At 42.4% G+C, this 116575-nt stretch overlaps 1 protein-coding gene across 2 annotated transcripts; it reads right to left on the bottom strand.

Annotated features, from left to right (window-relative positions):
- Positions 1–19056: 19056 nt before the first annotated feature.
- Positions 19057–99304, bottom strand: LOC147886435 (MADS-box transcription factor 23-like). Of its 2 annotated transcripts, XM_087395682.1 has the most exons (8): positions 99116–99303; positions 98478–98674; positions 25493–25571; positions 21168–21220; positions 20817–20916; positions 20579–20620; positions 19735–19862; positions 19057–19415 (listed from the first exon to the last, which is right to left on the bottom strand). In XM_087395682.1, the coding sequence occupies exons 2-8, from the start codon at positions 98657–98659 to the stop codon at positions 19319–19321; spliced, it is 681 nt and encodes a 226-aa protein (XP_087251808.1). In that variant the 5' UTR covers positions 98660–98674; positions 99116–99303; the 3' UTR covers positions 19057–19318. The 2 variants fall into 2 exon arrangements, with proteins under 2 accessions (XP_087251808.1, XP_087251809.1); XM_087395683.1 differs by lacking the exons at positions 21168–21220; positions 25493–25571 and having other exon boundaries at positions 99116–99304.
- Between the last annotated feature and the right edge of the window lie 17271 nt (positions 99305–116575).

The raw sequence follows: 116575 nt of genomic DNA, 5'->3' as shown, positions 1-116575 counted from the left end.
TAAATGATTGACTACTACCTTTTGTTGTTTTCTTGATTTCTCTTGTTGTGCAAGGCTAGGCTTTCTTTACATTTAAGTCTTGACTGGGCATTCATTTGTCTAGAATTTGCCATTGAAGATTGATTTCCTATTTTCATATTCAAATTGCTACTCCCTAATTCTCATTGACGTCCTACATGTGGATTGTTTTAAAAGGCAAGGAACTTTGGTGGTACATCTATTTTGAATATTGTCAGAGGGCTAGCTACAACCTATTATAATGTGCCTTGCTACAATGCACCCTACTCTATCCCTTCATCATCATCTTGTTGTGGTGTTTATGCTATACTCTCTTCTTGAGTGCTCAGATGGCTCTTATCCCCCATCGTTGATTTTGAAGTATTTCTTCCAAGAATTTGTTATAAAGGATTGTCTAATGTCTTATGTTGACCCTTTAGCTACTTAACTCCTTTTGTGTCTAAAACCTTGTATATATCTTCTTTATTTGTCAAACCCTTGGTTTCTTTTATAGATGGTGTCAATTATGAAATCCATTATGCTACTAGGCACAACTGCAGACATATCAAATATATTTTTCACCCTTTTTTGTTGCTAATATTTAAATTTTAATATGGATTGTAAGCAATCTACTCTTTCCCTTTCAACACCTTGATTAATTTTACTACCAATGGCCTTGGTGATGTGCTATCAAATCTCTTCTCTATACCTTATTCACTAGAAACTTGAAAAATGACACTGTGGTTTTATCTAATAATTGCCAAAAAAGGTGTCTTTATTGCCTTGCCTTTGAAGGTGTCTACATTGAAGATGGAATGACACTCTTGATGTGATGATTTGGGCACCATATTGTCATCTACGTCATTAAGATGAAAGACTTTGTGACATTCCTCTTTGAATTCGGGATTAGGTTCCGATTGACATAAATGTGGACGTGTTTTCACCATATGAGTTGATTGTCTTATTTGCAATCTCTTCACTATGAATAATCACTAGGATATTTTTTTGTAAAAACCTTTGAGGTGTCTTTTTAGGTTATTGATTTGCACTTGATGTCAATCTATTGTGTTGTTGAAATGAAATTGATTGTTAATGCTTCATCTTTTGCTTCTTATTGTGACATGCGCACTTTTTTTCTTGATCGAATAGAAGTAAAGAGGTTACTTTGGCATGATGGATTAATTTGAAGGGTGAAAGGGTGGAAATGGGTATAGAATGGTTTTGCAAATGGTATTCAAGAATTTGAAGGGTGAGAGAGTGTACAAGTATATAGAATGGTTCTTCTAAGGGTAGAAGTTTTTGTGGTTCTTCTAAGGGTAGAAATTCAAAAACAATGATAGGTAGAACTTGGCAAGGCTTAGTGGTGTTGGTATCAAAAATGGGGAGTCAATTGTTAGAGACTACAAAAGTTATAAGCAAGTAGATCTTGTAGACTTGTAAGCTGAAAATGATTAATTTTATATACCCTAGTTAGAATGGGCATCAAGAGGATGAATATAAACGTTAATTGGAGAGTGTTCATCATGCAATCACAAATGGAAAGTTGAATATTGAAGCGAATTTATTACCATTAGCTCCAAGTGGATTGCTGCTTAATTACAATTTATTATCATTAGCTTCAAACTGTAGTGCTCCTTAATTGTTTTTGAATTCATCTTGTGTGCTCTTTGTGATTAGAGGTGAGAAAATCCATTGAGGCAAAGTATTACAAACGTTCATGGGTGAAGGTATGACGATGATTGTTATCTTCTAGGAATAAGGTGCCACTATTATGAATATAGAAGTATGTACAATCCTAGGATGAGCTAGAATTCCCTCATCTCACTCATTTTGCTCATTTCTTTGTGGATACAACTCGCTCATCTTACTCATTTGTATCATAATCTTCTCTGCCCCCCATGTATCTTTCTCACCAACCAAAATCTCTAAATAAAATATTCAATAATAGCATCAAACTCTCTAGTATGCCATTTTGTGTTCCCTCCCCCCCCCCACCGCCCCCCCCCCCCCCCCAATTTTAGACCTTGTAGCACTTGTTTAGGCATCACATGGAAGTCCAATTTGGTGACATGCATGACTAGAGAAAGTAAACCACTAGTTTTATTCACAACTTCACATCTCTTGCACTCTTTCAAAATTTCACATCTCCCACTTTGGTAGGTCCTAAATATAGTCCTAAATATATTACTAATCATAGTGCTTCTTTCAGAATCCCTTATCCAGGTCTTTTGCTGCCTATTTATTTCCCCTCCTAGCATGCACGGTAATGGTTTTCCCTTTGCATTCTCATGACTTGTCCTTCCCCCAATTTGTGCTTCACTGTGCCTCACCACCACATGCACTTCAATTTGGATTGGGTTCAACCATGAGGAGTTTATTGGCTGTTTATTCAAGCGACTCATCCTCTTTCAATCTTTGCTCTCTTCTAAGCTACTCATCTCTATCCTTGGTTCAATTGCCTTAAAGTAATATGTCTTATGGTACAATGAAACTTATCATGGCTTGCAAGAGAACCTAGATAGAGGTTGCAAGAGACAAGATATGAAAATCTAGGTCAAGTTACAAGGAGGATGTCAAAGTTCAAAATCCTAGTCAAGGTATAAGGAGGATGTTGAAAGGGAAGGAAATAGATGGTACAATATCCAAAAGACAATGGAAGATATATCCACAAGGTTTGTAGAGGCAACATCATGTCAAAGAGAATGTGTCTTTGTAGAGAAACAAATTTCAAAAATAGAAGATGCAAGTAGTTGAGTGTTTCCATTAGAGCAAAGAACATGTGCTATGGTATCAAAATTAGTGGGAGCATTCCAAGCAACAACATCAAGTCATTCAAGTGACTAGCAAGCTCATGTCTTCAAAAACTTTACCTTGCAGTCAAGGATTAATTCAGTGAAAAATCTACCAATTTCCCACGTGCTTCAAGCTAAAGATATTATGCTCTTTTTTTTGAAAAAAAAAAGATATTATACTCTTTACCTAGAGAGATGGCTTGAGCAACTGAAAGGGATGCAGAGAGCTTAGATTGATTAGTTGCAAAGAGCATGATAGTAGCTATACTATTTTCCTCTGAAATGGATTGGAAGCACATCTTTGATGTTATCAATTAGAAGGACTAATGTGAATTCAGAAATCATCAAGAAGCCTATGGGCATCAACAAAACATAAGAAAAGGAGAGATATCCTACATGAGGTATTCATCATTATAGTGGCATTGATTTGGCACAATAATACAAGATTTTTTCCAAACAAGAATATTTGGAGGTTGTTCAAAGGATTCAAGTAGTAAAATAAGCCTAGTGGTTGAAATAAAAATATAAACTAGCCATCCAACTAGTAGGTTGGTTTAGTCCAACCAATATATGATGGCATTTACAATAATAAGATATTTGGCAACAACCGAGTGGTTGTAACCAATCTAATGGTTGGAATAGCTAGCTTGCTAGCACTCTCTGGCAAGCTCACAAATTTATGGACTACCAAGTGTTCAAAACAATAAGCTTGTTGGAATGATAAATATATATCACATATAATGTGGGTTTTCTTAGAGTGCTTACTAGCTCTAATTAGCCAAGTGATTTAGGGTCCAGCCTAGTTGTTAACTCTACTAGATTGATGAATATATTTTGTGTATATCATGAGTCTTCTTATAGTGAACTAATGTTCTTAATGTGCTAGATAGTTATTTTCTTTAAGATTTAACATAATTTCAAGCAAACACATTGTAAACATAGTGAATGTTTCTGAAAGTATAGGTTTACAATGGAGGTTTTACATTTTGTTGGATGAGCAATGAGAGATTTAGGTGACATAAAATTTGAGCAATAGAGCTATATCATTACAAGCCTTGGTACATTAAGTGACTCAAAGATAGGGATATGTGATGTTGCAAGGTACACATAGAAATTAACCTAAAGCAACAAGCTTTGACCTACTATGCCAAGCGACTCAAAGATAGGAATGTGTTATGTTGCAAAATACATATAGACTTTGAATTGAGATGTAAGCTACCTAATGCTACCTACATCTACTATTTAAACTTCTAGAAATGAGCTATTCAAGAATTGACATGAATTCTAGTGACGTTGCATCCCGTGTCATTGAAGTTTCTACTAGATTATGAACTTTACTAATAGGATATAAATATTCTCGATCTCTCATGGAGTACATATCCCCATTTGCCTCATATCCCATGCCTTTGATATGACCTGTGTTGAGACGAGTCTAATTAAAGAGAGAATGGTTCAACAATTCAAAGTAGTAGATGTTCCAACCCCCACAAAACCATAACCAATCATACAATACAACAAAAAGACTTATGCTTATAATTTTAGTAGTGGTTTTTAGTAGCATGTCTACTGTCCCCCTATGCTCTATTTTTACTTTTTTAATCTTCTTATAACATTCATCTTTTATTTCATCCTCATTATAGTATGATTTCCTTGTAAACTAGATGCATGGTATTTGTTATATACTTGTCAATTTATTTACTAATTTTCTTCCTAATGGGCATAATTTTAGAGGGGTGAGGTATTCTTTAGAGCTAAAAACTAGAAGCATGACATTTGGTTTTCAATTATTGATTTAATTACTAATTTTTGTGCACTACTAGTCTTGATTTCCATATTAGAGAAGACTTTCTCCTAGTGGGTGTAATTTTAGAATGGTGAGGTACTGTTTTAGACCTATAGAATATTTTGAATTTATGGAAGTTCTCAAAATAACTTAAACTTATGGGATGAATTAATTACTCATTTTTAAATAATATAAGTGTTGTAAGCTTGATATAGAGGATCTATTTTTTGCATATTATTAAGTGCTTTGCTATAATATAATTTGACCTTTCTTGGATTCAAAAGACCAAACATGTTCTCATGTATAAATTGACTCCTCAGACATGGCTCTTGCTCACTAAAAAAGCCACAATGCCTCTTACAAACACTATTCATAGGTATTGCACTATTGGATTTTCTTTTATATTCATAGGTGTCTACTTAGTCCTTTGGTTTGTATGTGTGTGTGGAAACTCCATTTTTAATACCAAATTTCATAGGTTGGTAAATAGAAGGCATTACTAAACAATTGGCATTGTCCTTGCAAATAGTATATTTTTCTCAATTGCCTAATAAATTGGTGAGTTAAAAACAATAAAAGATTGCCTTTATAAACAATAAAATATTTTCTTCCATGGCTTAGAGTCTCTCATCTAGCTAGTCCTTTGATTCTCAGAATCTTTCTAGGGTATCTCCAGCTAGTATGTGTGACTAAGGATAATGCACAGGCACGTTTCTTTTATGTTTTTGACAATTTTGTGAGTACACACACAACTATTTTCTAGCGACATATAAAATTACATGATAGTCGGCTTTAGCTTTCATTTGTTGATTGTGGGTCTATTTTAGCCTAGCATAAATTGTTCTTTGTTAGCCTAATAGCATTCTCTTTTTACATAGATAGTTTCCTTTGCTCCTTTGCTGAAGGAATGGCTTTGCCCAAAAAACATATGTAGCCATGAAGGTTTGGTTTCATCTTGTTTTAATTAGTAGTGTCATATTTTACTAGTTATTTTTCTAGAAGTATCTCGGAGGCTATGAACCTTAATTCTACATCTTCAATCCTTCCTCCATCCTCATCAAGCCATCTTTCTCTTAATTTTTCTGTTCATGTGCATTGTGCCATGAGCGAAGATGTCCTACTCTACTTCTAATCCTAGCCATAATGATGTGCATTCTTAATCCCATGTCCATTCTTTGGTATCTACATCATTACATGTAGTATGGCATTGATAAGACGGGTAGACCAACAAGGAAACTACCTTTATAACATCAAAGATACATCATGTTTCATATAGAACTTGAGCATATGCACATAAGATCCAAGAACTCTAAAGAAAGTAGGCAATCTTCTCATCAAATTCACAACACCACCAAAAGAAAACTAAAAAACTCACAGGAAAACCCCCATAGGATTAGATAGAAAGCTCTCTCAAACTCAAACTAAACAACTAGTGCCCACAAAACCTTTGAACATGTTTGTGGTACACTAAAAATTACTACAAATCAATTTTCCATTACTTCTCCACAACTGACTCCCTCAACTCTTCACAAAACTTTCCAAACATCTACTTCTCAACACATGAAATCTCTAGCTTGAACCCGGCAACAAACTTGCAAGCCAACAACCTACAACAAGCCACTACAATCCCTTACTAGCACCAAGATGCTCCTTCCGAAAACTCTAGAATCTCAATACTAGTCTTAGCACGAGAACGAGAAACCTTACACTAGACCACAGCTTGAGCTCTCTTCATGCACATGTATACACAAGCCCACAACCCAAAATTGGTGCAATATTTCCCAATCTACCCTACAATTTTCCTTCAGAAAGCACGTCAAAATTTTGTCAAATATGCTCTATGAACCCGCCTATCTGTGAAGACTACATCTATAAAGCACCTCTAACAACTTTCCCATGCCACTTGATCACATCCAAAAATAGCCCTATGGTCTCCAAAATAAGTTTTTCCATCTAAAACACAACCTCCATAGCTTTTGGGTACTACAACTCCCTCTAAAATCCACTCTTCATGCAAAAAACGACCTTAGATCTATTTTTAACTTACATATACCCATGCAGCATCTGCTTTTTTAGTTTTTGATAAAGATGCCTCGAAGTAAACCATAGAACCACATGTAGCTAACCCACCTTAACCTAGAATTGCACTTAGTAGTGCTAATCCCACCTACCTACTAGTGCTCCCATGTGTGATTTATATAGCATGTATGATATTCACAATGATTTTTTAGCCTCGAAAAATAGGTCTATCATAATTTGCCCTCCCCCTAGTTGCTAGGACATCCATGTCTAATGGCATATCACTTCCTTGCTAGATGAGTTGCCTCTATCAAACATAAGCCTCTGTACTTCATATGGTTGAATCTGCATCCTCTTGTCTTGCTCGAAGGTCCATTGATGTAGCTTATATTGCACCCCTCTTTGTAAAAGCTGATCTTGGATACGTAGCTCCACATTTGTATCATCTTGGAAAGTTTTTTGCCACGCTGTATCTGTGTTTGGAACTACATACAACTATTGCCACAATGGTTCATCATCTCTCATCCCCTTTTCATCCTCAAAAGGCCACCTATGCAAACTGTCATGCACATCCTCATGTGCAAGATGATCTAGGAGTCCTGGTATCATAATTGCCTAACCTTGAATAAATTTATACCACTCTATCTTGACACATGCATCCACATATTACCACTTCCATGATGGAAACATGCCTTCCATCTCCTTTTGCAATGAAGGTTTTCCACTTTTTCATATCCTCTTTTTGCTTGATCACATTTTTGCCTTCTCGCTTCTCCATAGCATCAACAACAACTTCCAACATATCTTGTTGTTATTTCTCCCCTATATGTCTTAGAATGGCAAACACCTACCCACCCCCCCATGCATCTTCATCATTGGATAGAGTCTTAGCTTATGAGTTTGCCAACTTAGTCTCAACTTCAAATACATGTGCTATGAATGTGTTCCACATACTATGGTTCTCACTCTACAATTCTTGGTTAGCATCCATAACAAGTGCTTTTTCATTACAGTTGCTTGTTGTATTCTTTCTTGATAATGTCCACATTTTGAAACATCAATGGGGCTAGGAACTTCATATTCACACTTGAAATCTGCAAGAAAATTATTAAATGGAACAAGAGAAACACTACCTTCTTTAAAGACACAAGTTGGCTCATATAGAATCTCTACACATTGAGCAATTGACTCATAAGAGCTCATTTTTCTCTCTCTCCATCATTTTCCTCAAACACATTGAAAAGCCTTGCATCATTGCAAGCTAGACATGCCTCCTGGTCTAGTTTTCTAGGATTTGTCATGTAATCATGAATACCCTCTTGGTCAATTTAGTATAAGAGGTATCATGGTAATTCTCTTACTTCTTTGAAGTATTGTGTTGCTCCTTTACTTTAGTCAATACCACATTTAATTTTTTAATAGTGTCCAATAGACATGTCTCACCCCAACATATATTCTTTGTATGATATGATTATCCTTCGTAGCATGGCTGATATTTTTTAAATCTCTCTCACATAAATTGAATGTTACTCTTCAACTCCTTGTTTACATAAACATTGATAAGAAGTAGTTAGGACCCATGTCATGCTCCTTCCCATCATAGACTAACTCATTGGTGTTTGTGTTGGATGGCGGTAGATATCAACAAGTCCTCGCTTTGGAGTAAATTCAAAGCATCGTTTGTTACATTGACAAATTTCTATCAATTTGATGTAATATTTTTTTAAACAAATAAAGTGTATGTGCATGTGTGTGTGTGTGTGTACATATATTTATTTATTTATATCTATGTAGAAAAAGACATGTAAGAGATTTTACTTTTCTATTGAAGAAGGCTAGAAGACCCTGTTTTGACTAATTTTCATATATTAATAAATAAATAAATCATGTGTCTGTGTGTATGTGTAAACGAAACACCTATGTTATGTTAATTTTTATTGAATGAGGTTTGTAGGCCCTTGGGTTAAGGCAAACATAGGAGTGTGGTTCTAGATGGTACCGAGTGCTACATCGTTCAGAAATTCATGTATGTCCCAACGATTACATCCTTTATAGAGGAACATAGAAGCACTCTATAACATGTCCCCAATGTGGTACATCTCGATACCAATAAGGCACACAAGGATAACAGATTCTGGAAGGAAAGATACTTGAAAATGCCCATCTTAACATGCATCTTGCATCCATTTTGCTGTGGATTATTAGTTGGACTTATGGATTGGCATCCTCACAACCATTCCAAGGATGGAACATTAAGGATCCCTGTAGATGGAAAGGCTGCAGACATGTAGAAAATAAGTGGCCACAATTTGGGTGTGAGCCTTGACATTTGCATCTTAGATTACCTATGGAGGCTATTAATCCATTTGGGCAACAATCCACATCATGGTGCATGTCGCCCGTAGTAGTTACAATCTATAATATTTCACTGTAGATGACTATAAAGAAGAGGCATCTAATGTTGGCACTCATTGTGCCAAGCAAGCACAAGGTAAAGATCATGGATGTATATCTAGCCCCTTTGGTAGATGAATTGAAAATTTTATGAAATGGAATGCAAATTCACCAAAATCGATACTGTGCATGTCTAAATTGTGGAGATATATTATGCAGTTGACACTCATAGAATCTTTCAAATATGGTATATGAGAAACACATGCAGTTTCTTCCTATGGACCATGCATATTGAGTGAATCCATCTTTTGGGGAGGCAACACTAGCTCATTTTCCTCTAGTCATCAAGTTTGGTGATTAGGAGTGACTTTGGCATGATCCTCAAGTTCAAAAACCTCCTCCTAGCATAAAACGTCTTTCCATATTTTACACTCTTCCTTATGGGAGGCAACATAAAGTCACATATCTATTGGACCAGGGTGATAAAAAGTTTGTGGAAGTATATGCTTGGGGATAGAGAATTTCCAAAAGCATGAAAGGATTTGAAGGTGATGAAAAGAAAAATATCCTTCTAAACAAAACAAAACCATGCAAGCAAGATGATTTTACAAAAGGAACCATGGGTATTGGCAAAAGCAGAAGAGACCTAGGTGAAGATTATTACCACGGTTATAAAAACCTCAACCAGGTACATGCATAACTTAAGGGTGCCTTTACTTTGAATGGAAAACTAAGTGATCTAAAGTTGCATGATTGGCACAAAATGATACATGTAACATTATTTCCACTTGATTTCAAAACATTTTTGAACACTTGTTTCAATTTTACTGACACATGATTGTTACTATAGTATGTACTTGCAATTGCTTTGCGGGGATGTAGTGCTGAAGATGCGTCGAATGCCATCAACAAGCTCAGTTATTTGTAAGGTATGTCATAGGGTCTACAAACACATGTCTAATTTTTCTTCTCATTGCAAGTTCTATAAGGGAAGGGAAAGAAGAAGAAAATGAGTCTCCTTGCAACTCAAAGTGAACACCTTTTGTCTTTACAATTGTGAAGAAATGGAGAAATCGATCAAACAATATGAAGAAGAAAGAGCTCAAAGAGAAGAGAATGAAATGAAAGATCAAGAAATAGATGCTTTAGAAGCTAGCAATTCCAATAACCTTGGGAATGTGAAGATTGTTTAAGTTCCTCTCAGAGGATTTCTCAAACACTAATTTCGGAGACCTCGATCTACATGTTGAAGATGTGCAAGATCTGGCTAACGGATAATTGAGAGGATGAGCACCAATCTCATAATGAAGATTCTAATGAGGCTTCAATAGATTAAAGAATGGAGAACACTGATACAAATAAGGTGTAGGGTAAAACCCCACATTATCAGTGCTGTTAATGCTTTTTTTGATGTTGTGTTCTTTTCCAAAGGCTTTAGTGACACTAACATCGACGTTAATATTGAGCTTTTTTTCCACAAACTGTAGTAATATCCATCCTAATATCGATGGATATTTCAATAGAAATATCATTGTTATGTCATTTTGGCACAAATATCTACAGGTGTCAATTTCACATAAGAATAAAGTAATAAGCATCGATGAATAGCGGCAAAAAATAAGCTAATTGTAGTTGCCAGTGTCACAAGCATCCACAAAGACAAGAATTCCAAGTTTCAATTTGGCGGTATCAGGATTGGTGCTACAAGAGCATCTTTTTTAGCAGGTTACATTCTTTTTTGTTAACTTCGTAAATGGCTGACAGACATAAGATAGGTGCCTTGAAAACTTGTTACGCTACTTCATCTGACCAATGAATCTCATCAACTCCTTTTAGCGCTCTGAATAGATTCTACCATTTTTGGATCAATCGCCATGCCTTTGTTCAAATGTAATTAAGTCCTAGAATATATCCGATGGAATATGAAGAGTCACCTATGAGGAGGTGCATCTTTTGGATTCTTACTTGTATGGTTTTGGAATTCTAACTATTTTGTAGATAATAATTCTCTCTTGAAATGCAATGCGCATACAAATACAAGATTTCAAGCATGGCTCAGATTGGAGCGCCTCCGGTGGCAAAGTGGTGTGGATCAATTAGTAGATGTCAAACTCCAGTCCAAAGACCCACCATTGGTGGAAATGATAATTCAAATGGCTATGCCAATTGCTAGACATGGAAGGTCTAAGGCAAGTTTGGGAGCCAAATTGGTAGCAAATCCATGTTTTAGGGCGTTGGTTAAAACTATTACCTTCATCTAGTGGCATGGCAACCGTAGATTACAATTTGAACGTCTCCAAACTGGATGGGCGAAGCAAAAAGAACATCCACTCGACAAACAAGAGAAAGCGGACAGTGAGGACGTCGAGACTAAGCCCTATGAATTAGAACTAGAAGATCCAAAAAGTCCATCAGAGGATGAAGAAGCATATCAATATTTGACAAATAGCTCAAGAGAGGTGATTGTCTTGGAGCAAGAGAAGCCTAGCACATCGCTTGAGGCATTCCTAGAACAAAGACTAAATCCAATACCATAGCAAAAAGCAAATCTGATGTCACAACAAACAATGAATTGGACACTGCCATGAACCTTGCTAGGAACACCATCAGCCATGGCAGTGCATCCACATGTAGCAAGCTCAAAGGAGGGCAAGCAAGTTCGACACTCTGTTTAGAGATGTCGAGAAGCTGTATCAATTTGTGAGAACACTCGCCAAAGTAGGGATGAGTTGGTCCACCTCATATGGCATTGGACGTTCATCGATTACAACGAACTAAAGACATCAATCATGGCACATTTTAGGAAGGATAAGATTCCTAATGATGGTGGGAAGAAGCTTTGAGAGCTGAGATACAAATAGCTTTTAGTGGAAGATTGTGCTCAGCATTTACAACCTGAATGTGATTAGATGTGGTCAAAAGACCAACAAACAAAACATTGGCAGAGTACTTCTACCAATAACAACTTGATTGTTCACTGTGGGTGAAGCATCGGTTGGAGAGAGAACTGTCTATTGTTAGATTTGGCAACAATCAGCAAGGACAAGATCCACACGGAAGGTACAAGAACTTTGCTGGCCATTGCGAGTAATAATACAAGAATTGTTCGGAGCACTAGGAGCAAGACTATGGTGCATCCAATTAACACTTTGAAAGATCTGCATGAGAACTGTGACTTCTTCGAATGTACTATAGTTGAAAATGTGTAGGACGACCCAGACAAAGTTGGTGTCTTAGTAGTTACCCAATTAAAAGTCCCAGTCCGAGACAAGACTTCAAGAAAATTAGTCAAAGAAGACAAATGAATCTGATGGAAGGATCAAGAGCAAGTACGACTGGGTGTGCTGAGAGAAATTTACCAACTCCAAGAAAAAGAGAAGCCCAACCCAATTTGATAGCTAGTGATGGTATGAATGAAGTCCCAAAGTTCAACAAGGCGACGAGAACGAAGCCGCATAGCGAGTCCGAAGAGACCCCAAAAGGAGAATCCGAAGGTAAGCCGTCAGAATAAGAGAGTATCAGATGAATTGTTTAAGGCCTTGAAGGAGGCGCAAATCCAAATCTTGTTGGACCAATTGTTATGCATGGTTGCTGAATTTTGAGAAAATTTGATGAAACAACTTTTAAAAGAAAGGGAGACGGAGGAAGAAGAATAAAAGGTTTTTGAAACCAAACAAGAACAGCAACACAAAATTCAGAAGTTCTTCAAGAGAAGCACATTGCAACAAGGGGTACTTTGTAGGAGTTATTGGGTACTTTGCTAGATGGAGGATCAAGGGTGAGCATTTTGCCTCAATTCATGTATGGTAGGACGGGCCTAACATATTTGGATCTAGGACCATTCCAAGTCAAGATGGCTGACCATAGAAAGATAAAACCACTCGGCATCATCCAAAAGTAGCATATCATAGTTTTGGAGTGATTTCGTAGTCCTTGCATTGGAAGAAGAGGATATGTCATACTCGATGTGATTGGGAAGACCCTAGTTAAGGTAGCCAAAGGTAAGTAGGATTGGCGGGCATCAAAAATCACATTTGAGAGTGGAAAAAAGAAGTTGAAGTTGGATATGATTTTGGAAGTTTTTATGAATAACAAAAATCGTTTGTTCATTGCACAATGAGTGAATATGTTGTCTAAGTTGGATGATGGCAAGGAGGCAAGAGTTCTTGGATGCCAACCCTTCTATAGTGCCTCTCTTTGAGGTAAATTTCACCCAAATTGTTGAGCATATATTCGATCAGAATCACTAGTGGTTCTAGTATGTGCAGTTTTCGCAGAAAGGTTCGAATTGGATTTTTTACAGGTGGACTCTGGAGTTCACACACTATACCTGGAGCATGAATCCGATCCGAGAAAAAGGTTTCATCATTAGTAGTGGAATGAAGATGTGATTCAGAAAGCAGAAAAGGCGTATGGAGAATAAATGCGTAAAACCTCGAGAATGACCTTAAAGAGTTTAATCTAGGCATCGCAGAAAAGCACGAATAATGAAAGTAAGTGTCCGCATAGAATAACATTTCAAGGAAGAACCGATTTAATTGCTCACAGAATTCAAAAATACTTTTGCTTTTGAATCATGGATGATTTTTTCATATTAGTTTCGTGAAGAAAATTGTTGAGCATACATTCGATCAAAATCACTAGTGGTTCTAGGTTGTGCAATTTTCGCAGAAAGGTATGAACTAGATTTTTTACAGGTGGACTCTGGAGTTCACGCACTATACGTGGAGCATGAATCCGATCCGAGAAAAAGGTTTCATAATTAGGAGTGGAATGAAGATGTGATTCAGAAAGCAAAAAAGGCGTATGGAGAATAAATGCGCAAAACCTCGAGAATGACCTTGAAGAGTTTAATCTAGGCATGGCAGAAAAGCACGAACAATGAAAGTAAGTGTCCGCATAGAATAACATTTCAAGGAAGAACCGATTTAATTGCTCATAGAATTCTAAGATATTTTCGCTTTCGAAATTGGAATACATAGACATGAGAGGAGTAGACCCAAAGTTGTGTGTTCACCAAAATGATGCGGTACTGGTGGTTCAACAAAGGTACCTGATGAATTCCAATTTTGGTAAATAGGTGAAACAAGACATTGGCAAATTGCTAAAAGTTGGGTTTATATACCCACTGGAGAAAGTTATGTGGTGGTCACCCATTGTGATCATTTTGAAAAAGAACCAAAAACTATGGATCTACATAAATCACAGAAAATTGAATGCAGCTACCATCATCAACTTGTTTCCCTTGTCATTCTGTGACACCATGTTGATGTTGCTGCAAGGTATGAAGTGTATAGCTTTTTGGATGACTTCAGTGGCTATGATCGGCTTCAAATGGTTGTTGGAAGGCAAGGAGAAGAAAACCTTCATAACTGAATGGGGAGTTTTTGCAAGCAATGTAATGACATTTGGGCTGAATAATGCACCTTCTACATTGCAATCCTAGATTCAACGATGTTTGTGCCGTACCTCACCACATTCATGAGGGTGTTCTTGGATGATTTTTTCATGTTCAAAAAAAGAAGCAAGCATAGTCAACACCTTCGGCGGTGTTTTGAGAAATGCCAAATAGCTACATTGAGCATAAATCTGGCAAAGTGCACCTTTGCAGTCCAAAGTGCAATGCTGTTGGGATATGGATTAGATAAATGCACCATCACCCACTACCGTTGCATCAGCTAATTCAACTTGTTGATTGCCTTTGACTTCTCATTGTCCTTCTTCGTCGATGGAGCCTTTGGGGAAAACCATGTGTGGCTCTTTAGCTTCGAGCCTCTAATCTATTATTACCCGCATCGCATCGTGGCGATGAACACAATGTTCGTTGCAACATCTTTTCTTCAATGTCGAAGGCATAATCAAGCTTGATCTCTAGAGACTTTGGTTTGTATGCCTTCTTGATCATGCTCTTACCCATTAGTATATGCACTTTGTTTCCCTCTTTAGTGATGGTCAAGGATTCATTTCCCCAATCATGAAGCAACCTTGGTACTTTTCAACCAGGGTCATCCTGGGTATCCTCCTTCTTGCTCCATCTTCACCATGATGAATATCATCGTGAAATAAGCTCTTCAAATCTTGATGTAGACATCTTTTAGCATCTCAGCTAGCAACCATAGTCTTTGATATATCCTATTTTTTGAATGGTGAAGGCTTCAATTGCTTCAAGCCTCTTACATACTTCATTCAAAATGATGTTAACTCCTGACCTGCCATCGACTAGAAGTCCCTCGACATTATGATTCTAGACCTTTACATCGATCACCGGCACCTCGTCATCCCAGATCACCATTTTGGTCACATGAATTGTTGACATCATTGGGTGGCTAATGGTTGGTGGCCTATCACTGGATTCTAGAAGGACTTTGTGTAGTTCTATCAATTGACTAATGGTAATCGTGACATTCAACTCCTTGAACTTGTCCCATGCTAACTCAATATTCATTTGCTCCATCATACAATGATCTTTGCTTTTGTCTTCTGAGGGTCCATTGCCCTCGACTCTCGTTCATTCGTCGGTCGCTCTAGTTGTCAACTCAACATCTCCACTTCAATTAGTGGTCCCTCTGCTTCAACTCTTGATCTTTGCTGTGGTCTTCTTTTCTTTCTTCCACTTGAAGAGGGGTTGCTTCAACTTTGACTATACTACCTTGGTTGTTCCCTACGATTTTGTGACCACTTTCGTGTCTCCTTCGGTGATGACAACCCCAGCTCTCGACACTCTGTCATCTTTTTCACATTCTTTTGATAGCATGTCCAGTTGTTTTTTCCATAGTTAGCTTCACTCTTCCTATGCCTCTTCTTTTATTCCTTACTTAGTGGATTCTCTTGTTCTTGTTGTATGAACAACCCTCAAATGCCATGCTTAGGTCAACTGCAGATCCTACAGAACTGACCCACTCTACATGCATTTGTTGTATGGCCATCTGTTTGGTACTTGTGGAACCAGACTTCTCCCTTCTCTGGGTTGCCTTGCTTGCCAATTTCCTAAAAGATCTCCTCAAGCTCTTTCTTCGTTGAGTCCTTTGGTGACTTTTCGTCTTCTTCTTCATCTTCCTTGCTCCCTACTTCTCGAGGAGCGATTCCTGTTCATTTTGGACTCTATGTTCCCTCTTTCTAACTCAATTGATTGTTGGGTATGCCACTTCCATCTTGCACAGCTTCTAAACCAAATTGAGGCCACTCAACGAGCACTCAACAACCACAACCTCAACAACGTCACATCTAGCACATTGGTCAACACCCTCATTTTAGTTGTGAAGTTCTGCACGGCTTCGTCCTTCGCCTGCTCAAGATTGTTGAGCTTCAGCAATATATCTTCCTTACTAAAATTGTACTAGAACCTTCTCAGGAATGCAGCTGAGTACTAGCCATACCATTTGATGGCCTTCTTGGTGAATGTGGTCGGCAAATACAATCAGTACTCCCGTGGGGGAACGATTCGAAGGAGTTTTGCAGATGGAATCGGGGATTTTCTCCCTCGGCCTTGTCAAAGTTCCGAAACTTCACTCTTATCTTTGGTTCTCGTTCTATTGGAGCTCTGTCATTGCCTTGATCACTAGTGAGGTCTTCTCTTCTTCACCTTTCGTTCTCCCTCCTTTCAACTTACTCTCTTTCTGTTTTCGATCTTTCTTGTAAAGGTGTGAGACTTCACTATCTTCTCCTTTTCAAAATGCGGTCGAAATCGCTAGGGCATGGCTTCCTTGGCTCCTTTGATCACTCCCTGCGTTCTGCTTCAGTGATGGCGAACTGGTCGCTCTTGTGCTCTTCTATCATTAATTCTCTCAAATGGGTGCTTTCTTTGCCGCGAGTACCTTAGTTGTCTTCTTGATCTTTCATTTTGCAATTCCATCAGACACTACACTTGTGTCCTTCGTACTCACGTGCTTGATTTATGCTCCCTAGCAGGATTGCCAAATGTTAACGCGAAAGTGTGTATGTTGCATGCTGTGATTTGATCCTTTGTCCCATGGCCGCTTCGTCTTCCGAGTGGTGGTGCAGCTAGTTGTCAACGTTCTCCTGCTATCGTCGTTGTTGCTGCTGTTGCTAGTCCCTTGCTTTGCTCTATTGTTTCCTTGCTTCACTTCTTTGCTTTTGGCTTCTATTAGTCTATCATCACTGGCTGCTCACTGATCTCTATGTATCCGCTTGCTTCATTAACTCTTTTTGCTGCGTTGATTATCTGCATTACTTAGTTGCTACTGCTCCTATTCTTACTCTTGTGCTTACTGCTGACTGCTAGACACCACACCAAGAGAAATCTCACTACCGTAGAGCAGTAGATAAACAAGAACGAAACAAGAGAACAAATGGACGCTAAATCGACAGCATAGGTTGAGACTAGCAAGAAATGAAGAAAAGAGCCTATGAAAGGGTCCTAGAAAGGCTCCTCTCATAGGCTCTTTTCTTCATCATCCTAGATAGGCTCTGATACCAAGTGGAAAGCTTGTGAGAGTAGATAGAATGAAGGAGCTAAGAAGTGTGCATGGAGGAGAGGAGAAGACTTTGTGTACTCAAAAGGTTCAGTCCAATCACATTTCAATCCATATCAAAAGATTCTCTTGGGCACATAGTTCAAGAGTTCCATTTAGACTTGGTTTCCTCTACATCCACACAATTGCTTACATCATCACCATAAGTATAAAGAGCATGTTAAATGTGCACTCTCAATGAGATCCATGCACACCTGTGATTCTTTATGTGCGAGCTACACTCACCCTTATACCATTCTAGTGAGTGTTATAAAACCATGATTCTCAACACCTCCCTCCTCCTTTGTAGTATCTTAGAGGTAGCTCATCGTCTAATAGGTGCTATCATCACACCAGCAGTCTATCTTCTCATGTCAAACAGTAGAGAAGAGATGTATGCAATCCTCATGTGAACATCTACCTGAGGTCGAGTTTGTAAAATCACGCACTCTAAGTCTCTACTACATCTAGTCTCTCCTGCCCTACCTAAGGAAAAGTCTATGATTGTCCTTTGACTAGGCTCTAACAGTCCCTCTTGTGCTCTCCTCAACACTCACATGAATTGTTCTTTATGTCTATGGGCTTTGAGGAGGAAAATGGCCACGTGTCGCTCATCAACATGCGATGAAAGCTCTCTATGTACCCTACTTAATTGAAAAATATCGACTCAATAACCTAGCTTAGTTATTGCCCCTCTAGTTGCCCTCCCTTCCCTTTTGACCATGTTACTTCTAATTTTTATCTAGCTAGTAAGCTATGTTCTTGCATCACCATATATACAATTACCCCTCCTAGTATTATACACTATTTTTGGTTGAATTAGATAGGTGGAGGATATGTGGCTAAAATAGTTTATAGTAGAGAGAGAGAGAGAGAAAAGGAAGGATAGCACTCCACATGCCCTATTCCTTTATTCCAACATATCACACCCACAACTCAATAAAATGGTGCCTCCACCCACCCCGTCTTTCCGCCCCCCCCCCCAACTTCCGGCAACAAAAAACAAACCAAAAACTAAAAACTAATGTTAATATGAGAAGATTTTTTAAAATTATTGCGGCACATCTTTTTCTAGCATCCCCCATGTTTATTTATGGATTTTAAGAAAAGTAATAACCTATGTTATTTCATTAATATCAATACAATGACCTCTCCTAATACTATAGATTTAGTTTGCAATATTTTGCCTCAAAGTAGCTAGATTTCGAGAATGATTCTGGAGGTATAATTCATAGTATTAAACTGAAGCATAACATTAGAGACAATAGTTATCTCCCAACATAGGTATGTTCATAATCAAGAAGGATAATATGTTAATTTTAGATTAAATTAAGATCATTAATTCAAGAGACATATGGAAAATTCTTCAAATTCTAACATCAATTTGCAAACATACTATAATTGAGAAATCTCCTAAGTAAACAAACTTGTAAAACTATGGAAGCTCAACTTGACTTCAAATAATACACTACTCTATATGCATATCAAGAAAGAGAAGTTATGCCCTAGTAATGAAAGTTGTACTTATGAATTTTAGATACTACATGAATTAAAATGCATTCCAATAAACACCTTAAGTAGATGAAGAAATTCCATGGACAATGTTAGAAAGTATACTCAAATATATGTCTTGTAGATAACAAAAAACCTAAATCTTCAACTGTACAAAGAAAATCTTAGCTCCATGATAGATCTTTATAGACAATAATATACATGGGAGGCTATATTACATCTTTGATAATATATAAAGCATGGTGGCCATGACAAAATTTGTTATGAGAAAGTAAACAAGATAGCCAACCTATCGCTAATGAGACACATAACCATGCATTTCCTACATAGAGTCAAGACATTCTTTGTAATCAAGTCAAGGATTCACCTGGCGATTCATTGAGGTCTTGAAGCATGATGGATCTCCCTACCATGGGAAGACTACTATTTTGCCCGCTTGAGTTTACCCTGTAAATTAAAACCATAAACCAAGAGTAAAAGATGTATTCCAAGAAATACAAAATTTAAGAGAAATCTTCTACCTACCTTGCATTCCCACATCAATATCATTTTCAAGGCTATATATTTTGTGATTTAAAATAAAATAGTTTCACTTACAAAGAAAGGAGGGGAGCAGAAGATGCTATGCAGATTATAACAACAGAACAAGTGTAACCCGTTTGAAGCAAATTTCACAAATTAGAAGACTTGCAAAGATGAAGTTTTATTAGGATAATTGGAAATATATCATAGAAAAGACGGGGTGTAGATTTTGCATATAAAGCACCTTTCTTGCAATTTTTTGCCACTCCATGGCTTCAAGGGACATATATTCCTCAGTTGGCTTTGGCACTCCATGATTATTCCAGAGAGAGCACATGAGTTTTCCATTGATGTCTGTTGTACTTGTTCAACCTAAACATACAACAACAATTAATTTAAACGTCATCCCTTTTTCCACGCAGTAAAAATGGCTAAATGTTTAGGATTAGTCACATAAGTGGGCTTTATTATGATAGGAAGTTTTCCCCTTGCAAATCCTTCAATATAAACTAAACTTTATGTTTGCTACATATAAATAGCCTTACAACTCTTAAGAATTTGAATAAATTAAATAGATCAAGCAAAATTTATCCTTAAAATAAAAGACAATTTCAATGTACTCATAATAAGTTTTAACCCACTATAGCAATGAATATTAGGTTTAACATCCCCACCAATGCCAGTAGTTGGGGTGCAAACCATTTTACCAACAGATGCTCTCAAATGGTCTACATCACCAAATCCACACACTAAACTCATCAACTTTTTACGTCTCTTATTACATTTACCCTAGAATTCCAAAAGTAGCAGAACATGATGAGTAGTTAAGAATATAAATACTAAAAATTGCCCCAACAACCTCTTCATTCAAGCTACACGTACTTGTGAAGACAATTGCTCAAACATTTTCTTTTCTCAAATGAAAAAATGTTATTAAAAGGAGTTTCCCCAAGGTAGCATACAGTACTTGCAACTAATCTTGACACATTATTATAACATTTTCAAAAACCTTTCAACTTTAAAAAGTAATTACTTTGAGAGCTCAATGTACTATATGCAAAAGCAAGTATATTATGTAAAGAGAATACCTTTTCACTAAGGGAATGAAGTTGTTGAACTATCCGTCCATGCTATCCAACCACCAACATAACAATCCCCTCAAATGAAATACTTTTTAGCTAGAAAAGTAAGAATCAATAAATGTTATTTTGTTACACCACAATGTTTCCAGTACAAATTTAATTATTGCATGAACTCACAAGCAAGACCATAACACATTACACATTTTTAACCATAGATGGACAATTTCCCGAATATGAAGCTTACAAGAGTTTCCCTTGCATAAGTCAAGCTCGTTTGAATTTCTTCTTCTAAAGTCACTAGCTCATGCAATGGGAGGCCATCAAGATCCTCACCAGAAAGATGCCTAAAAAAAAGGATTTGTTAAGCATCGGAGCTTGAAAAATTTAAATGCTTTCTTATAAAGTAATTTTAGGCACAAGCATTAAGAATGTAACAATAAATCTTTATAACATGTAATGCAATTGATGCAAATGCTCATTCTAAGGAGAATCAAATGTAAGTAGAAGATAAATTCATCTTTATGAAATAACAATATTCATATAAACAAAATACAATCCAAACTTTTTCTTAGAGCTACAAAAATTTGAGGTGTACCTTTGTCTTAGTTGTAGCTCATGGATTCTCTTCTTCACATTGTTGACCTCGGCCTTTTGCAATGTGAAATACGACAGATGCATCAATGCTTCTTTAAAAATAAGAGCATAGCTACAAGCTAAAAATGAGTTATACGCACACATGAATCCCCATGGAAAGCATGCAAACACATGCATCCAACAAGACCATGTACATTCATGAGTGCACATATATGCATACACACATGATATAAATCATGCATACACATACCTAGACATCACACAACCATGCAAGCATGTGTGCATGCACCGCAACCAAAAATACATATACACCAAAAGTATATAATTGCCCCTACCCATGCATTAACATACTTAAACTCAACCTCTTTCAATTGCACTTGGAGCCTTGTGTTAACATGCAAGGACATATGCACATGTAGAGATGCATATCCTCCCATGCCAAGCTCTCAGTTTCTTGCAACTTTAACTGTGTACATTTAAAATGTCATGCACACATGCATGCATGCATGCATGTGTGTGTGTGTGTGTGTGCACGTACCCTCTCTCTCTCTCTCTCTCTCTCTCTCTCTCTCTCACACACACACACACACACACACACACACACACACACACGCATGCACGCATATGTAGAGAGATTGAAATGCATGCAACTCATTACAAGATTGATAAAAGTATAGGTGTAATTCCCTAGTGGACTTTCTAATGTACATGTTTAAGAATCTATCTAGTTAAAGATACAATTTCTTTTTAAAACTTCATCTATATGTATTTTTTGTCGTCAAGGAAATATCTTTGAATGATGTGAATCACGTCAAGAACATGGCATTAAATAGATTGGTTAATAGGAAGTACCAATCAATATTTAAAAGAATTCAAATTGCACACTTATTCTCTTTCATTGCAATAGAAAGCTCCTTGGTTATGACCCTTGTTTTTACAAAAACATCCCCTACTTTTTTCATAAGGGAGCATCAAGGAATCTTGACTATGTCATCCCCTAATGTGGTCTCTCTATTCCAAATATGGGTTTAATGCTAATTTTCTAGGCAAATACAAGTATCTAGATGGCTTCTTATTCTACTTTTTCTATTTGGGTGTGGACCCTGCCCTATTTTTTGAAGCACATCCTCATTAATAGTATTGCCTTGAGCTCATGTAGCCTAACCCAAATTAATTTTTTCAAAGTATATTGTTGTCTAGAATACTTGACTCATAAATGGATTGGAAATTAAAATATTTTCTTTTCCAATAGCATTCACTATAATAATCCATATATTTATATATCCTTATATAAATATAACATTGTATTAAAGATTCTTGGACTACATTGATTGATGTCAATTTGCATGCCTCTGGCTTGCCCTCCATGTCATTATTTGAACTTTCATCCATGGGTACAAACATGAGTGAAAGGTCCCCTAGAGATCCCCTAGCAAGCAATTACCAAACCAACTCCCCCCCCCCCCTCCCCAAATGAGTGTTTCACACTATGATTGTAATGTACTAGAATATAATGACAATATATAAATCTCAATCATCATCAAAATGTAGCATCTATATATATGGGAGAAAAGCACGCAAGAAAGATACACATGAAGGGTCCAATGGATAAAAATAAAGAGAAGAACAGTCTCATGCTCATTTAGAATTGAGGTTGAGGCAGCATCATGAGTATACATACACCATGTGGTAGACACCAACATTATAGTAGGGATTGGAACGCTATCAAAACTCGCACTAGCACAGGATGTAGCATGAAATCTTGACTAGTCAACTAATTGTAGTGGTCTACTTAAGATGGTAAGTCTATTACATCACCTCAAATTCAAGGAAGGAGATCCAAAGCCTAGTTTTTAGGCCAAGAGAAACCTCTTGCAAGTCAAAATAAGACAAAAGAAGTAGATCCAGAGCTAGGTGTTTAGACGACGAGCAATGTCTTATAGGTCGAAAGAACACAAAATTTCTATTCACAATCATCACCAATAGGTTGAAATAAATAGGCCATCCATGTCTCAATTAGACTCTAGAACAATGAAATAGGTTAGGCTATACGAAAGGAAAAAAGGTGTTCTTAATGTCCTCTTAATGTCTAATCCAAAAAGGAAGGACACAAATGCCAAACAAGTTGAAGGGGACTATTGATCCCACTACTTCCCTAGTCCAAAGGTTCCCTTCAAGGTCAATTTATTGCATCAACCATGCACCTTGGAACCAAGATGCAAAGGGCGTGCACCTTGTCACAAAATTTCAAGCGACATCAATAAGGCATATAGTTGTTGCTGTGGTAAGAATCTTTTACAAGACTACAAATTATATCTTTTAAGGTATGACTTCCTTTTTGTGAAATATTATTCATGTACTTAGATTAGGAAGTGAACCTATGGTAACTCGTCTACCATGTTTTCTTCTTTTAGTAAACTATGACTCGTATAATTCAGATGGCCAAAACATGAGTATGGATCATTGTTTTGGTGATTAACAAGCAATGCTTTTCATTTAGTATTGTAACAATAAGTTTCAATGCTATTGAACGTTTATAAATTTAGTTAGTGGATTTTGAAAATATGACAAGCTCACCATTATGTTTTCTCCACTATTGCTTTGATGACAATTTCATGCAATGATTGGGATGCATCATCTATTTCTATAAGAACAGTATAGTAGCTTTGACCTAATGTGTGGGATATCATCTTCTACATTCTACATGTTGCATATTGTAGGCACATTCTACATGTCACAAATTCTTTGTCTTAGTGGTATGGAATTGGGATATATCCCACTGAGCTATGACAATAACATATCAGTCACTCGATATTGCATTACACTCACATATTGTGGTGCATGGAGCACGAAGGTGGATGACCCCCGATCAAATATTTTATATTTATAGTTTCGAAGTGGAGAAAATATTGATTCAATGACTTAACACTTGCGAAACATGCAAATTATTTATGCTCACCTGAGCATTGATGGAATGCACACACTAGCATGTGCTTACTTGAGCATGCACGGAATGTAGGCACTCCCTTTTGGAAGGTTTCCATTTTTTAGCTTTGGAGTTCTTTTTTCCACATAAAAAACAAGGGGGTAAAACCACTTTAGCCCTCCTTTTAAGGAAAATAAGATAGTTGAGCTACCACTGAAATGCTTAAAAATGAAATATTAACAATAACGCTCAACATATCATTATTAGTACTGCCCTGCTAGGAGCAAGCTATAGCAACCAGAAACTTGCTATTTTAGGTACCCATCTAAAGTGATATTAAGCATAGAAAAGTAGAAGTTTCCCCCCTCCACTTAGTCCTGCCTCGCCCCTTATCTCCCTCTCCTCTCCCATCTCGCCCCGTCTCCCTCTTTTGAGAGATGTGAGTAGAAAACCTATTTTTTCTAATTTGCTAAAGGGCAGTGTGCTCGGTACCCTGTGCCTAGCCTCCTTTTGAAAAAGCCTTTATTGACTCCGCCCTGCTGGAGGCCACACCTCCGGAAGAGCGCTACGTCATCAGCACTCTAGCACGGTGGGGCAGCCTTGAGCGTCACAAAGCGGCGGAGCGTTTTAGTATTTTTTTGTTTTTAAAAAAAAAAAAAAAAAAAGAGAGGCAAAGGTGCCTAAAGCACTGCCCCCAAGTGGCTGAGTATAGCTACTGACTGCTGCTGTTGTTGCGCTTTCAAAGGGCATCAAAGATAGTAAGGTTGTAGTAGAGCCAGGGCAGTCCGCAAGTTCCTCCAATAAAATGGGAAGAAAGTGCAAATTATGTATGCATGCTTAATAATAAGATTCCATTACTCAAATAAGATGCTCAAAGCACTCAATCGCCATAGGTACAGCTAATAATGGGGAAGTTGCTCAACGCACTCAATCACGCGTAATAATAATTAATAATAATAATCTCAACGTAGACTGAAATTTTGCTGGACGAGAGCCGAAGCTTTTGATCTCGAGCCTCCCTCACTAAATCATTGCGCGTATACATTGGCAGTAAAAGACCGCAATAATGAAACCCTGTCCCCTTCAAGAGACATCAAAGGCAGAGACACACGCAAAATCAACCAAACAAGGTTCTCCAGCCCCACTTTGCTACAAACCCCCAGAAATCTCTCTCCTAATTCATCCTTTTTCCCTCAATTTCCTCATTACCACCAATTGCTAGCCCTCAATTTCCCTCAATTTCCTCCTTACCACCAATTGCTAGCCCCGTTCCTCTGTTGTTTCCACGCTCCAGAGACTTTGCATTGTAAGACCTTTTTCCAACCCCTGTGCTTTCATTTCAGCTTTGCTCTTGCGTATAGTAACAAGGTCTGATTCCATGGGATTTCGAAAACACTAACCTCGTTCTCATCGCTCTCTTGGCTTGATGGCTTGGATTCCTCGTGGCAATGACAGTATCTCTCCACGATCTCTGGCATGCTGTTCGCAACAGATAGGCTTTCAGGTGAAAGTAATATCTTTTTCTCAAAAGAAAGACATGGAAATGACGAAGTTGACTGTAACTAACGGAAACCATGATAGAAGACTCAAGTTTGTTGAGCACTCTTTGAAGTTCAGAATGATCTCTTTAACAATAGTTCTACGAACAACCAAGGAGAAGATGTGCTTTCAAACTCCAGTATTCACTTTTTCTGGAATTAATTACTATAGTCTCCCTTTCCCCCACCTTAGGACTATCACACATCCGCTTAGCTATTTCAAAAGTGATTGCATTCATAAGATTAATATTCTTGAAGCACATTCTATGAATTGCAATGCAGAAGTGTATTCCTTCGTGAAACAGGATGTACTTTTGCCACGGCATTGAGTAAACCATCCTCTTTTTTGTGTTCATTTCACTATTCTATTTACAAGAGATAGCACCGATGCCCTTCTCCAACACTCTTGATTGATTTTCAGGTTGCATGGGCTCGCTCTCTGCTCATTTTATAGGACTACTGAAGCTTGTTTGGGTCTACTGTACTTTTCTTTTGTAGTGCCAGGTATGTGCAATACACTCACACTCCTAAGCACAAGTACAAACAAAGTATTATAGAACAAAAAGGTAGAACAAGAAAAGCTAGAATAACAAAATGTTTAACGGTCCTTGTTCTAAGGACCACAAAAACGTAGATCACAGACCTCCGGTGTTTAGGCAAGGTCTTACACATGTATTGGTACTTCCGCCTCCCCCCTTTCTCTCCCTTCTTTCTTTTCCCTGGCGGAAGGTCACAAGTGTTCTACATTTAATGAAGATCTGAAATGATTTATTGTGTGCGCTTGAGTGAGTGTGTGTCCTGAATGGCACAAGTGTAGAACACCACCATCATATTTTTTGGACCGCGACGTGAAATAAATCACATTCTCAAGATAGGTGAGTAAGTTAAAAAGTACCAAAAAATCATTTAAATCTTCCATATTTTTCACAGTAGAGTGAAGATGTTCTACTGAATTCCAATGATTATAGGTAGGCTCAAATGGAAGAATTATGCTGAGGTCTTCTGTTAAAAATGACAGGCTCATAAGGTGACTTAGCTTCGTTTTTTGCAAACCAAAGGTACAGAAATGTGGATAATGGGTGTGATGATTTATCATTTGCATTGATTGTAAATCGAACTTTTTGATGATTCATGGTAGGCATCAGAACTATGATCGGATTTTGTAGCAGGAAGTTTTCATTTAAATAGCTTCTTCCGCTGCCTGATAAGCGCCCATGTGCCCAGCCTGGGTGGGGGACAGGAGATTGTCTTCCACATTTACACCTTCCTGTACCTTCAACTAGAGATGACAGAGCCTGGGCTAGATTACCTGTTGATGGTTTGAGCGATTGGGGCTCCACATGGATAGACTACATCCCTTCTAGTACAGCATGGATGCTCCGTTTTCTCCGCTCTTATCACACGAGGTCAACCAGGTTATCTGTGAGGATCTAGTACAGCTACACACATTTCGGACCTGGATGGGACCGAGTGAACTCCCAGTGAAGCTTAGCTTCTATAGAGATCACTTCTTACATATCACAACGGAGGGTTTCATTGATCCACCAGGATACACACAGATTCACCTACCCCAATCACTGAGGATCTCTCTTGGGCAGTTTCAGGTTTCTTCACACAGACTTCGCATCGAGAGCGGTAGAGCAGAGCAACTACCTAGGGAGAGGCGCATATGCACACTGTGTGACATGCAGGAGGTTGAGACAGAGGAGCATTTCATCTTTAGGTGTCCTTTGTACTATGAGATCCGAGGGCGTTTCCACTGCCTCTTCAGGGATAGTTATGGGATTTTGGCCTGTTTCCTCTCCTACCCAGACCAACAGTGTTTGGCAGGTTTCATTCATGAGGCACTTAGACACCGTGAGAGGATACTTCGAGCACGGAGACAGGAGCAGACTTCTTCCTCGGCTGATTCCTCTCAGAGCTCTATCACGGAGTTCTTTCAGCTAGATCACATGGACCCCCACGAGACGAGGCCTCGACATGACTGTGACCTGGAGCCTGTGACCCGACAGCTCAGACAGAGGGTCGACACATAGATCACACTTGGGGACATCCCCTCCTTCTTTAGAGTTGGAGCTCGACCGATGGGGGTCACAGTAGCCCTGGTCAGACGCAAAGCTACGACCAGGAGACGTGCCAGGACCGCACCTCTGAGTGGCCGACAACACTCTATTGCCGACCTCATGCCTCCACTGCCTCATCCATCCTGATATCTTGCTGCTGCTGATGATGATGATGATATTAATGACGATGCTGAGACTGATATATAGTCGACCATCAACATGACTATGTTGTACTTAGGACTTAGTACTGCCATTCTGCATTTTTGCATTTTGCATTGGTATGGACGCTTGTTTAGTAGCTCCACTACCACAGCTTGTTGTATCAAGATTTTCACAGTCTCATAGACCCATCGGTCTTCCGAAGACTTTAATAAACTTTCTTTCTTAGAGTGTGGAAGAGAAGTATACTCTGATCTTGCTTAAGACATCTAACTTTACTACACTCCATACTAACATAGATTTAGAAGGATTTTCATAAGTTCTTAGTTATATGCATAGTAGATACGAAGTTTTAGGAATTGCAAATTATTTTATATTTTGATTTCTATGGCTGAAATCTAAAAAGCAAGATAGAGATTTGAAAAAGAAAAAGTGCACAAAAGCTTTACACGCGTAAGTTGCTAATATTGTTGTATGAACTATTTTCTACATAGTTAGTGTATAAGTCTAGAGGCTTTTATTTTGACAAAGCATTGGTATTCCATGGGCACTAATTGTGATGTGTTCTTTGCAAACTCCTATCTTTTTACTTAAGAATTTGAGTTTATAAAATGATTGATCTCTTATGAGATGTGTCCATTGGTACTTCATAAATGTAGTTACCTTAGGAGGTTCATACATGACATTTTGTCCGAGACCTTCCAAACTTTAGAGATTTTATGTATGAAGTTTCAAAGTCTTTTGGTGAAGAAATCTATCCTCATGAAATTTGTGAAGTTAACTGTATAACAAGTGGAACGTTCGGTTCTGAGAATGCTAACTCGGTATCATAAGAATGTCTCACATTAAGCCCAACATTGCTGATATGGCTAAATATGAATTGACCTTCCTATTTTATAGGTTCTCTTAATCCTATACAATGTTTTTCTCTTACAAACTAGTAATTTAACCACCTCTTAAACAAAAATGATGAAGAAACTCTGGTCTCTTCTACATTGTAATTGTTTGGGATTTGTGCCTTGGTTACGTTGAGGACCCTCAAATATAGAATCAAAATCCAAAATGAGGAGCTTCAAAGCCTTTTTGCTTCCTAGGTCGTCCCGCAGTTGCTCTTCCATCACAGAAAGCTTACAACTCACGTCCTTGCACATGAGATTTGCCGCCTCAGATAGATATGAGATTGCATATCGGGCTTGCGAGCACCCACCATACTTATGGCATATTTATTATCGTTTGTCAATGTTAGGCCATCTCAAGGCATGCACAGGTATCTCCCCAACAAGAAGCCCAAGTGGCCAACAACAGATTTGGGATATGTTCCATGGAATCAAGACTCCGAGCGGGACCCCCATCATGCCCATGAGGAGCTCAGGGTACTCGTGAGTGACACATGATACATGATATAACAAGAACAGCTCCTCACATGGACTTCTCCTATTTGCCTGGAGTCATTAGGATCTTACTAGAGGTGTGGTGTACACCCCATGAGGGGAGTACGTTCATGTGTTTTTTTTCAGCTTTCAATCTCAATAGGCTTTTTTGGCTTTGTACGGACTTTAATAAACCTCTCTCTCTCTCTCTCTCTCTCTCTCTCTCTCTCACACACACACACACACACACACACACACAAAATTATTCTAGTAGGAGACTTCAATGCACGAACAGGATCAATGCAAGGCATTATAACAATGGAGGGGAGAGATCTCATATGGATGGACAAAGTGGAAGAAAATAATGAAGATGGAAAGGGCATCAAATGCTGAAAGGGAAATCACTCATATGGGAAGGCAACTCCTCACATTGTGCGGATGCTTTGGGCTACAAATATGCAATGGCACAACAAACTTCAAAACACAGGAGGGTACACATGTAAGACTGCTCAAGGCGTCAAGTATATCGATTGTGTAATCACAAACCCACATGCAAAACACATTATTGATTACATCAAGAACGAGATCCTCCAGTGTAGGTCTCCATCACCCCTCACCGACACGAGAGTCTAGCACACGTATGCACACCATCTTTACGATGTCCCACACCAGCCCACTCCAGATCTCATACACACACGTCGCCCCACCACTTGCACGTTGTTCACCAGAGAGGGAGTCAAGGACGCGACATTGAAATTGCATAATGGCTGAGCTAAGGATCACGAGGGGCTATGCACTGAGTTTATCGCATATGGGATCGACATGTTAGCCTCGATCCTAGCAAAGCTATTCAATGACGTTGTTTGCCTAGGCTTCCCCCGCACCTGGACACTCAACACCATCACCCCCATCCACAAGGCAAGGGATCCCATGGACCCGAGTAACTACAGGACTGTCATGATTGGACATGTGATGTCCAAGATCTATGCAGCTGTATTGGATGCATCAGTCAGCTTGTTCGTAGAGATGAGAGGGCTCAGAGCAGAGGGTTAGGCCGGTTTCAGGCGAGACCATGGGACTATGGATCACATACTCACACTCAGGAGTGTCACTGAGGAGGCTAGATCACGGAAGGAGAGGGTATATTGCTGCTTTGTGGATTTCCGCAAAGCCTTGGACACAGTACCTCGAGCTCGTCTCATCACACGCCTACAGACATTGGGATTTGATCAGGAGATCATTTGGATAGTCATGGCACTGTATAAGAGAGTCTCAGGCCGAGTTTGGATTGGCGCAGGTTGGATAGATGAGATCTTGAGTACCATAGGAGTCAAACAGGGTTGTCCCTTATCACCGACCCTGTTTGGCCTCTACATCCATGAGCTTGAGACTTTCATGGGGGCGTTTGGAGGGACCGGTTGCTCACTTGCCGGGATCATCATCAGGATTCTTCTTTATGCAGATGACGTGGCACTCTTGTCGCCAGACCCGAGGGGCTCCAGCGACACCTGGATGCACTGCAAGCTTTTTGTTTATCCCATGATTTGGAGGTCAACCTTGGCAAGACCAAGGTCATGATCTTTAACACCTCTCGAGCAAACATGTAACAGAAGCAGTATACTTTTACTTTCGGTGGGTCACCAGTTGAGATCGTATCCTCATACACTTACTTGGGGGTCATCTTCTCCGGCCCGATCTTCACGATGAGACCAGTGATGCAGGCCAGACTAAGCAGGGGATACGCCTCACTGGCTTGGCTAGACAGACAATGCTTCCACTCCCACTTCCAGGATCCTCGGACCAAGGCTTTTCTCTTCGACTCCTTGGTCCGACCAGCCGGTATGTATGGCAGCCCTTGTTGGGGGCCTAACATGTCAGAGATAGAGTGGATGCGGGTGGAGCACCTACAAATCCTCATGCTCTCACGGATGATCCGAAGGAAACCGTCTATACCACATCACATCATTCAGGCCGAGTTTGGTGCTTCTCCACTCCAGCTAGATGCAGCCTTTCAGACCATTATATATCTACACCGGGTTAGATGATATGGGGACTGCACATCAGGGAGACAGAGGTTGCCATGGTTGGCTCTCGATTCCTCCATGAGGTTGGCAGCAGAGGGAGACGAGCGATGCTGGTATGCACGGACTCACAGATGGTTTGTGAGACTAGGGTTCCACATCGATAGGATACCTCCTTTTCAGTACAGTTTAGATGCCCCTCCGGTACTCCCACCCACCATCCCGATCGGGCCACACACCAACCAGTTCATTCGTGAGGATCTCCTGCAGCTACACACCTTTAGGACCTGGTTGGAGCCGAGGGAGCTTCCAGTGAAGCTGAGTTTCTACATAGATTATTGTCTTCGTATTTCGGAGGAGGGATTCATCACACCACTGGGGTACACTGAGCTTCATATGCCTCACTCACTACGGATCTCCATCGGACAGTTTCGGGTATCATCACACCGCCTCCGCGGGATTCCTAGGGAGCATCGCTTATGCATATTGTGCGACTGTCAGGAGGTCGAGTCGGAGGAGCATTTTATTTTCAGGTGCCCAGTGTACTATGAGATCTGAGGTCGCTACCACTGCCTCTTCAGAGACAGCTCTGGACTCCTTTCCAGATTCCTCGCCTACCTAGATCAGAGATGCCTCGCGGCCTTCATTCACGAGGGGGTCCGACACAGAGAGTACTTACTCAGGCGACGGGGCTTGGCCACATCATCAGACACCTCTCACAGCAAGATCACAGAGTTCTTCCCATCGAGTGTCACGGGGGCGTGAAATTCTAAGTACTTTAATGTACTACCAGACCGTGACAAATTTGGTTTTAAAAGTCCATGCGTGGGCTTAATAATGTGTAATTAAACGCGGCATGGTACCTAGCACATAAGCGTAATTAATCCCTAGGCCCAAAGGCATTCCAAGGAATTAAAAGAGTGGTTGTTGGGAAATGATGATGTGGCATTTTTAATGGGCCCCCTAGAGGGCCATGTACCTTCAGTGGCCCCCCTAGAGTTCCAGGTGGCTCTAGTGTCTTCTACATGCTCCTTTGCCATTCCTGGACCTTCCTGGGCCTTCTAAACTTCACATGTGTGGTTCTCTCTCTCATCTTCTCCCTTTGTTGAGATTTTGGACTGGTTTTTCAGCCTCCTTCAGCTGAATTCCGTTTTTCTTCATAACTCCTCACCCGTTTGGATTCCTCGACTTCCGTTTGGCCCGATGGCTTCCCCTCTGCCTCCCCTTCGTAGTGATATGCTTTTCCCTCCGTGCGTTTGGTAGAACGGGCAGAGCTGAGCACTTCTTTTGCTAGTCGAATTTGCAAAAGTGGCTTTTTCTGGACCTTTTTTCTTCTACTGCCTCCTGGGCCTCTCCTCTTGCAAAGCTACAGCTTTCTATTGAATTTCGAGTGGTCCCACGCGCTGGTTGACTGATTTTTCTCAGTTTTGGAGGACTTTCCGGCGATGAAACTTCCCCAAAACCTTCTCAATGCATTCCTCTCTGAAGCACGCTTCTTTTCAGCCCAAGAACTCCCACTTCTTCGCAACAGAAGTGCTTCTTTTCGCATTTTTCAGTGGAATTCTTGCTAGTCGGCTCTTGTAAATGCTCTTTCTTCATGCCTTTGCACTCCTCTTTGGCTGAGAATGCAATTGGGCATTGGCTACTATGTCCTCTTGGTGATTGAGGACTTGGTTTGAGTTTTCAGGGCTTGGTGAGTTGTGATTTTGCTACTGCAATTTCTTTTTGCCATAAGCTATTGGTTGGCCTCGTGTGCCGCCTCTTTCTTGGCTCACAGGTGCCCAGGCAGTGCTACATGAGTCATTCTTTGGTTGGGTACTTTGCTGATTTCATTTTGGAGCTTTGAAAAGCTTTGTGAATGCCATCTGGAAACCACTCAAAGAGAGTGCAGCTGGGGTGCAGTGTGATTGCATCTGAACAACCAATGGAATTGCACTCGGAAAAGAGAATGCCGGTTAAGTGCACTTATGTGATGGTGTTCTATGCTTGAAAGCCTTGCGAAGGCTTAGTGAATTGGGGCTGCGTGCTCAGTTGCAGGGAAGGTCTCCCAGATGCAACTCGTAATCATTTCACTGTGAAATATAAAGAAATACCGAAAGGGGCGCCACGGTGTTTGGGGCCAATCGGGTGCACTTGTCTATGTCTGTTGAGCAGGGGCATTCTAGCCTCCATCCCTTTTTCAGTGGTTTTGTTTGTGAACAAATGGGTAAATGCCAAATGGTGATCATGCAATGGTTAATGGTTGTGATATATGCTTTGTGAGCTGTAAATAAGTGCTGAAGTGATTAAAGGTTTAGTTCCACTGCCCTCTGAGTGATTAGAGGCCGGTTTCATTGGTTCCATTGCCGGGATACCACACACTCTTTCTCAAGAGGTGGGCCTCGGTAGTTTGGTGGAAGGATATCTTTGCTGCACTTTTTGACAGCTGAATATTACAACCATAAACATGGTGAGTACCCATGAGCAAGAGAGCTCGACAACTCCTCAAAGGAGAAGGCAGGAAAGCCTTAATGATCCAGCTAGTGTACAGCTGCAGGGAGCACAACAAATGCCTTTTGAGTAGGCCACACATGAAGCTACAACTGAGCTCAACGGTGATACTAGTTCTAGCAGTGAGTCAGATGATGCTACTATGTTGAATGCAGAGCTTGCAAGTGCAGTGACTGCTTTGACTCAGCTGGCTCAAAATTTGGCTCAGATTGTGCAAACAAATGCCAAGAAGAAGAAGAAATCAAGAAAGCACAAGCACGGAAAGAGTGAGTACACACATGCATCAGCTTCTCATGGCGGACCGCACACTCATGCATCAGTTTCCCATGAGGGACAGCCATAAAAAATGACTCAGAAAGTGACCTCCAAGAGAGAGCCAGCACAAGGCCTTGGTTTGGGTACTTCTACTCCTCAAAATAATAGTGTGCAGTCCATAAATGTGGCTCAACCACCTCAGCCATATTTGAGGCAGCAACCTGAATATTTTGGTACAGATTCTATCTTTGATGCTATGTTGATTTCACCGCCAATTGGGCATAGAAAGCAAGCCATGTATGACAATGTGGGAATGCCTCAATTAATTGAGGGGCAGCATATGCATGGATGCAGGAGAAGAATTTGGGCTTTATGGACAGCAAGAAAGAAGACAACAAACGGGCTGCCAAACACCAGGATAAGGACATCAAATCTGAAAATAAAAATTATGGCAAACGACCGTTTCAAAAGGGAGGAAAAGCCCAATTCAAAGCTGGTTAAAGGCGTGGACAGCCTAATAAACAGCCCCGTACCAAGTTATCTGATGAAGAGAAAAAGTCACTCATGGAGCAAAACAAATGTTTTATATGCAAAGGAGAGGGACACCGCTCTTATGATTGCCCATTCAAGAAAAGAGACAGGTCAGATGATGATAAGAATGGTGATAAACAGGCTAATCGGAAGGGCAAAAAGCCTAAACCTTCCGCAGGACTTCTTCCAGATGTGATTGGGAGTTTGCCACATGCACATGATGAAGAGGAAATGAAAAAGACTGAGATGTGCAGAGCATGGGGAAAAATCAGAAATCAGAATTGTTTGTTTTTCTCTGATTATGGGGCAAAGGCAAATTTCATAACTCTTGATATGGCAGGAAGGCTTGGCATCAAGCCTGAGGAAATGGGGCCATTCGGCATGTGTGATATGGCCAACCCTGAACTCAACACACCTGTCACTCCTATCATTGGCAAGTTGAGGATGCATATCCAGGGATATCAGGATGCAAAGGACTTCTACATTATGCCTTTGCCAGAGTGTGATGCTTTGCTTGGGATGCCTTGGATGTACAGGGTGGGGGCTGATGTGCAGATGAGAAACAAGAAGATTTCTTTAACTCATAGAGGCAAAAATCATGTACTTGATGTAAAGTTGAAAGGGGAGTCCATCCCTGTAGTTTCAGCTTCTTGTATTTCCAATGTAATAAAGCGTCATATTTCAGCGTACTTGATTTTTGTCAAAGAGGACAGCCAACCAGTTCAGGAAGGCTCTACTCTTTCTGCTTTAGATAGAGAAAGGGCTGCTTTTATTTCAGATTTTCAGGATTGTTTCTCAGATGCACTTTCTCAAGAATTACCTCCCAAGAGGCCCGAGGATCATCAAATTGATATAATTCCAGGAAGCTCACCGCCTAATATACCTCCCTATCGTGTCAGTAAGGCACAATAAGAAGAGATAATGTCACAAGTGAAGGAACTCTTGGAAAAGGAATTAATACAGCCAAGTAATTCTCCTTACTGTTCCCCTTTGTTGCTTGTGCAAAAGAAGGATGGCAGTTGGAGAATGTGTATCGATTATAGGGCTTTGAATAAAGTCACAATTAAGAACCGTTTTCCAATTCCACGCATTGATGATATATTGGATCGGTTGGAAGGTTCCTCGATGTTCAATCGTATTGACCTTAAAAGTGGCTACCATCAGATAAGGATACGGCCTAAAGATATCTACAAGACTGCCTTCCGCACTTCATTTGGCTTATATGAGTTCCTTGTGGTGCCTTTTTGGTTTGACTAATGCACCTACCACTTTCAATAGAATGCTGGACAGAATTTTTAGAGCACACAGAAAGTTTGTGGGCACTTTCTTCGATGACATCATTGTGTTCTCTAAAAATGAGCAGGAGCACAGGAAACACCTCACTATTGTGTTTCAAGAGTTGAAAAGACACAAGCTATTAATAAACACCAAGAAAAGTGAGTTCTTTATGCATGAGATTCATTTTCTCGGTCATATAGTGTCAAAGGATGGAGTCAAGATGGATCCTGCAAAAGTTGAGGCCATAAGGAGTTGGCCAATTTTGAAAAATCTGCATGAAGTCAGAAGCTTTCTTGGGTTGTGTTCATACTGTCGGAGGTTTATAAAGTACTTTGCAGAAATTGCTTCTCCTTTGCATGCTTTACAAAAGAAAGCTGTACCGTTTCAGTGGGGACCAAAGGAAAATGCAGCTTTTGAAGAGCTGAAGCAAAAGTTGTGTTCTGAACCCGTTATTATCTTGCCAGATCTTGCAAAACCCTTTGCTGTAACTTGTGATGCATGTGGAAACAGCATAGGAGGCACTTTGATGCAGGATGGCAGAGTGGTTGCATATGAGAGTAGAGTTCTCAAAGATGCTGAATTGTACTTGCAGACATACGAGAAGGAAATGTTAGCAGTGATACATGCTTTGACCACATGGAAACATTACCTTCTTGGAGCTGATTTTTATGTGCAGACAGATCATCAGTCACTTAGATATTTTCTCACGCAGAGAAAATTATCTGAAAAGCACATGAGATGGGCTAACTTCCTCTCAATGTTTCATTTTCAAATTGTACATGTGCCGGGTAACAAAAATGTCGTGGCTGATGCACTTTCCAGGAAACCACAGCCTGAAGCAGTCTCCAAGAAACCCAGTGTTTCAGCAGTGAGCATTGCTTACAACAATGTGTTAGATGTGATGAAAATTAGTATGTTAATGATGCTGATTTTTCAACTATTTATGATCAGCTTTCTGATGGTCAAAGGCATGATCACTATATGTTGAAAGAGGGTTTCATTTTGATGCATGGACGACTCTGTGTCACTGATCAGATGCGACAGAAAGTCATAATGGAAAGTCATGCTCCTCCATATGCAGGACATAGGGGAATTACAGCAACAATTACAGCAGTGGAGCAATACTTTTATTGGCCATCTTTGAGGAAAGATGTGGAAGAATATGTGAGAACACGCATGGTATGTCAGAAAGTAAAGTTTGACAGGCAGAAGGCACCTGGGTTGTTACACCCTTTGCCAATTTTGGATAGACCATGGCAAAGCATAGCTATGGATTTTGTGTTTGATCTTCCACGTACTCCTACTAGACATGATGGATTGTGGACAATAATTTGCAGGTTTAGCAAACAAGCCCACTTTGTGCCAGTAAGAAAGAAAATTACAGCAGATCAAATGGCCAAATTGTTTTTGCAGCATGTCTTCAAGTATCATGGGATGCCTCAATCCATAATCAGTGATAGAGATCCGAGGATGCCCAGCCTCTTTTGGAGAGGACTGTTTGAAAATATGGGCACTACGCTGAATTTTTCGTCATCTTTTCACCCTCAGTCTGATGGACAATCGGAGCAGGAAAACTCTACCATCTTGGATATGTTTAAATGCTATGTCTCAGACCACAAAAGCAAATGGGAGCATTATTTGCCTTTGCTGGAATATGCTTACAATAATACGGTGCACACATCCACAGGTAAAGCACCTTTTGAAATAGTGGAAGGTGCTAGGAAGATACCTCTGATTTTGCATACAAAAGAGAAAATCTTCGAAGCTGATCGTTTTGTGGAAAGCCTTGAAGAGGCTTACAAGAAGATCAAATATGTCTTGCAAAGAAGTCAGGACAAGCAGAAAAGAGCAGCAGATAAGCACCGCAGGGAATTGGTATTCACAGAAGGTGATAGGGTTTTGCTGCGTTTTCAGAAGGCAAGGCTGAAAAATAAGAAAGGCAAGAGGTTGTACACAAAGCTGAACATGCGTTACTATGGTCCTTTCCAAGTTTCTGAAAAGATAAACGAGGTAGCTTACAGGCTGAAGTTGCCTCCCTTTCATGTGAGCTCATTAAAGCAATATCATGGAGATATTCCCGAGGAATTACCTGATGAGGTGCAGCCTAAAGTGGAAGAACAGGATGAACTTCTGGTCCCAGAGCAGATTCTGGCACACAGAGACAGAAAGCTCAAGGGTAAAGTTATCCGTCGCTACTTGGTAAAATTTCAAAATTACCCATCACTTGATGCGAAATAGATGGAGGAAGGTGAACTGGCAGATTCACCTGGGATATTGTAGCTTTACCTTGATGCTTTCCAATTAGAGCTAACTGCGGTCCGGGCTCCTACAGGTACTTCAGCAGAGCGAGTGTCTGGAGCATACCTGGTGTTCGAGAGGGGGGTAGCACCTCCACTCCCTCAGTACAGACGGGCTCACTGTGATTTCATGAGGTCGCTTGATGACACTGTATGTTTCATCCGAGATACTGAGCTGACAGTATTTCTGCTGTGAGACTTCATGATATTGATGCATCTTGACTATTGATCGCCGAGGATCACATAGATTTTGAGCAGTGTATATGGATGGATGCATGCCTCTCCTAGCCATATCTTCACTGTCTCTGTATACTATAGCTGCAGCTTTCTTGTATCTCCTTTTCTGCTATATTTCATGCTCGCTCCTGTGTTTTGGGGCAGCAAACTGTGGTTTGTTGTTTCAAGAGAGGGGTATGTCACGGGGGCGTGAAATTCTAAGTACTTTAATGTACTACAAGACTGTGACAACTTTGGTTTTAAAAGTCCAAGCGTGGGCTTAATAATGTGTAATTAAACGCGGCATGGTGCCTAGCACATAAGCATAATTAATCCCTAGGCCCAAAGGCATTCCAAGAAATTAAAAGAGTGGTTGTTGGGAAATGATGATGTGGCATTTTTAATGGGTCCCCTAGAGGGCCATGTACCTTCAGTGGCCCCCCTAGAGTTCCAGGTGGCTCTAGTGCCTTCTACATGCTCCTTTGCCATTCTTGGACCTTCTTGGGCCTTCTAAACTTCACATGTGTGGTTCTCTCTCTCATCTTCTCCCTTTGTTGAGATTTTGGACTGGTTTTTCAGCCTCCTTCAGCTGAATTCCGTTTTTCTTCATAACTCCTCACCCGTTTGGATTCCTCGACTTCCGTTTGGCCCGATGGCTTCCCCTCTGCCTCCCCTTCGTAGTGATATGCTTTTCCCTCCGTGCGTTTGGTAGAACGGGCAGAGTTGAGCACTTCTTTTGCTGGTCGAATTTACAAAAGTGGCTTTTTCTGGACCTTTTTGCTTCTACCGCCTCCTGGGCCTCTCCTCTTGCAAAGCTACAGCTTTCTGTTGAATTTCGAGTGGTCCCATGCGCTGGTTGACTGGTTTTTCTCAGTTTTGAAGGACCTTCCGGCGATGAAACTTCTCCAAAACCTTCTCAATGCATTCCTCTCTGAAGCACGCTTCTTTTGAGCCCAAGAACTCCCACTTCTTCGCGACAGAAGTGCTTCTTTTCGCATTTTTCAGTGGAATTCTTGCTGGTCGGCTCTTGTAAATGCTCTTTCTTCATGCCTTTGCACTCCTCTTTGGCTAAGAATGCAATTGGGCATTGGCTACTATGTCCTCTTGGCGATTGAGGACTTGGTGTGAGTTTTCAGGGCTTGGTGAGTTGTGATTTTGCTACTGCAATTTCTTTTTGCCATAAGCTATTGGTTGGCCTCGTGTGCCGCCTCTTTCTTGGCTCACAGGTGCCCAGGCAGTGCTACATGAGTCATTCTTTGGTTGGGTACTTTGCTGATTTTATTTTGGAGCTTTGAAAAGCTTTGTGAATGCCATCTGGAAACCACTCAAAGAGAGTGCAGCTGGGGTGCAGTGTGATTGCATCTGAACAGCCAATGGAATTGCACTCGGAAAAGAGAATGCCTTTGGGTTGAGCCTATGGGTTAAGCGCACTTATGTGATGGTGTTCTATGCTTGAAAGCCTTGCGAAGGCTTAGTGAATTGGGGCTGCGTGCTCAGTTGCAAGGAAGGTCTCCCAGATGCAACTTGTAATCATTTCACTGTGAAATATAAAGAAATACCGAAAGGGGCGCCACGGTGTTTGGGGCCAATCGGGTGCACTTGTCTATGTCTGTTGAGCAGGGGCATTCTAGCCTCCATCCCTTTTTCAGTGGTTTTGTTTGTGAACAAATGGGTAAATGCCAAATGGTGATCATGCAATGGTTAATGGTTGTGATATATGCTTTGTGAGCTGTAAATAAGTGCTGAAGTGATTAAAGGTTTAGTTCCACTGCCCTCTGAGTGATTAGAGGCCGGTTTCATCCAGTGACATTGATCGTCCTGCAGTCTCTAGCCGCAGACGTGACAGAGACCCCGACTCGACGACCGCAGCATGACACACGAGACATCAAGGGGACACACAGATCACTCTAGGGGACCTCCCGTCCTTGTTTAGACCCGGGATACGTCCCACGGGAGTCACGGTGGCTCTGGTCTTGCATCGAGCCTCGTCCAGGAGATCGAGACGTAGAGCACCCCTTGACGGCCACCAGCGTCCCATCACCAGCTATGCACCAGCTAGGGCAACATGACATACGGAGGATTCCGCTCCGCTCCAGTCCTTTTCTTTTCATTGTTACATCCAGATGTATTTGATTTGATTATGTATGATCAGACTTAGGATTCAGCATGGGTGATGATGCTCGTTTCAGTAGCTCCACCCTTAATGTGATTTGTATCAGGTTTTCTTTCAGTCTCATAGACCCATCGGTCTTCCGAAGACTCTAATAAAATTTCTTTCTTTCTTTCTTTCTTTCTTTCTATCTGCTCTCTCTCGGATGATCACTTTGCCGTCTCTATAGGCTGCTCATTTCCCTTTCTATCTTGTTGGCATTGCCCGCACCATCCCCTCCCTCAAATGTTCTTGTTGTAGGAGTGTGAGATCATCATATAAGAAAATTCTAGTGCCCTTAGTGTTGCCCTCATGCTCATGAGGGTAGATCTATCTGTGGCTGTCCGTAGTTTCACTACCATAGGCCTCATCGGTGCATCTTCCTTACCCACCCTCCAAGCTACTTCACAAGTAAGGTTGACTCCCATCTTGACAAATAGAGCTTTAGCATCTGCCATGGGGGTGTCTCCTACTGTTAGACCTCTAACCAGCACATTCAAAGCCGCCTCTTTTCTTCTCTAAAGTTTCAGAGATGAGTTTCTTTTTGGGTGGTACTTTGCCCTTTTTAACCAATTCTTTCCATGCAAGGATATCTGCTTTCCCTTTTGTGATTTGGTACGTGGACTCACGGTGTTTTCCTTGCATGGTTGCTTGCAGATCTGCCATTTCTTTCTTGAGCTTCTCATCTCAGATTTAGCTCATCAACGATCTTGCATCCCCCTTCTGGTGTCCCCTTCGCTGTATCTTAGTAGACATAGCTTGCATTTTATCTTTGGGGCAAATCATTTCTGCTTCTCATGCTGTTTTCTCCTTTTCCCATTCATCTCTTTTGCCTTCTCTTTCCTCCATTCTTCTTGCATCTTTGCTCCTTGTTTCTGATTTCATTCAATGTTTTATCCACATGTTCTTTCTCAGCCAATAATGCCACATTGGTGGCCTCTAGACTGTCTATTTTCTCAATGAAAACCATGCATATTTTGTTGATATGAGCAAGAACCTCATAGGCAGTTTTGGGGTGGTGCTCATGCCAAGTAAGCTGTCATAGCAGTTTCTAGGGCGTGCTTCCTCCTTGTGTCTTCAACACAACCTCTTGTCAGCATATTGAACCCAATCTTATGACTTTGAGTCTCTGTTTTGCTGTTGCTGTTTACTATTCACTGCATGCTCAAAATCAAAACCCCTTAGCCTGAGTTGGGGAGTGTGTGCTCACCTTCTTAGCCACCTTCTTGGAGGGCCCTGGGCTGCCCTGGTCTTTCTTGCTGCACACAGCAGCTCATCCAAGCAGGTCAAGGCCTAGATGTGCCTAGGGGAGCTGCTTACAGCTCCTAGAACAGGGTGGGAGCCTAGGCACAGCCCTTCCATGGACCTTGGGGGGCAGCGCCTCACAGCCTAGTCGGTGCCTATGGCAGCCGAGGTCGGGGCTGCACACAGCAGCCAAGGGGATCAGGAGCGACAGCCTGCGGGACAGCAGCAAGCTGTCCATGCTGCAGATTGAAGGTGCGACAGTGGGCTGGAGCCGGTGGGGGAGGGGGCCTGAGAGAGAGAGAGTAATGTTTAGTTGTACAATTTAGAGAGCGAAAAAAAATAATCTGAGATACAAAAGAGAATAAGAAAGATGGATACTGAAAGAAAATTCATGAGGTGATACAAGTCATTGTTGAATGATCCCCATGTCACTTCGAAGTCATGGACAACGTCGCCCACCGAGTCATGAAAAAGAAATTGATGAAGTCTCTCAAGAAATCTTTAGAAATTACCTCGATATTAAGATGTTACCATGATAGTTCAAGGAAGTTGAGGTAAGAGTTGTAAAGAAAGTCACTCCAGGAATCTTTCCAGAGATCATGACGTTGAAGGTAAGAACGTAATGACTTCAATGGTCAAAAGGTCATCATGACGCCTCTGAAAGCCTTTTGCTCGTCACCCCCTTGCCTTGCTGTTTTCTTCTCCTGGCGCAACCTCGTGGCAGTTTTTTCGTTCACTGCCTACTCCTAGACTCCGGCTCCACTGCTGTCTTCTCTTTCCTCAAGTTGCTCTTCCCTCCAACTTGACCTTCAGCGCTTCCTTTACCCCAATTTCTTAATGGCTGATTCAGTAGAACCCAGGCTCGCTGAGGGTGATCACGACATGGATTACTCCAAAGGGGACGACCAGGGTCTCTACGATGATTTGATTACAAAGGCTGCCTTCAGTGAATTCACCACCGCTCTCGACGCGAAGTCTGAGCTGGTTAATGCGAATCAAACGGGGTTGATGCAGCAACTCCAAGGGATTCAGGCTTTTATCACGCTTTTGACCAGCACTATTCAAGCCAGATGCTTTGGCTTCAGTGTTGGTTCCGAATATTACACCAGATCCCTATCCCGGAGATCAGAAATCCAGGACTAAGGAGGTGGTTGACACTTGGTTGCACAAGTGGCAAGTACACTTCCAGTTTCACCCTTAGGAAAGAGTCACCATGGAAGTCACTCTGAATGTCTTTCGACACAACATCTTTAAAGCCATCATGGAAGCCACATCAAAAAGCAGACTTTGACAACAAGAAAACCATGACTTTGGGGCAATGAACTCATGATAAATTATGGCTTCAAGGAGTGCCTTCCCTGATGAAGCCCATCTTCTCTCATTTCATCTTGTTCTAATGCCAAGCTTTGGCAAAGGACTCGTAGCTACAATTGAGCATAGTTTGAGGTCTTCAAATTTGTAATTCTTGCCCACTATCTCCTTTAGGAATACATTTTAATTATTTCACCATTTATGTGTATAAGAAGTGAAGAGCTCAACCAGTAATCTCAACCAGTAATAGGGCAGGAAGATTACCGACAAAGAGAGTGTTGAAGCTCCTCCTCGAGCCACTAAAGATCTGTATTGAAAGGTGCGCAGCAAAAGGAATGAGAAGCAGATTGGGCGATAGTGTGTGGTCTTAGTTCCAGTACTAGTGGGAAGGTCACCAGACATTAGATCCAAACTCATGAGGCCTTCCGTAGGATACAACGGCCAAGCATAGGAGACCACTGACTTCTTCACTTGAGAAGAAGTGGGAGATTGGACATAGGGCTTATGAGCAGTTGCCCATTTCATGGCAACGTTATTGCTACATCCCATGTCAAGCTGCCTCAAGTCATCCATGGGCACCAGTGAGGTGGCGAGGATGCTAACAACAGATCTAGGATATGTTCTGAATACACTAGGACTCCGTGTGGGACCCCATTGTGCCCACAAGGAGCTCAAACCACTCATGACCAGCACATGACCCAGTATATCGCAGGAACACAGATCACGTACAAAGTGTTTCTATGTCTTCTAGAGTACCAGTAGCTTATTATAGGTGTGATAGACACCTCTAGTTTTTGCCATGGGGGCTATACTCTTATTATGTTTTCTAAGATAGTGATGCAGAGAATGCTACAGAAACTATGGCAAAACCCGGGGACAAAAATGCAGTTTACAAAAGGAAATCAACTCGATGGAAAGTTATGTGATGCAAAAATACCTCGGGGAAGCCATATCAATATTCAAGGTTGACAACTAATCTATAAAATCAGAACTAGTTCACATGATCTCGAGGTGGAGAGGGGTAGGTGGGCAAGACCCAGGATCTTTAGAGGAACGGACATGCAAAATCAGTCCAATAGGGGAGATAGAAAATGAGCAGCATGTACTCCTCAGATGTAGGGCTTACGCTCACATCAGAGAAGCATATGAGGGCAGCAGTAGAATTTAAAAAATCTACTGGAGCAGCCAGCCAAAAAGCTAGGGAGTTACTTGAAGGAGGTTTTGGAACATTGTAACAAGGTAGCTAGCCCAACAAGTACTCAATACATAAAAGGTTCTAATATTTTGCTTTACTGGATGTAAGGGATCACTGTTAGTTGAAGTGATCACCAGTCCCGTAGATCTTGAAGGGCTCCCCCGACGACGCCAGGCGCACCCACGCCTCCAACCTGATGCCGCCGCGCCCCCGTCCCATGGTGACGCCCTAGGCTCTACTCGGTGCTTTCTATCAATTCAGACAACGGATTTTGCAGAGGCGTTTGAATGAAATGATTGCGAGTTACCAAACACATATACTTGAACTTGGGAGATTGCAATTAAGCTGGAATTAAGACTTATACAGCTTAAACACAAAGTGACATCATTGGAAATTGCAATATGATTGAGGGGCCAAGACAGGCCCCCCCCTTATCCAGGCTCACTTTATTCTTGAAAATGGAGATACAAGACCAAGGTGCAATGCACCTTCCAAACTGATGAACTCAGTGAAAGCCTAGGACCTAGATACAAGACTCAAGGTAGACAACAGAAAGGAGGACTCCAAAGCTCAGGTTTCAACTCTTGGCTTGCCCAATCCACAAGTAAGAAGCCTACAACAATCACCACTTACATCCAATATTAGAGGCAAGCACTGGTTTCTAGAAAGATAGTAGAAACAACATGAAATAGTGCTATAAATGAGATAAACTTGACAATACAGACTCCTTTCGTGACTTGACCCTTTTGTAGATGAAGTCCTTGATGCCTTTGAAGCTCCCTTGGGTGAGGAGAGTGTGGAAATGGGGCTGGAATGAGAACAGCTCAGAAAAACAGCCTATAGGCTATAGAGAGAAAGCCTTTATGGAGTGATAGTTGTAGAGAGAGAGAGAGTGCCAATGCTGATCCCAAGGGAGGGGATGTAAGAGAGGAGCTGCTGCTGTTCCAATGGTGCAGAGAAAGGCAGATTTCTGCAAGGGGAAGGGGTTGGAACAGTAGAGAGAGAAATCGTGCAGTAGAGAGAGAAAGACTGCAGCGGGAGAGAGAAAGGGGCTGTGGCTGCTCCAGGTAGGAGAAGGAGAGAGAATGTTGCTGTTGTTCCAGAAGAGCTGAGAGGGGGCAGATTTTTGGAGAGGAGGGGCTGGAACTGTAGAGAGAGAAAGTGTGTGCTGCTTTAGAGAGAGAAAGTGCTGCCGAGGTGAGAGAATGGCCTGGGGAGAAGCTAGCTGCACCCAAGGAGCTGGAGAGGTTCTGCTGCATCAACCAAAAGGAGGGAGAAGAAAAGTGACGAATTTTTTCATGTAGGGAATGAACGGGAGAGGCCTTTTATAGGCTCAGCCCCCCCCCTGGCCCAAAGTGGACGGTGGACACTTGTCTCATGGGCTGCAGTCCCAAAGAGGACAGCCCACAACCTGTCCCAAATCTACCAAATTTGGGGCCAGACACTTGGCCTGCATGCCCTGCCACCTGCCATGCATGCTGCCACATGTGTGGGACAAGTGGACTGACCTGCCAGCTCAGATTCCATGTGGCAGTCTGCCACGTGTCAGCTGCCATGTGCCACTCCCAAAAACCCTAAAATTTCAAAGTTGTTAGAATTCAATTTTGATCGCACCCACGCGTTCCTAACAGCTTGGACTATCTACTGACGTACTCTAAGGTCATAATTGAGCCATAGTGAGCTCATTTGTTTGTCGTCTTATCTTGTATCTCCATTACTCTTGGCATGCTGCCAGGCCCACACCCAAAGCTCAAGGAACATTCTCTTGAATGGTTCTTAGGTCAATATGCAATCTGTGCATTTGATTGGTCCCATGTTTGGGTACTGAGGTGGGATGTGGTTTCTAGATGTCCCTCTCGAAGAGAGGCCATCACTCTTGTGGGTCACTAATGCCCATAACCCCAAGCAAGGGGGTCCACCCTCAAATGCTAGACCTAGTCCCCGTTGACCGTAACTGAACAATAGGAAAACATTTAATTTCTTAATAATAAGCATACTATTGAAAAACAAAAAGAAATATTACCAAGCAAGTGGATACATGTTGTTGAAGCAGGATGACAGTCTTAGTGAACCCTTTGCTTCAGCCCTCAGTGGCTTGTATGAGGTACCTTTGGATTCGCACTTTGTCTCATAGGCCCGCAAGGCCTTCTGCTGACGTTAATATATCTTTCTTCTCTCTCTCTCTTCTCTCTCTCTCTCTCTCTCTCTCTCTCTCTCTCTCTCTCTCTTAGCAAGCTTGATAGTTTGAGCTTCTCTTACAACTTTTGAGCTCTCTCTCGGCTTCTCTCTCTCTCTCTCTCTCTCTCTCTCTCTCTCTTCGTACGTATCCCTCTGTACAGCTCCCCGTAGCCCTTTGTACAACTCCTCGTATGCCTCTATACAGTCCACATATGAGCTCCCCGTAGCCCTCCTGTATAGCCTCTGTAACTCTTCCTGCACCCTTCCGTGCAGCTCGCCGTACACTTCCGTATAGCTCGCCGTACACTTCCGTACAGCTCCCTGTAGCCCTCAGTATAGCTCCTCGTAGCCCTTTCGCACTTTCTGTAGCCCTCTGTACATCTCATCGTACCCCTCTGTATAGCTAACTCAACAGCTCCCTTCGAGATATAGCTACCTCTTTCGTACTTGTAGCATCTCCCTTCTCCCTCCCTTAACCCCGAGCTGGGTTTGGACCCCAGCCTACTAGCCCGAGGGTTAGTTTCAATTGGGGGGTACTAGAAGACATGGCCAAGATGGAGTGGCCTATCTTCTCCTCCAAATCCCCCTCTGCCTCCACCCCAAAAACAACTATTCTCGCTAGCAACAGCAGACCCCTCTACTCTTTAGTTGCCAGAAGACTCTCTTCATATGCACGGACATATTATCGAGGTGGTTTTGACCGACCCATTCTCGAGCAACATGAACAGATTTATTTCTTACAGCAAGAAGTGAGGGAGTTGAAGATATTACTAGAAGACGTGACAGCTAGACTTCGGGTCCTTGAGGGGCCTAGACAACAATCAGTTATAGATGAAGCTATAAAGGCTCGTAAGGCTTCTCCCCCTACCCCCACTTGGTCTCCACAGTCAAGGATTTAGTGCATACCGAAGTTCAAGCAATTAAGAAGGAAGTGAGTGTGGAAGTGGTTGCAAAAGCAAGTAAGACTGATATCAAGCACAGATTAAAGAACATGAAGCTAGACGGAACAATGTGCTGAAGATTAGAATAGGGGGACTCCCAGAAGACTGGTACAAAGAGGAGGACACATTTAGTGAAACATTGGCAAAGGTCAAAGCAGCCTTGCCCAACATTGAATGGATGGATTGAGAGGTTATCAAGTAGGTACTTTAAATAAAATGGAGCTGCCTCTGCACTCCGTGGGAGCTGCCCTGTGCCCTCCCTAAGCTGATGTACTAAATGGTTTTCTTGTTGTCCCATAGACCTCCTCTCCCGTGGATATTAATAGACTTTCTTTCTTTCTCTCTCTCTCTAGCCGCTACGACACCTCTCAGCCCTTGCACTACCCCTCATCCCACCCCCGCCATATATCCTACCCTGCTCAGCCCGCCTTTCCTTCCTCAGGCCCCCAGCGCTTTCTGCCAGCAACCCGGGCTGCTGCCCCCCTGGTCGCGACTGTCATACATGCATTGGCCTGCTTCTCTGCCCCCCGCCTAGTGCCTAGCTCATACAACACAAGGAACAGGCTGCTCACAGCCCCTACACGCCTCCACTCCACTCTAGCCAGCTTGAGATCTGCAAGAAACACCAAGCAGATCAAGAAACCCAAGATTCGAATCAGAGGAGGAGGCTCCAACCACACAACTGCACAATGCAGCACTGAAAATACAAGGAAAGACAGAGGAGATACATCAGCATGCTTGAAGTTCACCCAGGCAGTAAATATGCTCTGAAAAACAGCAAAGGGAAATGGAGGTAATTTCAGACGATGCGACACGCAGTTGTATAGATTGGGTGATCAGTGTTAGAGAGGGTAAAACTCTTTTTCACAAGCTTGTTTTCCATGGAGGGTTATTCTCGTGAACATGGAAATGGAAGGAGTGAAGATACATGGGAAAAACTCGCTCAAGATAATACTGTGATAGCATACATGGCAGGAGGGCCACCAAAAAATAGTGCTGAAGTCATCACACACCTCAACAAAATCTGCTCTGTATTGATTGAGAAAATCGAGAATTGGAAGCTAGAAACGTGACCTGTTAGCTGAAAAGTCATAGGTAGGCAGGCACTATCTGAAATGGAAAGGCAAGGAGGGAACATGCAAGAAGAATGGAGGAAAGAGAAGGCCAAAAGAGGAGATTGGGAAAAGGAGAAGACAAGATGGGCAAGTGAGAAAACAAGCTCCAGAACAAGAAACACGCATTGGGGATTGAACTACAGCAAATGAAAGATATGCCAACGACCTCGAAAGGGAGCAACAAAGCTATGGAGGAACTCAAAGCAGAGAATGCAACTCTCAAACAAGAGATGGCTGCCATGCAGGCTACCAGGAACGGGAAACATGCTGAATTCACACAACAGCTCACTAAGAGGCTTGGATGGACAGCAGTAGTGAAAAAGGAAACTACAACCCCAAAAAAAGAGGTCATCTGAGAGACTCTAGAAGAAGAGAAAAGAAGGACCAGCAAGGCTTTTAATGTCTTAAGTAAGAGGCATGACAGTGGGAGATACAGTCCCAAGCTTGCTTTCTTGCTGTACGGTGACTCCTGCGGCTGGCAGGCATCCCAAGGCATCATCTGGAAGCTGTTGCTGATGTTCTGGTCTTTTTCTCCTGTTTCTGGCACTTTGCACCCATGAGCCTTGCTCTTCTTTCTGTTCTCAGCTCCCAGAATGTTTCTCTCTCGCATTTTCTCTCTTTTCCCTCGGCTAGAAGTCATTTCTACACCCCTCGGAGCCTGGACAGAGGATAGGTGCAGGGATAGAGCTTGCCCCCCCTTCCATGGACAGTGGGTATGGATATTCTGACTTCCTTTTGGATTTCATTTGTCATTTTTGAAGTTGTTATTGCTTCTGTTTGCTTCGAGTCTCTCTCTAGGCCATACAGACCATAACCAGACACCCAGTCACAAAGGGTGTGGCAGGGAAGGTGCTAGGGGGATAATGTATTGCAGTTCTTATGCCTTGAGGCCGTTTGAGCATTTCCGGGACTTGTGGAATGCAATGCCACTTTTAGTGGGGCACAATCAGTGTGGAATGCCTTAGCTTTGCCTTGACAATTCGGTTCTAGTGACACCTGGGAATTGGATGCATTCAGACGCCAAGTATTGGCTTGGGCAGTGGACTGCTAGTGCAGCAGAGTGCAAGGGTGAACCCTTGATGTGATTGCACAAATTGCCATTGCCTAAAGAATTAAATAAACACCGGAAGGGGCGCCAAAGTGTTTGGGACCAATCGGTGTCCTTGTTGTTTGGTTTCTGAGTAGGGGCACTCTAGCCTCCCTTGCAATTTTTTCAAAGTTGTTTCTAAGTGGAATTTAACTAACGGAAGTGGCTGGAATTGTTGCAATGTGGCTGTGAATGAAGTGTATGCCAAGTTAGTTACAATTTACTTCCTTTTAGATTTTTGAAGGCCGGTTTCAATGGTTTAGCTGTCGGGACAATTACCATCTTTCCACAGAGGTGAGCCCTGGTAGTGTTGGGAACAGAAAGCCTTTGCTGCACCTTTATTACAGACACACAGTTCAGCCACAATGGTTGACACATCCAGTGATCGGGCGGAGGACTGAGAGCCTTCTGAGTATAGGCCATGGGATGAAAAAAGCGAAGAACAGAATGCTAGGGGCAGGATACATTGGGACAGCATGCTTCCTTTGAGCATACCACTGTGGACCACCATGACGAGGCAGATGAGACAAAAGAACCAGATGCAGAAGCTCTCTTCAAGGTGAAATTGGCAAGTGCAGTGGGCACTTTGACACAATTGACCCAGAATCTTGCTGAAATTTTGAATGCCCCTCCCAAGAGTCAAAAGACAGCCAAGAAGAAGCAGAGGAAGCAAAGGCCTACGCAGAATGATACACCTTCAGGTGGAAAGCCACCCCACGCAACCCTTTCCTCCTTCGGTGATGCACCCAGGATACTTCGGAGGAGGGTCGGTCTTCCAAGAAATGGTGGGACAGAAGGGCTAGGAATGCCTGGTACATTCTTGGGAAGTTTTTAGCCAGGAATGCAAAATTTTCAGCAACAAATGATGGGGGGTATGCAGGCTGGAAATCCCAATATCATGTATGCCAACATAGGGATGCATCCCATAATGCAAATGGGCATGCCAGGAATGATGAGTGGTTCATTCAACAGGCCACAAATGCAGGGAATGGGACCTGGAATGGTGAACCCCACAATGGAAATTAGCAGGAATGCACAGAGTATGGGTCAGATGATGCCACCTCCCTATGTGCAGCCACTTGTGTATGACAATATTTCACCCAAGGGCAAATTAAAAGACTACAAAGAGGGTGGGGCTGCTATTAAGTTTGAGACATTCAATGGGACACATGATAGGCTGAAAGCATTGACTTTTGTGAAACAATTTGATGATGCCTATGTTGCTGGGAACTTCACGGAGTCATTAAGGTTAGAAAGGCAGCCACATTTCTCGAGGGCAATGCACTTCAATGGTGGACTAATTTGCTCTTGCAAGGTAGAGCCTTATGACAGCCTGGCAAAAGCTGATGCAGCAAACTGTATGAACCTAGAAGAATACAACAAAAAGTTATGGGAAGCCTTGCTGCCCGTGAGTTCTTACAGGCGTGTGGAGCTGTCCAAGCAGATTGAAAAGTAGTGTTGTGGGCTGCCAAAGGAAATCTGGGACTACTGCACCAAAACCAAAGTCTCCAATATGTCTCAGCTAATAGAAAAGGCCACTATAGCATATGCCCTCTTACAAGGGAAGACTTCGGGCTTCAAGAGCAGCAACCAGGAAGCACAAAAGTCCAAGGGCAGCAAGCAGGGAAGTCATAAAAATTTCAGAAAGTTTGAACAGCCCGTCAAGACTCGCTTTGTTACAGGACAGAGGCGAGGACTGCCTCAATCGAAGATGTCAAAGAAAGAGAAGAAAGCCCTCTATGATGCCAATAAATGTTACATATGTAAGGAAGAGGGCAACAGAGCATATGATTGCTCAAACAAAAAGAGGAAGTTTCCCTAGTCGGATCAGGGTGAGAAAAAGGGAGAAAAGGATGACGAGAGGGGTAAGAAGCCCAAACCCACTACTGGTCTTATGCCAGATGTCGCTGGAGCCATACAGGATGTGGATGCCACGGAGCTATGCAGAGCATGGGGCAAAATCTGTGACCAGACAGCTTTGTTCTTCTTTGATCCAGGGGCGCGAGCCAATTCATATCCCCAGAGCTGGCTGGAAATTGGGCATAAAGGGAGAAGAGATGGGACCACTATGTGATGCAGATATGGGCACAATGAGTCAGTCACTCCTATAATTGGGATGCTCTGCATGCACATTCAGAGTTATGTGGGCATTGAAGAGTTCTATATTATGCCACTGAATGGATGCGATGTTTTGCTAGGTATACCTTGGCACCATAGGAAGGGAGTCTTTTGGATGCCAGAAAGCTAGGTATACCTTGGCACCTAGGAAGGGAGTCTTTTGGATGCCAGAAATAGAACACTGACCTTGAATCATCGAGGAAAATAAACTAAAGGAGAATCTATTCCAGTTGTATCGGCTTCGGCCATTTCAAATGAATGAAAAAGCATCTTTCTGCATACTTGGTTTTGGCAACTGAAAAACAGCCACTAGAAGAAACATCTAATTTTTATAAGCTGGATAAAGAGAGGATAGATTTCCTTTTTCAGTTTCATGAGTGTTTTTCTTACTCCCTACCACATGAATTATCTCCAGAACGGCCCGAGGAACATGCCATAGATGTAATTCTAGGTAACAGCCCACCAAACAAGCCTCCTTACAGGGTTAGTGCAGCCCAGCAGGGGGAGATCATGAACCAGGTAAAGGACCTCCTAGAAAAGGGGCTGATTCAGACCACCTATTGTTCCCCCGTGTTGCTTGTGCAAAAGAAGAATGGATCATGGAGGATGTGCATGTTGGAATATGAAGCCAAAGTGAGTCTAAAATGAGTGTTCTAGGTATGTTTTATAGTCTAGTGAGTCCTAGACATGCCACGTGTCATATTGGGAGTTATCCCATATACAATGGCTTTCCAGAGTCTAGTGTCACACTATATAGTGTTGTACTTGTCTATTGTCTAAGATATCAGTCAACATCAAGCTATCAATACATTGTGAGTATTTTGGTTATTGCCTTGCGCTTGTACTTTCCTTCCTTTCCATTTTGCCTTTCATTATGCTTTCCATATTCCATTCCATTCCTAGCTAACTACCATGTCTCTTCATGTGGTATCGGAGCCTTCCTTCCTAGCCCTTCCCTTCCTCCTTGTTTCTCCATGAGGTAGAGGGTGGCCGGAAAGAGAAGCTGCCCTCTCTTCTCTTGGAGGAGCTCCCCTTCCCTACTCTCCATTGCAGGCTTCATCAACATTGGGATTCTCCTCCAACGTTGTGTTCTCCAACTTGAGCTTCTGCCAGCTCTCTTTCCTCTCCTTGGTGAGCTCTTCTCCTTCCTTTAGCTACAAAGACGTCTTGGAGTGGTGCTGTTTTTGTTGCTCTCTCTGTGACCTGCGGACGATGTAACGCTTCTATCTGGATCTAGAAGCAGAATCACGGCTTTGTGTCTTCAACAAAGTTGTAAAAGACCTTGAGTACTACAAATTTCGTTTTTACATCATTGCAATCCGAGTTTTCTGTGAAAAGTTACAGCCCTTGCAAGAAGTGACGAAATTTGTTTCTGCGCGCGAATTTTGCCCGCCATTTGCTCCTTCTGCCTGACATTCTCTTGGAGCTGCTGCCCGCAAGTTGGTGCCCGTATTCTGCCCGTCATTCTCTTGGAGCTGCTGTCCTTCTACTTCTACTTCTTATCTGCCCGTCACTTGATGTGAGCTCTTGACATTACATTGCGGTGACTCCTTCACGTGACTACTCCAAACTTTGGTGAAGAATTCCCGAGCTAAATGTGAGTTCTCCGATACTAGTCTGACACACTCCACTACAGTGATCTCTCTGATTAGTGCATTACATCGAGCTTGATGTAGAACACTCTACATCAATAAGTGACTTCTTCTACATTGCTTATTCGATCGGTGCCTGAGGTACCTCGCATTGATTGACTTCCCAATTGGTCGTGGTACCTGAGGCTTCTACTTCGACATTGGTGACTCTTCTTCCTGCTTTTTGAGAGTCATCATGTAATTGCTCCATGTAGCTACCCATGGACTTCACCGACACATATTTTGGGGCATATAGGCCATCCTCTGGTGATTCTAGTGATGCCCTATAGGCCATGGTATGTGCCTTGTAGGCATAAATAAAGAGACTTATAGTGTTAGTGTCTTTTAGGCCACATAGGACACTTAGTCCTATGTGACACCTAGGACACTTTGTACTCCTTTGTTTTTTGAGGCAATGTTCACTGCAAAAACAGCAAATCTGGCAAAAACCTCAAATTTATTGAGGGCAGGACACTTAGTCCTATGTGACACCTAGGACACTTTGTACTCCTTTGTTTTTTGAGGCAATGTTTTTTGAGGCAATGTTTTTTGAGGCAATGTTCACTGCAAAAACAGCAAATCTGGCAAAAACCTCAAATTTATTGAGGGCAAATAGGCCAAAAAGAGGACAAATATAGAAAAGCCCCAAATTTTTGCTGAGATTTTGCAAATGTGACCCAATGTATGAAGATTTGACTCAATGTCTGACTCAATGTCTTGCAATATTGACCCAAATGTATAGCCTCAAGGCTTGAAAATGCAAAAGTATGAGTTACTGTCCCAAACTCAAAAGTATGAGTTACTGCTCAGTTGAAATTTAGCTTCCAACGCAAAAGCCCCAAATTTTTGTTGACCAAATTCCGGATCAAGTACAACTGTACGGATGCCAGTACGGTAACAGGTACTATGCCGGTATGAAAGCAGTACGTTGCTTGTACGGAACAGTGTACGATAGCTGTACGAAACTGAGTACGATAGCTGTACGGTAGCCTGGTACGTGCACATGTGACTGTACGGAGGAGCAGTACGGAATATGCACGCTGTACGGATCAGGTACGACGGAAGTACGATGTACGGATGTAGGTACGTTTCCACGTGGCTATACGGCGACACAAATCTTGTGTGCAGGCTGTACGTTGTAGGCACGTCGGTCAATACGGACAGTACGGCAATGCAAGTACTGATTTGTATGGTGGCGCAGGTACCGTGGCTCTGGTACGGGACAGACAGTACGGCGTAGGTACGTAAGTTGTACTACGTAAGTACGATGACAGGTACGGATCTATACGACGCATGTATAAATCTATACGACGCAGGTACAGAACCCAGTACGGACAAGTACAACAGGGAGTCCAAGGGTAGGAAGACAAGTCAAGTCCCGCTCTGATACCAATGAAGGATCGATTAGGAGAGAGAGAGTGCAGGTAGCTAAAGAAGCTATGAGTTAGCCGTCACGTCAAATCTTGGTCACATTTGGGTCAGATCTGCATTTGCCCTTTGATTTGGGTTAGAAATTTGCAGATATTTGCTGTCATTTTTGGACAGCCAGCTTTTTGCAGTGATAGCCTTGAGGCTTTTGGATTTTCAGGTCTTTTTCAAAGTATCACATTTGCTATGGCTGGGAACAATCAAGATTTATTTGGAGTTCTTCGTGAAGATGATAAGTTGGATGGCACCAACCATCCGATGTCGTCTTATCTCATGAAACATATTCTTGTTGCAAAGCATTTGTGGAATATTGTTTCTGGGGCTGATCTGAGGCCAGCCAATGCTACAGTGGTTGCCTCTACTGCTGGTCCCTCTGTAGGGGGTACTACTCCTGATGCCTCTTCCTCTAGCACTCCTGCTGCTGCTCTTCCAACTCAAGAACAATCAAGATGGGATGCAAGAGATGCAAATGTACATTCATGCATTGCTTTATCATGCAAGAGAATCATTATTCCACACATCCAATCTTATAGGACAGCAAAGGATGCTTGGGATAAATTGGCTTCTCTCTATCAGATTCGCAATGAAGCTCGTGTTGCATATTTGAGAAGGCAATTACAAGAAGTCAGTATGAATGAAGGTGACTCTATGGATGCATACCTGACAAAGGTCAAGGACCTCATGGAACAGCTTGCCAACATTGATGAGGTGGTGCCAAATTCACAACTTGTCAGTACCACATTGAATGGATTGCCAGATTGTTAGAATTATAGATATAATTCAGCAGTGACCAATGTAATTTAATAAGCTAGTTAGGGGCACTTTTCCCTCTTTAAGAGGTTTTTTCCCCTAACCGCAGTTAGTTCACTAACTATGGTTAGTGACTACTAAGGTTTTGTCACTAGGACAAAACCTTATCTCTTTCTTTTGAGTTGTACTCTTCACACTCTTTCATTGCAACTAAGCTTTCAGCTTCCAAGCTTTCAGCTCTCACTCTGTACCTGTCTTCGTACCTACTCGCCGTACATCGCGTACCGTACCTGTTGCAACCGCACTTGCATCACCTTCCGTACGAAAGTTGTACCTACAGTACCTGCTATTGCTGTACCTGCACGTACACACTGTACAACAGGTAGTCGTACCTGAAATTTGGGGTATTTTCAGGTTCACAGTTACTTGCAAAGCAAACATTGCAGATAGATCTGCAAATTTGGTCTAAAATTTGGGGCTTTTGTTCAGAAATTGCAAATTTGGGGCTTTTAGTGAATTTGCCCCTTTCTGATTGCAATTTCAAGCTCGAAATTTGGGGCTTTCAGTTCTGCAGTACAATTTCTTGAAGAAATTTGGGGATTTTGTAATTACACTGCAATCTCGCAGTGAAATTTGGGGCTTTTGCAGACAGAGCGCAATTCTTGCAACATTTGGGACTTTTGATCAATTTGCCCCTTTCCGGTTGCAATTTCAGGCCTATTTTGGGGCTTTTGTGTTGGGAGAGCAATTTTTGGAGCTTTCAGTTCATACTGCCTTTCTTGGAGTGTTTTGCAGCACTCTTGGCAGATTCTGGAGAGTTTCTGATGCTTGGACAGATTTCTGACAGCGCAAGTACAAAAATCTGAGTTGCATTTACAGCCGGTGCTTGGCTGTGTTTTTTGGGAGTTGTGCATTTCATTCCCAGTAAGGGAATTTAGTTTTGTATCTGCTTAAATCTCTTTCTCAGATATGGCCCAGCAAAATCAGAATGACTTCCAGTTCGGTGGTCTTTCACAGGAAGACAAGTTGGATGGTACCAACTACTCCCTCTGCAGTTTTATGATACGCAATATTCTGATTTCTCACAATTTATGGGATTATGTGAATGGGGGTGAGATCCGACCAGCAGGTATGGCACCTAATACCCCTCCTCAGCAAGGAGGTGGAAGAGGTCGTGCACAAGGGGCAGCTGCAGAACAAGTTGTTGGTGCAGCCATGGCCACTACTCCAGATCAGAAGAGATGGGATTCATGGGATGCCTTAGCTTTGTCATGCATCTCTCTTTCAGTGAAAAGATTTATCATTCCGCATATCCGGTCATGTAAGACCTCCAAGGCAGCGTCGGATATTTTAGAAAGCATGTATGCAGCTCGGATTGATGCAAGGGTATCTTTCTTGAAAAGAGAGTTAAGTCATACACATATGGAAGAGGGTGACTCCATGTTAGTCCACCTCACAAAGCTACAGGATCTCAGAGAGCAATTATTAAATATAGATGAAATTATTCCTGATTGAGAGATGATTACAACCACTCTGAATTCTCTTCCTGAGTCTTATCTCAGCTTTCATACCTCGCTGAACTTATCATTGAGGGGGGGTGCAAATCCTCTCACTTTTCATGAGTTGATAGGACTTCTACTTCAGAAAGAGCAAACCAGGAAAAATTTGGCTTCACGTGCAAGTGAACAAGCCATGCTCTCAAAGTTTAAATCAAATACAAAAGGACAGGCAAAGACATCAGTAAATCAGTCTTCCAGTGGGTCAAGACAGCCTTCACAAAAGGCTAAAAATGATGCAAGTAAGCCCAAGAAGAAGGGTTTTTGTCACTATTGCAAAAAGCCAGGTCATCACATTGCAGAATGCAGGAAAAGGCTTGCAAAAGAGAAGAAAAACAGCTCCGGAATGGCTGTTTCAGATTCAGCTCCTCATGCATCTGACAGTGGGGATGCTGCAGCCAACTTTGTTGGATAGGATTATGCCTTTTTATCTTGCATTTCAGATTCTAGGCTGGCTGTTCCAGATGCTCGGGATAGTACAGCCACTTGCAGTGATGATACATATGCATTTTTGACTTGCAGTTATGACTCTTCTACGGATGCATCTGCTTTCAGTGTCAATGAAACACTGAACACTTGGTATTTTGACAGCGGTGCATCCAAGCACATCACTTCTAGAAAGTGTCTTTTTACTTCCTTGCATCCACCTCCCGTTGGTAAGAAAGTCACTTGTGCCAACAACTCATCACATTCAGTACGTGGCACAGGAGATGTTGAGCTCACTGCCATTGATGGCTTAATTTTCAGACTTTCAGATGTCTTATATGTGCCTAGTATAACCATAAATCTTCTTTCAATGTCCACTCTTAACAGAGCTGGATTTCAGGTCATCTTTGAGGATGACAAATGTGCTGTCCGAGACAGGGAAGATGACTATGCCTTAAGGTTATCTGGTACTCTGCTGCGTGGGCTTTTTCAGCTTGATCTTTTTGAGAAAAGAGCAGCCCATGCTCTTGCAGTTTCTACCCCTACAGCTGCCATGCAGAATGCAGAATTATGGCATGCCCGATATGGCCACATGCATTACAACAGCCTGATGACACTTCAGAAGTATTCCATGGTTGATGCATTGCCACCTCTTGAGATACCTCCTCCACATGCCTGTGAAGGGTGCATTTTGGGCAAGATGCATCGATTTCCCTTCAAAAAGGATGGTTCAGTTAAAGCTGTCCGCAAATTACAGCTTATACACAGTGATGTCTGTGGTCCCATGAGGACTCCATCGTTGGGTGGTCATCTCTACTTCGTTACATTTATTGATGATTACTCCAACTTCACTTGGGTTTTTGGGCTGAAACGCAAATCAGAAGTGTTCACGGTGTTTAAACACTTTTCAGCCATGGTTGAAAATGAAACCGGACTCAAGATACAAACATTGCGCACAGATAGAGGTGGGGAATACTTGTCTGCAGAATTTGATGCTTTTCTGAAAGGCAAGGGTATTGTGCATCAGCTCACAGTCAGCTCACAGTCAGGCTGACCCCTCAGCAAAATGGCAAAGCTGAGAGGAAAAATAGAACTCTCATGGAGATGGACAAATGTATGCTGAAAAGCAAACACATGCCTCACAAATTCTGGCTTGAGGGTTTGGTGTGTGCCAATTACATTCTGAATCGGGCTCCCACTAAGGCTTTAAAAACAAAAACTCCTTATGAGGTCTGGAATGACAGGAAGCCTTCAGTGGATCACTTCCGAGTCTTTGGATGCCTTGCTTATGCCCATGTGCCAATTGAATTTAGGCACAAGTTGTCAGATAAAGCCATTAAGTGCATATTTGTTGGGTACAGTGCAGAAAGCAAGGGGTACCGTCTCTACAATCCTGCTACACGCAAGATCATAGTCAGTAGAGATGTGATATTTTCTGAAAATTCAGCTCACACTCAGGCTGAATTTCAAATGCCTTCGTCTTCAGAGGATGTCTTTGAGGGGTTGCTACCCATTGCCTTGGGTTCCCCTGCTGATTTTTCTGATGCAAATCAGAATTTACAGCAACCTCCAGATGCTTTAGTTCCGCCACAGGATGTCTTGCCCCCTCCACAGGCAGTGGAACAGGTGGTGCAACAAGAAATTGCAGACATACATGCAGCAAAAACAGTCCCAAACTGGCTGTTACAGACTCTCAGGGAGAGTAAAATTGATGCTCCGTTACCTGGCAGGACTCGCAGTGCAGCAAGGCACATGGAAGGTGCTAATTCAGTGGAATCAGCATATGCAGGTACCCTTCTTGATGAGGAGGAGCCTGCCACATTCGAAGAGGCAAAGGACAATGTGCATTGGATGAATGCCATGCACGATGTCAAGCCATCCTGTCACGCTGACAAATGTTCTTTTTGTGCCTAGAATTGTAGTCAACTTGATTTCAATTTCAGCAATTGCTACTTCAGGTTTCAGAGTGATTTTTGATGGCTACAGATGCTTAGTTTATGATCTTCGTGATGACAATGCCATAGTTCTCACTGGCACTTTGCAAAAAGGGCTTTATCACCTTGATCATCATTCAGCTGCACTTTCTATTGACGCATTGGCTATTTCAGATTCACAGCTTGCTCAAACTCATCTTTGGCATGAGAGAATGGGCCATCTCAATGATAGAGCTCTTGCAAACCTACATTCACAGCAGATGGCAAATGATATACCTCAGACTCACACAGTTTCCAAACATGTGTGTGAGGGTTGTCTTTTGGGTAAGATGCATCGATTTCCTTTTCAAAAGAATTGTCCAAAACTCTCATAAAGGAAATTGCAGCTAGTGCACAGTGATGTCTGTGGCCCAATGAGGACAAATGCCATTGGGGGGTACAAGTATTTCATGACTCTCATTGATGATTTCACTGTGAGGGAGTGAAGGGGGAAGACGAGGAGCTCGAGAGTGAGAGTGAGAGAGACACTCAAATGCGGGTCTGAAGAATGAATGAGCCACACCACAAACTCAGTTGTGTTTTATTAGGATTAGGTTTACCCTATGACTGTCTTAAGACAGTCATAGGTGTCCTATCTTTAATTCTTTAATTAAGGGTTGGCAATGTGCCTTTACCCCAACAACAGCTATGGGAAGAACAGAGAAAAAGAAGTGGGAGAAAGCCATGCAGTCAGAAATGGACTCCCTTCTTCAGAATGATACATGGGACTTGGTGCAGTTACCTGCAGGCAGAAAAGTTTTGCCATGCAAGTGGGTTTACAAAGTCAAAGTGGATTCAAATGCTTTACCGAGGTATAAGGCCAGATTGGTTGCCAAGGGATTTAAGCAGGAGAAGGGCATTGACTTTGATGAGATCTTTTCCCCTGTAGTCAAGATGACTACTTTGAGAGCAGTGTTAGCTCTTGTTGCTCATGACGACATGGATTTATGTCAGATGGATGTGAAGACAGCTTTTCTTCACGGAGATCTCCATGATGAGATCTATATGAGTCAGCCAGAGGGATATGCTGTTAAAGGGAAAGAGCAGCTTGTGTGTAAGCTCAAGAGGAGCTTGTATGGGCTCAAGCAGGCGCCAAGGGAATGGTACAAGAAATTTGATGCCTTCATGCAGTCCCAAGGGTATAATAGGTGTGAGACCGATCATTGCTTGTACACCAAATGGGCAAAGGATGGCAGTTTAATGCTACTCATTCTATATGTGGATGACATGCTTATTGCCAGTAAATCTCAGCATGAGATTAGTGCTTTGAAGAAACAACTGCATAAGTCTTTTGACATGAAAGACTTGGGTGATGCAAATCATATTCTTGGCATGCGTATTACTCGTGACAGGTCCAAGGGACTTTTGTTTCTGTCACAGAAAGAGTATATTGACAAAGTATTGCAAAGGTTTAAAATGGAGGGGGGGAAGTCTATTAGTACCCCGTTGCCTCCACATTTAAAACTCAGCAGTAAGGACAGCCCCAGATCAGATGATGATAAGGCTGAAATGGCCAAGATTCCGTATGCATCTGCAGTTGGTTCTTTGATGTATGCCATGGTTGCTACTCGTCCGGATATTGCTTTTGCGGTGGGAGTCATCAGCAGGTATATGGCAAATCCAGGCAAGCGGCATTGGGAAGCAGTGAAAGGTGTCTTGAGGTATCTTAAGGGTACCAAAGACTTGTGCATATGCTATGGTAAGCAGGATGCATTGGTGCATGGTTTTACAGACTCAGACTATGCAGGGAATGCAGATAACCGGAAGTCTACTACCGGTTATATTTTCACATTTGCAAGAGGTGCTATATCATGGGTGTCTCGGTTGCAGAAATGCGTTGCACTGTCAACCACAGAAGCTGAATATGTTGCAGCCACTGAGGCCTGCAAGGAAGCAATATGGCTTACTCGGCTGGTGGGAGATTTGGGCATTACAGGAGATATGCCAGTTTTGCATTGTGATAGTCAGAGTGCTATCATGTTGGCAAAGAATCCGGTCTTTCATCAGAAGACCAAGCACATAGAGGTCAAATATCATTTCATCAGGGAGGTACTGGAAGACAAGCGACTTGAGCTTGTGAAGGTGCATACTGATGATAATCCTGCAGATTTGCTCACTAAGAGCCTGCCTACAGAGCGGTTTGCACATTGCCGCCACATCATGGGATTAGGATGAGACCATTCTTACTTTATGGTCTTGTATACAGTAACTGTATATTGCTGTAATTTTTATTCTTTTCTCCCCTTTAGGCACATTGGCCTTTAGGTGGGAGGTTATTGGGGTAAAGGCACATTGCCAACCCTTAATTAAAGAATTAAAGATAGGACACCTATGACTGTCTTAAGACAGTCATAGGGTAAACCTTGAAGCTGGAAGGCTCACCACAATCTGTCAGCATGATAAAATCAGCCACATTATTGGCTCCTGGAACAAACCTGGCAGGAGGCCGTTGTGCACGGGTGCTCCTCCTAACAAACTGTTCCGGATTAGGCTGCTGTCCAGCCTGTTCTTCATGCATGACCGGTGGCTGTACCACCATATCTGGCTGTTCTACAGCCCCATCTGTTGGCACATCCAGTGGTGCATCATTGGCAAAATTATCTGGCTGATCTTCAGCCTGTATACCCTCTTGAACAGGGTGATCTGCAGCAGCCTGCTGCTGCATATAAATGGGCATTCTTTGCTGTCCAACATCATCATAAATAACCCTCCTGTATTCCACAGGTTGCACGGGTTCCTTGTGTACACTATCTTCTTTAAAGATGACATCATTGCTGCGTATAATCTTCCGTTTAACGGGATCCCATAACCTATACCCCATTTCACCTTCGTCACCATAACCCATAAAGATGCATCTGATAGACTTTGGATCCAGTTTGGTGCGTAGATCTTTGCGTACATGAGCAAAGCACTCGCAGCCAAATACACGTAAGTGCTTATATGAGGGTGGCTTGCCAGACCACACCTCCTCTGGCACTTTCAATTCCAAAGCCTTATTTGGTGACCTGTTAATAATGTGAACTGCTGTTTGCACGGCTTCTGCCCAAAAGCCATGGGGTAATGCAGCATAAGACAACATACATCGAACCTTCTCCTGAATAGTTCGATTCATCCGCTCACTTGCACCATTTTGAGATGCATTATGAGGGGCTGTGAGTTCCTGTTTGATGCCCTTAGCTTGGCAAAACTGCACAAAAGCATGTGACACATACTCACCCCCATTATCGGATCTGAGGCATTTCGGCCTACGACCTGTCCGATTCTCAACCTGAGCGACAAACTTCTTGAAAGCATCTAAGGCATCTCCCTTATGCTTCAAGAAATAGACCCACACCTTACGTGTGGCATCATCAATGAAAGTAATAAAATATTTTGCACCCCCTAGTAATAGCTGTGGCATCTCACACAAATCAGTGTGCACTAGATCAAGTGGTGCTCTATTCTGGGGAGTTCTCCTCTTATGAGGAGTGACAGAGTGCTTGCCAAAAATACAATGATCACAAGTAGGCAAATCTGAAAAAGAGAGAGGCGGCAGATAACCCAAACGTGACAGTTCTTGCATTCCTTTAACAGACATGTGTCCTAACCGGCTATGCCACAATGAAACCTTTGGCAGCTCGGTTATGGCAACAACATGATTACCCACACTGGAAACATAAAGAGGATACAAGGTATCACTCTTAAAACCCTCAGCCACTACGGTCTGGCCATCAGTAATCACCCATTTGGAATCCCCAAATGTGGTGTGGTAACCACTGTCATCCAATAAGCCAGTGCTAATCAGATTTTTCTTGATTTGCGGCACATGGCGAACACCATCAAGCATAAATGACTGTCCATCAAGAAATACTATCTGTATACTGCCAATCCCTGCAATCTGACATGCATAGTTGTTCCCTAGATGAACAACTCCATGAGTACCTGTGTAGGAAGTAAACCACTCCCTATGAGGAGTAACATGAAAAGAAGCACCTGAATCCAAGAGCCAGGTGTGCATGTCATGGCCATCAATAACCAAAGCATGTGCTATTACAGCAGAAGAGCATAAAACATCATGTATGTCACTGTCACTATCTTCTGCTGCAACATTCACTGCATCCAAGTCATCTGCCTTGGCCTTGCCTTTGCCTTTGCTTGTATTTCCTGCATCCTTTGTTTCAGCCTTTTTGGCTTTCTGATCCCGTATGAACTTGAAGCACTTCGACTTCACATGTCCCTTCTTGCCACAATAAAAGCATTCAATGTCCTTTTTTCCACGGGACTGACTGCGGGATTTGGACTTACTAGCAGATCTCCCCTTCTGCTGAGTCCTGCCTCTGTCCTGTACCTGCAAAGCATTTGAAGACTTGCTGCCCGCATTATTCTTCCTGCTCATCTCCTCCATAAGGAGAGAGCTCTCTACATCAGCATACATAAGAGTGACATTTGAATTAGACAGGGTGGTCTTGAAAGTGTCCCAACTCTCAGGGAGAGTACACAACAAGAAAGTAGCCTTGAACTCCTCATCAAGGTTCAACCCCTGTGCAATCAGCTGTGTAAAGATGGCATTGAACTCACTCAAGTGTGAGGTCATAGCTGTACCTTCCTTCATGCGAAGATCGACCAGCTTCTTCAGCCAATAAACCTTACTGGCTGAGCTCTTTTGGGCATACAATTCTTCTAGTCTTTGCCATAGACCATAAGAGGTCTTTTCAGCCTGTACATTGAACACAAGAGTGTCTGAAATAGTGAGCATGATAGCTGCCCTTGCAGATAAATCAAGCTCTTCCCAATCATCAGCTGCCATGTCAGATGGCTTGACACCCTTCACCCTTATGGGCTTAGCAATCTTCTTTAACAGAAGTACATTTAAGCACTGTTCTGCCCATAATGCATAGTTGTGTGCTCCTTCCAGTTTCTTTATGTTCAGAATTGAAGAATCACTTCCCCCTGATGCCATATCAGATGAGGAAAGTACCCAATTCCCTGGAAGTAAAAAAGACTGAATAAAAATTCTGATTTCTCAGAAAAAACCTGCTCTATTCAAGAGCCAGAAGCACTCTCAATGGTGCTGTTTTTACTGTCAGTAAAATCTGCAGCAAAACAGTAAATGACCCTGCAAATACTGTACCTTCTGACAAACTGTTCTGAGCTCAAAGAGGCATTAAAAAAAAACAGTAATCTCAGACTGCTGCTGCTACTCAACAAGTGCTTAACAGTGCATAATCATCTGACAAAACCACCAACACTGCTGTAGACACTGCTGTACTGACTGTACTGATCACTTCTCCCACCTCAGATGAGGTATTGCACTGAGTAAAATTGCATAAACCACTTGGCAAACACCCAAAAAACAGTAAATGATGCTTCAGCCTGTCACAAAACCTGCAACAGTAAATGGGATAAATCCCAAGCAATCACCCTTATGCCAAGGGGAGAAAATGCATCTGAAGATCTCTGTCGGTAACCCAAGTGCTATCAAACAAGGTCTGGGCAAAAGCCCCTTGATCTGACACCTGAATCAAGTGGAGAACACCTCAACACTGAGGTAGCATGCAATATGATAAATCTCTCTGACACTTGTACCTGACAATGTGCAATGCATAGGCTGCCCCTGTGTACTCAGTAACAACACAAATCACAAAGTACAAACACCAAGAAGAAAATCTTTTGAGCACTGTCAACGATGGGCAGTTAGGGACCGAGTAAACTCGATGCGCCCTGACCAAGCGTGGCTCAACTGAGATTTTCAAAGTGCGTACAAAGAATGTGACCTGCAACAAATGTCACCAAATGCACTGCGGAAACAAAGCAAATGTGTGCTCCCCGGCTACACACTGCCTCAAGGCATATACTGCAAACACATCCAGGCAAAAGCCCTTTGAAAAGGTCACCCAAAACTGAGAATTGCACTCAGTAAATGCATAAAAGCTTCTGCAAAACAAGCATTTGACCTTCCTGAATGACAAGTAACTGCACAAACACCACCACTGTGGCACAAGTCACCTCAAGCGTGAGTGACACGAGAGTACCTGCTGTACCTCAACAAATGCACAGTATACCGCTGAAATGCTTCAAGAATGCATCGGAATGCTTCATGTACTGCGTGTACATGCACAAAGCAGAGTGCTTCAGCACTATTCCTCTTCCAACAAAAAAAATGTCTGCTGTACTTTCCAGTACCTGCAAACAACCTGCTGTACTTCTGTCCCTGTAGCAGGCACACTTCCCAAAAAAAAATAAAATGTCGAGTCCTTGCCTGGCTCCCTACGCACACACACGCACGTCAAGGGAGGTCCAGCTGCGCAATGCCTTGAGAGGAGCTTAGCAGCTAGTAGCAGCTGCTATGCAGCTGCTGGCTGCTTGCTAGATGCGGCGCCTCGAGCTGCAGCTAGCAGCTGCTGTGAAAGGAGGCCCGCGACCCGCGTCGTCGTCCGTGACCACGCCCCGGCACGCGCCCGCGACCGCCTTGCAACCCGCGCCCGTGCTGTCCCTGTTCGCCGCCCTGCAGGCGAAAATGCGCCGCCTGCGCTGTCGCAGTCCGTCCGTACGGTTGTACGGACGACGTACGTCCGTACGGATCTGTCCGTACGTCCGTACGGAAAGGGTAGGCAAGGAAGAGGAGGCTCTGATACCAGTTGTGAGGGAGTGAAGGGGGAAGACGAGGAGCTCGAGAGTGAGAGTGAGAGAGACACTCAAATGCGGGTGTGGAGAATGAATGAGCCACACCACAAACTCAGTTGTGTTTTATTAGGATTAGGTTTACCCTATGACTGTCTTAAGACAGTCATAGGTGTCCTATCTTTAATTCTTTAATTAAGGGTTGGCAATGTGCCTTTACCCCAACATTCACAAGATATTGCTGGATATATCCTTTAAAAGCCAAATCTGAAGTTTTCCTATGCTTTCAGAGATGGCTGAATATGGTTGAGAATGAATCAGGATGCAAGCTTGTCACCCTCAACACAAATAGGGAGGGAGAGTATATGTCAAAGGAGTTTGATGCATTTCTGTCTTCACGGGGCATTATTCACTCATGTACTACTCCTTACACTCCTCAGTAGAATCATGTTTCTGAAAGGAAAAACAGGTCCACAATGGAGATGGCCAGATGCATGCTTAAGGCCAAGTCTTTGCCCAATAAATTTTGGCTTAATGTAGTAATGTGTGCCAACTATGTGCTGAATAGATCACCTACACGGGCATTGAAGACTGTTACACCTTATGAAGCATGGAAAGGCAGGAAGCCTTCACTTTCACACATGAGAGTTTTTGGGTCTCAAAGCATATGTTCATGTACCATCTCAGCTGAGACATAAGCTTGATGACAAGGCAATCAAATGCATATTTATTGGTTACAGCCAGGAGAGTAGAGGGTATCGGTTATATCAACCAAATACTGGGAAGATTATTGTCAGTAGAGATGTAATCTTTGCTGAACATTCAGCTTCTCCTCTTGTAGACTGCAAAGCAAAGCCAGATGTTGACATGTTTGATGCCTTTGAATCTTGGTTACCTCTGCCATCATCAGAAGAGGATTTTGACCAGCAACATGAGCCTCCTGCAAGCCCTCCACTAAGCAATAATCAGCCACAACCTCATGCTGATTTGCAGGTTTCTCTTCCGGCACAAAATGATCCCACTACTCATGATGCAGTCATTGAAGAAAGAGCTGTCAATAGACAGCAAAGGCAAGTTCCCAGATGGCTTCTTGATACATTGAGGGACAGCAAACAAGATCAGCCTTTTGCTGCCCGGACAAGATCAGGGAATAGACAGCATGGTCACTTTCTTGAGTTTGCACTCCTTGCTACAGCTTGCAATGAAGAGCCTCTGTGCCATAAAGATGCTTTTGACACCAAAGAGTGGATGGATGCAATGAGAGCTGAGTTACATTCCATTGCTAAAAATGATACATGGGAATTAGTAGATCTCCCTCCTGGCAAGCATGCCATTGGAACGCGGTGGGTCTACAAATTAAAAAGGAAATCTGATGGCAGCATAGATCGATACAAAGCCCGTCTTGTTGCAAAAGGGTATGCCCAACAACAAGGCATTGACTTTGAGGAGACATTTGCTCCCACATCCAGGATTACTACCATTAGATGTGTCATTGCCATTGCAGCCCATCATCATTGGCAAGTGCACCAGCTTGACATCAAAACTGCTTTTCTTCATGGGGATCTGCAGGAAGAAGTCTATGTCACACAACCTCCTGGCTTTGAGGTTGCTAATTCTGCAAATAAGCTATGCCGGCTTAGAAAAGCCCTTTATGGTTTGAAGCAGGCATCCAAGGCATGGTATGCCAAAATTAATGCACACTTACTATCCCTTGGTTTTCAGAATAGTCCCATAGAACCCACTCTTTATGTCCGTGGGAGTGGATTTGATTTTTTAGTGCTGATTTTATATGTGGATGATATGCTTATCACAGGCCCAGATACTCAGCAAATTGCAGCTTTCAAGGCTGATTTGCAGCAAATTTTTGACATGTCAGACATGGGACGGCCCCATTATTATTTGGGCATTCAGTTTGCTCATGTTGAGGGGGTATCATGATGTCTCAGTCCAAGTATATTGGACAGCTCCTTCATCGTTTTCAGTTTGAGGATTGCAAGCCAATCTCTACTCCAGTCGGCCCTGGCTTCAAATTCTCAGCTCATGATGGGAGCCCACCATGCGATATCACTCTTTATCAGTAGGCTGTTGGATGCCTTATTTATTTATGTCACACCAGACCTGACTTGTAGTATGCAGTATCTCAGCTCAGCAGATTCATGCACATGCCCAGTCCACAGCATTGGCAGGTAGTGAAGAGAGTCTTCAGATATCTCAGAGGCACTCAGGATTTAGCCCTCTTCTACGGTGATCAAGGTTCACTTACCATGCATGCTTACACGGATAATGACTGGGCAGGATGTTCCAACACCAGAATGTCACATATTGGCAATTGTTTTTTGCTCGGCAATTCATGTATCTCTTGGCTCAGCAAGAAGCAACCAATAGTTGCCACGTCTAGCTGTGAGGCTGAGTACATGGCAGCTTTCACCGCAATAGTAGAGTGTGTTTGGCTTCGACAGTTACTTACAGATCTTGGTATTCGCCAGACATCCTCCACTATTGTCTACAGTGACAGCCAGAGTGCTTTGGCCATTGTGCGTAACCCAGTGTTTCATGCGTGTACCAAGCATATTGAAATTCACTATCATTATGTTCGGGAGCGGTTGTCAGCAGGAGACATAGAGTTGTCCTATCTTCCCACAGAGGACAACATAGCATATATGTTTACAAAGGCACTTCCTCGTCCCAAGTTCGAAGTCTTTCGACAGGCTTTACACTTGGTTCCCTTTGTTACATGATCTGACATCCCTTGTACATTCATAGGTAGCTATATCCTTTTGGATGAACATGTGCCACCATGACTAGAAAATACCAGGTATTCTGAGACGTTTCCAGAGTACTTCAGCCCATCCCATGGAGGGGGGTTTGTAGGCCATGCTCTGGTGGTTCTAGTGATGCCCTATAGGCCATGGTATGTGCCTTGTAGGCATAAATAAAGAGTATCCTATATATTCTTGGGGGGGTCCCTTTTTCTGCTAGTCCTATTTCATGAGGCAACCAACGATGCAAGCCGCCTAAGGAGGGAATACGCCGCACTTGCTAGACTCGAGTGGCAATGTTTTCATTGTCATGTTGGGGGTCCGATCTATTAGAGGCACATTGGGCTCGAGTGGCAGGCTCTCCACTCGAGCCCAATCTACCTCTGATAGATCGGGGGATCCAATATCTCGAAGAGTCAAGGAGGTTCCACTCATCATACACGAAGGCAAGAGACAGGAAGTAGTACACCAAGTCGTATTAAAAGGTAAGGCTATAGAACTGGAAATAGACGCCTTAAAATTAAAACAACAAACAAGGAAGCCTTACCTTTAATAGAATATGATGATAATCTAGAACTTGGTAAGGAAGATTACTAAGAGGCACAAATGAGTCTGCATTTGTACCCTCGCAGATTCCAGAGCAGCCTATGAGTCAGGACCCCGATAGTCAAGGGCGTAGTACTGAAGAGATTGGTACTAAAGGACATGAAAGCTAGGAGCATAAATCCTCTGAACTTTGAATAAAGCCTGAGAGGATAACTCAAAATAGCATGTTAGTGCACAGAGGGGTATTATTTTAATAGAGGAACTTACATTCCGTTTACATGCATGAGGGGTTTTTGTAAAATAGCAAACTAGTGTAATTTATGTGTGTAGAATTATGGAGGGGGGTGTAAATTTCAAGATTGAAAAATGTGTATATGCAAGAGGGGGTTTATCAATTACATAGAAAGCAGCCTAATGGCAAAGCTATGGCACTATCCTTGAGCAAAAGATTCAGCAAATGGCCAGAGGAGCAAGGAGTGAGGGCACCATCCAAAGCAGGGTTTTCTCCCGAACACTCAATGGTGGATTATTTGGTTACTATAAGGGCTGCAACAGAGGAAAGCATATGAAAGAAGTTTGTTTTGTGGATTTCAAAAAAGATTTCAATGCAGTTCCACGTAAAGAAGGTGTGGGAAAGACTAGGAAAGCTTCAAGTCCCTCAAGATCTCAAAGGGGCTACATACTGACTTTATGAGAGAGTTCTTGTAGAGTTCGCACAATTGCCAATGGATGGAACTTGCTCCAAGGGGAAATCTATCATAAGTAGTTAAGCAAGGTTGACTTGTCTCGCCAACTCTTTTCGGACGCTTTATCGATGATTTGAAAGAGTGGATGAGAATACACAAGAGTGGATGAGAGGGCTATGGTATCTTCCCTGCTCTTTCGGTTTCCCATAAAGTACGGAGGGTCCACATTTGAGGTGGCGCCGAATAAATAAGGCGGGGGGAAAGAGTTCTCCATGAGATGTCTGGTGGGTGTAAGTGCCTCACACAGCAAAGCCGGCTCTCAAACAAGAGTGGATGAGAGGGCTATGGTATCTTCCCCGCTCTTTGGGTTTCCCATAAAGTATGGAGGGTCCACATTTGAGGTGGCGCCGAATAAATAAGGCGGGGGGAAAGAGTTCTCCATGAGATGTCTGGCGGGTGTAAGTGCCTCACACAGCAAAGCCGGCTCTCAAAACAAAACAAAATACACGACGACGAGGGTGCCCGGACTGCTGGATATGCTCTACTAGCACTTATATACGCAGATGATGTGGTATTCTTTCACAAAAGGCAAGGAGAACTTGCAAGTTCATTTGGATGGAGTAAGAGAATTCTGCAAACACTCGGGAATGGAGATCAATATAGACAAGATAAAGGTAATGGTAATTGGGACACGTAATAAATAGGTTGATGCCACCTTTGAAGGAGAGCCCTCTGAAACAGTAAACACATATAAGTATCTAGGACTGAATTTCACAAATAACTACAAATGGAATGCATATCTGGAGAGGAGGATTTCGGGAGGCTTGAAGGCTTTATATAGCTTCGAGAATAAATGCAAAAAGGCACATTCGTAGAATTGGGAAATGAGAAAGTTTATATACACCAGGTTTGTACAGGCAGTAATGCTTTACGGATGTCCAGCTTGGGCACCCTCTCTAGGATCTATTAGGAAAAAATAGAAACTTTGCATAAACGTTTCCTAATAGAAGAGTTAGGGGTTAAGGCACAAACTCCCTACCCCATCCTACTAGCTCAAACAGGTATGATACCTCTAGAAGGGGAGGCAATATGTCAATTCATGGTTTACCTTAACAAAGTTGAGAAGAGGGATGCTAGTAGGATACCACACGAGCATGGAAGCTACGCAACTCACAGGTTGGCACAGAGAGGGAATGAAGTGGATGGAATCATAAGGTATAACAAATATTGACACAGAAAATGCTACAGGAACTATGGCAGAGGACAAAAATGCAATTCTACAAAGCAGGAAATTAACCCAATGGACAACTCTGGAATGCAGAAATACCGGGGGGACAACATATTTATATTTAAAAGGCATTTAATCTGCAAAATCAGAATGAGTTTACATGATCTAGAGATAGAGAGGGGCAAGTGGACAAGACCAAGAATCCCTAGAGAAGAAAGGATATGCAGAATCTGCCCCACAAGGGAGGTAGCAAAAAGCAGCATGTACTTCTAAGGTGTACAGCGTACGCACACATCAGAGAAGGTCATGGGGACAGCAGAGATAATACAAAAATCTCCTGGAGCAGCCAGCCAAAAAGCTAGGAAGCTACTTAAAAGAGGGTTTGGAAAACTGCAACAAGGTACTAGCCCAACAAGTACTCATTACATAACAAAGTCTTAAAACTTGCTTTCAATGGATGTAAGGGGTCACTATTAGTTAATAGTGATCACCAATTCCATAGATGTAAAAGGGCCTTATGCTGACAGCACTCTATCGCCGACTTCATGCCCCCATTGCCACACCCACCCTGATGTCTTGATGGTGATGATGATGATGATGATGAGATAGTCGACTACCGACATGACATGACTATGTTGTATTTAAGATTTAGTACTGACATTCTGCATATTTTGCATTTGCATTGGTGTGGATGCTCGTTTAGTAGCTCCACCACCACAGCTTGTTTGTACCAGGTTTTTCACAGTCTCATAGACCCATCGGTCTTCCGAAGACTTTAATAAACTCTCTCTCTCTCTCTCTCTCTCTCTCTCTTTCTCTCACTCATCGGCAGCATAGCTTCACCTATTGAGGAGAGCTAGTGGAGATCGTATAGTCCTACACTTACCTAGGGGTAGTCTTTGCAGGGCCAGTCTTCACGATGACCTATGCAGCCAAGGCACATCTTACACGAGGGCAGGGAGCTCTAAATCGACTAGAGCAACAGTCCTTTCATGCACATTTTGACGGACCCCGACGTAGGGATGACTATTTTGACACATTGGTGAGGCCGACAACCATGTACGCGGCACCCTTCTAGGGGTGTGACCTGACAACGGCTGAATGGTGACGCTTCGAGACGTTGCATCTGACTATGGGATCCAGGATGATTCAAGCCTTCAGTCCCCCACCAAATCATACAGGCTGAGTTTGCTATGACACCGATTGAGATCGATGTCATCTTCCAGATGGTTACTTATCCTGGGTCTTACCTACAGGGAGGTTACCGAGGGTGTCATTGGAGTCATCTATACGACTAGCTGAGAGTGGAGCTCGCATGGCTTGGTATGCACACATTCCTAAATGCTTTGATAGACGAGGCATTCAGATGGATCGTCTCCCCCCCTTCTAGTACAGCTTGGATGCTCCTAATCCCTTGCTTCCGCGGGATGAGATCAACCTTATCATACGGTTAGACCTACTCCAACTTTATACGTCACGGACTTGGGCATGGGACTAGGAGTTCCCCACCAAGACTCAATTCTATCGCGACCATTTCCCAAGTGTCAGAGGATGGACTGATCATTAGACCCTAGTATTTGGAGGATAGGTGAGTTTCACATGCCCTCACAATTGCCATTGGACAGATGTGGGTCTTATCCCATCAGCTAAGGATTGAGACAGGGAGAGGCACAGTTACACCTAGGGCACAACGGATCTGTAGACTATGCACTCTAGGACAGATAGAGACGAAGGAGCATTTCTTATGTACCTATCCGGTTTACTAGGAGGTCCGAGGATGTTATCACTGCCTCTTACAAGAGAGACATGGCACCTCGAGGTATGTCAGATTGGGTTGAGCGCACGATTAAGGTGAAGCAAGGATGCCCACTCTCTCCGATCCTCTTTGGGCTCTACATTGATGAGATCATGGCATTCATTGACCGCCTAGAAGGAGAGGGATCCCTGCTTGCAGATTTGATGATATAGATCCTACTGTATGCAGATGACATAGTTCTCATCTCCTCCGCAGCAGCAGGCTTAAAACAGCATCTTGAGGCTCTAGAGGTGTTTTGCAAATAGAGAGAGACCTGACGGTTAACCTTGGCAAGACCAAGGTTATGATTTTCAACACCTTGCTAGCAATGCTCCGGCAACAAAGGTTCATGTATCAAGTGGAGATATTACAAACATATACATATCTCGGAGCAGTTTTCGTAGGGCCCATCTTCACGACGACACATGCAGCTAGGACACGACTCACACGAGGGCAAGGAGCCTTAGCTCCGCTAGAGAGACAATGCTTCCAGACACACTTCCAAAATCCCCCAATGAAGGGGTGGCTTTTTGATACACTAGTGAGACCGACAACCATGTACGCAACACCCTCTTGGGGATGTGACTTACTGGCAGCTGAGCGGCGGAGATTTGAGAGGCTACACGTTGTCATGGGGTCCAGGATGATCAGGAGTAAGCCATTGGTTCCTCATCAGATCATACATGATCAGTTCACTCTGACATCATTGCAGATTGATGCCATCTTCCAGACAGTGACATATCTACACAGGGCGTGGGCCTTACCCCGATGGAGATTACCGAGGCCGGCACTAGAGTCATCCAGACGGCTAGCTGAGAGCGGGATCAGCACAGCTTGGTATGCACGTATCTCCAAATGGTTTCGGTGTCAGGGCATTCAAATGGACCGTCTCCCCCCCTTTCAGTAGAGTCTGGACTCCCCATCCCTCCAGATCCCACGAGATGAGATCAATCGCATCATACGGTTGGATTTACTTCAGCTATATACGTCACAGACTTGGTGAGGCGACCAAGAGTTTCCTACCAAGATCAAGTTTTACCGGGACCACTTCCCGAGGGTATCAGATGATGGACTGATCATGAGGCCCTAGTATCTTGACGAGTTACCCATGCAGATTGCCATAGGACAGATGCGAGTCTCGTCTTACTTGTTGAGGATCGAGGCAGGGAGGGCGGCAAGCACACTTAGAGAGCAGCGGATTTGCAAGCTATGCACATTGGCAGTAGTGAAGACAGAGAGCACTTTCTATGTGTTTGCCCTGCTTATTATGAGATCCGAGGACGCTACCACTGCTTCTACCAAGAGGGGCGCGGATTCGGACCACTCTCCGGATTGATTCACTTCTATGATCAGGTGTGTGTTGGCCTCTTTCTGATGGAGATGCGGCGGCTCAAGGAGGCTCTCCTACACCAAATCAGACAGCAAGAGGAGATAGCACCAGGGGACACTAATCAAGCACAGAGACATGCCACTGATTTTTATGCCTTTGAGTCAGCTCTAGGACACATCGGAGTGGAGGATGAGGAGATATCTGACATGAGGGCAGCTTGGGTCAGTGAGCAAAGACGACAAAGGGCAGAGGAGAGGGCGCCATAGAGGATGACCAGAGACACGATAGAGGTCCAACCCATCGCCGCTTCACTCAGAGAAGACCGACAGACCCGAGGTGTCACCCTTGATGCTGTCCATCGGATACACAGATTCCAGAGACCATGACAACCCCCGCCCCCCCCATGATAGGAGACAGCTCGACAGCTACAGGTACGCGACGTCTTTGCTTCCTATCAGAGAGATACCACGTGGGAGAAGGAAAAAGCAGGGTAGGAATCTGGAAAAATCAAACTCCAAGACAAGGTACATGCTTTGGGAACTGAATTGCAGCAATTGAAAGACATGAAGGTGACTCCAGAGGGGACCTACAAGCCATGGAAGAGCTCAAAACAGAAAATTTCAATCTCAGGAAAGACATTGCAGCTATGCAGGGGAACCATGTTGGGAAATCAGCAAGGGGGAGGCAAAGAAGATACCCCCATGGCGGACACCAAAACTCTGTTCACCAAGATGGGGGTCAACCTTGCAAGGCAGCTTGACACTGACAAGGCCATTGGTGGTGAGATTCCAGACCCCACATGATGGTGTCGGGCTCTAGAGATGAGAGGCTGTGCACACATACATAGAAACATAAACCACTCTCAGACCTGGAATAGACAGTAAGATATGGCAACCGATAACTGAAAAGGAACATCCAAAGAGAGGACCAAAATGTATTACAAAAGGTCACTCACAAAGCACACTACGTGCATATCAAGGTTTTGTCCAAATATGCTGGAAACTGAGGCCACAAACTGTTGCCCTAATCTGCTGCTCACTTCTGCTGAGTGTCTTTCAATGAGAGCTTCAATGGCTATGGGATGAGTCCAAAACTCTGTCACTCTCAGTTCCCTTTCTGCACCTGTGTATTCTGCTCACTGGATGAGCCCTGCACATCTGCTGCTGCACCCTGCTGCTGCTTCTATCTCCACCTTCTCTAGTGCCCAGATGCCCTTTTGACGGTTGGAAGAGGGTATGGATCCACTGCCCCTTGCCGCTGCAATTCATCTCTCTCTCTCTCTCTCTCTCTCTCTCTCTCTCTCTCTCTCGTGCCTTGGGTGCACTTCTAGAGCCTTGCCTGCAGCCTGCAAGGGGCTCTATTCCCTCCAATGGGAGCCTTTTATAGGGCAGCAGACAGGCCGACTGGCCCTTCCTCAGGCCGACCCCAACGCTGGAATCTGACAACCAGTGTGCTGGCTGACCAACACAGTCTGTGGATTGACCAACCAGACCAGTCCTCTAGGGCCTGTAAAAGCGCGCCATGTGCCACCAGCTCCACAGCCCCCACAGTGGGCCTCTTATGCTACCAATATCCCCCTCTTCAAGGTCTATTATGCAGCCCCAGTACCATAACAGTCCCCACATTGACTCACCTGCCTTGAGGGGTGGGTCATAAATAAACCTAAGAAAGTCTGGAAGCTGCCGACATGGCAGCCTATGTGCTGCCCTTGTGGCAGCCTGTTCATCCCTCCCCTTGTCCCCTATTCCTCTACAGGTGTCACTTCTCCATGCTCTCCTCAGTTGGGGGATTACAAAAGGGGAGTTGACCCTTATTCTCTGACAGTTTGATCCTTACGAACTCCCTTGTGGCTAGCCAAAAAGGATACTTATTGTTTCCGCATCCTAGAAGTGAGACTGGAAGCATGGACAAGCCTGTATATCCCTCTGCTAACTGAGTGCTCTTGTCTGAGTTTGTACTAACCTTGGCCTGAATGAACTGAAGTCCAATATTTAGTGTATGACCTAACGATCGCCTCTTGATAAATGAAATTTTTTGTAAAAGGAGAATCTTGGAGTCTTGCATAGTGGCAAATAGGACCTTAGCTTCACAATAAGCCCTTTCCCCACAAAAAGCTTTGTGTACATCCAAAAGTGCATGAAGCTCATGTGCATAATAAATAGATAGATAAGGGGTTTGGGGGGATACCAAAACAAAACAGTACTTAGGATCATATGGCCTCCAAAAATAGTACAAACCTAAGAACTCAAAGAAAACGGGTTCTGAAGCTCCCCACTTTGAATTTTGATTTTACAATCAAAGGATTCTCAACATACGCAGGACTTTTAGATTTCAGACAACCTTTGTGCACCTTTTCTTTTTCGAATCAAGATCTCAATTTTTAGATTTCGGCCTAAGGATGGTTTTCCAACTCTTTCAACATTGCATCTGTTCTTTTCATATTTGTGATTGAAAATTGCATTCTGATTCATGACCTCAAACCCTGCAAATTTTTCTTAGCATAGTGAGTAGTAAAATCAAAAGTTTCAAGCAAGATTGGAGTGCAGTTCTCTTGTGCACTCCGTGAGGAGTAAAACAACTTTATGACTGGAATAACTCCCACCGAATCATTCAAATCCAACTTAAATCTACTGGAACAGTAGTCTCTCTAAATAGGTTTGGTCTTGAAGCCGTTACTCAATCAATTTGAGGAATACTTACAAGCAGCTGCAATGAATCTAGGTTTCTTAGGATTTTTATGGAACTTCCTATCTGCACAAAGATAAGAAAGACTCTTGTTGTAACTCTTCAAGACATCTAATGCTTCGTTGTGACCTTTTTGAGTTTATGAAATTATCATGTAGTGTCTCATGTGCTGCTTCTTGGGTATCAATTTTGTCAATGCATATCATGAGACATCTTTCAATCCCATAGTGAGATCCCCTCAACAGGACTAGACTCTCTAACATATACAATTTCTTTTATATATATATATATATATATAACACATCTGAATTGCTTGCACAAATTCACCTACTTAAATGCCCCTTTTCATCTTGCAATGCAAGATGGTAGAGGAAGTGCTCACAAATTTTTAATTGATATACTTGCAAGAATTGGCCCTGTGCACTCTATTTCTATCGCGCTTCCCTTGCAATTCAATTTAAAGTGCCTTTGCTAGGGAGTGAGCAAAAAAAGTGGGTGCCCCTATTTCAAACTAAGGATTATGAGGTCAAAAGAGCTCTTTGTAAGAACTCAACTTTGGAGGGGAGAAGGCAAAAAAGATAGGGTGTTCCTATTTCAAACTTGAGCCAAATTGGAGGGTCTAGCCAAGAATTATAAGGCCAAAAGAGCTCTTTGTAAGAACTCTCTTTGAATAAAGGACATTGGTCTTTCATCTGATCTACGAAGGGGGCTTTGGATTAGGACACTTGCTATGACCAATAGTTTCGATTTCGTTGCAAAGCACCATCGCCGACACCCCATTGGAGCGCTTGTGGCTGCAACCAAACTATGTGTCACAAAATTTGTTGATGCTCTATTTGCACATCCTATTATTGATTCCTTCCATATGATCTCTTGCCTTGGCAAACCCACGAAAGATCCAAGTGCATCAAACAAGTCCCTAGCAAACCTACGATAGAGCCATGCCAATATACACGACCTTCATGGAGCTAGATTGCATACAAACATGGCCTAATGTTGTGCGACAGAGATGCAATTGCGAAGTCACTGCTTTACGTGCCACGCCTAATGCTCCAAGCCCTTGCTTGCTCTTGTTCATGGAGAGAGAAAAGAAAGAAAGAAAGTTTATTAAAGTCTTTGGAAGACCGATGGGTCTATGAGACTGTGAAAATCCTGATACAACAAGCTCTGGTAGTGGATCTACTAAACGAGCATCCATACCATTGCAAAATGCAAAATGCAGAATGGTAGTACTAAGTCCTAAGTACAACATAGTCATGTCGATGGTCGACTATATATCAATCTCAGCATCATCATCAATATCATCATCATCATTGGCAGCAGCAAGATATTAGGATGGATGAGGCAGTGGAGGCATGAAGTCGGCAATAGAGTGTTGTCGGCCACTCAGAGGTGCAGTCCTGGCACATCTCCTGGTCATAGCTCTGCATCTGACCAGGGCTACTGTGACCCCCGTCGATTGGGCTCCGACTCTAAACAAGGAGGGGATGTCCCCAAGTGTGATCTGTGTGTCGACCCTCTGTCTGAGCTGTCGGGTCACAGGCTCTGGGTCACGGTCATGTCGAGGCCTCATCTCGTGGGGGTCCATGTGATCTAGCTGAAAGAACTCCGTGATAGAGCTCTGAGAAGGATCAGCCAAGGAAGAAGTCTGCTCCTCTATCCGTGCTCGGAGCATCCTCACACAGTGTCTAAGTGCATCATGAATGAAACCTGCCAAACACTGCTGGTCTGGGTAGGAGAGTTAATAGGCCAAAATCCCATAACTATCCCTGAAGAGGTTGTGGAAATGCCCTCCGATCTCATAATACACAGGACACCTGAAGATAAAATGTTCCTCTGTCTCAACCTACTGCATCTCACATAGTGTGCATATGTGCCTCTCCTTGGATAGTCGCTTTGCTATGCCGCTCTCGATGCGAAGTTTGTGTGAAGAGATCCGAAACTGCCCAAGAGAGATTCTCAACGAGTGGGATAGGTGAATCTGCGTGTATCCTGGTGGGTCAATGAAACCCTCCGCTGTAATATGTAAGAAGCTAAGCTTCAATGGGAGTTCACTCGGTCCCAGGTCCGAAATGTGTGTAGCTGTAGTAGATCCTCACGAATAACCTAGTTGACCTCGTGTGATAAGAGGGGAGAAAACAGAGCATCCATGATGTACTGGAAGGGAGATAGCCTATCCATGTGGAGCCCCAATCGCTCAAACCATCTCTCTGAACGTGCATACCAACACCTCTGGTCTCGTCGTGCTGCAAGTGTCATAGAAGAGGATAGAGCTATCCATGGTAGCCTGCTACGCCCTGAGGTATAATCCCCATATTCCCTAGCTCGGTACAAATACATGATGACTTGAAATGCAGCATCTAGCTATAAAGGGGGTGACACAAACTCAGCCTGAATGATCTGGTGAGGAACGGATGACTTACCACGAATCATCCGTGATAACATGAGAACCTATAGCCGCTCCACACGGGCCCACTTTGTATCCGACAAGTTTGGCCCCCAACAAGGACTGCCGTACATCCCCGCTGGGCGAACCAAGGAGTCAAAAAGCAACCCCTTGGTGCGTGGATCTTGAAAGTGCGAGCGGAAGCACTGCCTCTCTAGTCTGGCCAATGAAGCATACCCTCTACTCAAGCGTGTCTGCATCGCGGGTCTCATAGTGGAACTGGGTCTGGAGAAGAGAATCCCAAGATAAGTGTGTGATGAAACTATCTCAACAAATGACCCCGCAAATGTGAACTGCTCGTGACGCATGATGACTCGAGATGTATTGAAGATCATTACCTTGGTTTTACCCAAGTTGACCTTCAAATCATGAGACTCACAAAAGGACTAAAGTGCGTCTAGGTGTATCTGAAGCCCCTCTGCTGAGGAAGACAAGAGAGCCACATCATCTGCGTAGAGCAAAATCTGGATCAGCGTGCCCGCATGACAGCAATCTACACCTCCCTGTGTCTGCATCACTGCGACAAACAAGGTAGGCGACAAAGGACACCCTTGTTTGACCCCAATGGTGCTCATGATCTTGTCTGTCCACCAGGATCCTGCCCAAACTCTGCCTGAAACTCTCTCGTAAAGTGCCATGACAGCCCAAATGATCTCCTGGTCATAATCCAAGTCCTGTAGGCACCGTATGAGGCGGGCTCTCGGAACCGTGTCAAATGCCTCGCGGAAATCCACAAAGCAACAATAAACCCTCTGCTTCCGTGACCTCGCCTCCTCGATGATACATCTGACCGTGAGAATGTTCCATGATCACGTTGGAATCCGGCCTGTCCTGCTACTCTAAGTCCTCGACACTCTGCAAGTCTGCTAACCTCAGAGTCAAGTACTGATGCATAAATCTTGGACATGACATGTCCAATCATAATGGTCCTGTAGTGTGTGAGTCATGCCTAGGCTGCATGACTCATCGTGAAAATGGTTCCTATGAAGACTGCTCCCAAGTATGTGTAGGATTGCACTATCTCGATCTAGAAGGCAAAAATGACCTATGAGACCAAAATCTGAATACATCATGAAATACACCTGTATTGGGGAATTGGAGGTGTCTAGTACACCCCCACGTAGTGCAAGTAACAATAAGTGAATAAATGCCATAAGTGGCAGAAAATCACATGACATATGTGGGATAACTAATGTTGGAGCTGTTAGAACAACACTAGGGCTCTGCTCATGATCAATGTCAGGGTCTGATGGACCCTGGTACCCCTAAGAGATGTCTGAAATCTGCACTTGTTGCACCGTGTTTCCCATGCTGGAGCAATGTGCTGAAATATGTGGAGATGTGGGCTGGTGATGGGGTGTAGAAATATTGAAGATGTGAGTAAGCATGGTGGGGATCCCAACTGGAGTCTCGATGCTTCTGAAGCATGTCCGAGATTCGTATTTGCCGTCCTCTTGCCTACTCTATGTGATCGTCGGAGATGGCCTATCTTTGTGATGCAGCCAAGAGGGTGCCCTGAATGAGACGTTGGCTTCCTGTGCCCATAGTGACTATCCTTATGCAGATCCAACATGGCAGGGAGCCACCTCAAGGTCCCGTTATATTGCATGACTTGAGGAAAGCGGTTGAAGCTAAGCATCTATTATAGAGGAATGACAATAAGAGAATTGTCAAATGGGAAACTAAAGCCAAGCAAAAGGATCTTTTGGATAAAGGTTGCTCTTCTAAAGAGTTCTTCAAAAGTTTACATTATGAAAAGCAGCAGGCTTGGAATATTTGTCGGGTCTTGACATCAGATGGTCTTTAGACTTCTTCACGGGCAAACCTTGCTCAAGCGTGTGTTGATCATTTTGCCCAACAATTTGGAATCTGGAGTCCTCTTCACAAGAAGTTCTGTTGGCAAGACATAAGTTATTGCAGCATTTTTCTCCCATTACTACTCCTGACCAAGCTCTGCAACTTGAGACGCCTTTCGAAGAAAGAGAGTTTCTTGATGCTTTAAAGTCGTGTGGAAAATGGAAGTCCCCGGGTTGGGATGGTTTTACAGTGGAGTTTTTTCTGGTTTACGGGGATGCCCTTAAACATGTTTTATTGCATATGATGATATAGGGCTGCTGGTCTAACCAGAGAGTCAAATAGGATGCTGAAAGTGGAAGCAATGTCTCTCCAATCTTACAGTGGAGTTTTTTCTGGCTCACTAGTATGTTCTTAAACATATTTTATTGCATGTGATTATATAGGGCTGCTGTTCTAACCAGAGAGTCAAAGAGGATGCTCAAAGTGCACCTCGAAGCACTATCTCTCCAATCTTGCTAGTGATGCATGCCCTCGAGCTAGCTTGGTGTGAGCTGTTGGTTTCATACTAAGTCGGGGTCTAGATGAGTGAAAACTTGGAGTTGATGTGTGTGTCTAAGAGAGTCCAAATCTCCCTTTATATAGGCCAAGACATGGCCTCAAGGTGGCCGACCTAGTAGGGGGGAACGGCCAACAAACAGGTGAGCTGGTCAACCCAGATGCAGGCGAATCTGCAAGGTAGCTGACCTGCCATTTTATCACCACCTAGCTTGGGTGGCTGAGCTGCCAAGCAGCCTAGTTGCTACATAGTGCTGATCTGCTGCCGACCTGACATGTAGCACAATACCATATCATTGTTGTATACGAGCAGCCGTACATTGCCATATCATCATGCTGGGTTGTCATGTTAGCAACCGGCCTGTTTGTGGCTAAATAGACTTATTTCTCTAGTGCCCATTTAGAAATGTTGACTTCACGTCCTCCTAAAGTATTGGCCATCTCCAATGTGCAGCAATTGCAAGAACTATTCTGATGGGTATCATGCTTGCAGTCGGAGAAAAAGTTTCCTTGTAGTCAAATCCTTATGGATAATCATATTTTTTGGCTACTAGTCTAGCTTTATACTTGTCTAGTGCGCCATCCAACTTGTACTCTATCTTCAAGATCCATTTGGTTCCAATGACTTTTTTTTTGGTAGGCCAGGCCACTATATCCCAATTGTGGTTGCGGAGTATAATGTCAATTTCTACTTTCAATGACCTTCCAATGACCGTCAAGATCCATTTGGTTCCAATGACCCTTGTAGGCTGGGCCACTATATCCCAATTGTGATTGCGGAGTATGAGATCAATCTCTACTTTCATGGATTTCTCCCAATTTTGGTCACCCTTTGCTTCATCCAATGTCTTCGGCAGGTCTATCAGGGCATAATCCACCAAGTTGGCTTCATCTACTTGATCTATGATTAAATCAAGATCATCTTCCGATATACTATATGCCTCCATAGTCTCCATGCACCATCGCGCAACTCTATGGGATCTCTATTGTAAATGCTCTAAAGTGTGATGGCTCAACTTCTTCTTTCTTCACATCCATATCCTCATCTAGTGAACAACCTCAAGGCCACTGTGTGTCTTGAAGCATGATTCCTTTGGCAACGGTTGACATGCTTGCTTGCCCACCATTCAAGAGGCACATGAAGAATTATGGCACTCCACGTACTTGTTGTGAGAATGGAGGGAGCAAGAAAGCAAGCAAGCAAGAGAGCAGAGCAAAACGTAAGATTGCAATAGAAGAGATAAGGTGAGTACAAGTGAGGAGATGGTTTTGTCCAAGTGACAAAACCATACTAACCCACTAACTGTGGTTAGGGGGAAAAAACCTCCTAGTGAGGGAAAAGCGCCCCTAACTCACTTATTACATTGGCCACTGCCTAGAATATGCCAATAATTCTAACACCCCCCTGCAGTGCCAATGTGATGTACAAGGAAAAGATCAATCACCAAAAGAAGATAAGTTCAGGACACAACGAAATGCCTCAAACTTCTCACGTGGAAGTGGTTTGGTGAAAATATCTGCAACATTGTCATGTGTTGACACATAGATACTGATCTCTGCATGAAACTTCTCTGTGACATAATGATAATGAATCTCAATGTGCTTCGTGTGAGCATGAAACATAGGATTCTTTGCCACTGCTATAGCACTCTGACTATCAGTGAGAATTGGAGGAGGACTTTTCAATGAGAGATGAAGATTAGCAAACGACGCAGCCAAACACATTCAATTGTCGCTGTGAAAGCTGCCCTGTACTCAGCTTCACATGAGAAAGTAGCCACAGTAGATTGTTTCTTGCTCAGCCAAGAAATGCAAGCTTTTCCAAAAAAGAAACAATTACCACTAGCCTGGTGTCATAGTCTCCAGCCCAATCTGAGTCACTGTTAGCATGCATCTACAAGTCACCCCCCTGGGAAACATCAAACCATAAGACTTTGTGCCTTACAAAAAAGTGCCCCTAACTCACTTATGGATTACATTGGCCACTGCCTAGAATATGCCAATAATTCTAACACCCCCTTGCAGTGCCAATGTGATGTACAAGGTGTTGGAAAGGTCACCTCCCCATCTGTAAGCCCCCATATGAGGAGAGCATGGGGGAGGGAGACCTAGGGCAGTGCTCAACAGGAAAAGAGAGAAAGGGGCTGCCACATAGACAGCATCATGGCTGGTATGTGGGCAGCACATCTAGGACTGTTAAGGGCAGGACACAGGGCCAGGAAAGTACGGAGCAGAAGCAAGACAGTCTGGGACAGATTGCGCAGGATCTAGGACATGGAGGCGCACTGTTTGCAGAGGCGCAGACATGGCAGGGATTGCAGGCTCAGATCTGCAGCAAGGAATGTGACTGGCAGTGGGGAGGTGGCAGGCCTTTTATAGGCTGCATATTTGCCTTGAATGGAGGGCCAAAAACCCTGGAAGTTTGGGCCATAAAAGGCCTGAATTGTGAGCCCTTTAAGGGCAGTTTTTCCCAAGCAGACTGGGTTGGTTTTTTGTACAGACTCAGTCGGTTTTTGTACAGACTGAGTCGGTTGGCTGGCCAGGCCCTTGAGGGCTATATAAGGGGGCCATTCAGGCCTCATTTGAACATCATCTGGAGCAGCAATTCCATCAGCAGAAGAGCAGCAGCAGGGCTATCTTTGGGCCTACAGTCAGGAGGAGAAAGAAGTGCCTTGTGCTGCAGACTTAGCTTGCAGGAAGCTGCCCACCTAGACTGGTTTCCAGACAGCAAGGTGGAGAAGATCATTCTAGACAGAAAGTCTACTCACGCTCGAGGTGGAGCACGCGGACTCTAGTCTAGAGATAGCCAGCAGATAGGAGGAGGACTTTTGTGGTAAGATCAGAGGACCACACCATTGGTGGGACTCTGGATCTGTCTCTTTTGTATTGTGTCCATAGTTGTGGACGGAAATATATTATTTGGTGGTTTCTCTATCTGATTGGTTCATTGTCTATTAATGAGTCTGCACACCTATTGAATGCACATAAGTAAAGAAGTCTGTGATTCCACATCCACACCGCACACTGTGTGAGCTCCTGGGCATTACTATAAGTCTTCCGCTACGTGTACCCTCTGTTGGGTCTTTACTAACATGGTATCAGAGCCAAAGTAGAAGGCTCACAGGTGTGGGAGCCTGAAGGCAGGGACCTTGCTGAAGGACGACCCTGATTCAGAAGTTCTAGGGAATCGACTTCCACGACTGGAGGATTGTGCCCTTGCGAGAAGGAGGGTGACTCAGGTTCAGTTAGGTGCGTTCAGAGTTCTGGGTTACTGCATTTGAGTTTCGTTGACTTTGCTGTGCGGTATATACAGCAAAGATGTCGACAGCCTCTTCAGCCCCTGCTATCCCTTCCTCCTCCTCCAGTTTTCTCTCTTTCACTATCCCTAACTTTGGAGAGTCTGGGAACCTGGACGGGACTAATTACCCGATCTGGAAAGTGAAGATCCGGAGTCATTTAGTGGCTCGGAAGTTGTGGAAGCTGACCACGGGAGAGGAGTCGAAGTCGGCAGACATGGTGGACAGTAAAGGGAAGGTACTCATGGCAGTAGACAGAGAGGAGCTTGAAGCTTGGGAAGAAAGAGATGCCCATGCCCTGGCAATAATCATAGGGACTACGGCGGACTCTGTTCTTCCGCATATCCAGTTGGCCGAGACGTCAGTAGAGGCGTGGGCCACCCTGAAGGATCTGTACGAGACAGATAATACCTCCCGAATCGTGCTTCTTCAGCATCAACTCTACAATCTTGATTTGGAAGAAGGCGATACGGTACATAGCCATTTGACAAAGGTCAAGGTGGTGCGGGATCAGTTAGCAGCGATTGGTCAGAAGACAGACTCATGCCATCTGGCCTTGATGGTACTGAGGAGATTGCCTCGGAGTTTCAAGAGCTTTGTTACGGCTGTGACAGCAGGACAGAGAACCAAACCTCTGACATTTGAGGAGTTGTGTCCCTTACTGCTACAGGAGGAAGCTCGGGAGAAGCTCTACAACGGGGACAAAGATGACAAGGCGATGCTGGTGAAGGATTCCACAGGTAAGGGAAAGGGCAAGCCTAACAGTGGCAAGTCCAATAAAGATGACTCTGACGATGAGGGGACTTCGAAGAGGAAGCACAAGAAGAAGTGTTTCTATTGTGATACGCCCGAACATTTTGCAAAGGACTGCAGAAAGAAAAAGGCGGATCTGAAAAACAAACAGGAGTCTGACCCAGATTCAGAGGGAAAGGCCAAAGCTAATGTGGTAATCGAAGAGTTGTTCCTGGTGACATCACCGAGTGTTACCGAGGTCAGGTATGTTGATCCCGAAATCACAGTAAGGATGTCTGACATAGAGAGTTGGGTCGACGAGGAGTCAGATGCCTTTGTGAAGGTGAAGGACAGTATGGAGCGCTTGGTACCTTCCAGGTGTGTAGCTGTTGACACTGACACGAGGGTGGATTCCATGGAAAGCCCTAGGGTCTCATGGTCAGATGGATGCTGGACTTCAGAAGGGGACAGTACAGGATTACACAGGATCTTGGCAGGTGCCTCATTGAGGTACAGGGTTTGCTTTCAGAGCGAACATTCAGGCAGTACAATAGTCTGGTATGTATTTGATATTCTGCATTTGAGCCTTTATAGCATGCTGTGGAGAGATTCTGCTCTTCATTTGTCTCAGGTGATAAGAGATTGGAAGGAATTGGCCTTCTTCGAAGGCAGAAGGGGAAGTTTTGGTGCTTCTTCAAATCTCGGACGCAGATTGCTAGAAGGTGGTGGACAAAGAGTACTGAAGCCAGAAGAGTACCTGCTTGAGAACTCAGCGAGAGTTCATGGTCCAGGCTATCTGGATAAATTCATTGGTTGCAGACCTTGCCAAAGGAAGGACGGGTTGAAACAGACCCTCAGAGCATGGTGCTTGGAAGACTCCAGGTTGTTCACTCATTATGAGGGGGACGACTGGAAGATCGTGACGGCAGGGTTGCTCAAGTTCAGAGGCGGGAATGTGACTGAAGGAGGTGGTACCAGGAGGTGCTACCAGAGATGGACCTGTGTACCAGGATGGTGTGCGGAAGCAGAACCGGACCTGGTGGAGCAGGAGCCACTGGATGAAAAGCCAGGAAAAGATTGCGACACCGAAAGGTTCCAGAGGACTACGACCAGGGAGTTACTAGAGCATCTTCATCGACGTGTTGGCATTGGGCTGAGATGTGTCGGTGAGAGGGGGTGTTGGAAAGGTCACCTCCCCATCTGTAAGCCCCCATATGAGGAGAGCATGTGGGAGGGAGACCTAGGGCAGTGCTCAACAGGAAAAGAGAGAAAGGGGCTGCCACATAGACAGCATCATGGCTGGTATGTGGGCAGCACATCTAGGACTGTTAAGGGCAGGACACAGGGCCAGGAAAGTACGGAGCAGAAGCAAGACAGTCTGGGACAGATTGCGCAGGATCTAGGACATGGAGGCGCACTGTTTGCAGAGGCGCAGACATGGCAGGGATTGCAGGCTCAGATCTGCAGCCAGGAATGTGACTGGCAGTGGGGAGGTGGCAGGCCTTTTATAGGCTGCATATTTGCCTTGAATGGAGGGCCAAAAACCCTGGAAGTTTGGGCCATAAAAGGCCTGAATTGTGAGCCCTTTAAGGGCAGTTTTTCCCAAGCAGACTGGGTCGGTTTTTTGTACAGACTCAGTCGGTTTTTGTACAGACTGAGTCGGTTGGCTGGCCAGGCCCTTGAGGGCTATATAAGGGGGCCATTCAGGCCTCATTTGAACATCATCTGGAGCAGCAATTCCATCAGCAGAAAGAGCAGCAGCAGGGCTATCTTTGGGCCTACAGTCAGGAGGAGAAAGAAGTGCCTTGTGCTGCAGACTTAGCTTGCAGGAAGCTGCCCACCTAGACTGGTTTCTAGACAGCAAGGTGGAGAAGATCATTCTAGACGGAAAGTCTACTCACGCTCGAGGTGGAGCACGCGGACTCTAGTCTAGAGATAGCCAGCAGATAGGAGGAGGACTTTTGTGGTAAGATCAGAGGACCACACCATTGGTGGGACTCTGGATCTGTCTCTTTTGTATTGTGTCCATAGTTGTGGACGGAAATATATTATTTGGTGGTTTCTCTATCTGATTGGTTCATTGTCTATTAATGAGTCTGCACACCTATTGAATGCACATAAGTAAAGAAGTCTGTGATTCCACATCCACACCGCACACTGTGTGAGCTCCTGGGCATTACTATAAGTCTTCCGCTACGTGTACCCTCTGTTGGGTCTTTACTAACACAAGGAAGTGATCAATCACCAAAAGAAGATAAGTTCAGGACACAGCGAAATGCCTCAAACTTCTCACGTGGAAGTGCTTTGGTGAAAATATCTGCAACATTGTCATGTGTTGACACATAGATACTGATCTCCCCTGCATGCAACTTCTTTGTGACATAATGATAATGAATCTCAATGTGCTTCGTGTGAGCATGAAACATAGGATTCTTTGCCACTGCTATAGCACTCTGACTATCAGTGAGAATTGGAGAAGGACTTTTCAATGAGAGATGAAGATTAGAAAACAAACGACGCAGCCAAACACATTCAACTGTCGTTGTGAAAGCTGCCCTGTACTCAGCTTCACATGAGGAAGTAGCCACAATAGATTGTTTCTTAAGAGCTCAGCCAAGAAATGCAAGCTTTGCCCAAAAAGAAACAATTACCACTAGTGGACTGCCTAGTGTCATAGTCTCCAGCCCAATCTGAGTCATTGTTAGCATGCATCTATTAGTCACCCCCCCTGGGAAACATCAAACCATAAGACTTTGTGCGTTACAAATAACGGAAGATGCGTTTTATAGCCTGCCAATATATTGTCTTTGGGCTATGTATATACCTGCTCACCTGAGATATTGCTTACTGAATATCGGGCCTTGTATTGCACAAATAAATAAGGCATCAAACAACCTAGCTGTAAAGTGTAGCATCCACTGATTCACCTGCATCATACATAGTAAGCTTCAGCCCTGGCTCCATGCGAGTGGCTATAGGCTTACAATCTTGCATGTTGAACCTATCCAAGAGCTTTTGTACATACTTAGATTGAGACAGGGAGTGATTGTCTTCAAAGCCTTTGTGGGAGCCCGATTCAAAACATAATTGGCACACGAGGCCTTCGAGCCAAAATCTGTGAGACAACTTCTTACTATTAAGCATGCGTCTATCCATCTCCATGAGAGTGCGATTTTTCCGTTCAGCTTTGCCAATTTTGCTGAGGTGTAAGCCTCACTGTAAGCTAATGTGTGATGCCTTTCTCCTTCAAAAATGCCTCAAAATATTGAGACAAATATTCCCCCCCTGTGTCAGTGCGAAGTGTCTGCACCTTGAGTCCTGTCTCATTTTCAACCATGGCCACAAAGTGTTTGAAATGCATAAATACATCTAATTTTTTCTTCAAGCTATAGACCCAAGTATAATTGGTGTAGTCATCTATGAATGTAACATAATAGAGATAACCACCAAAAGTAGGTGTCCTCATGGGAACGCAGACATCATTGTGTATGAGCTGTAATTTCCGAGTAGCTCTTACTGCACCATCCTTTTTAAAGGGAAATCTATGCATCTTACCAAGGATGCATCCCTCACATGCAAGAGGAGGAGGTGACTCCAAAGGAGGCAATGCATCAACCATAGCATGCTTCTGAAGTGTCATCGAGCTGCCATAGCTCCATAACTCCACATTCTGCATGGCAACAGTGGGAGTGCTCACTGAAAGTGCAAGATCGGATCTTTTCTCATAAATATCAAGCTGAAAACGACCTCGATACAAAGTGCCAGACAACATCAAAGCATGCCATTCTCTTTGTCTCGGACTGCACACTTAGCATCATCAAATATGACCTGAAATCCTCCTCGATTGAGAGAGGACACTGAAAGCAAATTCTTCGTTATACCTGGCACATAAAGAACATCAGTAATTCTGAAATCTGTGCCATCCGTGGAGGTGAGTACCCACTCCACACACTGAATAAGAAGAATTGTTTGCACATGTCACCTTCTTTTTACGAGTCATCCTCAAGAGTGGCTGTAGTATCTGGACCAGCCACTTAGCATCATCAAATGTGACCTGAAATCCTCCTCGATTGAGAGAGGACACTGAAAGCAAATTCTTCGTTATACCTGGCACATAAAGAACATCAGTAATTCTGAAATATGTGCCATCCATGGAGGTGAGTACCCACTCCACACACTGAATAAGAAGAATTGTTTGCACATGTCACCTTTTTACGAGTCATCCTCAAGAGTGGCTGTAGTATCTGGAGCAGCCCCTGGAAAATCTGAAATGCAAGACAAAAAAGGCATAATCGTAACATCCCCTCTTTCATGTGCATTAGGAGCTGATGCATCTGAGACAGCCAATCCCGAATCCTTTTTCTTCTCCTTTGCTATTCGCTTCTTGCATTCACCAATGTAATGACCCGGCTTCTTGGACTAGTGACAAATGCCCTTCCTCTTAGGCTTCTCTACATCACCTTTAGCCTTATGAGAGGGCTGTCCAGAATCAGCTTTATGCTGATGTGTGGGCTGATTTCCATGTTGCTTTTGCTGCCCTTTTCCTTTGGGCCTGAACTTTTAAAGCATGGCATTCTCACCATCCTGTGTGGCCATGTTCTTTCTTGTCTGCTCTTCCTGCAACAAGAGTCCTACCAACTTGTGAAAAGAGAGGATTGCTACCCCCCCTCAATGACAAATTCAGCGAGGTATGGAAACCGAGATAGGCAAGAAGAGAATTCAGAGTGGTGGTAATCATCTCTGAATTTGGAATAATCTCATCTATATTCAGCAACCGTTCCCTCAAATCTTGAAGCTTGGTGAGGTGAGCATTCATGGAATCTCCCTCATCCATGTGTGTATGAGATAGCTCTCTTTTCATGAATGAGACTCTGGCATCATCATTTTTTGCTGCAAACATGCTCTCTAAAATATCCCAAGCTGCCTTCGAGGTCTTCATGACTGAATGTGAGGAATGATAAACCTCCTGACAGAAAGAGAAATAACCGAAAGAGCTGGTGCATCTCGTGAATCCCACCTTTTCTGTTCTGATGTGGGAGCCACCAAAGTAGCAGCTACTGCTCCTACCACTTGTCCTGCACCTTGACCTCTACCCTTGCCTCCACCTATTAGAGTGACAGGTGTGGCCACAGTTTCTGGCCTTGTCTCATCTCCATTGACATAATCCCAGAGATGTCTGCCAACTAGAATGTTACACATCATAAAGCTCCACAAGTAGTAGTTGGTGCCATCCAACTTATCCTCCTGTGTGAGGACTCCAAAGACCTCATTGGGATTGTCCTGAGCCATATCTGCCAGACAAATTAAAAAATGCAGCAAACTAGACAAATAAAATCCCTTCCTGGGATGTAAGATGCACAACCAAAGTTTGCAAAAAATTTGCCCAATATGACAATTGCTTTCACAGCCTATCAAAGGCTTGAGATCCACCAAAATGCTCTGCAAATGCCCAAAATATGCAAAGTCTATCTGCAAAAAGTGGCAAATGTCTGCAATGTGACTCAAATTGAGCTCGAAACTGCTTGCAAAGCTCCCAAATGATCTGTCCACTGCCAAATTGCATCCGAAATGCAAAAGCCCCAAATACCTGCAAGAAATTGCAACTAAAAGAGGGCAAATCGACCAAAAGCCCCAAATTTTGCAATTATCTGCCAAAGCCTCAAAGTCTGCATCGCAGAACCAAAAAGGCCCAATTTTCTGGAGCGGATTCTACAACCTGACTGCAATGCTTGCAACAAATAAAATGCCCCAAATATTCTGCAAAATCTAAGCCAAACAATGGCTATCTACAAAGTGCACCCGCCAAAATCACCTTCTAAGGTAATCCTGCAAGGCAAAGAAAACTCGCACAAAGTACAAACTCCTACGAAAGTACTGAACTAACAGTACATTAAATGTATGGACGGTAGAGGTATGTACGGACTGTACGTCAAAATCCGTACGGACGGCGCAGGTGTGTACGGACGCAAGGCGAGTAGTTTCCGTACAGGCGTACGGACGAGCTTTGCAGGAATGTACGAAACTGGAGATGGAGTTGTACGGGATGTACGGCTAATGCTGTACAACGACTGTACGAACAATGTACGGGCATCTGAGGCAACTGCAGGAATGTACGACGAGCTTCCACGTGCGGTACGGCTCTGACTGTGCAACGTGTACGGGATGCTAGTACGAACGGTGTTGCACGGACGGGCTGTACGGGACAATATGACAGTTGAGCATAGGACTGTACAACCAAAATGGCGACAGATTTCCGTACAGTCGTACGGACTGTGCGGATGATGAGGTACAGGCTGAAGCTTTGAGATGCCGACGTGGAGGTGTGAGAGCAGATGCAGGAACAGCCTGCTCTGATACCAAATGTGAGAGTGGAGGGAGCAAGAAGCAAGCAAGCAAGAGAGCAGAGCAAAACGTAGGATTGCAATAGAAGAGATTAGGTGAGTACAAGTGAGGAGATAGTTTTGTCCAAGTGACAAAACCATACTAACCCACTAACTGTGGTTAGGGGGAAAAACCTCCTAGTGAGGGAAAAGTGCCCCTAACTCACTTAAGATTGGCCACTGCCTAGAATATGCCAATAATTCTAACACTTGTATCTTGCAGTGACTTCTGTATGTTCAGTGTGCCATTCTGTATCGGCAGAGTGCTGACTAGATGTGGACCCGTAATTTTTGATGTTTATACAAAAACAACCAGCAAATGAAAAGCCCTTCAAGAAGGCATCGACTCACACAATAAGATCCTCTCCCTCACCTGTTGTACCAAGAGACGTCTTGTATTTGCTTGCTATCCATCCTTGGCACCAGATACCCCCAATTCAGCTAGCCTCACCAGAAGACACTTGGATCTTTCAATACCATGCCTACATCATTGACATTTCCAGTGTCAAATTTTAGGACTTTGCAGTGCACACCTACTCCTTGACACCCGTTTTACTATTATCAATATTGCAACATGGCATTGCCCCCTCTGCCAAATTTCCATAATTGGCTCCATCCTGCTTTGTCATCACTTGCTCCACACTTCTTCCCTTCCAGGATGAGTATCTTCATGAATCAGCGCAGACCTTCCAAGCACAATGGTATAGATTACAGTGCTGCAGCCCGTCCAACTTCTCCACTCAGAAGACATCTACACTCTTGACACTCCACAACAAACACCTGCAGAAGCATATCTTTCAATTGCAGTAGAGTATGGCTACCCTATTGGCTCAAGCTCAACAGATTCAGACTTTGAGATCCAGTCCAGTTCATGAAGACAATACACCTCCTCCGGATGCTTGATGCTTGAACATGCAGATCTTATGTCTTTATCGTCTCCTTCATAGAAAAGAATTCAAATCAAACTTCCATTAGTCAGAGAAAATGCCCCATTATTGACTAATGGCTCGCAAAGATACTCTTATACATTGACACAGTTATGCTCCCTATTGAAAGACAATCCCTTTCTCTGGTAGTAGAGTTGCTGCACAGATGGCAAAGACATAAGAACGTGGGAATCTTTCGAGCATAATCTCCATAAGCAGTTTGTGCCTACTAATGCAGACTTTCAAGCACGCACGCAACTTCGATAGTTGGAGCAAATTGGCTCTAATCTGCCCATATCTCCCACAACACCAGACTGGTACTGGAGATCGAAACTGTCAAGTGACTAAAACTGTCAAGAGCGAAAAAGGGGAAATAGGACTAAGGCAAGTTTTAAGTAGAATTCAAATGAAACAAAGTTTCTCCTCCCACACTAAGAATCTTTCATCTTTAGAGGAGCACATATCAAAATCAATGAGAACTCTGCAAATCCCATTGCATATGAATTGTCCATGCCAACTGATCCCTCAGTTTGGTCTTCAAATGAACATGGTGTTTACTAACATATATCAAAACGAAAACCCGTTTGAATAGAAATAAGTGTAGTTGTACAAGTATGGCCACATCTATTTTTAACGGGTATGCACACGCCCTAAATATGACAAGTACACAAATGCAAAAAGAAAGTTGATAATATGCCATTTTACAACATGATATGAATATGGTCAAAGGGTAGTATGAATTCTTGGAATAAACAAGCAATGATGATTATAGTGCATCAAGGTATGAAATCGCTTGAATGGTTAGCGACATGCTACTTTAGTGTCACTCCCTTGATAGAGGAGTGCTTTAGGGGATTTTCTGCATGTATTTTTGTTTTTAGGGAATTCTTTAGTGCTCTCACTCCATCCTTCCATGTAAAACAAAGAGGGATGCCTGCGAGAATTCTCGCTCTCTTGTTTATGAATGAAAAGTTGGAGAATATATAGAAAGGGTGTCTTAATTGACACACGCACACAACGTAAATGCTAAAAGCTAGAAAACCACCTCTATACTCTCGTCTTGAAATTTTTCGTAGGTTGACAAATTGAATGTGAAAAATATGCAAGCACATTCAATGGAAGTAAATTTTGACCCCCCACATGAATCAAATGAAAACAAATTGAAAGCTTAGATTCTTGATTTTAAGACTAGTCGTGGCCAAGATTCACTTTTATGATGATCTGACAAACTCTTCAAGTTTAACTCTACATGGAAAAAGGATATGGATAAAACTTATAAAGTGGACTCATAATAAACTTATATATATACTTTAACATTTGACAACATTGTCCACTACTAATGTCTTATTTTTAGCCTCATAAAGGGCATTCAGGCTTGTGGGACCTACTATAGCATGGATTGAGAATCTATGACTGATGGGGGCTAGACGTGATATTTCCACATGACTTATAGCACACATATGTAAGAAGTGAGTTATCATTAGTAGTCGGTTTATGATTAGCTATTTCTACAAACGTTTTTTAATTTGAGTGTAAGTTGAAAAAACTACTACCTACTATTAAAGAAAGTCATACTTAGCACATAGTTTTATGCCTTTTTACATGTTCTAAACTTTACGGATTGTACAAAATAATCTTAATGCAAGCGTTAGGAGGTGTGCATACCAAAGTATTAGAATGTAATGAACCCTCTCAAGGGGTTCAACATAGAAACTGAATGCAACATGTGCATTCAAGGGGTAATATGAAAGCCCCTAATCTATAAATGTTAGGTCTTTAAAAGGATTACTCCCTCTAATTTCACTAAGAACACATTTTGCCAAGATGTTTAAAAGCCTATTGGTCTTGGTCTTGGTATCAAGTCCAAACAACTTTCAATGTACCTCACTTATACTTTATGAGTAGATTGGAACATGAAAACATGGACACATGCATGTGCATATCACAATCATTATTTTTTGAAAATTGTTGTGTGTTGACCCCCTCTTTAAAAACATTCTATGATCAAATATATAAAAATTTGACATTTTCATAGAAATGGATATTTTTTGTTCGCTTGAAATCCACACATGTGATTTATCTTATGTGAAGGGTAGAGTGTATAAGACCATGTGACCATATGTCAATTACACAGACTTACTAATCATAGAGATGTTGATATTAAAATATATGTAGTGATGTTTGACTATCAAACCAAGCAAGAACAAGTCTCATGAAAACTAGGATAAGATTAATACGGTTATGTGGCTAGGAAAGTTGCACAATATGCTTTTGCATGACAACATAATGCCTAAGAGACAAAAGGCCAGTAACTATTTGACAAACCATGTCGAATTGATCTACATACCTTCAAGTTATTGCCTAGTATTTTTATCTGTAAAGTGCTCTCTCTCTCTCTCTCTCTCTCTCTCTCTTTGCCGCCAACACATTTTAGCATTTTGATCTTAGGTCCTCAAAATTGAATTTGATTTGAAGATCATTATAGGAATCTCCTAGTTCCTTGAAGTGTGTTTCTTGGAATAACTAGATGCACATTGTGAGTAGGGTTTTTTAATTTGTCATTTTATCATCAATTAGATTAAGATTTGCACCTCCTTTTCGAGCACCTTTCCAAAAATGGGGAATTTTTTTGTTGCCTCATTACCGAGGAGAACACTAATAATGAGACGACGAAATGGATGATGCATGTTAAAAGAAAGAACCAATTAAAGTTTTATTTTAAAAAGATCATTCATGGAAACCAAAGAATGCCTTAAAGCAATGTAAGCAAGAAGACTAGGACAACTTCACAACTTAGATTCTAGTTTTAAACATTGAGTTGCCTTCACAATCTTTAAGTAACCATAAATAGTAAAAAAGAAGACAATCTATACGTTTTTAGCTAATGAGTACAAGACATGATCTCTATGCTTGGCATAAGGGAAACTACTTTTGCGTAGGTTAACATGGTGAACTCTTATTGAAGCATCAAGCAATTTTGTTCCAATGAGGTCATCTATGGCAAAAATGAAAATCATATAAAGCACCTAGTTTGACATAAATCCAGATTTTGGCTAAAAGAAAAGTCCCTTTTGAGCTGCCTTAATATCAAAGTATACGTATGTTTACATATAGACACTAATTGTCGATCTGACCTTGTGGAAAAATACCAAATGGATCCATTATATCCAACAAAGTATGGTCACTAGAGTTACAAACTTACAATGTGTGTTGGTTGACATTGTGGCCAACTATCGTTTGAATTACCTTAGATTTTAACATTCATCCTTGAGGAAAGCATTCTTTGAGCTTGCATTTGTGGGAGTAAATATTCATCCATATCCTTATGCAACTACTTGATGCTCTTCATAAGTGATTCATTGCCCCCTCCCCCCTGTTATTGTGTATACTGGTCCATTTGTAAAAGTTGAATGGCTCAAGTGAACTTCAAAGTGTCTATAAACCCACTCTAAATAGCACTAGTCTTGGTCGGTGATTGTTCATGCAATCATGATCATTTTGTAATAATAGTACATATTCTACATCTTGGGAGTTTTAAATGCAATTGAAAACTATGATACCTCCGATGCTTTTTTTTTAAAATTGATATTTAACTAAAAGAAAACTCATGAAATCCTATTTTAGAAAATCAATATGCTAGGCAATGCTTATCAAACCATACTTCAATAGTTAGTTTTGGATTGCAAATGCATTCTTTAGGCTTGTAGAAGGGTATTTCACATCTCGAGCCTACTCACCTTACATTAAGGCTTACAAGTCAAGGCTATATAAAATATTTTGTGCATAACATTCCATACATATATGAGAATTTAGTGTGGAGTAGTTGGATAAAAACAACTATGTTTCTATATTTTTAAAAAAATATGTAGGTAGAATTCACACTCGTCTGCGGACATGGGCAAAAAAGGGATTGGCACCAATGAAATTTGAGAGCCCCCTTTTAGGCCTTTCACACACGTCCGTTAATGGGCGGCGGCCATTCCTACGTGGAACGTGGAAGCTAAAAAATAATTTTTTTACGGGTGGCCTCCCAAGGCCGCTTATGAGCTTGTCCGCCTTCAAAAGTGGTAGGTGATTGGTTCTTCCAAGACTTGAACCCACGACTCAATGCACTAGTCTAAAGACACTACCACCAAGCCATCTCTGATTCGTGCATAGATTTCCCAGTATTAATCATATAACAAGAACTTGTCCGTGCTGTGTGAATCCCACAGCAGACAATCGCTCAGACTGCCACAAACATCTGCATAATTCTTTCATTTTGTCCGCGGATGTGTGTGAATCGAGCCTTACACTAAATTTGTTAGTAATATTTGTTTTCAAAATGTAACTTAAAAGAAATACCGCTTTCAATATATTTATTTATTTTAAAAGAAATTATAAGGGTTCTTTGCAACTTCTATTTTTCTACTTTCATGCCAATAATTTATTTTAGTAGAGCAAATATTAGGGGCTAAATTATAACGGTGTACTATATATATAAAACAAAATCTTCCATATATACATGATGTATATATTGTGCAATAAAGAAAGCCATTGACATTAGTCACTAAAATGTAGTTCATGTGCGACTTTGGTTAGTGTACAAACAATTGAAAGTCCCATGACTTGTAAAGTGACAACAATAATGGCATGTATCGATGCCAAGTCTTAATATTGTATGGTAGTCAAGCTAAATTACCAATCAGTATAGTACGTTCACATATAAGGGCCGATTTCCAAGAGCTGCTTCAAGAATGTACTTGTTTGCAACATCTCCTAGCCAAGGTCAACACCTCGCATGCAACTTTAGACATTTATTTTGCACGGCTCCTAGAATCTCTCTCTTCTCTTCGCTTCTCTATCTCTATTATTCTAATCTTCTCTATCTCTTCTCTATCCCTTCTCTTCTCTATCTCTTCTCTATATTTCTAAGAGAGAAGGGTGCCATGTGGCGAGCAATGGCACCATCTTCCTTGCAAGCTGAGGCCGTGGCATGTCCCCTCTCTGATTTCAAAATCACCAGCCTAAATCCCCTAGCACATTTAATGCTCGTGCTTTACAGAACTAGGTAATAAACTTAGGTCAAAGTAGGGGAGGCAGAAACTTTGTGCTCGCAATGAGCCAGCATGCCAAGGTAACGGGAATACCGATCCCCATCTTGGGAGCTGCATGGGCGTGGCGAGACATATACTTGATACACTGGAACCTATTGATACAATCCGTCTGAACTCTTGTGGGGAATTTCAGAGATGAAATCTCAACTATTTCCCATCAGAAGCATCACAACCTTGTTATAAGACTCAGAGAGTGGGCAGTAATACCTGGAGCTTGCATATCGGTGCAGTTTCCCGTCCGTGGAGAAGAGAAGGACGCCAACCTCCGCATCGCACAAAATCGACAAGTCATTGGCCTTTTTCAACAATCCACGGCGCCGTTTATTGAATGTCGCCCTCCTGTTCCTGGGGTTTTCTATTTTCCCAATTTTGATCTTGCGTCGTACCATCTTCGCGGTCAGAGCCTGAAATATAAATTAGTTAGTGGTTAGGGTGATGTCGAACATGCCATCGGCGTGGAGGACTCTCTGCTCTATGACGTCGAGGCTATCGGCGACACTGCCTTACGGGGGGCCGGGCATTTTTCACAGAGTGAGGCGATCCGAGTGCCCAAAGGATATTCTATCTAGGAAGGAAAAATAGATAACCCTGTACAACTCGCAGCAAAAAAAAAAAGATAACCCTGTACAAGTGCCAGCAAAAGAAGGGGTATGATGGCGGAGCGAGAAGTTGAGCTGGGGAGTGAAGCTCCGAGGTGACGAACGATGATGCGGGGGGTAATGAGGAGTGTGAAAGGGAGCTGAGTGAGCTACAACAGTTTACGGGGAGGTAGTGGGAGATGAGACTGAGAGAGATGATAGCTGGAGGAAGGAGATTGTTAGGAAGAAGAGAAGAAAAGGACAAACCTGAAGAAGCTGGAAGGTGATTGAGCTGAGCGAGTATATCACAGTGGTATAAGGCGATTGAGCTGATCCGCAACTATCACAGTAGTGAGCTCCAGTGAGCTTGCAGCTGATTAATTATATACACATAGACTGGTCTTTTTACATAAATTGACGACGACTGCAGTTTGGCACACCCTAACAATTTGCCATCATTTCGAGAAGAAAAAGTTTTTGATTCAGCCGCTTCCGCTTTTTCCAGGGCGGGCCCGCATACAGACAGGACGAGGCCGGGGCTACGTGCCCGCAAACAAACTGGAGCATTTCGCCAACATGGCAAGTCGCTATTAGCTCCGACATTCGTGCTAGCCCACGGGCTTGCACGCGGGGTTTCTTCTTCAAACGAATTTAATGCATGGTGGGCCTTCAATCTATGACACATGAGCCAAGTTCTCACCGCTAAACCAGTGTGTATGCACCCCCTGCTCGCCAAAAGCCTTATCATTTAAGCTTGGGCGGGCGGGGCTTTGGTGTGTAAATACCCCTAAGGCGATTACACACTGCCCAAAGCCCACCCAAGCGAGAGTAGGCTTAGGCAGTGTGTGGGTTACACACCTACTAGACAAACTAGAGTGAAACATTCCACCTTTAATGACAAGCACGTGGAAATGCCTTCATGGTTTAGGCTAGCTTTCTCCTGATTGGAAGTTCAGGTTTGAATCCTATTGTCAGACCTTGGCCGCCCTTTGAGCGAGGGAGGCTGGCTACCCATGATTATATCCACCCCTTATTTTGTGCAGCGAATCAGGTAGCACCCCTTGTCTGCCATGACACTGGTGTGTAACCTGCCTCTTCTTCGAAAGAGAAAATCGGCATCTTCTATTCACGAAATTTGGGCTTCAGGCTCTATGTTGGGCGGCTTGGGGCGAAATCAGTGGGGTTGTTGACAGCAACGTTCATTTGCTTCTTGTGCATCCCCTTCTCTACCACCCACTTTCTTCAGTCTCACCATGCACATCCATTTTTCTACCACCATCGCTCTTCGTTTTTTTTAGTCTCACCCTCCATGCAGGTCCTATCAATTGCAATTCATCTTGTTTTTTTCTTTTGTGCGTGCGTGTGTGTGTGTGTGGTTGTGAGAGAGAGAGAGAGAAAGAGAGAGAGAGAGAGAGAGAGAGAGAGAGAGAGAGAGAGGATTTTGACAAAATATGAAGAGGGGAGAGGAGAAGAGTGGAGATGAGGAGAGAGGGCACAGCTAGAGAGCACACCACAAATGACTAATTGTACACTAGATTTAGTTGAAAAAATAGAATATATACAAACCCTTTTAGGGTTAGGGTTAGGGGATCTAACCCTTTCCTTTATAGCACTCTATAAGGTTAGTGCTATGCACATATGATCACGTGATGGTGCTATGCACACATGATCACATGATGTTGAGCATGAACTCTCAACACCTTTCCTCAAGATCAACATCATGAAGTAGGCCTTCCCTCAAGATGATGATTCTGGGGAATCGAAGAAGGACTGAGCATTACATTCCATCACACCGCTTTAATGGGAATGTCCTTCCTCTGCGTCAGACCAAGAGCTAGTCGGTGTTTCTCGAATAGCTCTTTATCGAGTGGTTTGGTAAAGATGTCTGCAACATTTTCTTTGCTATCACAATGCTACAGTGTGATGTCACCACGTAACACTCTTTCTCTGATGAAGTGCTCTCTGACATCAATGTGCTTTGTCCTGGAGTGATATATTGGATTTTTGGCCAATGCTTGAGCGATTAATTATCACAGTATATTGTTGTTGGCTTTGACTCATCAAAGTAATCTGTTTGTGATAATAGTCTTCTGAGCCATATAGCCTCACATGCACCTGTAGTGAGTGCTCTATATTCTGCTTCAGTCGAAGACAAAGAAACAGTTGGCTATTTGTTTGACAACCATGATATAGCACCCTGACCACCGGAAAATGCATATCCCTGTGTCGATCTCCTGGTCTCATGATCTCCAGCATAGTCACTGTCATAGTATCCATGCAACCGTGGATGACTTCCTCTGTATTCTATCCCAAATTGTCTTGTACCTCTGACGTATCTCAAGACTCTTTTGGCTGCATTCCAGTGAGACTATTTTGGATTTGCCATAAACTGTGCTAGTGAGCTTACTGCATAACAAATATCTAGTCGTGTGATTGTCAAATATATAAGAGATCCAATGAGCTGCCTGTAGTATCTGTCATTGACTGTAGGCTTTTCTGAATCTTTAGTAAGTTTCAAACTTTGTTCCATGGGAGTGGCTGCAGTCTTGCAATCTGCCATATGAAACTTCTTCAGGAGACTGTCAACATACTTGAGCTGACTCATGAATGTGCTATCTGAATCTCTCCAGAACTCAATTCCAAGACAATAGTGCATAAATCCAAGATCTTTCATGTCGAACTCTGCAGATAAGTCTTGTTTCAGTTTTCTGATGAAGCTATCCTTGCTTCCTGTCACAATCAGATCATCTACGTACAAAAGTGCAATAGTAATGTCTTTCCCTTGAACTTTGTAGTAGAGAGTATGATCTGCATTGGACTTCATGTATCCCAGATCAACAAAATACTTGTCGATTCTACTGTACCAACTTCTGGGTGCTTGCTTTATGCTGTAGAGACTTTTCTTGAGATGGCAAACCTTATTCTCCTTTCCTGGTTCAACATAACCTGTTGGTTGTTGCATGTAGACTTCCTCGTCTAGATAACCATTGAGAAATGCATTCTTGACATCGAGCTGATACACATTCCATTTGCTGAGTGTTGCTAGTGATATCAAGAACCGTATGGAATCCATCTTTGCTACTGGAGCATAAGTCTCATCATAGTCGTGACCATATTGTTGTGCAAATCGTTTTGCAACGAATCTGGCTTTATATCTCTGAATACTTCCATCTGGATTGTACTTCACTTTGTATACCCATTTGTTTGCTATGGCCTTCTTTCCTAGTGGAAGGTCGCATAATTCCCAAGTGTTATTTTTATACAAAGCATCCATTTCTTCATTCATAGCAGTTTGCCATTTTGGCTTGTCTACTGCGTCTTCGAAGTACACTGGCTCTTTTGTAGCCATGATGGTAGTCATAGGAGCATAGTTGGTAGTTTCCACCTGAATTGCTTTGCCTTTCTGAGCATATGTCAATCTGGCTGGAGGTCTGCTTTCCCTAGTAGACCGTCTAAGCTGCTGTGGCTCTGCTTGGGGTGTTGCTGGCAATTCTTGCTCTTCTTCATCAACCTGTTCTATAGATGACTATGAAGTCGATGCTTCTATCTCTTGTGTAGGTGAGGTTTTCCATTCTGATTCCTCATCAAAGATTACATCTCTAGAGATAATGACCTTGCGGTTGATGGGATCATACAATTTGTATGCTTTGCTTTCTTCACTGTAGCCAACCATGATGCATTTGCGTGACTTTGCATCCAATTTCCTGCGATGATCATCATGTATGTGGGCATATGCTATGCAACCAAATATGGGGAGATGCCCAATGTGTGGCTTGTGTCCAGTGAATGCTTCATAAGGAGTCATACCTTGTATCGGTTCGGTAGGAAGCCGATTAAGCAAATAGTTTGCTGTAGCTATTGCTTCTGCCCAATACTGATTCGGAAGATGCTTTTCACTAAGCATTGCTCTAGCACTGTCTGCTAAAGTCCCATTCTTCCTTTCAGCTCTTGCATTCTACTAAGGAGTATCTGCACATGTGAATTGTCTTCGAATGCCGTGATTTCTGCAAAAGTTCATGAATGCTGAAGACATGTATTCACCTCCTATGTCTGATCTCATGACCTTGATCTTTCTGCCTGTTTGGTTTTCTACCATGGCTTTGAATTCTTGAAAACTATTTCTGCGGGGTTCATAGTCTCTCCTGCTGCTACAAGTTAATTGTTGTAGTCTTTTATGCGGAGTACATAAGCATGACCAGTTTCACTGCTGTTGCGGAAACTCTGGATGATTTGGTTTCTCAGGATGAGAATCCTGGATGTGTTCTTGGACTCGTAGAGAGCTGCGAACATATCCCATGCTTCTTTCGATGTCTTGACTATGTTGAGCTGTCCTAGCACAACATCTTGCACATTCTTCTTGATCAGGTGATAGGCATACTTGTCTTTCTTATCCCATTCAGCTTGAGCTCGGGCAATGGCAGGATCTGCTACTGGTGCGGAAACTGTTTGTGTAGATGTAGATCCCGTTGTAGATCTCGTTGCTGGTGCTGTGACAACAGATGGAGTAGAGCTACTGGTGGCTGGATCGGCCAATGGTCTAGGTGTAGACCCATCGACATACTCCCATTTGTCTTGAAGCACAAGAATGGTCTCCATTCTGTATTTCCATGTACCATAATTGGAGTTGTCTTCTAACTTAGCACATGTCTCTAGGTTGAGGTTGCTAGTCGACATGGTGCAAGAAATGTACTCAAAAGTGTCGTGAAAATCTCTGTATGAATCAACTGCAAATACACTATCTATGCCAAGTGAAATCTCTATACCGTTAGTGAAGATAGAGATCAAGAGATATGACTTGATCTAGGTGGAGGGGCAAAAGGAGTGCAAATGGTGCTCAATGATGATGTGTTACTGTGAGTCACATGCAGTGATGATGTGGCATTGTGCCTAGCAAGAGGTGTGCCAGTGGAGCCCTATGCTGAGGTGGCAGAAGTGGTCACATGCAGTGACTGTGAAGCAATGTGTGTGCCTGCAAAGGTCAGTGATGACTGGACTACTGAGGTGGCACTGATGATGATGTCAGCAAGGTGACATGGTAATGATGATGTGGCAAGATGACGTGGTAGAATGACGTGTCCTGATGATGTGATAGATGACGTGGACTGCTGATGTGGTTGATGACATGTCAGTGCTGACGTGGCAGTGTGGATAAGATGATGACGTGGCCTGCTGAGCTGGCAGGGGTGATGTGGTAGCTTATGTGGCTGCCACCGTGGCAGATAAGAGTGACGTGTCACTTGACCAGCTGGATGATGATGTGGTAGATTGCTTGATGACATGGCACTCGAGGGTGACGTGGTAGATAAATTCTGCCACGTGTCAACTTTGTGGCCAAGCCCCAAGGATGGGCTTATCCTACCATGTGTCAATTTTTGGGGCACCGGAATATACTAAGATTCTGACGGGATCTTCGGGATTCCGTCGTCTTCTCCGTCGACACCAAGGAATTGGAGAGGCTTGGAAACGATGCCTTGGAGCTCGTTAGCAGAGGCGTTGAGGAATAGTCGCTTGGTCGAGGCTCCGTCTTAGCTATTCGTTGGAGGGCTTAGTTGCTGGGCGCTACAGACCGGATGGTGAAGCCTTTGAGGCTTGGAGTGGTGGAGCGCGGTAGGAGCTGTCTTATAGGAGTCAATCGGTGGAGAGGCTCGTTGAGGAGAGGCGCTACTCACTGGGGCATTGATGGGCTTGCTTAAGCAGACCGTGAAGGAGCGCTGCTGCTTGTTGATGCACTGTAGGGGAGTCGTGGATGTCCGTTGAAGGGGCTGGTGCAATGAGCTTGGCTGTTTCATGAGAGGAAGCTTGACAACGCTTGTGGATGGAGGAGGCCCAGGAGCTCAGAGCTACCTGAGCCAGCTGGTCGTAGGAGATGCTGACTAGAGTTGCTGCGGGCAGACGTGAGGCTCGATCTTTGGCCTTAGAGTAGTTCGTTTGCTGTTGTCGATGTAGCCTTGGAGGGTGGTAGAGCCCTATTAGTCTTGCATACGAGACGGTTGAGCTGTCGCTAGAGGAGCCGAAGCTATTGAGCGGTGCATAGGGCTGTGTGAGCAATGGAGTGGTCAGTCAAAGGTGTACCATGAAGGAGGACCTAGAAGGAGCTGCTCGCGCCAAGAAGACCAGCCACGTGAACAGACTAGTTGTTTGTTGGAGAGAGGCTGGAGTAGGAGATGCAAATGGTACATCTATAGATCCGTAGGCTTGAGGCAGCGCATGGAGAGGCCGTCGATGCTCTTGTTGAAAATCTCAAAGCTCTCTCTCTTGGAAAACTATCTCAGATCTCTCTCACAAAATAGATCTCTAAAGGGAGTGAACTCTCTCTTTCACACAATCTCTCAACGGAAGAGATGTCTCTCAGATGTAGACGGAAACAAATGACGAAAATTTTCTATCACATGAACAAAAGTCTCTCACGGAAGAGAACACTCAATCTCTCTCGATCTCTCAATCTCTCTCACAATAAGGATGGCGCCTCAGTGGAAGGCAGAACCATGCTCTGATACCATGACAAAATATGAAGAGGAGAGAGGAGAAGAGTGGAGATGAGGAGAGAGGGCACAGCTAGAGAGCACACCACAAATGACTAACTGTACACTAGATTTAGTTGAAAAAATAGAATGTATACAAACCCTTTTAGGGTTAGGGTTAGGGGATCTAACCCTTTCCTTTATAGCACTCTATAAGGTTAGTGCTATGCACTTATGATCACGTGATGGTGCTATGCACACCTGATCACATGATGTTGAGCGTGAACTCTCAACAGATTTATTAAGTGAGAAAAAGAGAAACTCAGAGTTTGCTTGAGTGGTTTTTTGTGGAATGGAGTAACGCTGTAGGTTTGTGGAACCTTCTTCGAGCTTGGTTTGTCCAGACATGAGCTTACCTCACAAATTCACCTTATTGTCATGTAGAGAACAGTTGCTCAGGGAAACACGATCCAAATCAATGACAATTTGTCGTATGTTTTTCCCTTGCAATGTCCATTTTTTATGAGAGGATGACATAATAGTTGAGAGGGAAAAAGGAACTAAGAGGTAAGACTCTGGGGAGAGTACATCAAGGTCTTGAGGCCTAGCTACTCATTTGAATAAGGGAGGAGCTCCCTAATATTTTTGTGACATTTTTCTTACTGAGCATTATACACTCTTTTGTTTTCTTGACAGTTTTCTTTTTGAGCCATTCTACAGGGGTGAATACTATAAAAGAAATGCAATCTTTTTGTTGTATTTCCTCCATGACATAAGGCCCCAAGGGTCTATGATATTCAAAACATTTGTAATTCCTTGTAGTTCCTTAAGAGGCCATTAGCTAGTCTAATATGTGTTTAGCTAGATGTTTAGATCTGTTAATACCAATTTCTACACCCTTTTAATAGTCCACATGTGCCACCATTTTTTAGCTCATTTATAGATCGCTTATCCTTAGTGAAGGTGGCTTTAAGCAAGGTCGGCTCAAGAATAGTAGTATTGAAAATGGTGGAGCCTCGTAAATGTCTCTAAACGAGGCATGCTTTCTAATGTACTAGGAGCCTATTAAATAGAGCATATGACAAAAGTGGTGAGTTTTTAGCTTAATCAAGGAAACTTGGAGTAATGCCTACAATGGGTTTGAACCTAGTTTTGAGTGTGTTTCATAATATTGCTTAAATAGAACATTTTAAACCCTCCAAAGTAAAAGATGCATGACTGTTAATGCTCTTACCTTACTCAAGGGTGGCTTAGAACAAGATCTAGATTTCATTTAACCTATTATAAGAAGTTTAAAAGCACTTCCTTCAAGTGCATATGCTACTAGCTTAAGTTTTAGAATTGACTTGGCCATAGTATTTTTCTCGGTTAAAAATGACATTGCATTCCCCATCTTTTGAATTATGAACTTGAAGCTACCAATTGTTGAAGCAAAATTTCTTCTTCTACCTTCTGTTACTAATCATCACTGCTCTCTATTGTAAGATTGTCTAAGATGGACCTATTCCACATCTAGTGATTGGTAATTATCTCAATCTTACTCAACATCTTTAGGACCCTCTCTAGGTGTGACTTGTAAAGCTACCTTATGCTGCATTGTGATACTTTCCTTTGGGATTCCCTCCTCAATGTTCTGAGAAATAAGAGGAAAGTTAATCACTATGTTGGCATCATATACGACCCCTATACAAACATTAGAGTGCAATAAAAGGCATTCAGCCCCAAATTTCAAATAAGTAAAAAGAGTTAAACACTGTCAAATTGCCTAGATGAATTTGTAGGAGCCAAGGTGCCATTATATTTGGCAGTTTCTCATGTTGGCTGAGGTTACAAGCTAGATATTTATCATGTCAAAAGAGGTATTCATTGGCAATTTGCCTTTAATGTTTGGGTGGTCCCAAGAATAGCCATGGACTATTGCTTTTAGGTTGTTATTATGAAGCTAAGCATGGCATCTTTATAAATCATTTAAGCAACACAAAATGAGGAATTTAAACAAACTCCATATCCTAATAGGAGGAAATAAATTTAAAGCAACACACCTTGGTAAAGAAATGCAACATGGTAATCAATGATGCACTCATTAATGGAAATGTAAACAAAATTTCAAATACATGAGATATAATTTCATTTAATTAGTTACCTTTAATCATTAAACTTGAGCAACCCATTCAACTTGTATTAACACTAGTTTGGTAGCAAAATAGGACATAAAACTATCCATTTGATGTTTTGGCGAATAATTTACAACTTGATCTGGATATTTTTTAAAGGATTCCCTCTCGGACTCATAAGACTATTTTTAAAATATAAGGAACATAAAAAATCATAACACATGCTTACAAAGTGCCCACCATAGTATAATATTACAGTTTTTTCACCATGTCCTCTGATATGATACTAACTCATGAGACATTCAAAAAGGTTTCAAAAAAAGAAAAAATAGGTTTCACAACAAATCTCGCTTTTGTAGTTTTGAAGTATCCATAATTGTTCTATGTATAAGCATTCTTGTCGATATCACTCATTCATGAGTATGTCCCATCTCGAGAAAAGTTGTTCGCAAAAGATTAGGAAGTGCAAATAAAAAAGCAAGCGCTGAGGACGTTGGAAGAGGATAGCAAGGGTAGGATGACTAGAGCTACTCTATAAGTATAATTTAGAGCTTTTAAGGGTTCCTACGAAATCACTCAATCCTTGTAGCTTGAAATTAACATAAATTGCAACGTAACCAACAATCAAATATAAGGTTTCAATTTGATGTTCCACATCATATTACGTTTCATAGAAACTCATGCTACTCCATAATATTGTACATAAGACATATACAAAGTATCGTTGAGTTTGGAACTTGTTGTACATGTCAAATAATGTGCAAAAGAACAAATTTTGCCTAATTATCAACATTCATAGTAAGTATAATTATAAAACTCTAAAAGCAATCTAAACATATGTTTTACAGTTATATTAGAATATGGGACTAAAAAAACTCATTCTAATCAAGAAGTATGGACATTTTATCTAAAAGTTTAGAAAATAGCTTAAAATTTTATTGACAATTCGATCTTAAACTTTAGGTCAAACTCAAAGTCATAGGTGTTCCATAATAATTCCAAGTTGTTTTTAGCAAACAATTTACTATGATTAATAATCAAAGCCCCAAAATACCTTATCAATGCCTTAGAATAATTCTAGGAAATGGCTAAGTTAACAAGACATAAAAGTGTCCTTGGACATTTTTTAGTGCTTCTAACAAAGTAGTGTTAACTCTTCAATCAACTCTATGTTTTTCATGCATTGACGGTAATAAAAGAAGAGCTATGTTAATTAAAATTTCCCATGATGATAGAACTTTGAGACAACAAATGGTTAGTGATAGATTAACAGGACATAAAAGTATACTTGGACGTTTTTTTGTCCTACTACCAAACTAGTGCTAACTCTTCAATCAATTCTTTATTTTTCATGCATTAATGGTAACAAAAACTTAAAATCTCCCCATGTAGAGCTTTGAGACAACAATTGGTTGTTGATGGTTATGCTCACATCAAACATACACTGTGAAAGCCTTTTGAGAGACTGTAGTCTTGATTTCATAAGACAATTGAAATTTGTATATTATAATGTCTTAATTGCTTAAGATAATCTTAGATTTATCGACTTGTGATAAGAAAGAATATTGATCTAATTATATAAGCACACCCATACTCAACTTATGGTAATCATGGTCTTGTGAAGAAGCATGATGGCTTATGCCTAATGCATAAGGTGTCTTTTGAAGGTTATGTGAAGTATCACATGTCCTCACATATAACAAAATTTTTGCATGCCACTAAAAAATTCACACAAATACATATATTGAAAGGCATTGCATGATGGGGCTACTAGAAGTTATCCTCTAAGCTTAGTGTTGAGAAAGTTTGCAGTTTTGGATCATTTTTATCTTGAATGCTCGTGGCCCAAAAAAACATATAATTTTCACGAACCTCAAACTCTTTAAAATTAAAATTTGATGCCTTTGAATTGTTCAAATCATGTGACTTGAGACTTCTAGATTGAGGTGGTCAACTAAAACAATGCGTTTAGAATGAAGCATCTACAAATTAACAACGATTTTGATGGCAAATCATTTATGAATAGTTTAACAATGGGCCTAACTTTCTCATTTCTCCAATTAGAGAAATGATACATGATTCCAGAATCTGAAAATGGTTTCCAAAACTTTCAACAAGTATAATAATTGGGTTGAACATCGTGTGAGTGTGTTTCTTAGGTGAAGTTCTATGAAGCCTCAATGCGTCAAACTAGAATTAAAAAGTTGGGAGAAAAGTTATAAGTTGTAAGTTGGGTTGAACATTGTGTCTGTGTGTTCTCTTAGGTGAAGCTCTATGAAGCCTCAATGTGTCAACTAGAATTAAAAAGTGGAGAGAAAAGTTGTAAGGAGATCTCACAAAGGTTTGCGTAATGATAATTATTTGTACAACGCATGCATGAGCCAGTAATAATGGAGCAACATGAGGGCTTATAAGGGATTAGAGTAGTGGAATTAAAGTAAAACATTACGAAGTTAAGCAAAGGTGTGAGATGGAAGATGGTCCAAGATTTGGGACTTGGCAAAGCAATTGGAGGCTTTAGCAAACAGAATGTATCTTAAGGGGTCATGGAACACTACCCAATAGTGAATTAATGATGAAAACACTAGTTACATTATAAAACAATTTGGTCCATTGTGAAGCAAGGCTGGATTTTGCACATGGACACATAGTTAATGTTAGGTACCATTAGGTGAAAGGTTCAAAAGGCGGCTAGTCATGTGGAAAACAAATAGGAAAATAAAGAATAAAAGGGATGTGGGTTTCTTCCCATACATTAACAAGATGTACACAAAGAACTCTTATTAGAAAGGCTAAATTTAGAAAGAAGCATAATTTATTTGAAGTAAGAGAAATTAAAGTTAAAGAATGAATGACACTAGTCAAGCATGATAGCCTTACAAGGATCTAATGCAAATCAAATTGTATCATGGGGTCTCTTCTAATAGATAAAGAGGGGAATTTTAAAGACATATTAGTTAATGAAAGGAGATTGGTTTACCACATGAACTAATGAATGAAAGGTAATCTAGTGGAATCAAGTAGTATCTTTCTTAGTTAGCAAATGGAAATCATTCTTCAGAGATAGCCTTTTTCCTAACGCAAGAGCATGTATCTTATCTACGAGAAGTACTATTGGTGAGGAATGGGTTCACAAAAATGAACTCATACAAGGATGAGTGCATTATGCTAAAAGAATAGGTTTACAATCTTGAGTTTCATTCTAGTCTACATTACCTCTTAGTAGTAACTAACGGGCTTACTAAGATGGGGTTCGTGGAATAGTAGGTAACCCTAAATGTATGTTCAATAAATGGGGTTATTTTTCACAAAAATCTTACATAGACAAGGGTTTTATTTGTTTACTCTAGGAAATAAGAACCTTCATAATTTAGAATTTTTAAAATCCATTAGTAAGGGTTTCTAATTTGACACCATGAATCAAGTGTTTGGTATTATGTTAAGATGTAAAATTCAAGATCGTGCAATGCACTCTTGTATGAGGTTAAGCTTGCATTTTTATGATCAGGAGGATCTGCAAGAAGAAGATACAAGTCTCGCAGACTTTTCTATAAGTGTGGCAGACTTACATCCTCGAGAGGATGAGGGATACATTTGGGGATTTTCATAATTCAGCGTGGCCACAATGCTTATTGATCCAGCTTTGTTGTTCATAAATCAAAGAAAGCTAGATAAGACACGCCCTTGATGAGGGAAGAAAAGGAAACTTGCCACAGATTGAGTGGATGGAAAAGTTTCAACGGGTCATTTGTCATGTATGCATATTTCACGATGACTCGAAGTACATTGTAGAATCAGAAAGGCTAAATTCTGCTCCATTTAGATTGAAAAAAAGCTCTTCTCTTTTCTGAGATCCTGATAAAGGCAAGGGAGTTATGGGTGGGCTATGGAAAGCCACAAACAGTGAAAGGCAAGAGACCTACATCTAAGTACATGGCAAAGAGGACTCGATTCTATAGATGCTTGAAAGGTGTTGTAAGCAATACGCAAGGCATACCAAGTAATAAGGTTGAGGCAAAGGATCTGAACACCACCGTTGCAAGATATAGGGATGTTACTTGCATTGTCTTCCGTGAGGACTCAGTGTTTCAGAGCATGGTGAATGTTTGCCAAGCATATGAAACATGAAAGATATCCTTTGAGGCACCATAGCACATTGCAACTCAGAGGAAAGAAATAATGAAACCGATGTCTGTTGTTTGGTGGAGAGCATTAAGGTTTGTTCCAGATGCAATAACACAAGAAGTATGCAAGAAGATCCTAAGCAGTGATTGTTTCTTTGAAAAGAAGAGCAAGCATAGCAACATGGATGAAGTGGTCACCCAAATGATTCAAAGTGAGTGTGCTCTCTCGACACTATTATTTTTATTGAAATCTGATAATGAGTTAGCTGGCAAGTCAATTGATGTGGATAAGAAGAAAGCACTCAGCCTAGGTCAACTCCTTGATAAGACATGGGCTAGAAAGTGGCTAGCTTCAATGGATGCAGATGCCACACCAACAAAGGATCTAAGAGCTAAAATGCCAAAGGTTGTTGAGACAAATATATGGACATCAAGAAAAAGGCCTTGCAATCCACTGCCCAAGGTAGAGCAATTGGTGTTTAGATTATGGTTCTCCATTCATCTTCTCCTATGATATCTTGCTATCAGAGAATGATACAAATTTTACACACATCAATGGGATTGATGCAGAGCATTTCATAACAATGAGCGGTCATGCTTAGGAGAAGCCATATGTATTTTTCATAGATGAATTGCAAGACCTTGCAGTGTTACGGATAGTTGAACTTTGCGGTTTATCATAGAAGGTCCTATGGCAGATAATAAAAGATCAACGTTGGTCCTGTTCGTGACTAAATCACAAAGGGATGCCTCGTATGCGAGTTTGACATCTGCATTTGGGTATTTACTTTCAAAAGTATACCATGGTATAGTCCTATGCAATCATATGACTGTCTTGGAAGGCACTGCCATTCAAGTCTTGCAGCCTTTCTTGATGTGCTTCTTATCCAGGGGTGGTAGCAATCTAATTCAAATTCCTTTAAGAACTCTCGAGCTTCATTACTTTGAGGACAATAAGGTTAAGCTTGATGCAGCAATAAGGTTAAGGCCAATGGATCTTGATGTGATACTAGAGATGACAAAGAATTTACTGAATGATGGGTGGGAAGTAGCATTGTATCGAATGGGTTTTGCTACTAAGAAATTGCTACACCAAGATAGAAATGTAAATGTCATTGATACCCCCATCAGATTGAGTTCTTTGACACATATTACAGTTGCACTACCTTCTTTGAATAGGAAAATGTCGAAGAAGAGGGTAGTGAGTCTGAGGGTGATGATTCTAGCTCAGGTGATGATGAGGATGAAAGCTTTGCATTTGATGACTTACACCGAGAAGAAATCCGCAAAAGAATAAGGGTGATGAATTGTCAACTAGAGTCAAGGAGGTTCCACTCATCATACGGGAAGGCTCGTGGCAGCAACAAGTAGTAGTACAGCACGTTGTAGGAAAAGCTAAGGCTAAAGAGATGGAAGCACTTCCCTTGAAATTAAAAGTGAGAAAGGCAACCTTGATCTTGGGTGAAGGACATGCAAGTGGATCAAGCAAGGAAGCCTTATCCAAAGAAGGTATGGACGAGGCAAAGCATGACCAAGAGGAGTTACCAGGAGGCATAGATGGTTCTTTAACCATGATCTTACAGACTCCAGAGCAGCCTACTAGTCAGGAACCTAGTAGCCAGGACCCTACTCACCAAGAACTTGGTCATGAGACTCTAGCGCAGCCTACTAGTCAGGTGCTTGCAATTGAAGATCAGACTACTAGGCAGGACAATACTAGCCAGGACCCTGCTACTGAGACTCTAGTCTTAGAGCAACCTATTAGTCAGGATCCTGGTAGTAACGGGCGCATTGAGGACATTGGTACTATCTTAGAGCAGCCTATTAGTCAGGACCCTGGTAGTCAAGGGCCTGGCGTTGAGGACATTGGTACTGACGAACATGATGGCTGACGGCTTTGTCATCACAAATTTTGAACTTCGCAAGTTTTGAACTTCTATGTAAAGGGAATATCTAATAAAAAGTTAACTACTTTTTTGATTTCTTTACTCTCATTAATATGTATAAAGATTGTTTATGAGATCCATTTTATACTTAATGGTGTATTTTAAACTTTATGTCAATGTAGTTTTAGAGTTAAGGGTGTTTTTTAATACCAAGTGAGGTGTATATGTACACCACTTACACATAAAAGGATTTATGTACACTACCTTTCTAAGGGGTTTATGTACACCACCTTTCTAAAAGAAATGGTCATAAAGGTGTGTGTGCACACCACTTATACATAAAGGTGTTCATTTACACCCCCTTTCTAAGAGAATTGGTCATCTATTGATGTTCTTACGTGATAGTAACTCAATTCATAAGAAGCTATGAAGATGTTTATGTGGACCACCTTTGTAAGAGATTTGGTTATGCATTGATGTTAACATGGGTCAATATGTACACCACCTTTCAAAGAGAATTGGTGATGTATTGATGTTCTTAGGTAATAGTAGCTCAATGTAAACATTGAAAAGTTTTTGAATGAAGGCCAATACATGTACACCACCTTTCAGAGAGAATTGGTGATGTATTAATGTTCTTAGGTAATAGTAGCTCAATGTACTCGCAAATACTTTAATAGCAAGATTTTCATGATCATATTAAGCAGTAGAAGAGTATACTATCTATCCTTAGTAAGATATGCATCATAAGAACTATGTACTTAATAACCAAATCTTTTGTTCTGAGTTGTCAGATCTAGTTCAAAAAACAACATTACTAGTATATTCAAAATTTTTGAACTGTTTTTTAGTCCATTTCTCAAATTGGACTTTACACAAGTCCACAAATTTTGAATAGTGTGTTCTTAATTATTTTCTTAAGTAAAAACCCCTTTATACCATAACACTCTTACTTTATCCCTTATCCTCATAAAAAACTATAATTACGTAAATTAGAAAATGGTTATGCTTATTGGAACTTAAATCTAAATTTGACATTTGTAAGAAGAGTTCTTTGTGTAAGTCAAGTTTAAGCTAGGGAAGGAACACATCCTCTTCATTCTCTATGTTTCAATTTTTTTTCCAGCTATTGATTAGCTCTTCTTTTAGGTATTTCATTTGGCATTACATGCGAGGGTAATAAGAGTTCTTTGTGTAAGTCTAGTTTAATGCAGGGAAGGAACACATTCTCTTCATTTTCTATGTTTAAATCTTTTTTTTGCTATTGATTAGCTCTTCTTTTAGCCCTTTCATTTGGTATTACATGCGAGGCCACGTAAAAAAAAGTTTGCCTTGCTTTATAGTGCACCAATTTACTATATGCCCCATTGTACTCAATTAGTATTGGTTTATGGAGCCAATGGCATTACTATAACATAACCATATCTTCCCTATTACCTTTGGGAAAAAAAGCTTTTTGCTCACATTATTATTTACTATTCAGCACTATTTGCCCTTGATCTATGTATTACTTTCATGTCTCTCCCTTGCTAGATTATCTACAAGTGAACCTCACATGAACATTGTCTTTACATAGACTCTATTTGCCAGCACCCTTTGATGGCTTTTTCGATGACAACCCCCTAGGTCTTTATCTAAAATCTCTACTTAACTTTCTTTGTCTCTTTGTAATGTTATACTCTAATTCGTCCCAAGTCCCAATGCCTTGCACTTCTTTACTTCTTCTTCATGCATGTCTTGAACACCACTCTAGCTTGTATAAGCCTGCACATATTGTTCTTGCCCTTATGGTTATCCTCTAAGCCTCCAATTGTCTTTCTTATTCTTGGTTTGTCAATCAAGTTTCTCTTGCTCTCAAAGTTGTCATTCCTTGCCCTCTTCCAAGTCATGTTATGTTGTAAAAATTGCTTATGATTCAATTCTTCCTACAAGACAATACATAGCCTATATCAAAAAGACTACCTATCATCTTTTTGCTATTTCACATGGTGTTGCTACTTCTTACTACCACGACAGTCACTTTTCCACTTGGTTTGAATTTACGCATTTCATTTGTACCTGTAGAAGTTAAGGGGGACACTTTCGGTATTCAAACATCTAACATCGTTCTTTCTTAGCCTAATAATTTGATTTACAATCTTCTATTGTCCCTTGATACAACTGCTGCACTTCTTTTTGCATAAGGTCATGGGTCCCTAGTGAAATTACATACATAATACATCCATGCTGCCCCCCACTCCCCTCGCCCAAACCCAAACCCCCACCCCACCACCCCCCAAACCTCCCCGCCCCTGCCCTCGCCCCTGCCCCCATCCACCCACCCACCCACCCACACACGCGTCCCTATGTATTTATTTGCATACATACATGCATGCATGTACACCACACACATACATGCATGCATGTACATCATACGCCTTCATGCACACACATTTATAATCCTTATATGCAGACTTTAGGTACATTTTCCTTAATACTTTATCCATTTGACTATTTTGTAACACTATCGTATACTTATGTCTTCTAATCATACACTTTGAAAGCATACATTTGTATAAGTTTGCCTATAAGCAAGATTTATACCTTGCATTTTGGGTGCATATCATGGCAAATGCTTCTCCTTCAACCCATTGATCGTAGCTTAATTCATATGTTATATGGAAAGGATTAGGCTAGGAACTTTGAACTTTGCATTTATAGTAGGGATCTTGTTGTTCAATTTGTGATGATATCTCACTCCGAGTCTTTTTTACTTTCCAAGCAACTTCAGTTTCTCATTCTTGACCTAGCTGTTCATCTAGCTATACGTGTAACTTTTCACCCCTTTCCTTGAAAGTTCTCGATTGCAAAATGGTTTCTTGAAACTTAATCATCATGATGATCAATTGCATCAAGCGATGTTTATAGTTATTGAGGTGATTTAGTGATTGTAGCAAGTAACGTATCTAGTTGTCAAGGTATTTTGGTGCATACTTTGGAAAACTAATAGTTCTTCCTTTTGACAATTCACCAAACTTTTATGAAGCTCAAATAATTTTTGGTTAGCTTAATTAAGAAGACCTTTACAAGGCGAGCTTGCACCTTTTCTAGTTAATGCATTGATGTTTCACCTTAGTTCTTTGGATGTCCTCCATTGCACTCT

Source organism: Dipteris shenzhenensis, chromosome 24, assembly GCF_047967505.1.
Source record: "Dipteris shenzhenensis isolate YYH24624 ecotype China chromosome 24, Dip_SZ_1.0, whole genome shotgun sequence".
Classification (NCBI taxonomy): domain Eukaryota; kingdom Viridiplantae; phylum Streptophyta; class Polypodiopsida; order Gleicheniales; family Dipteridaceae; genus Dipteris; species Dipteris shenzhenensis.
This window is presented reverse-complemented; position numbering and strand designations above follow the sequence as displayed.

Excerpts from the sequence above, each read along its gene's own strand:
- LOC147886435 (XM_087395682.1), bottom strand. The coding sequence starts at position 98,659 with ATGGTACGACGCAAGATCAAAATTGGGAAAATAGAAAACCCCAGGAAC. Across the intron at positions 20,621-20,816 it reads CTTATGCAAGGGAAACTCTT|CATGGACGGATAGTTCAACA; the intron begins GTAAGCTTCATA and ends GTGGTTGGATAG. Across the intron at positions 19,863-20,578 it reads TTCATTCCCTTAGTGAAAAG|GTTGAACAAGTACAACAGAC; the intron begins GTATTCTCTTTA and ends TTGTATGTTTAG.